Source organism: Cryptomeria japonica, chromosome 5 (assembly GCF_030272615.1).
Source record: "Cryptomeria japonica chromosome 5, Sugi_1.0, whole genome shotgun sequence".
Classification (NCBI taxonomy): domain Eukaryota; kingdom Viridiplantae; phylum Streptophyta; class Pinopsida; order Cupressales; family Cupressaceae; genus Cryptomeria; species Cryptomeria japonica.
The window spans coordinates 458307114-458451292 of NC_081409.1; the positions used below are offsets into that span (position 1 = coordinate 458307114).

The 144179-nt window shown below is 36.7% G+C and overlaps 1 protein-coding gene and 1 pseudogene across 1 annotated transcript; one reads left to right on the top strand and one right to left on the bottom strand.

Moving 5' to 3' along the window:
• The first annotated feature begins 16202 nt into the window (after window positions 1-16202).
• Window positions 16203-98162, top strand: LOC131060880 (putative clathrin assembly protein At2g01600). Its single transcript, XM_057994298.2, has 15 exons — window positions 16203-16529; window positions 16612-16681; window positions 16764-16861; window positions 72277-72415; window positions 72611-72741; window positions 72843-72935; window positions 73080-73130; window positions 73453-73518; window positions 73638-73703; window positions 73888-73968; window positions 74127-74213; window positions 81129-81284; window positions 81412-81487; window positions 81638-81759; window positions 97461-98162. The coding sequence occupies exons 1-15, from the start codon at window positions 16431-16433 to the stop codon at window positions 97842-97844; spliced, it is 1719 nt and encodes a 572-aa protein (XP_057850281.1). The 5' UTR covers window positions 16203-16430; the 3' UTR covers window positions 97845-98162.
• A 43374-nt stretch (window positions 98163-141536) lies between these two features.
• On the bottom strand, window positions 141537-143408 carry LOC131061247 (uncharacterized; annotated as a pseudogene).
• Between the last annotated feature and the right edge of the window lie 771 nt (window positions 143409-144179).

The window sequence follows — 144179 nt, forward strand, 5'->3', positions numbered from 1 at the left end:
TTGTAGGAAAGTGCAAGTTGGGGGGGTGGTTATAAATAAATTTGATTTATTTATATACAAGTAATGATTTTAATTAAATATAAATTCAATTAAAATGTTGAAAGAGAATTTAATTAAATAAACATAATTTATTCAATTAATGGAAGAAGGAGGATTTAATCAAATGTTGTATTTAATTAATCGCTAGATAGAAGAAAATGGGATATTAATTAAACCTTAGTTTAACTAATAGGTGAATAAGAAATAATTAAACAAATAAAATTCATTTAATTAGATGCGCAAGTTTTAGGCGTCTACAACACCCATTTTGCTTCTTTCTAGTGACACATTTTTGGTTCTTGCATGAATCTTGATAGATAATTAACATTAAAACTAATATTTGGTCTGGTATAAGTCAAGTAAATCAAACCTTCAATCATTTGTCGGTAAAGTGTTGCATTCACCCGAGGAGATGTATCAAATGTAGATAGTTGCAAACCTGATTCCATAGGTGTAGACATGGGTTTGGAACCTATCATTCTGAATATCTCAAGTAGCCTTTTGGCATATTTCCTTTGTGACACAAAGATATGGTGATTTGTTTGCCATACCTCTAAACCTAGACAATAGTGCAATAGCCCGAGATTTGTCATATCAAAAGCCTTCTTGAGATTATTCTTGGTTGTTTCAACCATTACTTCTGAGTTGCATGTGATAACCAAGTCATCAACATATACATTAATGATCACAATATCCCCCCCTTGATCCTTAAGGTAGAGGTTTGGATCATGTGGATGCCTAGTGAAACTATGTTTTAGCAAATGCTCGTCAATTATGATATACCATGCTCTAGGAGCCTGGTTGAGACCATATACGGACTTGATTATCTTGCACACCTTTTCTTCTTTACCAAGTGCAACATATCCATCTAGTTGGGTCATATAGATCTCTTTCTTAAGGTCTCCATTAAGAAAGACACTTTTTACATCCACTTAGTATAATTTCTTTCCAAATTGAGCATCTAAATTAAACATCATTTTAATTATTTTTATCTTTGCTATCGGAGCAAATGTTTCCTCATAGTCTATCCCTTCTTTCTGGGCATAACCCTTGGCTACAAGTCTAGCATTATTTTTATCTTCACTACCATCTACTTTGTACTTAGTTTTAAAAATCCATTTACAACCAATTGCTTTCTTACCAGGTGGTAGATCAACAAACTCCCAAGTGTTGTTTTTTATCAAAGATTGATACTTTGCATCCATAGCCTCTTTCCAAGGCTTTGATTCTAGTGCTTCCCGAACATTAGATGGCTCAAAAATTTTAGCAACTGTAGTCATTAAAGCTAATTTTACCTCATTACGAGCCATGCTACGAGTCCTTGGACCTGAAGTGGAAGTGTCTGGGACTCCATCTAGCTTTGCATCTCGAATGGTACTAGTATACCACTTCGGTAAAGGTTTTGTAACATTGGTGGGTGTTGATTGACTATCAACATGCCCATCATTTTTACCATCCATGTTGAATATATGAGCACTATTTGAAGTAGGTGATGATGCGGGAGGAGAACTTGCATCATTTTTCTCATAAAAAATTACATCCCTACTAATATATATCTTCTTTGCATTAGGATCCATAAGGCAATATGCCTTAGATTTAGTACTATATCCAAGAAGAATACATTGCAGTGATTTTTCATCTAACTTCTTCCTTTTTTGTTTAGGAATATGGATATAGGCAGTGCATCCAAAAACATGAAGATGTGAGATATAAGGCTTTACCCCCATCCATGCTTCTTCTAGAGTAATGCCATCAGGGGCTTTTGTTGGTGCATGATTCAAAAGATAAATTATCGTGTGAATAGATTCAACCCAATATGCATTCTCTAGTTGAGAGTATTTCAACATGCTTAGACCATCTCTATGATGATGCGGTTTCTCTATTCTACAACACCATTTTGTTGAGGTGTATGCTATAGCCAGTTGACATTAGATCCCATTTTCCTGTAGATATGTGGAGAAATATGTGCTGGTGTATTCCCCTACTCTATCTAAGCAGAGGGTATGAATACAATGATTCATAGCTTTCTCCACCTGAGTACGGAACTCTTTGAAATAGGAAAGAGCTTCATATTTATGCTACAAGCAATATACCCACATTTTCCTTATATGATCATCAACAAAAAGTTGGAAGTACCTGTATCCATTGTGACTAGGTGGCATGGGACCACATAGATCGGTATGCACCGGCTGCAAAGGTTGGCTTGCACGATGCTCACTGGGATAGAAGGGTGCTCTATGTTGTTTTCCATCAATACAACAAAACAAACAAGTGACAAAATCCTTTTGACCATGCTTTTTTGACTAAATTTTAGCAAGTAACTAGTGCTTAAATGACCAAATCTATGATGCCAAAGTAGAGAAAGATCATTTTCCTTAGTCACTAAGGCTTGATTATTAGCAGTTGTATCAAGCCTAAACATTTTGCCAATCTTAGTAGCACTGGCAATAATCTTGTCATTTTTAGGCTTATCTTTGATAAGACAAATCTTTTTATCATGATTGCTATCAAACTCAATCCTAAGGTTGTGGTCAAGAAATTGATTAACAAAAAGGAGATTTTTGGTAAGTCTTGGCACATACCAGACATTAGTAAGCCTACAATGATTGATGCCAAACTTCAAAGAGATGTCACCAATACCTTTGATTTCATGGGTGGTATAATCTCCAAGAGTGACTGTACCATGACCAGGGTGTCAATGTGAGAAACCACTCCTTTTATCCAGTCATGTGCTTTATAGCACCAGAGTCCACATACCATATTGAGGTTGATTGCAAACGATCTTCTGAAGTGTGGGCTGATAACACATATTCCTCATCGGGAGAATCTTCTATTTAAGCAACATTGCTTTGTTGTTTCCGCTTGTTCTTCCGCTCCCATTGTGGTGTGCCACTTGGAAATGGCTTCTTTTGATGTGATTTGTTGGATGATCCTTTGTTGAAGGAGTTGTACCATTCACATCATGTCCAAATCATTCACATATTGGACATTTTTTTTGAGGTCTAGATGAATTACCAAATTTGGGAGGCCCAGTGAACTGCTTCATAGGCTTCTTACCTTTATGACGTGTAGTCATGGCATGATCATCCTGATCATGTTCTTGGCTGATAGATTCTTCATTTTGGAGAAGATTTACTAGCTTCTCGATTGTGGGGGTCATCTTAGTGACATTCAAAGTTGTCACAAAGACCTTGTATCTGGATAGTAGTTCCCCTAGAACAATAGGCACCAAGACTGCATCAATACTTGTAAGGAAGCTTTGAACTCTGCAATCCTTTTGAGAAAGGATTCCAACTGTTCTCCATTCTTCATCTTTATGGTTTGTAGTTGACTCTGCAAATTTAGGATCTGATTCTGATTCTTCGCCTCATACATCGTCTTGAGCTTGTCCCATGCATCTTTGGCTATTGATGAGTCACGAATGGAGGGTCGAACATCATCAGACACACTAAACTTCTCCTTCTGGGCGACTGAATTTGAACTCACGTTGTTATAATAGATAATTAAGCCACAACAACTATAGTTTACATGGGCAAAAGTATGAAGTTGTGTCGCACTTGGGGCTAATTGGGGGTAGTCGATCACTAGCGTGGTGCCTAAATGGCACCAAGTGTTTGGTCGAATTGAGTTTGGCTGAACTTAGTTCGGCCAGACTATTGTCTACATTATCCCAATTTTTGTGAGTGCTTGACCTTAGCATTTTTCAAAACAATTCAAAATCATTCGGCCAAACTCAGTCCGATCGGATTGAGTTCGACCGGACTCATCTATGTGGTAGCCAAATCACCTATTTTGTCTGTATTTCTAAAACTTTTCACTTCTGCTCAATTTTTCTTCAAGCAATATATTTTCTTACAAAAATAAAAAACACCCTTTTGTAGAGCTCGAAGTCATGAATCTAGACATATAATTTTTTTAGTATTTTGATTAATTTTAATATTTTTTATTAATTCAACGTTGCGAGTAGGTTTTTTAAGTTAAAAAAGGAGTTGATTAGAAATTAAAAAAATAAAATAAAATGATATTAAATAAATTTAAAAAATATATTTTTCACTAGATGAGAGAACCTTCTCTTAAAGGGTATAATTTTTTTTTTGATAATCATAAATTTAGTAGACAAAAGGTGATGTCGAATGAAAACTACCAAATTTAGCTATGTTGGACTTTAAAATAATATTATAAGAAAAATATACATCAAAATTTAATTTAATTTTTTTTAACACTGCATATATACGTCCTCTATTTGGAAAATTAAAATCCTCAAAAAACAAGTTCATTTTCGTTTGGTGACGGCGACTAGAACCCTTGATTTTCCACATTTTTCAACAATAAAAAATCTCTTTAAATATATAAACAAATGTCAAATTTTAAAAAATAATATAAAAAAATAACAGACATAAATTTCATTAATATTTCTATATTTGATTAGTTTACATCATTTTGAAATTCAATTAAGAAATGTCACTTTTATGCGGTCGAAGTTAAACAATTTTAGTTGTGTTGGCCACTTCCTTTATAAAAGTGTGACACAACATTGGGCTTTTACCCACATGGTACATAATTAAACCATCTCCTTAAAAAAAACCTTTGATAGACTTTTATTCCAAAACCAAAACCATGGAAACTTAGACTCTATAATAATACCTCCTATAGTGCAAGCTTCGAGGGAAACATTGATTACTTCACTGGTTTCATCATGGAAATAGAAGAATCTAATTCTCTTCTCCTGATCTTAGAGATTGACCACTACTCCCATCATCTATGTTTTGTGTTAGACTTTGTAGATTGAGATGGCATCGACAAAGTATATGTAGAAGATGCAACAACACAATCATTATCACAATATGTGGCACACATATCTCACTAATGCAATCACCATGGATACTCCCTATTGCTTCAGACGTTCAAGCAGATATGGGCGATTAGTAGGGGTAGCAGTTTACGCCTCGAATGACAGTTTTTATTATCCCGGTCGATGAGAATTCAACGCTCGAGGAAGCTCTGTGTGCCCTGATCAAATGACATAACCCTTTGCCAACGTGAATATGCCAGAATGATTTTTCACAAGGACCAATGCTTTAGTCAATACATGGTGGCAACAAACAATAGTCATATTTCTGATCATAAAAATAAAATATCTCGCTAATGAAGCCTCCAATTTGAAAAATGAAAGATGCTCAGACAGAAATATGAAGGAATGAATATGACCTCTGCAAATTGTAAATGTCGTGTCAAGGGCAATAGATGACCCACAACAAAAAGATCTTGTGATCACTAATTCTCATGATATATTCCTATTCCTGCTCTGATACCATATTACCATTTTGCAGAGCAATCGAATGAGTAAATTTCATTATAATAGGGTTTTATATACAACTAATTATGGTGAACAGAGTGCATTGAATATCACTCACAGTTTTAACAAACAATAACAAATATCCTAAAAAGATCTAACAAACTAACTCGTTTATCAATAGACTCTAACAAATGAAACAAACAAGCCTACACAGGAATGATGGAATATCCAATAGTCATTTATAGATGTGTTGCAAAAAATGACTAGAATTTAGTCATTTTTAGTTGTGGTGACTAAAATTTTTAGTCACGTATGTTAGGCCCAATATGGAAAGCTAATGTACTGAGAGGGGAGGGGTGAATCAGTACTCCAAAACTTTTCTTCAATAATAACCTTACTGTTATGCATAAACAAAATAGTGCAGTAACATAAAATAAAGTTAAAACAAACAGATAACAATCATACATGATTCACTCGATAACACATATATTTTGGTCACGCAGAAACTCTTGGTTAGAGAGAAAAACTGCGGTGGGGATGGCACCCACAACTTCACTAATGCAATAATAAAGATTGCTCGGTTAGAGCTACATTTAGCTATTTCTGATAGCTTACCTTGTTAGGAGTAACAAGATCTGTTAGATCTACCTTACGAAAGGATTTCACAACACTATATAAATGCTGCACCTGGTTAGAGGATTTACAATTTATAGACTTGGTTAGAGTCTTTTACCCTGTTAAAGGTATCTCTTTCAACTTCAAAATATTACAATAAGACTTTACAAATATATGCAACTTTACATCTGAAATGTTATAGCAGATTCTATGTGCTCAGAATAAGATTACCTAGCTTGTAGCATACCTGGGTAACCCATATTGTAACTCGGTAAACCCTTCTATTTACTCTATTCTTCGACTGTTCACTAATAACCTTCTCGGTGACCTCTCTGTGTCTCTGTAACAGTCTTCCTTCTTACATACACACACATACATACATTTCTCTCTTCCCATGTTGTATAAATAGATCTCTTACAGCGGTGATCTAATTCATTACTTCGATCTTTACAAAAAGATTCCTCGAATGGATAACTAAACAAAATATTTCATTGGTTAGATTGACCTTGCAATCATACATAATCTTCTAGTGCAATTTCCAATGTAATAACAGTTAGATGTGCCTTTATCTTGTAACACGTTTTCATGTGCATGTCCAGGTTCAATGTATCTGGTAAAACGTTTCACTCGATGAATATCAACTCGGTGAGTTAACTTTACTGCTCGGTAGCCATGAAACAATACTCGGTAAACAGCTCGGTGAATACTGTGTTCTGTGACTGCTTTCTTCTGTAACCGACTAGATTGTTCATACCGACTTCTTTGTGTGTACCGACTGCATGATTCGATAATACTAACCGACTAGAATATATAGTATGACTTTGAATATAAACTAATGGCAATTTGATAAGTAGTAACAATCTCCCCTTTTGACATTAGTTGAGATGTTTGACAAAAACTACTTTCAAAGTCATAACTCAAAAACTATATACTTGCAAAATGACTACACTTGACAATATATACAATAGTCAATGAAATAGTATATGCAGATATACTCCCCTTATCATTATTTTGTACATAACTCTGAATTGTGCATGTTCAATTCTGTTCGGTGCTTGTGTGCTCTGAATGCTCTGTATATTCTGCTCGGTATACTCCCCTTGTGTACAATACTCAAAACTATGTTACCAAAATTGTATCACTCTCCAAATATAGTATTACTCCCCCTTTGCCGGGTATTACTTTCCTCTATGTAGTATTATAATATTACTCCCCCTTTTTGACAAACATCAAAAAACTTAATTTCCATCCGGAGGCGGTAACTGATCAAAAATAGACTTATACTTGGTTTGGGCATCGATGAGGGCAATTGAGAGTGAATCCTTTACACTTTCCATTAATGAATTGTGTGCTTGAATATCAGCTAAGAGTGATATTAAGCCATCAAGAGTGCTTCCCTCTTATGTAGTTGATAGGCGTGTAGCTCTGTTGAACTGTTCCTATACTGATGAGAGATGAGGAAGGAATAATGTCTGAAGGGTCATTATGTCCATCCTGATTTTATGCTCTTCATTCCTGAGTTCTAACTATTGAGCCATGAGTTGTTGAAGCTTTGTATTAAAATTCTGAACTGAATTAGGCTCGGTGGTCAACTTAGTTGAGAGATCAGTGATCTCTTTCTCAATTGCATCAGTTTTATTTTTGATATCTTTAATGAATAAAGAAAATGTACACAGTTTCTGGAATAAATAAAGAATATGCTTGAGTTGAGGGGACAACTCAACAATGAATTTGACAAGCTTTACTTTTCCTATAGCGAGAGCTTTTTGTACCTCTTCAATCATTTTTGTTGTAAGCTCTTTATCCTTTAGCTTGCTTAAGTACTCAGATGCAACAACTCCAGATGTTTCTATTTGAGTAAGGAGTTCATCCAGTTGAATGTAGATGGCTACATCGGTTGACACTGTTGCTAAAGGTAGCATTTCTGTTAGAAGTGTCTTAACCTTCTGAAGTACTTTATTCTTCTTTTGTATGGCCAATTGCTTCTCCTGTTCGGCCTTTGCTTTGCACAGTTCACCGAATTCAGTGAGTGCTTGCCCTTTCAATTTGGAGATGTCTACATTGGGCAACACTATCGGTTTAGACAAGTCAAATTTGAAACTATGCTTTCTCACCTTCCTTTCTTTTCCTTTGGTCGATTGCACTAAGACAAGTGCTTGTGAGGCTTGCTGACCCTCGGTAGGTTGCTCGGTAGATGCAACACTTTGGTCGGTTCCTATAGCCGTTGTAGTGTCCTTGGGTGTCTCGGTGCTAGGGGTCTCAGCTGTAACATTTGCAGTGCTCGACGGTGCTTGAGACATCTGATCTTTGGTTGTATCTTCTGCTGCTTCAGACTTGGTACCTTCGGTGCCTTGCTCTATGTCCTTGGGAGCTTCGGTTGAGATAGGTGGCTTCACCGGCGGATAAGGCTGAACTTGTTCTAAAATAGATTCACTAGATACAAGTTTTGCATAGGTAGTGCCTTCAATCATTTCCTACTCCGGTGCTATTTCATCCATTACATCTTCATCAATTTGAATAGTGTCAGCCGGGTTTGGACCTTGCTCGGTGACATCAACAATTTCAATTTGAGATTGTTCACCGACATCCTTTTGTTTGAAGATCTCCTGCCATTTGGCTTTTGTCTCATTCTCCACATCTATGTATAGCCCATTCATCAATTTTAAGGCTCTTTGTTTGACAAGAAATTTAGAATTGTATGTGGTCAAATGCTCCTTGATTTTTGCTATAGACATCAGGAAATAGATGGACTAGACTTCTTTCTCTTATTTGTTTCTCTAAGTCCATTGCATATTTCCATCTGTTATCAATATGTAAGTATAATTCACTCGGAAGTGACTTTGCTAGTTCTAATGGAGCTAGCCGAAACTTTAGAAGTGTACAGATGACAACTTCTTCAATTTGTCGCTTCTCATCATTATTCCTAGTCTCATACTTAACATATCTAAATCCTGCAAATCCACTGTATTCTTTAAGATTGGCACAAAAAATTTCAACACTATGAACATTTACCTTTTTGCTTTTCACGATCTGAAATTTATTTGCATCATCAGATTCTGTATCACTCGACTCTTTTGCCAAAATGAGTCTCCGAGTAGATTTCTTATAGGTCTTGGTTAACTTGGGTGCAGTAACACTCTTTTGTTTCTTACTCAGTGATGCAGCTGATGCTCTAGTGTTGGGTCTCTTTGTTGGTGGAGTCGGTAGGGCCTTTGAAATGTCCTGTTTCTTTCTTTTCATAACTTTACCCTTAGGCAACTCTATACTTAACGTTATTGCTGCCTCTTGAGCTTCTAATTCCTCTTCGGTAATGGCAAGGTTGCCTTTGACAGGTGTAGAGGAGGATTTGTCTCTGAATTTCTTAGATAAAACCTTTATCATTTTTGTAGCTTTTCTTGTAGCCTTAGGTACTACAATGCTCATCTTTACTTTTTCCTTCACCTCTTCATATGTTCCATATCTTAGTTCGGTTGCATGCCTTGGCAATGATAAATAGGCATCAATTTGCTGTTGTGTTATATCATAATCAATCTCATAACCCATTAGTTGCAACGATTGAGTCCTCGGTTCAACAACATTCACATAACAATAATCAGTGTCTACCTCAAAACATATATTATCCTTATATTTTTCTACCAGTTGTGGTGGAATCCCGTACCTGTTGTGCATTTTCTCTTGGAACTTGCTGAAGTAATCATCCATGATATCATTAAAGTTATCACCTAACTTCTTGATGAAGTCATTGATCTGATGGGTGATAGGTTGGTGTAGCTCCCATACTACTTTACCGACTGAGGGAAAGAACTTCTCAAAGTAGTAAAACATGCATACAAGAAGTGAACCAAACTTTAGTGTATTTGTCGAGTTGTTCTTCTTCGGCTTCCTTATTGTGTTCAGGTTCTCAAACAAGTTCTTTAGTAGTACTTCACATAAATCTACTTTCATTCCCTTCTTCACTATTTTGTATGCCAAGTCAACTGTAGCACATGGTACACTGTTTTCCCTTGCAGATTGGAAGAAACAGTAACCAATTACTCTAATTGCAAACTTGAATTCTGCATCAGTGACATTATTCAATTTCAGTCCTCGGTAATCAGATTCTACTTCAGTTAGACTGATTAGCTCTTTTTATGATATCATTTTCTATGCTCATGCATGATCATAGATAGGATACCCGATGATCAGGTGAATGATTTCCTTAGTGATCTTAAACGGTTGCTCTTGTAGCCACATGAAATCATCATGTACTCTACTCAAGACAAACTTAACCCACTGGGGTTTGAACACAAGGGGATAGACTAGGGCTCCAGTTAATCCCTTGATTTTGATATGCTCAAATTTGCTATCTAGTTTGCCATCAGTGCAAAGTTCATCATATGTGTCACTAATCTCGACATGACCGAGTTCCTCAACACGACATTTGGTGAAGAATCTAACATCTTCTACTAACAAGACTCGATCCGGTATGAGTGAAAATGTAGTTTTGTCATCCGGTTCAGAGGCAACTTTAGGAGTTAAAGAATATTTCAGCGAGGGCTTCTCCACATTTTTGACAACTACGGGATCTTGGATCTTGGGCGCCATGGGTAAGATTTGACAAATTATCCTTAGGGTTTACAAACGACTGACGCTTCACACTCGGTAGACAATAGCAATTTGACTAGATCGGAAACCAGCTTAACAATGTGAATAGATTGATGTAAATACCTCGAAATTTGCTCTGAATGAAGTTTGATCACCTTGATTCGCTCTGCTATGCTTCTCGAAAACTTGGTGAATGAAAATGACCGCGAAAACACTTTTAAGCACTCAAAAATACCTTATCGGGCTCTATGCAAGTTAGGTCAAAACATTAAATGCACTCGGTTCACCTTTTATCGATTGACTCCTTTTTTTTTTGTTTTAACCGAGTAACCAAATTTCCTTTATTAACCGACTTGACAGGTTTCCTGTATACACCGACTTGACAGGTTTCCTGTAAAGTATTATAAACTGACTAATTGCATCTTAACTATGCAAATTTTGAATTTTGTACATAATAGAATAGGAACTGTTATGATTTAACCTTTAGAGAATGCAGTCCCTTCATACCTTTTCCTGACTAATTTGAAATAGGTGCACCTAACTAGGTAAGTAAGGTGCTTTCTTCATCTGACATAATTTCCTTCTTTTTCCAAATCATCTTGAATTTTTTTTTTTATCTCTTCAGTGTCTCTTCTAGGTTGATCTCTGCAATCTCCAGCTAAATGTCCAACTTTGTGACAATGAAAACATGCCATACTAGGATTTCTCCGTGATCTTCGGTTGTTTATTCCAAACCTTATAAAACAGTTGGCACTAATATGTCCATATCTTCCACAACATTCGCACCATATCCTTGTATTGTAATCCCATGGTACTGCTGCATATTGTCGGTAAGGATCTGTGTGAGTTCGGTAACCTCTAGTGTTTGCTTGGTGTGGATACCGCATGTAGTTATTTTGCTTAGACTAGCACTTCTCGGTACTATGTCCATATCTATTGCAGTTTCTACAAAACCATTTGAATTTTTCCTTCTGATAGTTGTTAACAGACTTTGTCCTACATTGATTAGATGTGTGACCATATTTATTGTAATTGTAACAATATCCATTGGGCTTAGTGATATTCAGTTGCTTACCTTTTCTAGTTGGCATATGTTGGCAGTATGACCTTGATTTCCACAGTAGTAGCAAATAGGCTTCTTCCTTTTGATGTTATTCCTATTTCCAGCTTGTTTTGATGATTCTTCTCTCTCGGCAGTGTGAATTCCTTTCTCGGTAGATTCTTTTCCTTTGTAATCGAGTCCTCCTTCTTTGTAGGGTCGTCTTGTATTCAGTTGCTCATCCAACATCTTTGATGCTTCATAACTTTTCTCCAATGTTTCTTTGGATTTCTTCTCTGTTTCAAGTTCACCAGTCAACCTTGATACTTCAAGTTTCAATGATTGATTTTCATCATTCTTTAGAATTGCTTCATGATGTGCATAACCTAGTTGATCTGTCATATTTTGTTGAATCCCAGTCAACCTTATGATTTCATCATCCTTATCAGATACTAGAGCTTCAAGTTGTTGTTTCTCTCTTTGTAGATCTCTTGCTTTATCCTCAACTATCCTTAATGCATCTAGATTTTCAGTCATCTGTGTATTGAAATGTTCATGTTCCCTTTTCATTGCTTTTAGTTGATCAACCAATGCTTTGTTCTTTTCTTTCAACATTCCAATCATTTCTTCAGTCTCTTCAGATATACTGTTCTCAAATGATGTCTTGATTTGTTCCACTAACTCTTGAGAATCCTGCAAGTCATCAGATAATCTTCTCCTTACTTTCAGAGATTTTTGCATTTGTCTTTGCATGTCTACAATCACTTGATTTGCATTATCCAGCTCTTCTTGTAGATACACAATCCTCCGAGATTGTTTGTAGCCTTCCATTGATAAGATCTTTCTCTTTAGGTAGTTAAACCCTTTTCCAAGATTCAAGCTCTGATACCAATTGTTAGGCCCAATATGGAAAGCTAATGTACTGAGAGGGGAGGGGTGAATCAGTACTCCAAAACTTTTCTTCAATAATAACCTTACTATTATGCATAAACAGAATAGTGCAGTAACATAAAATAAAGTTAAAACAAACAGATAACAATCATACATGATTCACTCCATAACATATATATTTTGGTCACGCAGAAACTCTTGGTTAGAGAGAAAAACTGCGGTGGGGATGACACCCACAACTTCACTACTGCAATAATAAAGATTGCTCGGTTAGAGCTACATTTAGCTATTTCTGATAGCTTACCCTGTTAGGAGTAACAAGATCTATTGGATCTACCTTACTAAAGGATTTCACAACACTATATAAATGCTGCACCTAGTTAGAGGATTTACAATTTATAGACTTGGTTAGAGTCTTTTACCCTGTTAAAGGTATCTCTTTCAACCTCAAAATATTACAATAAGACTTTACAAATACCTGCAACTTTACATCTAAAATGTTATAGCAGATTCTATGTGCTAAGAATAAGATTACCTAGCTTGTAGCATACCTCGGTAACCCATATTGTAACTCGGTAAACCCTTCTGTTTACTTTGTTCTTCAACTGTTCACTGATAACCTTCTCGGTGACCTCTCTGTGTCTTTGTAACAGTCTTCCTTCTTACATACACACACATACATACATTTCTCTCTTCCCATGCTGTATAAATAGATCTCTTACAACGGTGATCTAATTCATTGCTTCGATCTTTACAAAAAGATTCCTCGAATGGATAACTAAACAAAATATTTCATTGGTTAGATTGACCTTGCAATCATACATAATCTTCTAGTGCAATTTCCAATGTAATAACGGTTAGATGTGCCTCGATCTTGTAACACGTTTTCATGTGCATGTCCAGGTTCAATGTATCTGGTAAAACGTTTCACTCGGTGAATATCAACTCGGTGAGTTAACTTTACTGCTCGGTAGCCATGAAACAATACTCGGTAAACAGCTAAGTGAATACTGTGTTCTGTGACTGCTTTCTTTTGTAACCGACTAGATTGTTCATACCGACTTCTTTGTGTGTACTGACTGCATGATTCGATAATACTAACCGACTAGAATATATAGTATGACTTTGAATATAAACTAATGGCAATTTGATAAGTAGTAACAACGTAATCATTTATTTGCCAAATTCTATGAGTGAACTGTTTCTTAGTACACAATGTAAAATTTTCTTCCATTTTTTATCACCTATCTCTACATTACACTCTCACCTTCAATTACAATAACCTTTGGTTGCAACTCCAACGCCGCCTATATGGTTGTTTCTCATGCTTTGGTGCATCAAAAATCTCATTACATTCAATGGCATGTCAACTCATTATGCCTCAAACATTAATCATACCACTTCATCAAATGACCCTCTTGAAAATCCTCCACCACCCTATCATTTGACCCCTCATTAAATGACAACACCTAATTTGCCAGCGTGTCTGCCACTTTATTTCCATCACCCTTGTGTGAAAAATTTGAAAATGAAGTTTTTGATTAAGATAAAAGGGTTTTACAGGGATCCGAAACCCAAATTCAAACAAAAAAAGATTAAAATAATAACAAACTAGTCCTAAACCAACAACCAAACATGCACAAAAACAAGGGAATCACCCCACAACACCAAACCTAACAGAGACACTAGCAACACAGACAAAAAAAAAACTAACCAATAGAATGAATGAATTTAGAGTTCTTCTCTATAATGTTCTTATTGATTTTCTCGAGCTCTTCCATTATGAATCTCGTGGCACTCCTCTCTTAGTTTTGTTTCTCGTTCTGGTACAAGGTCCAGTTGTAACCTGCATGTCTGCCCCTTGAGAACTTGGATCCATAATCTTCTTTTTCGGCTTGGTAGTTGAAGTCAAGAAAATGATGGAAGTTATTTAATTTAGATCCAATTAATTTAATAATTTTGTTGATCTTCCAATCATGTGCCTCCTATTTGGTACTTACATTTACAATTACTTGTGATTCCCCTTCCATATGTAACTTCAAGATCTTAAGTTTAAGCACCAAGTTTGTAGCAAGAAAAGTTGTTGACGCTCCTACAATATTATCGGTCCCATTCACCAATTTCTAGACACTCAATGCTAATATATTTCCTTTCCAATGTCTAACTACACATCCAACGTTAGATGGCCCAGTGTTTCCTTTGGACACTTTGCCAAAATTTATTTTCGTCCAACCTACTTTTGGATTGATCCATACCACTTCACCTACTTCGTGCTTAGGTGGATAAGTCCACACAGGGTCATAAACAGGCTTGTTGATCTCCATTTTTGGTTAAGGGGTTTCTCTAGTTTTGAGGAGATGTTTGGCCTGGTGAGTTTAGATGGAGCCCAATGGTTTTAGGTTTAATGCAGGCTCCTATTGCTCCTTCCTTGGTCCTTTTTTGTGTCACTCCAATGATAGTGGAGTCTTCTCCTATAGAGATGGAGAATCTTCTTGTGGAAAGGGCCAGGGATTGGTTTTCTCAGCTTCCTTCTTTCTCTTTTCCTACTCCTATTGAGGTGGAGAATGACTTTGTGGGAGTGGTTGGATGTTGTTATATGGAGGCTTTTGCTGCTCTATTTTTGGATAGTGGCTTAGGTTTGGCTCTTTTTAGTGTCAGTTTCTTCCTCTGTTGTCCCTATTGAGGCGGAGATGGGCTTTGCAAGAGAGGTGGGGACTTGTTGTAAAGGGGCTTTTGCTGATTTTTTCCTAGTGGTTATGGAAGCAAATCCACTGTGAAAGTTTGGGGAGCCTGTCAAAACCCTTTGTTGTTGTTCTTCGTCAGGTTCTTAGTTGCTTGGGAAGAGCTAGTGACATCCTTATTTTGAAGGTTATGGGAGCCTTTTCAAAACCCAGTTACCTAGGTGTTTTTGTTATGTTATGTCTTTATTTTACTAGGTCTTAAGGTTATGGGAGCCTTGCCAAAAACCATGGTTTCAGTTTATGGGAGACTGACAAAACCCTTGGTCTATGCTCCTCTCAGCTTGCTTGCTTGATGGTTTCGACCTCTTGTGTCTTTTAGCCAGTTCTTCAATACTTAGATTTTGGTGTTTGGCTGATGGTAGGCTATTGTTAGGACATGTTGTATCTATTTGCAACATTCTGCAAGTGGGTTTTGGATCCCCACAAAATCCATCGTATAAGGTTTCGAGTCCCCTCAAAACATGTTTTACCCTTAATAAAAAAGATATCTACTTTTAGAAAAATCTATGTAAAAGATGTTAGGGATATTGTTTTAGAAAACTTTTTAAAATGTGATATCATTCTAAAGATACAAGAGAGATATTATTCTGTATAAAAAATATTTAGAGAGCATTTTTAAGGTAACTATTCTATTGAATAAGCATATTTAAAAATATTGAAAAAACAATTATTCTTTTCAAAGTGACTATTCTATTAAATAAGTTTGTAAAATGACATCTCTTCATTTTACATAATTTTTTCTTATAGCTTATAAAAAAAAACCCAATTTTTCATTTTGATTTTTATTAATTTTTAATTTTAATGATAACTTCTTCCACCCAAATTTGTTGTAAACGTTGCTGTTGGTAGGAGGTACCTAGAAAAAAATGACAACATTCCACTTGTTTTGGAAAGCGAACGCTATGTCTCTCGTTCATTCCCAACTTAATTTTTTTTTTTATAATAATAATCAAGTTTTAGGGAGTCTTCTTTTGAAGAGCAATGCCAAAAAATAGGATTCCCTATATTGTAAAAAAAAATAGAAAGAAAGAAGGTAAAAGAAAAAGGGTACAGCGAAGAAGTGCGGAGATGGAGGTGCGGAGGAAGTGCGCGTCTTGCAGGCGATTAGATTGTTGGATATAATCCGAAGAAGAGCATGCACACAGACTTTGAAATTCGCTGAAGATTGCCATTCCCATTGCCATTTTCATCCACTTGTCATCGGAATTACCAGGGAACAAAAGAAATGGCTAGCGTAAGCATGCAACAGAGCTGGAGGAAAGCCTACGGTGCTTTGAAGGATACCACCAAAGTTGGTCTCGCCAAGGTTAATAGCGAATACAAGGTCATTTGCCTTTGCCTTTTCCTTTGCGTTTCATTCCGATTCGCTGTTGCCTGTATTTTGATTGAATCGATTTGATTAACAGGAGTTGGACATAGCCGTGGTGAAGGCCACCAATCATGTGGAGTGTCCACCGAAGGATAGACATATCAGAAGTAAGTAATTGCATGGATCTCAGCCAAGCGATCGAGTTTTCTGAGTAGTTAAATCGAAATGATGATGTGTTTTGAAATGCAGAGATCTACATGGCAACTTCTATATCGCGGCCGCGGTCGGATGTGGCTTATTGCATTCATGCCCTTGCCAGACGACTTTCCAAAACTCATAACTGGACGGTATGTTTACTGTACCAAAATCATCTCAGAATCCGCTTATTGAGGATGCTTTCGAATTGAATTGAACACTACCAAGGAGATTGTGAAGGTCTTATATTCATTTTAAATGCTTACGTGCCTTCAGTCATATAGGTCAGCCCAGAGGGCACAAAACTGCACATTATCTATAAATTGAAGAGAATGTTGTTATTACTCCAGGGTCATTTTTCTTACACTTTATTACCATTGCCCTCTCCCATGGATCTACTCAACAATTGCTTAGTTTTATAATTTTCTTTTCAAATTAGAAAAAGGTGGGTGGGTTTTCAAGTTAACAGCCGACCTCAGATGTTGACCAGGCAGCTGGATTGATAATTTCTATTTTAAGAATATTGTAAACTTGCGTGTTTGATAAGCCCCTCTCTTTTATTTACGCGAATTTTCATTTTGAAAAGATTGTGAACTTTTGAGATTGATGAGCCCTTCCCTTTATCATATGCAAGCAAAGTCTGGAAATCTCAACTTGACAAGTCGATGGCTGTGAGCTCAATAACTGTATTTTTAGGATCAACCTTTTGTATGGATGTTTTAGAATTAATTACTGAATGAAAATAAATTCCAGCAGTTGTGCCGATCCAACAGACAAATCAAAGCCTTTTTTCCCGAAACTTCAAAAACCCCAAAGTTTCAGAAACCACCAATCTCAAACTTCAATATGCATAAATTCAATCTAGGTCAATATGCATAAATTCAATCTAGGTATTTTTCATTTCTTTTTCTTTTTTTCTTTTTTCCGTTAGAATTTTATTTATTTATTTATAAATCTATGTAAAAGGTGTAGAAAATTCAAGTATTCAGAACTTGCACATATAAGATCAAGCTTTTTGTGTGGCATGAATTTCTGTAATTATTTAATGATGTGTGTACATTGTTTCTCTTCATGCAGCAACCCCAGATTCAGTTTACTATACGGTGGTTTATAGCATGTGGATAAAACCTTAGGCCTGGAATTTTGTTTTTCTGTTATATAATCTTTCCGTGATTTACTTACTGGCTTCAGCATCATGATTTGCTTTTTCATTTTCAAGTTAGGTGGACTTTTTTGGAACTGTTAGACAAAGCTCAAGGTGTCACTGAAGGATGCAGTGGGATGCGTGCAAATACCAAAAGCTTGCTACCAAGAGGCAATGAGATATTAGGAGTATTGTGTAAAACTTAAACCACAATCTAGTTTCTTGTAATGAACCAGCAGTTAGTCATAGTCAACAGGGAATCAGCTTCATTTTCCTAAGATCAAGGACAAATTAGAAATTCACTTAGGTGCACATAGTTAAATAAACAAATTGAATTCCTAAAACAAAGGGGCACAGAGTTAAGAGTTTCTAAAATAAAGGACAGTTAGCACCTAGTTAGAAGTATCGTTGGGATTTGTTGCACAATGTTAAGTAAATAGATTAAGGTTGATTGCTTCATCAGGAAAGCTCTCTGCCACTATTCCCTACCCTTCCCCATTGAAAGAAGCTGCATAATCATTTCTAAAGGGTCTTTTGGAATGAAGGTGGTTTTCCTTGGAATTGTAAGAAAGGAGTTGATGGATTCCCCACACGAGGGTGGCTTACTGAAGAGCTTGGGCTATTCTATGTATTGGTGATACTAGTACACGTTTAATTTATTATTTTTCCAAGTAGTCTCATAAAGAAAAAATAATTTGCAGATTTGTATGCCAGTTCTCTATTTTGGTCCATATTTGTGTCCTGGCTATAGTTACATTTTCAGGTTCAGCTTTACAACAGTGGTATTAGAGTACTGATCCTACCAACATGAATTTATCTGTTTGACACAATAAAGAAGATGAAGAGCCAGCAAAGACCTAGCAATTATTTGTTGACAGTGTGCTTGACAGTGTGCGGGAAGGTGTACAAGCAATCGTGGAGAGTGTAAGGGACATGTCTTAAGCAATTTAGGAACTGCTTACACCATGCAGTCATCTATCTTGTGGAGCCGAATAATGTCATATGTTTCAGTCCATAACCTGCAAAGGCCAGCCCATGATGCATATCCTCTATCACGTTAGAACCCTGACGAAAAGCTCAGGGCTTTAATGATGATCCCAAAAATTGAAGTTCCAAATTTTGATGTAAGTTGAAATATTTTCCATAAAGTATGGATGCATAAAATAGAAATGTATTTTCAAATGCACCACATTTCTAATATGGAAAAAGTTCAGTTTCCTTTGCTTGATCTTGAAGGGAATGCCTACAAATGGTGACATCACTATGCAGGATGGTGAATGTGATGAATTATTCAAGTGGCAAGAATTCACAGAGTTGATTATTGATGTTCTTACCAAAAAGACCGTGGGTGAAAAGTTTTTGGAACTTTGGAATCTATGTCATGGACAAAGGAGCCTATGGATGAATATTGTATAAAGTTCTGAAGAGTGTGCATGCGAATCTGAGGTATGTCCACTACATGTCTAGTTTCCTTGTTTGTTGATAGACTACAAGAGGATTTGAAAGGTCATGTAAACCTTTGGACACAAGAACTTTGATGAAGCCATCTCACAAGCAAGGTCTTATGAAAAAATATTGAAAGATGACCAAAAGGAAGGTCCCCCTGGCTGCTCCAACGAGACAACATAATCTTCTCAAGGCAGTCACTTCAAAATGAGTTTAAGCATTCTACAGATAGTAGCTTCAATCCAAATAAGGATGCTCAAGAAAAGCTGCATAAGCAGGGATGTTGCTACCTAGATAAGGAGCCATGGTCCCTTGATTATAAATGTTCCAATAAAGGTCGAATTCAGTTAATTAAAGTGGTTGGTGGATCTCCAATCTCTTCAGATGAGGAAGAATCAATGGGACCTGATATCCCCTTGTTAGGAGATGTATCTGAAAGGGACAATTGTGAGCAGTTCACTGCGTTGTTAGCAGCCATAGAGGTGTAGCTGTTCGCTCTACATTAGGAGTGGAGGGATTTATCAAAGGAAGAAAAGTTGTTCTGATTGACTCTGGAAGTACTTTATAACTTCTTGGATTTAAAATTATACATTGCCCTGGGTTTATCAAGTATACAGTGTCCTCCCTTTGATATTCATATTGCTGGTGGGTCCGACCGTCACCATTATACATGCATTAAAGGACACGTCTTATGCATGGGGACTTATCCCATGAATCTAATTTTTGTATTGTCAAATTTCAAATAATATTTAGTCAGCGGGAGATTTACTGTAGGAACTGATCATAACAGTTTGAGATATTTCCTTTCCCAACACGATCTTAATGAACAACAAGCAAAATAAGTAAGCAAGTTTCAAGCATACAATCTTGATATCTAGTATTAAAAGAATGTCGTTGATGCCCTTCCCTGAATTCCAGGACTTAATGCTATCTCCGATTTTATGTGACATTATGAGATTGAAGCAGGGTATGCAAAGGATTATGAATTGGCTGTATTATTAGAAGATCCACGGGCAGCACATAACAAGGACACTAGGTATACTTTGCAAAGTGGACTGATTTTCTATGGTAATAGAGTAGTCCTTATCTCCAACTCAAAATGTAATTCTAAAGTCATGGTTGAAAACCACTCTACACTGTCAGTGGGATATGTAGTATTCTTTAAAACCTATTAAGTGTCAAAAACACGTACAAATGGAAGGGTATAAATTTTTAAAGGGATATGTACAGCAGACTGTGGTATCATGTGAATAGTGCCAACAGAACAAGGATGAAAATATGTGTAACCCTGGACTGCTTCAGCCCCTTCTATTCCAATTGAAAAATAGCAGTCCATTAGCATGGATTGCATTACTGGCTCGCTAAAAGTCAATAATAAGGATTGTATTTATGTTGTAGTTGATAGGCTAACCAAATACTCTCCCTTCATTGCCGTTTATTCCGCCTACAAGGCAGTTAGTAGTTATTTTGTGGAGAACATTTACGGACTGCATGGGTCACCATGAACCATTGTTAGTGGTTGTGATCCAAAGTTTACTAGTAGTTGCCATCCTTAAACTGATGGTTACACAGAGGTTGTCAGTGAGACTTATCTTTATGACTATGTAGCTGATCTGCAATGCATCTGGCTTAGGTGGTTGCACCTAGCAGAAAATTGGTACATCAGGACTTACCAAATGTATATAAGTATGACTTCATTCAAGCCATAGAATCAAAAGACGAATAAAATGCAAGGAACCATGTTTAATTGGTGTTTGATGCATTGACATGTGGTCAAACCAGCACAGTTTTGACCATGTCAAACTTGGGATTAAAAAAAAACACGGGTGATTGTATAATTCTACTTATAAAACATGTTTTTTAATGATTTAATATTTTAGGGAAAAATTTGTTGTTTTTTTTTCTTTTCTTTTTTTCATTTTAAACCTGTGCAATTGAATTACATTTACAGTATCAGTTTGTTGTGCTGTTGCTGTGTAAATATAATTCTAGTATGATTCAAGGCACTCTACAGTTATGACCTGCCTTCCTTGATTAATTGGCACCTACAAGTAGCCAAGGTACCAACAGTGCGAGATTTCATCTTGGAGAGCCAACAGATTTTAAAGGCTACGAAGGAAAATTTCTAAACTCAAAATCTGATGAAGATTCAGGAAGATCAGCACTGTTCTGAGAGAGAATTCATGGTGGAAGATCAGGTCTTCATCAGTTTTTAACCTACAATAGGACTTTGGAGATCTTCTAAAAAATTGTCACCTAAATACTATGGACACTTAACAATTCTTTGAAAAGTTGGTCTTGTAGCTTATTCACTCCATTTACCACCATCAACTAATGCCATGTCTCCTAGCAGAAGAGGGTGATTGGACAACAACTACAAGTTTCTCAAATCTCACCCTCATTGAATAACGAAGTCAAAGTGATATTAATTTCTGATTGGATCCTACCATGCAAGCTAAGTGTCTACGAAACAAAGTTGTGACAGAATATTTGTTCTAGTGAAAGGATATGCTTGCTCAGGATTTCTCATGGGAAAGGACCGATATCTTGAAGTAGGTGGTATTTTTCATAGTGTGTCAAATTATGTGATATTTTATCAGGATTCAACTATTTAGTTTTAGAGTCAATTCTATTGTTCCATCAGTAGTGGTTTACAAGAATCCATCTCTCATTAAGACCCACTTAGCACTCATTGCATTTAGGTTAAACATCAGGATTTCCTTGGAGGCTACCCAACATTACTGTATATGATTGGGGATCGATCTATTTCATAGAGCTGGACTTTTACTGAATCAGAAGTTCAGTTAGGATCAGTGCACATAGTTAAATAAATAGAATGAATTCCTAAAGTAAAGGAAAATTATCATATTGTTTAGGAGTTACTAAAATAAAAGACAATTAGCAATAGCACCTAGTTAGATGTATTGTTGGGATTTGTTGCACAACATTATTTAAATAGATTAAGGATGGTTGATTAGCCAGCCACAGATTGAGGGTGATTATGGAAGATTACTGGTCAGGAGATTTCCTCTTCTATACCAACCCCTCCCCATTATAAGAAGCTTCTAAAGGGTACTCTCAATTATAAGAAGCTTCGAAAGGGTATTTTGGAATGAAGAAGGTTTTCCTTGGAATTGTAAGGGAGGAGTTGGTGGCTTAGCTACATGAGGGTAGCTCACAGAAGAGTTGGGCTGTTCTATATATTGGTGATTCTAGAACAGATTTAATTCCTGATTCTTATCAAGTAGTCTTATAAAGAAAAAATATTGTTATATTTGTAGATTTATATTCCAGTTCAATATTGTGGTCCATATTTGTGTACTTGATATTCCTGTGTAAACTTTCCCATGCACCCAACCTCTTATAAAAACAACACATCCCGTGTGTACTCACATGGATCCACCTTCTCAAACCATGGAGGAGTAGAGTGCATCTGTCCACTTAGCCTCCTTGAAAGGTAAATGGGTTGACCTGAGCACTTGCATGCAATTCCCCATACATTAATAAATTCACTCTCTTTCCAAAAGCTCTAAGGGTACTCAAACCCTTCTTACATGGAGGAGTGGAGTACATTGTACTTAGTGATCCTATGTACACTTTCCCATGCACCCAACGTCTTATAAGAACAACAAATTCCACGTGTACTCACATGGGTCCTCCTTCCCAAACCATGGAGGAGTGGAGTGCATCCATCCACTTAACCTCCGTGAAAGGTAAGTGGGTTGATTTGCACTTGCATTCAATTCCCCATACATTAATAAAGTCACACTCTTTCCAAAAGCTCTAAGGGTATTTAAGCCCTTACATACTCAAACATGCTTCCACTTGCATCATACTAAAGGTCTTTGGCTTAGGTACTTCAAAATGATATAATACAAGATATCGCTTTTTAGTTTTTACAATCTCCAAAAATGCCTGAAAGTTTGAATTCAAGATTCACAGCTAAAAACAACATTAAAGAATAGTAAATCATTCATTATACAATATTGCCTATATAAAAAAAATTAAATAGTTACAATTGGGCATAGCTAGGAGATGTCACATGGCTAACATGGGGATCTTGGTCACACTTGACCAAGATGATTTGGCATCACTGGGAAAACATGGTCAAGGTCTAATTACTCCATGTTGTGGAGCAAGACAATGGGTGGTCCTTGTCAATCCTTCAGTACCTTCATTTGGTCAACCTATAATTCTCTGCACATTCAATTTGCATGTCAAATCCACCATAGTAATTGTTGCTGAAGATCTATAGTAATATGTTTGAATATCCACACAGACACACACACACACAGAGGTAAAACAATACACCACATCTCGACTCAAAATATATATGAAACATCTTATTAATAATTAAATCTCATATTGAGAACCCAAATGAAGCAATTTAAAAATGGCACAAAAACAAGTCAAAAGTTGTAATTGTGAGTTCTAGCCAAGCTATTAAATTAATTCAAGAAGCTAAGAAATTGTGTTTATTTTTGTGAAAAGATAATAAAGACAATAGATTTGGTATTTCTAGAATGACTAACTCTAAATTGAAAGGCTTGGATGAAGTCTTTTCTTCTTTTCAAGAAGTATTATATGAAACCAAGAGATTGCCACCAAGAAGGGAGGTGGAGCATAAGATTCAACTCCTTGAATCTCCTCTAACAAGGATTGATCTGTATTGGCAATCAATTCTAGATAGCAATGAGGTCAAGAAACAACTTGAAGAGCTATTGGAGCAAGGGGTCATTCACCAAATATTTGACCATGTTGTTCACCTATTGTGATGGTAAACAAAAATAATGGTTCTTTGAGAATGTGCATTGATTAATAGAGCTTGCAGTAATTTCATTGTGAAGAATAGATATCCTCTTCCAAGGATAGAGGATTTGATAAGAGGATATGTTGGACTGACTATGGCACGGAAAGTACATCTTAAAGTTGGATCTTAAATTTGTTCATCAGCAAGTTCGAATGGAGAATGACACTTGGGAGACTGCTTTTAAAACAAAGCAAGGTCTTTATGATTAGTTAGTACTTCATTTAGATTATTTAAGGCATCTGCAGCTTTTATGAGGCCAATGAATTATGTGCTAAGGGATTTCATAGATTTGTGTGTAATTGTATATCTTGATGATATCTTAATTTTTAGTTCAACATGGGAAGAACATCCCATCGATTAAAAAACTCTTGCAAGCTTTAAATGAAAACCAACTTTTTTTGTAATGTGAAAAAGTGAGATTGACAAAGAGTAAATGGTATAATTTGGACATTAGGTTAGAGTGGGAGAGTTGAGAGTAGATTCTTTTAAGGTGGAATCTATTGCATATTGGCTTACACCAAAATGCCATGTAAACTTACGAGTTTTGCAGGTGCATCCTAATATTTGAGAAAATACATGCCAGTTTTCTCTTCTATAGCCTTTCCTCTACTCCAAGTTGTAGCGATGGAAAATAATTTTCATTGGAGTAAAGAACATGATGAAACATTGAAATATAAGATTAGTCATGCTCATTTGCTTGCTTGTCCTAACTAAAGCAAATCTGGTATATGGATCTATGATAGAGAATTATATGCACCAGTCTGAGTTATAAAGAAATGGTGGCATTATTTGTTTGGTTAAAAAATTGTTGTGTATATTGACCACCAAGTTTGACAATATTTGCAAGCACAAAGTAAATGGAACAAGCAGAGCGTTATAAATGGAGGGGATTTTTGGCAATAATTTCATGTGGTGTGTAATGTTCCCTTTTGGGATTGCCCTTATTCAAGCCCTAGAACAACAATTTCAGCTTAAGTCTTAAGGGGGTAATTTATTTTTAACTTAAATTATCACATATAATACATGTTTCAAAGTAATCCTGGTTTAGGTCCTATTAATATTAATAATCATTGTGTTGATTGTAACTAGGTAGGATGCGGATTCCAATTGCCTTAAGGCAACATTGGAATCTGCCAAGGGCTGGGCCCTTCTCTCCCCTCTCACACGCCACTCTAAGGGAAACGTGTTCCCTCTAATAGGGCCGACCCTATAACCCAAAGGATATATCTCACAAAAGGGATAAAATAAATAAAAAGAATTGGCGCCAATTTAGTCCAAGCCGACCTCAAATAGGTCCCTTGCCACATACAAATAAAGAACAACTTGACCTCATTAATCATCTCATATCTTCCTTCACAAATGCGAATTAGCTCTGAAGTTGAATGCGAATTTCCAGTAAAAGAAAAAGGGCGAATTTAGTCAGTTATCTGCTGTGCATGAATGCGAACTACATCTGCTGCCAAGGTGTGGATATCTCCATTGAAAGGTGCGAACTGCTGTCAAGAATAAGGTGTCAAAAGTGCAGACCAGGTTGCTGTTTGATGAAAACAAAAGTGCAGATCTGAGGTGCAGACCTGATACTGATTAGCCATTTACATCAGCCCTAAGTGTGGTCATGTCAGACCTCTTAAAGAGATAAGTGTTGTAATCAGAATATTGTGTATAATTAATAATCAGATCTGAGGATCTTTTCTTGCTGGGGTTTTCCTCCTAGGAGGTTTTCCCAGGGTAATGTTGTCTTGTCTCATTTTTATCTATTTTGTTTGCTTTCTGTCATTCACTAAGTTGAAAAACTCTTAACAGAAAATAATCTAATTCTAGTTACTAAATCTGTTTTCTGAGTTTACTGTTAATCTGAAAGTAAAACTAACACATTGAACTTATAAATATTAACATTAAACCCCAATTTCCATGATTCCATATAACAACGTAGTGCCCTAAATAGGGTAGAATGAGATTAGAGATACCTGGTATTCTGAATGAAGCCCTGTAGGCAAGTTAGAAGATATAAAATTACAAAATGCATGATTATAATAGATCCTAAGAACTTATTTGAGTAAAGCATGAATTCATTTTAAAAGAACTTAGTCATAGAATAGGAATAGGATAGGATGACCAAGTGTGGTGCCCAAGGAACCCTCTATCCTAGGCTCAAGGGCGGCTTAATTCCCTTGATCTCATGTGGTCCATACCATCAATGAGGTGGCCTACCTAGTGAGGCATCCTATCACTGTTTTCCTCCACTTGTTATACCTGTCCTATAACCCATGGTTTACATATCATTCAGCATGATAGAAGGTATGAGGGCTGTTACAGTAAGGTGCCCAGGAAGTGTATTCTTCATAGGCCCAAGGGCAGCATCTTTGTACCCCCTTGGCCTCATGGGACTCCCCGGTCTTAAACCATGAGGTGGCGTGCCTACAAGATAACCCCAACACCGTTTTCCTAACTGTAACTTCTCTCCTTTTATTATTTTCAGTAATACTTAGAATAAACCCTCAGAAATATATCATATTTCAGATTTATCATAACAGATATGGACATATTGTATTATCTATCATGGATCTCAGAATCTCAACAGTATACAGTATAGATATGCAGAACATAGGTATAATGGATATGCAGAAATATATACATATTTACATGCAGAAATAGTTATAACATTGTTGCAGAGTCTAAACGTATGTGCACAGGAACTCATACCCGAATATCGTCCTAACTTAACAGTAGTTGCAGATTCGATCTCTTTATTCTGTTCTCTCCTTCCAAGATTCTTCCATCTTCTATCCTTCGATGCCTTGTTGTACCTGAGATGGCTTTATGTATCTTTCATAGGTGGTGAGGAGACATGCCTCTCCATGTGGTCACAACTGTTTTGGGAGACACGACCCTTCTTGTTTAATTGCAGCCAACCACAACTAATGACTTGCTTCTTTAATTTGTGCTAACTGATCCTCCTTGCTAATAATATTAATAACGCATTAATTAATTAAATGTTTCCACTAAACATAAGATCGCTGTCTCTAGAGGGAGAGGGATGTGTTAATTTTAGTGAACTAGATTAAGTAAACTTAGAATTTAATTTGAAATGCAAACACTTATGAACCAGAACACACAAAAATACCCTGGGAAAACCTCCCTCTTGGAGGAAAAACCCAGCATCAAAAATCCAGATCAAATCTTTATTCATAAGCAGATTACATGGACAATATAGATCAGATTACTTATCTGATTGTAGTATCAATCTAGGGCAGATTCAAATCAAAGTATATGCTGCTGCAGAATATCAATCTTTAGAAGGGGCAAAATATCAACGCTACTTGGAGAAGAAAATCGCAGAAGTATGAAGACACCAATTTGCCCAGCAAGATGCCTAATAAGTTCGCTCAATGATCAGATAAGCTCACAGCAGAATGGAGGCTTAGGTCGCTCACCGGCTTTGCACACTGATATCCAAGTTCGCTGATTTAGTTCGCATAAGGCATGTGATATATTTGCTTGATGAACAATGATGTGTTTGAAGTATGAAATGAATCTTGTTTATATACAATATTCATACTCATGTTTTCTCCAAGTCGGCTGGGCAAGATTGCCGCCACTTTACATAATTTCGGAATTTGCTTTTAGTGCCCAATTTGGAGTCTACATAAATTTACAAGTTACAATGCGTTCCATTTTGAGCCCAGCCCAATAGACATGTAATCACTCAAATTATTACAATATGATTAAATTTTAATTGCCACTAGGCAACATTAAAATATAATCCGAACTAGCTATCCATTTCAACACTCCCTCTTAGCTAGGGAGGATTATAACAAGCAACCACATATTGTAATAATACATCATGGACCTCTTCATCTTACATTGCCCGCAGAGGATAAAGGGTGACCTGCAAGAAACCAACAAAACTTTCCATCTTGCATTGCCCGCAGAGGATGGATCCACCTTGCATTGCCCGCAAAGGGTGGAAGAGGTCTTTCACCTCAACCTTCTCCCAGAGAAGGAAACACTGTCACCTTGCATTGCCCGCAAAGGGTGACTCCACCTTGCATTGCCCGCAGAGGGTGGAGGATGCAAACTAAGTTGCATCACTGAGATTGAGACTCCCTCTCAATCAATGCTGTGTTCTCCACAATTCCAAGCTTCTCTCTGAAGTACTCAAACTTCACTGAGCTGGAGGCTTGGTGAGAACATCTGAAACCTGTTCATCAGTGCCGATGTATTTCCGCTGGATGGCACCTCTTTGTGCCATATCACGAACATAGTGATAATGAGTTTCCGCATGTTTTGACTTGTCATGAAACACGAGATTATTAGACATTTTAATACAACTCTGATTATCACAGTAAATAACAATGGATTCCCAAGGTTGTTCAAACAACCCAGCAAGAAGCTTGCGAGGCCAAGCTGCTTCTCTAGTTGCCACACTTGAAGCAATGTATTCAGCTTCTGCAGTACTCAATGCAACTGAGGACTATTTCCTACTGGCCCAAGAGATCATAGCAGAACCTAAGCTGAAACAGATTCCTGAAGTGCTTTTCCTGTCAGTAACACTTCTGGCCCATTCAGAATCAGAGTAGCCTTCCAAATTGACTACTGTGTTGATTGGATACTTCAGTGCATAGCTAACTGTTCCACGCAAGTATCTCAGGATGTGCTTGGCTGCCACCAAGTGAACATGCTTTGGCTGGTTCATGAATTGGCTAAGAGCACTCACTGCATAGCAAATATCTGGTCTAGTGTTGACTAGATACATCAAGGATCCAATCAACTGCCTGTACTCTAAAGGATCTGCAAAGTCAGAGTTAGCTGTAGAAATACTCAACTTCTTCAAGTTAGTTTCCATAGGAGTAGACATAGGTTTACAATCCATCATACCAAATCTTTTCAATATATCAATAGTATATTTTCTTTGACTTAGAATAATTTCATTAGGTCTTTGCCACACTTCTAACCCTAGAAAGTAATGCATTAGACCTATATCCTTTATTTCAAATTCAGTAGCTAATTCTTTCTTACACCTAATGATGAGACTATCTTCACGAGTTAGAAATAAATCATCCACATATAATACCAGAATTAGCATTTCACCATTAAATACTTTAAGTAAATGTTAGGATCAACATCATTCTTATAAAATCCTAAACTGACTAAGTACTTATCAATTCTTCCATACCAAGCTCTAGGAGCTTACTTGAGGCCGTAGAGAGCTTTCTTCAATCTGCACACATGAGTTTCTTTATCATGAATCTCATAACCTTCAGGTTGTTCAAAATAGACTTCTTCCTCAATAACACCATTAAGGAAGGCAATGTTTACATCCATCTGATGTAATTTCCAACCTTTGGTTGCAACAATAGCTAGAATAGTTACAATGGAAGTATATCTAGCAACAGGAGCAAATGTTTCTTCATAATCTATGCCTTCCTTTTGAGAAAAACCACGAGCTACAAATCTAGCTTTATATTTCTCTATACTACCATCAGCAACATGTTTAATTTTAAACAACCATTTGGAAGAAACAACAGACTTACCTTTAGGTCTAGGCACAATATCCCAGACATCATTCTTGATGATGGATTGATACTCTTCGTCCAAAGCCAACTTCCATGCTTGCTGGTTCATAGCTTCTTCTATGCTGGATGGTTCAACCTCAATGATATTGCACATCATTGCAGCATAGTTGGAGAGTTCTTGAGGTCTATTACTTTCTCTGAAAGTGCCACTAGGAGCTGCAAACTTTTCTGCATTTTGAATTGTGCTTCTAACCCAAAGTGGTCTTTTCTTGCTAACTGCAATGTCTCTAGGTCCATCAGTTGGAACCAGAGGGTCAGGAGGATCATCATGCTCAATAGGTTCAGGAGGTTCACTAGACTCCCTCTGAATCTCAGGGTTAGTATCAATATCCATATTTTGATTATCATTGACTTCTTTATTATTATCAATAAGAGAACCTTTAGATTTCTTGAAAGCAATATTTTCTTCAAAGGTGACATCCCTACTTACTTCAATGTACCTTTGACTAGGAATGTAGATGCGAAATGCCTTGGAAGATTCACTATATCCAACAAGGATACCCTTCTTCCCGGAAGGCTCTAACTTAGTCCTCTTTTCCTTTGGCACATGAACATAGACAAGACTTCCAAAGATCCTTAGGTGGTTGATATCTGGTTTGACTCCAGTGAAAGCTTCCTCGGGAGTTATGTTCTTCAGGACACGGTGAGGGCATCTATTCTGAATGTACACTGCAGTCTTGGATGCTTCAGCCCATAAAAAGGTCTGCAGGTCCTGATCGTGAATCATAGCTTTGGCAGCTTCAACAATGGCTCTATTCTTTCGTTCAACTACAGTATTTTGTTGAGGATTGTAGGGAACGCAAAACTCCCTCTTAATTCCTGTTTTTACACAAAAGTCATTGAAGCTACTTGAGGTGTATTCATCTCCATTGTTAGATCTTAACAGTTTAATCCTTTTACCAAACATATTTTCAGCTAGAGCTTTAAATTATTTAAACCTACTTAACACTTCATCAGATTCTTTAGATTTTAGAAAGTAAATCCAAGTCTTTCTAGAAAAGTCATCCATAAATGTAACATAGTATAGAAATCCGCTAGGTGAAGGAACAAACATGGGTCCACATAGATCAGAATGAACAAGCGCTAATTTTTCCTTAGCTCTACTTTCACTTCTATGAAATGGACTTTTAGTGTTCTTACCTAATGCACAACCTTTGCAAGCATCATCATGAAATTGATTAAGTTTAGGCATACCTTTAACCATCTTTTCAAGTGAAGGAAGTGCCTGATAGTGAAGATGACCGAGCCTTCTATGCCATAGCTCGCTAGATTCAGGAGCTTCATGAATGAGTGCTCGAATGGGGTTAACTGAAAGTTTATACAAACTATCATATCTATTTCCAATAACACGAGCAGATTTAATACTAGATTTCTTAGGCCATGCAAGTACTTTACCCTCAGAAAATGCTATTTGATAACCTTTATCTTCTAGAGCAGAAATAGAGATTAAATTCCTCTTAATTCCAGGGATAGATAAAATATCACTAAGATGCAAGGACATGCCAGATTCTAAATTTAAAGAAGTGTTGTCAAAACCTCTTACCGAATACTGAGCATCATCACCAATTATCACATGAAGGTTGGACTCTTTCTCCATCAACTCTGAGAGATGCTCTCGATATCCCGTGATGTGTCTAGATGCACCACTGTCTATCAACCAAGTGTTGCTATCGATTGGCACATTGTTGGACAAGGCAGAAATGAAGAGGTAGTCTTCATTATCCTTTGAGTTTGCAACCTCATTCAGGTTGGCCTCTCCTTGCATGGGCGGGTTTTGACATTCTTTAGCATAATGTCCAAACTTGTCGCATTTGAAGCAACGGGGACGTGAAAGATCCCTTGGCTTCTTCCTTGAATTGTAAGCAGGAGGTCTAAAGTCTCTATCTCTTTTGAAGTTGTTCTTCTTCCAATGGCCTCCCTTTCTTCTAACATGTTGAGATGCAAGCACATGTTGATCTCCTCCATGAGAGCCTTTATGCATTTCTTTGGCAGCAAGGCGAGACTCCTCTTGAATGCAATCTGTCCGGAGGCGATCGAAGGAAGGGAATTCAGCTCTTCCACTTATGCTTTGAATAAAAGGATCCCAAGAGTCAGGAAGACCATTCAAAGCAATCATGACAATATCCTTGTCCACAACCTCGCTTCCAATGGTGCTGAATTGGTCCCTCAATTCTGAAATCTTCATGAAGAAGGACATGACTGAATCTCCTTTGCTCATTTTGACTTGAAGAAGTTGCTGCCTCAATGTAAGTGTCCGACTGATTTTGTTGATCTCATATATCCCTTCTAGATGTTTAAACTTATCTCGGGCTGTCTTCAATTTGGAGATGACTGGAACAAGATGATCCTTCACGGAATCAATAAGGAACTTCTTTGCCTTGAGAGCATTCTTCTTGAATTGCTTTAGCTCTTCCGGATCCGAAGGTTCAGTCAGATCCATGTCTTCCACAAACTGTAACAGCTCTAATTCTTCAAGAGCAAGGTGGACACGAACCTGCCATGATGTAAAATTGAGGGCACCTTCAAGTCTGTCCTCTACTTTCAGACCTGTAACCATCTTGCAAAACTGAAACAACAAACTGAAAGTGAAGGGCAACTAATAGTTTGATTAGAAAGAACCTAAAGCTCTGATACCATGTTAATTTTAGTGAACTAGATTAAGTAAACTTAGAATTTAATTTGAAATGCAAACACTTATGAACCAGAACACACAAAAATACCCTAGGAAAACCTCCTTCTTGGAGGAAAAACCCAACATCAAAGATCTAGATCAAATCTTTTATTCATAAGCAGATTACATGGACAATATAGATCAGATTACTTTTTTGAGTGTAGTATCAATCTAGGGCAGATTCAAATCAAGTATATGCTGCTGCAAAATATCAATCTTTAGAAGGGTCAGAATATCGACGCTACTTGGAGAAGAAAATCGCAGAAGTATGACGACACCAATTTACTCAGCAAGATGCCTAATAAGTTTGCTCAATGATCAGATAAGCTCGCAGCAGAATGAAGGCTTAGGTCGCTCACCAGCTTTGCACACTGATATCCAAGTTTGCTGATTTAGTTCGCACAAGGCATGTGATATATTTGCTTGATGAACAATGATGTGTTTGAAGTATGAAATGAATCTTGTTTATATACAAGATTCATACTCATGTTTTCTCCAAGTCGGCTGGGCAAGATTGCCGCCACTTTACATAATTTCGGAATTTGCTTTTAGCGCCCAATTTGGGGCCTACATAAATTTACAAGTTACAATGCATTCATTTTGAGCCCAGCCCAATAGACATGTAATCACTCAAATTATTACAATATGATTAAATTTTAATTGCCACTTGGCAATATTAAAATATAATCTGAACTAGCTATCCATTTCAACAGGATGAACTTGTAAGATAGTTTTCTTGCTAGAAAGAATTCTGATCAGGGGTATGGCACTGTCATACATAAGTGCAGTCTATATTAATATTACTATTAAATTCTGCATAAGAACATTACCAGGTTTCATATATTAAGCACATCCCCATGCATAATGGTGATGTGATGTCCCAACTCTGATAATAGAATTTAATAATAGATAATAATAATAAAATTAAAATACAAAAGAATAAAAATACAATTTTAATTAAAATATAAAAGAATATAACTAAATATAATTAAAGTTTAATTAAATTAATGAATGGTCAAAAGACATGAAATGATAAGTTGCGACTCTCCCAAATATGAGGTATAAAAGGGAGAAGATAACTCATTCGAATGGGGAAGGTTTTGAAAATGAAAGGGCAGATCTGATTTAAATAAGAGCAGATCTGATTGTGAAAGGTTGTGTCCCTTTCAAAGGATAGAAATGATGAAGAGTTGCACTCTTTCAAAGGGTGCTAACGGTGAATGGGCGTGTCTCTTGCCAAAGGACATACATGATGAAGAGGTGTGAATGTTTGATTTGCTGGAACTTAGGTCCTATCTATTCAATTGGAAGATAAAAAAGAGCAAAAGAGGTAGGGTTTGAGAGAGTCTATCCTAATCCTAAGAATGTAGGAAGATGAGTGAATGATCAAATGAAATCCTATTGAGCGAGGTTTCACCATCAAACTAAACAATTTGACACAAGCTCAGTGCAATCTTCCAAGGCCGTTTCAAAGATGTTCGAATCAATACCACCAAACATTGATCACCATTCAAGGTAAAGCATAAGCAATGAGTGTAGGACGATTCGAGTTTGAGCTCACGTCACTCCAGTTGAGCACGCAAAGCACACCTACAATCAGCAAGAGGCTAGTGGTATGGACTAAACGGATTCTACATAAATACATTCAACAACTTGTTCCATTCAATCTAATCAACATGAAAATAAATTGAGAAGTAGAACCATGAGGCTTGTTGAAATAATGGATTTCACCATAACTTCAATGAAAAGAATATCTCATTTACAAGTCATACCAACAATTCTTCCTTCTCTTAATCTACTCTAATTCTAATTGTTATTCTATTCTCTCCTAACTATTAGCTATTAACTATTAACTATTTGCTAACTATTCACTATCAGCCTTTACAAATGAAGAGATTGAGCTTTATATAGAGAGCTCATTCACAATGAATGGCCAGGATTGGATTTCCATCAACGACCAAGATTTTACAATAAAAACCCTAATTAGGGTTTGTTACAACAAACTTCTCCATAGCCAATGAGAAAATTACATTCCATGAGTGTGGACCAATAGAAATCAGGGGTAGGTGGCTCGGAGTTTGTGTCGTAACTGGTGAGTCAGGTACATTGAATCAAGACATGCAGATGTGGAACCCCTCCAATTGGTAGAGATAATGACTGGGATGATGATTGGGACGCGACCTCCAACTTGCCCTTTGTAGGTTTGATCTTCTAACTTTGATTAACTCTTTTGAAACTACCTGCTTCTTCAATCGTGCTCAATGAAGGCTTCAATCATAGATGTACGAGGTGTAGATCTTAGTTTTGAAGTATTGATGTACTTCTGATATCACCGCTGTCTTTCTCCTTTGAAACTCCAAACCTTTTCTCTTGTGACTCTCTTCATGTCTCGCAAAACAAACAAGCAAGGATTCGAATGTAAGTCCCCTTGTGATTCCAGCATAATCACATCAAACCAATGAGCTTATCCACACATAGAGATCCTACATTCAGAACCTTGGAGTCTTTTTTGGGTGATCCTTAAGCAAATCTTCAGCATCTGAGAGATTTTGTTCAAGAGAGGATAAGATGCTTATGGTGTTTTATTTTGTGTTCGCATGTGCCTAAAAAACACATCAACAAAATTGGCGCTAGAGGGAGGGGTCCGATTCACTCAAGCGAAAAGATTTCTTGCAAGTCATGATGCAAAATGGTATTGCCTGAAGAATATCTCAATTTAGGTGAACAGCAAGACATCATCTCACAATTCAACACTCTTGCTTGGAGAAAGCAAAGAAGTCACGCTGAATTCCGACAAGTAAGAGTAGTAATTGATAAGGAGGAAAGATAAGGAAATTTGCCTCCAGTCATCATTATTCCTAAAGCCAGAAACGTAGAGAACCAACCAGATATTAACCAAGAAAGAAGAAGTTGAAAGTTGGTGTCGTGAATATGAATCACAATGGTGTTACCCGCTCCTGTTAGAAGAGGCAAACCAGCTAGAGAAGGAGAATTTAAGCAACCAAGCTTAGGAGACGAAAGAGAGATCATTTCCAGTTTGAATAATCTTGCTTGGGAAGTGAAGACAAGTGCACCACAATACATTGGAGTCACTTTTGTGCTTGACGAAGAAGAGGAGATAGCAGACAGAATCGACGCTCATATTGAGAGAGATTTGGAAGCCCAGAGATTCCAGGATTGAGTTGCTCCCAGATAAAGGATTCAAAGACAAGCTATATTCAATGGTATTACCACATAAAGGATTGGACGAAGTACTACAGCCAGATTTGGAACTAGATAACGTACAAGAAGACATTCTTTCAGGACTGAACGACTTAGCTTGGAGAGTCGGAAGAAGTTCACAATTTTACATCAAGGAAGAGATGAGCCGGCTCCATTCTTACTTTCACTAAGAATTTTTGTGAAACTGCTACACAAATGTTTGTATGATTTAGGGGCTTCAATGTAATGCCGTTAGCTATTTGTCAGAAGCTTGGTATAACTACTACACCTACTACCAAAAAGGTGACATAGCTAGACAAGACAAAAGTTCCAATAGTAGGAGAGCTTAATAATATTCACATGTAGTTGGCGGCAGATCCCAAGGTGCAACATTTTATTGATATTTCAGTAGTAGAGATCCCAAATACCTATGGTATGCTTTTGAGTAGGGATTGGTCCCGCAAATTGAATGGTTATGTTTCAACAAATTTTTCTCACATGTGGGCTTCCGTGGAGAGGAGCTCCCAATCAAATCAAAATTGACAGCACTTTCAGGTTGAAGTTGATGATCACAAAATATGGTGAAGACAACGAGATATTATTCCTGGAAACAGACTTAGGGACATACAAACCCAAAGTAGAAGAAGTCCTAATGCTGCAAGGTCTTAAAAAAGAAGACAATGTACATGAAATCACGGAATCAACTGAGGCCATTATTGAAAGTGATCTGATTCAGATAGTGAAGGGATGTTTGAAAATTTTAGAAGATTTGTCCAAAAGAACATTCAACAAGGAATTGAATTTGGAGGCTCGGCTTGTATTGAAGGTTTACTACTGCCAAATTGTTGCAGAATACATAATGCTTTTCATTCAGAGCTTTCATGTGCCATGTGCAAAATTGCACTAGAACAAGTCTATAAGAAGATTCCTGTAGCTGTTGTGTTAGAAGAAATTGAACTTTCAGGAAGCGATAGTTCATCCGAAGAAGATACTATATCCAATTCGTTAGAAGAAAGTAATGAAGAAATTCAAAGCGCAACAAAAGAACGAGAAAACAAAGATGAAGATCAAGCTTGGACTTTGAGATTTGATGGTTCAAAATCAAAACAAGGATCTGGAGCCGACTTTGAATTAATTAGTCCATCAGGAGAGACATATTTGGCTGCCCATAGATTGCAATTTCCATGTACAAATAATGTTGCTGAGTATGAGTCATTAATTCATGGATTGTTGCTCGCTATTAAGAAGAAGGCTAAAATCTTACATGTATTCGAAGACTCAGAAATTGTCATAAGACAGATAAGGAAACAGTATGTATGTCATAACAAGAGGCTAACAAGATACCGCAATCGAGTGTGGGATCTCATTGAGAGCTTTAACGCTTTCAACATTCAATTAGTATACAGACACTAGAATCAAGTAGCCAACTCTCTTGCACAAGCTGCTAGTTCATTAGCTCTGCTTGCAATGGAAGGATTGAAGAGATTCACAGTCGAGCTAACTCCAGTACCTTCAGTTCCAGATAATATTACAAATTTTCAAGTGTTTGAAGACGATAAGCATATATTGGATTTCTTGACCAATTTAGATGTCTTTCTAACACAAATCATTGATGAAGAAGATTTAGAAGGCGCTGAGTTTGATCCAGAAGGCATCTTGAATTGAAAACAAACACAATTCCAAAAGGCATGATAGAATTAGAAAGAATTTTTGACCTAGATAAATTGCAGGCAATCAAAAGTCACAATGCAGAAGGAAATGCCCGTGAAATCATTAATTTGGGTAATGAAGAGCAAGTCAGAAATGTATACATAGGCAAATCCTGCACCCTGCAAGAAAAGGAAGGAATATTGAAGAACATGAGAGACTTCCCTGATATTATTGCATGGAGTTATGAAGATCTCAAGACTTACAATTCTTCAATCATCACCCATACAATACCTTTAAAGGAAGGGAGTAAACCATTCAGACAATGATAAAGACCAGTGAATCCGCTTTTGGAGCCTCTAATATATCAAGAGGTCAAGAAATTGCTGTCAACAAAGATCATTTTTCCTATTTGACATTCGACGTGGGTCGCCAACCTGGTTCCGATACGAAAGAAGAATGGAGAAATAAGACTGTGTGTAGACTTCCATAATCTCAATCGAGCTTCAGAAAAGGATGATTATCCTTTACCATCATTGGATGAGGTTTTGCAAATTGTCAACGGATCTCAGATGATGTCCTTTCTTGATGGATATTCAAGATATAATCAAGTAATGGTTGAGCCAGAAGACAGATTGAAAACAACCTTTACAACTAAATGGGGAACATTTGCCTACAGAAGAATGCCATTTGGGCTTATCAACGCTGCAACCACTTTTCAAAGAGCCATGAATATTGCTTTTAGAGATTTGATAGGAAAATGCATTATCAATACATTATTCTCAAGAAAAAGAGAAGAACATGTGGAAGATCTCAGAAACGTATTCCAAAGATGTAGAAGATATGGAATTTCATTAAACCCTAAGAAATGTATGTTTGGGGTCACGGAGGGAAAGCTGTTAGGTCATGTGATTTCAGAAAAGGGTATTTCAATTGATCCCAACAGAGTTAAAGCGATATCCACAATAAATTTGCCGGCTAGTAAGAAAAAGCTCAAGTCATTCTTTGGCAAGATTAATTTTGTGAGGAAATTTATCACGGGTTTTGCAGAAATAATCAGGCCATTAAATGAGATGATGAAGAAAGATGCCAAGATAGAATGGACTACACAAGCGAAGAAGGCATTTGAAGAAATTAAGCAAGCTATCGCTGAAGCTCCAGTATTAGTTAGTCCAGATTACACTAGGCCTTTCTATTTATATTCTTTTGCTTCAGAACACACGTGTGCAGCTATTCTCACTCAAAGAAGTGAAGAGAAGGATGAGCATCTGTTGTGATGTATTCACACATCGCCCCATTACAAATGGGGACCCCTGCTTTTTTTTTTTTTTGCTTTCTAGGGTTTTGTTTTCTAGGTCTTTTAGGGTTTTGTCTGTTAGCCTTTGCATTTTGAGTGTCGCCTAGGGGATCACCTGGATAGCAGGTTCTGCTTAAGTGAGGTCAAGTTGGTGAGTGATGAAGTCTGAAAGTCCTGATCCTGAAATTGGCTAAGTCTGGAATGTCGTGATCCTGAAATTTGACTAAGTTTGGAAACTGAAAAACCTCCAAAAACTAGATTTTGCAATATAACTCCTGGAGGTCTGAAACCACTCTCAAACATCCATAAAATTATCCTGACGGAGAGTTCAAAAGGTCAAAAAATCACTCCTGACCCTCAGTGAAGGCCCAGAGCGAAAATCGCTCCTGACCCTCAGTGACGGCCCAGAGCGAAAAATCGCTCCTGACCCTCAGTGAAGGCCCAGAGCGAGATTTTCAAAAGTGCACTATTCTTGCAAAATCAAAATGATTTTTATGATTGGAAGGGATGAAGGAAAACATGTTCTACCCATTGAATATAATTTGGAGGATCAACACAAGATGAAATCAACCCAAAATCAAAAATCGCTCGTGACCCTCAGAGAGGGCCCACAGCGAGAAACCTAAAATGGGAACTTTTCGTCCAAGTTTGAGGAAAGCTAAGGTTAGGCATGGGTTTGAAACGATGTTTGAAAAGCCTTGAAGTGAAAAGAAATCGTTGAGAATCAAAATTTTGAAGGCGATTACAAAAATCGCTCCTGACCCTCAGAGAGGGCCCACAGCGAAAAATCACTCCGGACCCTCAGAGAGGGCCCATAGCGATTTTCCAGGTTTCTCTCCTTTGTTTGAAGAATTGAGATAAAGTCTTGCTTGGACGGGAGGAGAACGTGATATGTTATGCCTTGGAGGTGATTTGAAGATTAAAAGATGAAGGAATTTGCTTAAAACCAAAAAGTCGCTCCTGACCCTCACTGAAGGTCCACAACGAGATTTTCAAAAAATGCATGTTTTCTTCAAAATGGTGCTAAGGCAAGGTTAGGATAAGGCGAAGAGACCTCCAACAACATGATGAATATTGTTTTGCCTTTGAAACTTGAGGATTTTGGTCAGAAAATGAAAAATCGCTCCTGACCCTCAGAGAGGGCCCATAGCGATATTGTTGAAAATCCTCGTTTTACCTTGCAACAACAAAGCGAATTTGGTTGGAGTGGATTAAGGAAAGACATTGCCAGATGATGAATAAAGTTTTAATGAAAAATGATGAAGAATCAAGCCTAAATTGCAAAAATCGCTCCTGACCCTCAGAGAGGGCCCACAACGAGAAACTTCAAAATCACACCTTTTCTCCAAAATTGGATTGAGCTAAGTTTGCAATTCAGTGAAAGGACCTAGTTGAAATGTCTTGAAGAGATTTTGGAGGTGGAAAAGTGCTAAATTTGAGCAAAAAATGAAAAATCGCTCTTGACCCTCAGTGAAGGTCCAGGGTGAAATTGACATTTCCACCTATTTTTCCTCACACAAAATGTCAAATTTGAAGTGCAACACATCAACTGGATATCAATTTACCCTCCAGGAGATTTTCAAGTCAAGATGCGAAGTATTCAAGGCTAAAATTCAAAAATCGCTCCTGACCCTCAGAGAGGGTCCAGGGCGAAATCACCATGGAGTTTCATCAAGCCTTGTTTTAAAAATTGATATTCTCCAAATTGCATGAGATCGCCAAAATTGCTAATGTTGACGCGTTTGGGAAATTAAAATTAAATTGGCATTAAATTAAAAGTATTTTGGCATTTAATAAATTAATTTTAAGCCTTGTGAAAATCAAAATTTTGCTTTGGAGGCATTTAAAATTAATTTTTATTGAATTAAAATTAAAAATAAAGCGCTCAAGGAACTATTTTGCGTTCATTTTGCCAAGGCGGCCCCCTTTTTGGAATTTTATTTATCTTTTACCTCCTTTTATTAGCCAAGTCGGCCTAGAGGAAGCAAGGGGTGAGCGCTCTATATATTGAGGAGTTTGTTTCACATTTTAAATCATTCATTCATCCTTTTTCAAGTGCAAAGTTGAAGTGCAATTTGAGGATCGAAATCCAGAAGATTGGAGGCGAAGTTTGCTAAGTGTTGGAGGTTAATGGAGGCGTGATTCATCCAAGAGGAGGCTATGATTTAAACTTTGCCTAGCGAAATTCGTCTATTTTTTACGTCATTTCTTAGAGTTTAATACTCAAGAGGAGGTATGGCAAAATCATCTTGACACCCTTGTTTATGGTTTGATTTTTGGACTTTTGTTTTGGAAAAATCTAAGTATTGCATGGTTAATTAGGAAATGATAACTCAAAGATTTATCATGAAGTTTCCTAATTAAAATCTTAAATCTTCCTTTTAAGTCTAAATTCTACACTTCAAGATATATTACTAATTGTGAAATGTTGTGTAGGTGTCAAGATGGCGATTCCAAAGGCAGGAGCATCTACTAGTCGCCCGACTCTCACCAAAGAAGATCAAGCAAGGACAAGGGAGACCTCTTCCAATCCAGCATTCCAAGGCAAGGTACATCATCATCCTGCACATCAAAGACAAAATAAGTCAGAGCAAGGGTTCTTTGAAGGAGCAGATAGTTTCAGAAGAGTTAATTAAAGCTAGCTTCTCAGCAACATCAAATTGGCATCAACCAAGTGTCAGATGAGGTGGCGTCCTAGTCATCATTTCTCCAGTCGGTGTGGTCCACCTCAGCATGTCCAGATTCAATGTACCTAACTCATGGGAGGTGGCACAAACTTCGATGTACCTACCCCAGCTATCTATTGGTCGAATTTTCCAGAGAAGACATGTGTCCAATTAATACAATTATTTCATTGGTCAAGCATTAAATGCTATGTAATGGTTGTAACAAACCCTAATTAGGGTTTTCATTATTGAATCTTGGCCATTGATCTCAAATTGATCTAAGCCATCGAATTGTATTAAGGGCACTATATAAGCCCCGACTCTTCATTTTGTAAAGGCAATTAGAAAGGAGTTAGTGAATAGAGAGTAGTTAGAAGAGGAATAGTCAGTTGATAGAATAGCAATTAGAGTAGAATAGGAGGACAAGGCAAGAAATTGTTGCCATTGATTGTAAACAAACTCCATTTTCATTGAAGTAATGGTGAAGTGTGTCGTTTCTTGCAATATGCATGGTTTCTTGTTGAATCTTCAATTCTAGATGGTATATGATTAGATCGAATGAAGGAAATTGTTGAATGTACCTGTGTGGAATCCGTCTAATCCAAACCACTAGCCTCTTGCTGATGGTAAGTGCGCCTTGCGTGGTCAACTGGAATGAAATGAGCTTAATCATAAGTCGTTACATGTCTATTGCTTCATGCATTTTCTTGAATGGTGATCATTGTCAGATGGTGTACGATTTAAACATATCGGAAGCATCCCTTAGAAGATCGCACTGAGTTGGTGTTGAATTGTTCAGCCTGATGGTGAGACCCAGCCCAATAGGAATCCACCTAGTCATTCATCCATCTTCTCGCATTCTAGGTAGTAGAGTAGACTCCCTGAACCCTGTATCTTTTGCCATTTGTTTGTCTTCCAGTTAGTAAGTAGGACTTGTGATTCCAGCAAATTAGACGTTCAGGTCATTAAGTGTAAGTCCCCTTGTGATTCCAGCAAATCACATCATACCACAGAGAGCTTATCCACACGTAGAGATCCTACATACAAAGAACCTTGAAGTCATCCCGATTGATCCTTTTCGCGACATCTTCAGCATTCAGAGACTTTATTCAAGAGAGGATAAGGTACCTTTAGGTATTTTATTCTGTGTTCGCATGTGCATAAAAAACACATCAACAACATCCTATAGCATTTACAAGTGCTCCTCTAAAAAATGCTGAGTTAAGATATCCCAATGTTGAAAAGCAAGCTTACGCGTTCGTGAAAGCAATTAACAAGTTCAGACACTATATTTTGAGGAGTAAAGTGTACGCAATTGTGCCTGATACAGCTATTAAGACTCTCCTCATGCAGAACGAACTAGGAGAAAGGAGAGGTAAGTGGGTCGCCACCATTAAAGAGTATGATATTGAAATCTAGCCAATGAAGCTAGTTCGAGGACAAGCTCTTGCGCAAACTCTAGCAGTAGAAGGGCTAGGACTCATTCAACAAGTATATGAATTAGATGATCTTGCACCAGATGAATGGTACAAGGATATTGTGACCTACTTGCTCAACCACAAGTGCCCCATGCATATGACTCCCACACAAAAGAGAGCACTTAGATTAAAGAGTCAACACTACATGCTTCAAGGCTTAGTTTTATATAGAAGAAATCACAAAGGGATTTATATGAGATGTGTTGGTAAGGATGAGGCAAAACAGATTATGGAGCATTTTCACAACAAGTTTGGTACATGACATGGTGCAGGACTAGCTACAACACACTAGATATTGAGGGCTGGATATTATTGGCCTACATTATTCAAGGACACTCATAAGCACATTAGAACATGTCATACATGCCAGCTAGCAGCCTTTTGAGAGAAGAACCCAACAATACCGCTGCAACTAGTAATTGAAGCTTGACCTTTTGCCAAATGGGGACTAGATTTCATTGGTATGATTAATCCACCTTCGGCGCAACATAGGTACATTCTGACCGCTACCGATTACTGTACTCTGTGGACGGAAGCCTAAGCTCTAAAATTTTGCAATACTGATGTTGTCATTAAATTTGTGGAAGAACATATCATAACCAGGTTTGGGTGTCCTCATGCTTTAGTTTGTGATAATGGTCTTGCTTTTGCATCCTTAAGATTCTCCAATTGGGCTTTTGAATATGGAATAACACTCAAGTTCTCATCTAATTACTATCCGCAGGGCAATGGCCTAGCAGAATCTACAAACAAGAACCTGTTGAGTGTAATCAAGAAATTGTTGGAGAGGAACCCTAAGGATTGGCGGTTATTTTTCACCCTGGTTGTCTCCCATTTTTCGTTCCGGTGCATTTCCTGAATAAATATTCATGAAGATCTTTGAACCCTAGGATAGTTCTTTCTCAACCGCATCATTAGTTTAGAATTTGTACATGACATGGAGGAGATCACTTAATGTATCCTGATGCTAACATCTTATGGTTATTATATCATTTCACATTAATTAAGCTCTGAGGTGTTATGGTTTTCAAGGGAGGTCGTGGTTAGTGAAAAATCTAAAATCTTGCTTTAGCGCCACCACAATCCTCAAACCCTAGCAAGCTTCATTGCTTACAAGCCAAAGGAATTGACAGAATATGAAAAGCAAAGAAAGCAATATCAAAAGAGAAAAAATGAGAAAATTAAAGAGAAAAACCAAAAAGAAAAAATGAAATGAAATAAAATGCAATATCAAAATTGGCTAATAGGAACATGCGAGTAACTCCGTCGGGGCTATGGACCCCCGATCGACAATGGAGCAATATTTGTGAGATTGTGGCGATAACCTCATCGGGGCTATAAACGTTCGACTGGCAATGAGGCTCTATCCAGGATGCTTATGAAGTAAAGATAAACTATGTAGCTGATCATGGAGGAACTTGGACATCATGATATTCTTGTTGAGGGGAATGAACTCAATTGCACACACATGGGTAATCAAGGACTAAGTGTTTTGATACATTTTGGGATTTTCCTCGTCTTTGTATACTTTCTAACCTTTTGATTTATTGAAAGGAGTTTTTCGTAGGTACAGATAGATGGATTGGTTTTTACTGTTGAAATGTTTAGGAACATTTTCTCAGTGGAGTCGCCAGATGTTGTGATCACATCACACATCACCCCATCAAAATGGGGACCCCCTTTTTTTGGTCTCTTCTTGCTTTGCCCTGTCTCTCTCTGCTTTCAATTGATTTGAGTGAGCCTTTTAGGTTTATATTTCAGGTCAGGATGATCAGGGATCCAGCTTGGAGGTTAGTCAATTCGCCATTTTCTTAGGTCGAGTTGGTTTGTCTTGAAGACCGAATTCACATCTTCATGTATAAGAGAAAGAGAGCGATCTGCAATGTGAAGTGAAATTCATGATGTAAGTGAAGAAAAGTGATCCTAAAAGTGCAGATTGCATCAACTTCATGCGTTAAAGGAACTAAGCGAAGTGAACTTACTTCATATATCAGGCAAAGACAACGATATAGTCTACTTCATGTTGGAGGAGATATGAGCGATCAATCTACTTCATGTTGGAAGTGATATCAGCGATAAACTTGCTTCATGTTTCAAGAGAGATCAGAGATGAGCTTACTTCATGTTTTAAGGATGATGAGCGATAAAGTTTATTTCATGCTTAAAAGCAATCTTGCAACCTTCAAGTTCAGCAAGCTAAGAGCGATGACCTTGCTTCGTGTCTCAAGGGAGGAGAGCGATGAAACATCTTCGTCTTTCAAGAGAAGTAAGCGAAATGCACAACTTCATATTCGGCAAGATGTAAGCGATTTCCAACTTCGTGATCTCACCTAAGTAAGCGATGAATCAACTTCGGGTATCAAGGGAAAAGAGCGTTGTGATTCACTTCATGTACAAGGGGTGATGAGCGATAATATCAACTTCATGATTAAGAAGATAAGAGCGATGTGATCTACTTAATATTCGGGAAGAGGTGAGCGATTTCCAACTTCATGATCTCACTAAGGTAAGCAAAATGCAACTTCATGTTCTAAGGAAGATGAGCGACAAACCTACTTCATGAATTGAGCAAGATGAGCGATAATATCAACTTCATGAGGTAAGAGAGGTGAGCGAAATCTTTATTTCGTATATGAAAGGAGAAGAGCGATAAGCTCAACTTTGTGAGTTGAGAGAAATGAGCGATGCCCAACTTCATGCATTGAGAGATATGAGCGATGACTTTGCTTCATGAGTTAAGGAAATCGAGCAATGAGTTAGCTTCGTGAGTTGAGAGAGGAGAGCGATTTCCATGTTAGAGTGAGGTTATTTCATTCACAAACTTGCCCCTTTTAAAACAAAATCACCAACTTCTTGAGGCGACAATCACATTGGGATCAACATATATCAACTTCATGATTAAGAAAAGGTGAGCGATAAAACTACTTCATGAATTGAAGAAGGAAGGCGATGCATAAACTTCATGAGTTAAAGGAGGTGAGCGATATGCTATTTCATGTTCAAGAGATAGAGAGCGATATTCATGTTCAAACTAATCAAAGCGAAGTTCATGTGTTTTAAAAACCAATTAATTAAAGCGCCCAAAACAAATTCGAAATTGGTTTAGAAGCAAGTCGGCCAAGGTGGTTTTTTTTTTTCATTTAAAATTTATTGCTTAATCAAGTCGGCCTTAAGGAAAAAGACATGACCTTTCACTTGATCGCCTATAAAGGAGGGTTAAAGCAATCATTTCAAACATCAAAACAAACAAACTATCCCTTCTTCTATGAGCAAATTTTATCAACAATTGGCAGATTTCAATCAGCGAACTTCATAAACACAGATCGAATTTGCTGATAGCAGCCTCTTTATCAAGGCAAAATTCACATAAGGGTCAGCAAATACATTCTTTGGAGACGAATTTAGTCATCTACACATGGTTTTTACAAATCTGTTTATCATTTTTAGTCTCCAAATAGGGTGTAAGCATTAAAATCTGAGGTGAAATTATGGAATTTTGACTTATTTCAGATCTGATTATAATTAAAATTAGGATGAATTTCATTTAGGTCTATATTAAGCATAGAAATCAATCTTTTTTAGTTATTAAAATTGTATTTATCAAGGAAGATTGATGTGAAAACTGAATTCTACCTGCAATCTAACTTAAACGCGCTTCTTATAGGAGGAAGATGGCGGCTCCCAAGCAAAACAAGACTCTCTCCCGTCAAGCACTCATCAAGGAAGATATGAAGGGGAGTGCGTTTGTGAGTAGAATCATGTCTTGGCAAGTTCGACATGAAGAAGTTTCATCATCCATCATTCATCAACGAACCTATAGCCACAACCAAGAAGATGATTGAAAGTGGACTTATCAACGCAGCCGGCTTTCCTCCCGTAGTGCAATGCTATGAACTCATCGTGGAATGTGCTCAACACTATGACTCAGAGTCGAGGAGAATCGTTACAAAAGATGGGAAGGTGCTTGCCTATCTCTCAGAGACAGCTATTAGCGAGACATTTCATCTACCCGAATCCAAGGAGATGACTTACATAACTCTAGAAGGTGCTAAATCAGCCTACAAAGATGATCCTGAGGCCTCTGCGAAGATCATTGATAAATTTTGGTTGAAGAAATGTAGAGGAGGGAGAAGCAGATGGCCGAATAAATTGCATAGAATTGACTTTCATGATGAATACAGAGACTTCATCACCTTACTTCATCTAGTAATTGGAGCACCTGAGGCTTTCCACTTTGAAGAATGGATGTTTTACTACATTGAGACTATCACTCGAGATAAAAAGGTGATCAATTGGGCAAGGGTTATCAGCAATAATATTGATAAGCAATTAAGGAGACTAATGCGCACCAAAGCTTTCTATATGAGTTCTTATGTCATGTATTCTATAGCAAGAAATTTTCAATATTCAGGACTCATGTATACAGGGGTAGTAGGAAGAAGACCTGGAGAAATCAAAGTGTATGATTGCTATCCCTAGCTCGAACATCCACCAAAACAACAATACAGGAGGGTGAATGATGCATTCACTATGCATGTCATGAGGATATTTCGAGGTGGATCACAACAAAGACTTTCTCCAGAGGCACAAGCTTTGATAGAGCAATATGGTGCATGGTTTATACAGTTTCCGAAGTTTACCTACATCAGAGTTCAGGGGTCTCCTATTCCTCCCTACATATTGCCACAATACCCCACAGACAAAGTGGTGTTGCTTGAAGTAGTAAGACAGTTACTAGCATATGCCAAAGCGTATAGACACAGACATGGAGCAGGCATTCCTTTTCCTATCACACTTGGAGATTCCATTGAATCATGCCCATCTATTTATGTAGCTGAAGATGCAGAGCAGGAATTAGCACGTCACTCACTCAAGCTATTCACAATAAGAGAGAATTTTGATCCATATGGTAAAGTAAGAGAACTTTTGAGGAAAAGTTGTAGACACCTATGGCATTTAGAAGATTATTGGGAATATATTCCAAATGATATAGAGGTGAAGAAGAAGATGTTCTCCAGACTACCCCTCAGTTTCATTAGAGAAGACAAACTATTCCATGTAGCTGATCAAGTTCAAGATAAGGTGATCAAATTCAAATGGGCAGATTTGGAAATTGAAGATTTGAAGGAGTTGATGAAACTAGTCTTGGAATACACTCGCGTGTGGGTAGATGTGTAGCACCAGAAATTGAAAGAGCAAGGCATAATTCCAACATTCCACTTAGAGGAGAAAATGGAAGAAAATGCTAGTGCAAGTGGCAGCGCATTACAACCATCTCATTCAAGAGGATCCAAGAGAAAACAAGATCATGGTGATAAGGAACCCGCAAAGATGAAACACAAATCAAGTGCAGATCATCCAAAGTTAAGAATTGAAAAGGAATTGAGTCAAGGGGCTAATGAATCCGCTGAATCTACAGTGCATAATACAAAAGCCAAAGAGAAAGTATCACAAGAGCAAGAAGACTTCACTCGTCTTATTCAAGAGATTGAAGATAGATGTGAGAATGATGATGAGGCTACTTCACTACCAAGGGATGAACAAATAATAGGAGCATAAATTGAAGAAGGGAGATCTTCGATTCCCGAATGGCTAAAAGAGAGACTCGCTCAAGAAGTGATAATAGCAGAGGAAGAAGAACAAACATATGACATAGCAAGCCTTCTGAGTCAAACTCAAGAAGTCATTGAGAAGAAGAAAGCTACAAAGATGTCGAAGGTAATCAAAGATGAATGAGGATCAAGAAAATTACAAATAGCTACTCCAAGAGTTGAAAAGTATCAAGATGAGATCACAACTGATGAATATGACATGGAGACTATTGACTTGGGTCCACTCACATCCGTGCAAGCTATTGGCGAAGCAACTGATTTAGTAAAAGGTGTTAATGATATGTTAAGGGCTGAGATTGAGAAGAATAGAAAATTGGAAAAGGAAATAGATGTATGGAGAAGTTATGTTCAACAATTTCAGCAGCCTTTGACACAAGGCCCGACAGCTACACCACCTCCTTTGCTTCCTGCAGAATCGGTGGATCATATAGAGAAAATAAGGAATTCAGCTCAATTGATGGATACATGGATAGAAAATTCCTATAAGAAAGTGAGCAAGTTCATGAAGAATATCATGCAAACCCTTGATACAGTTATAAGAGTTCTTGGAAGAACTCATGTGCTCATAGAGGCTTCCGAAGCATTCAATCATGTTAGAGATGTAATCATCCTAGTGCTTCAAGTAATAAGGAAGACACCGAGAGATATTTTATCCAAGGAAAAGGTGAGAAAGGAAGGAACAACGCCCAATCTTCTGCAGTGGAATAGTTTGCTTCGCACAAATAAGATTATTTTCGAAGATATTGGAAAAGGATGTGAACAAGTTCAAGATGAAATGCATCATATTCATGATAAGATAGTGGGAGTAGCGCAAGATGTCTTGAGAAGAAAGATTGATCCAGGAACAGTCATAGAATCCAAAGAATTGCAAGAAAGAATAAAGATTATCTTCTACGGTGAAGGTGATATGGCAACCAAAGAGCAAATAGATGAAATGCTCGAGTTTGTGATTTTGACAAGCAAGGTTCATGAATTTGAACCTAAATGGGAGAACTCCATTGTCAAAGCTTTCGATGAAGTAATGCACATGGAAGAGGAGCTCAAGTCTCTACCAGAGATTCCAATGAGGGAGATAGAAGAAATGGTGTCTAGATTCATCGAATATGCCAGGAAGGAACGTGAGAAAGGGAACCAAATTCTAGAAGACAGTTTGTTATGATCCCACGTAGCATCTCACGTTTCTATTGGAGGATTCTTCCTCGATTTCTGTGTCAGCACATGTTGCCTTCTTATTGGTTGATTCATGATGATAATTTTCTAGATAGGGTTTTATTTGTGTCAAAACCCTAATTAGGGTTTAGGTGGCAAAATCATGGCCCTTGATCTCCATTCGATCTCGGCCCTTCATTGTATTTGGAAGCCCTATATAAGCTCCACTCGTTTTCATTTGTAAGGTTAATAGGAATAAGAATAGAATAAGAGAATAGAAGAGACAATAGTGAGTAGTGAAAGAGCATTAAAAGCAAGAGTGAGACTTGAAGAATTGTTGTTGTTGTTTAGCCATTGGATTAATAAAAATATTGAAGTTATGGTGTTTTTTCTCAATCCTTGAAGCTCATTGCATGGTTCTTCTATCTTCTCAAGCTTAATCTTTTGAATTCAATTTCAGTATTTAGATTTCATGATGGAATGGCGTAGTTGATACTTTGTGAAGCTCATTATCCATACTACTAGTTCCCTTGCTGATTGTAAGAGAACCTTGCGCAGTCAACTGGAGCATTTTGAAGTATTAAGTTCGATTATTGTTCAATCTTTGATATGCATTCAGTTGATGGTGTCTATGGTTGACAATGATTTGAAAACCTTAAAATATCCTTAGAAGATTGCACTAGTTGTGTAGAGTTGTTTGTGTATGGTGATGCTATAACTGGTTGAGCTTCATTCATGTCATCTCCTCATCCATTTATGTTAGGATAGCTTAGTATTCTCTCTAAACCTTTATCCTTTTGCCTTTTTTTGATAATTATCTAGTATTTTTTAGGAAGAAGCCTCATTGCATACCATTTGTTAATCCATTGATTAAGTCTTTTTGAACCATAAATTCCCTTTGATGAAACAGCAATTACAACGACTAACTAATCTTATCCACATGTAGAGAACCTACATTTGGAACCTTGGAGTCTTTCTTGGATGAACCTTAAGCAAATCTTCAGCATCCAAAAGATTTTGTTCAAGAGAGGGTAAGATACTTTAGTATTTTATTCTGAGTTTGCATGTGCGTGAGTAACACATCAACATCACCTTATCCAACCAGCCTACCCTAGTGTACTAAGGAAAATTGATGGTTAACTAACTTACAATCTGATTTTATATATATAATAATCTGATTTCATCTAAGAAACATAATAATCTGATTATATCCATCAAATATAATTCTAACGGTAATTAATACAACATAATAGATATCATTTAATATACTTCATTGGTATATGTTTCAGTTTTATAAGTATTATTTCATATGTGTTCTCTAATTTTTGTTAAAGGAAAACAATATACAGAGGTATGCCCATAAAACTTAAGTACTTATTTGGGCAAATTTAGGTTAATTTAAAGTGTAGCTAATTAGGGGACTGTTGATGTGTGTTTTATGCACATAACATTTCAGAATAAAATACCAAGGTAATTTACCCTCTCTTGAACAAAATCACCTCAGATGCTAAGGGTAAGATCAACTAAAATGATTCCAAGGTTTCTACATGTCAGGTCTTGAGGAGTGGGTAACTCAATGGTCGATGTGAATTGTTGTGTTCACTTGGGGACTTAAATAAATGTTTGGATTGTCTTCTTTGATCATGAAATATGTGGAATAGGTGTGTTGGCAACTTAGGATTTAACAATGTAGTTCTGGACTTAATTCTCTTAAAAAAATGGGCAAAAGAAAAAGGGTTCAGGAAATCTATTCTAAACCTAAGAATGTAGGAAATGATGAACAAATTTAGTGGGATCGAACTAGGCAAGGTCTCACAAACAGGTATTGACACAAGCTTAGTGCAATCATCTAAGGTATACTTATGGATTTCAAACTATTACCATCCAAGTTGACACATAATAATTGAAATTAAGCTTACTCAAATTTCTAGTGTACTACAAAAGGCGCACTTACCAACGACAAGAGGCTAGTGGTATGGATTAAGGATTCCACACAAATATATTCAACAAATTTTCCACTCAATCTAATAAACATGAAAACAAATTCTAATCTAAAATTCTAATCCAACTTGGAGGAATTGAGAACCATGAATGCAAAACAACATTTGAAGAGCAAAATCACCAACAAATTGAACAATGATTTAGATTCAAATAGCTGCAGCATATACGAACAATTTTGCAAAAACTCTCTTACAAATGACAGACAATGAGGTATATATAGAGTCTCATACAAAATGGATGGCCAAGATTAAAACTAAATCAAGGGCCAAGATCATACCAACAAAACCCTAGAATTGCTCTAATTAGGGTTTACATAAAAAATGGTGCCACCAACATATGGCCCAATAGAAAGATACCTAGTCATCAAATAGGGAATCTTCTAGATCTTCTAGAAGATTCCCAAGTCCACATTGATCAGGGAGAATATTGTGCACAGTGGAGACAGATACAATTTCCATGGTTGGTATTGTTCATTGGCCATGAAGAAATCAACTAATGAGAACGCCCAGCTGAGTTGTACAGAGATGGAAGGATCAATTCAGGATATTTAGTTGAAGATCCTTGCCTCGATTGAGGAGTTATTGGGTGTTGATGTTAGTGATGCTAGTGCTTTACACTTAGCCGAATTAAGAGACAAGATGAAACTTATGTATTTTTGTCAGTTGGACTCTTTGAAGAAGAGTCAGATGGATGATTTGGTCTCTTTGTTGATTCATGTTCATAGTTCGTAGAAGCTCATGCCAGATTGGGAGAACACTTTGAATGCTTGCTCAGACGCATTGGATGTGATTGATTTGTAGCAAGATACCTTACCTAGTATTTCCATGGAGGAGTTAGATTCTGTATTGGCTAGATTCTTGGAGTATGCTAGGAGAGAGAGATGTAGGGAGAAATCTTCTAGAAGATTCCCTATTTGATGACTAGGTATCTTTCTATTGGGCCATATGTTGGTGGCACCATTTTTGATGTAAACCCTAATTAGTGCAATTCTAGGGTTTTGTTGGTATGATCTTGGCCTTTGATTTAGTTTTAATCTTAGCCATCCATTTTGTATGAGACTCTATATATACCTCATTGTCTCTCATTTGTAAGAGAGAGTTTTTGTAGAATTGTTGGTATATGCTGCAGGTATTTGAATCTAAATCATTGTTCAATTTGTTGGTGATTTTGCTCTTCAAATGTTGTTTTGCATTCATGGTTCTCAATTCCTCCAAGTTAGATTAGAATTTGTTTTCATGTTTGTTAGATTGAGTGGAAGATTTGTTGAGTATATTTGTGTGAGATTCTTAATCCATACCCACTAGCCTGTTGCCGTTGGTAAGTGCGCCTTGTGTGGTCAACTGGAAATTTGAGTAATAGTTTGAACATCCATAAGTAAGCTTGTGTCAATACCTGTTTGTGAGACCTTGCCTAGTTCAATTCCACTAAATTTGTTCATCATTTCCTACATTCCTAGGCTTAGAATAGATTTCCTAAACCCTATTCCTTTTGCACATTTTTTAGCAAGTCTCAAGTCCAGAACTACATTGCTAAATCCTAAGTTGTTATCACACCTAATCTGCATATTTCATGATCAAAGAAGATAATTCGAACATTTGTGTAAGTCCCCAAGTGAACACAACAATTCACATCGACCATTGAGTTACCCACTCGTCAAGACCTGACATGTAGAAACCTTGGAATCATTTTAGTTGATCTTACCCTTAGCATCTGAGGTGATTTTGTTCAAGAGAGGGTAAATTACCTTCGTATTTTATTCTGAAATGTTATGTGCATAAAACACACATCAACATTACAGGTAATCTCATTGGTTGTTTTTGATTCCTTTCCTTTATATCTCTCAATGTGAGGGAGAGGTCACACCTATTCATCATGTATGCTCTTTTGGCAAGTGACACACCCATTCCATCATTAGCACCCTTTGAAAGAGTGCAACTCTTCATTATATCTGCCCTTTGAAAGGGACACAACCTTTCAAGATCAGATCTGCTCTTCTTTTTTACATTAGATCTGCACTTCTGATTACCAAATTATCCCCTCAAATGAGGTTCTCTTCTCTCTTTTATATCTCATGTTTCAGGGAGTCAAAACTTTTCATTTCATGTCTTTGACCATTCATTAACTTAATTAAAATTTAACTGTATTTAATTGTATTTTAAATTTAATTTTATTATTATTATCATCTATCATTAAATTGTATTTCAAAGTGGGGACATTACATGGTGATCAAATATAAGAAAATAAACAACAATGTAGTCGAAGATATGCTATCCAGGTCATCTATCTCGAAACCAATTTCAGCCATGGCTATGGTGACTCAATTGGAGTTTTTCACACAAGAAGTTTAAGTAGAGGAATATCTGATGATGCTTATGTAGAGGAAAAAGACATATTTATTGGGAAGAAGTTCAACCAGCTACAAGCTCAAGGGGTTGATAAAAGGAAGAGGATTCCTATCTCAAAGAGTGGCTTCTCTATGTTGAGACATGGACCAGCTAGGACTCGAACCTAGGACCTTCCATACGCTGCTGGAGTGCTCTACCTTTGAGCTACTAGCCCCTCTTGGACCAGTCCATCGTCGGTCCGGGTGTGGCTTATTTCCAACACCAACACCCCCCCTTAAGCCACACCTCTCGTGTGCTTGGGGCTTCTAGCCTGGACCTGGCTCTGATACTGTGCTGAGACATGGACTAGCTAGGATTCGAACCTAGGACCTTCCATACGCTGCTGGAGTGCTCTACCTTTGAGCTACTAGCCCCTCTTGGACCAGTCCATCGTCGGTCCAGGTGTGGCTTATTTCCAACACCAACACTCTATAAGTTGGCCAAAAATGCAGCAAGAAGTAGTATGATTTGTTAGATGTTACAAGTTACATTGTAACATTAAATCTAAGATAAGAAATGAAGGAATTTATTGCCTTCACCTATCCTCACAAGGCCATGGGAAAGCATATCTATGGATTTTGTGGGGGACTACCAATGAGTAATTATGGAAATGATTATTTGTTTGTTATAGTGGATAGATTTAGCTGAAATGTTCTTTGCTAATGTATTGATGTACTTTGTGCTTTTTAAGTCCATTTTTTTAGATAGAGACAAGATTTGCTAGTAAATTTTGGTCTTCTTTCTATGGTAATAGAGTGATCTCAAATCAATATATAGACAATGTCTATATCACTCCCTACTATTCAAACACATTAGGGTTAAGAGGAAGAAGCATGATAGATCTGCTTGAAGCCATCCCCCCACTAAGCCCAAGAGTGGACACTTGCCCTCTTGGCCCTAGTGGCAGGCAACATGGACATCCACTCAGGGTGGTCTACCTAGTGGGGTGCTTGTACTTGCTTTCCTAGCCATGCCTCATACCCTAAGGTCAATAATCAATCATTCTAGAGTCAAAGAGGAGATCGTAATAGGAGGCCTCTTAATTGTCCTATCTAAGCCCAAGAGTGGACCTTTGCCCTTTTGGCCCCAGTGGTATCTAAACATACATACATACAAAGAGTGGATCTTTGCCCTTTTGGCCCTAGTGGTATCTAAATATACATACATACATACAAAGAGTGGAACTTTGCCCTTTTGGTCCCAATGGTATCTAAACATACATACATACATACAAAGATCCTCAAGTTCCCCTTCCCCGAAGGGCACATTGGCATACATGATGCATCAGCTCCCGAGGAGAGTTCAGGGGTACACTGCCAATGTTTAGTTGCCAACTCTCCCTGTTGTCTCTCCACCAACAATGAGAGAGTAATTGATTGCTCTCCCGAGCAGATAGTTCTGAGAGGTAATTGGAACCATCTTCTAATAAAGCTTACTTTTTAAAGTTCAGAAGTTGGTTCTATACGTAACATGTTTAATCCGGGGAAATGGGTCATAAATTGGTGAAAATGGTCAAAAGTGGGAACTTTAGGGCTTGCTGCTATATTATAGAGTTCCCGTTGGCCCCTATCTATATATCTGGTTTTGAATCGATAGGGCGGAATGCCTCTCGGTTTCTTTAGGTGAGTTTATTACTATTGTTTGAATGTTGAATGAACTGGGTTGGCCCTATCTATCTATCTATATTGCGCCCTACCCTATACATCCTGGTCCGGAATGGCTGCGACTGTAGATGAATATGATGAATGTACTATGATGCCTTATAGATCTATCTATATATATATATATAGAGAGAGAGAGAGAGAGAGAGAGAGAGAGAGAGAGAGAGAGAGAGCATAGGCAATATATAACCACAAAGCAATTATTAGATTATTAGTTTCTTGTTATAACAGTTCTGAAGTGTTCAGAGGTCTGCTGCTTTTGTATGCCCAATCTGGATATTATCTTCTTGATTGATTGCTATTTTTGCTTCTATTTGATGCTGATCATTTGATCTGGATATTGATAGATAAGGATATCTGTTTTGATTTGATGTTGTCCCTCCATTTGGGGTCTGCTTTTAATTTCTGAATTTTGTTCCAGATTCTGAATTCTTTTTCCTTGATTGATTCTTGTATAGGTACTGGATTTTCTGATCTGCTAATTGGATTTCCAATCCCAATCAATGGCTGTCCTTTCTTCCCCAATGGATTGTTGCTCCCTTTTATATCTGTTGATTTTATGGTAGTGCTCGTTAACCACAGGCAAACATCAGATCTGTTGCCTTCCCAAACCATAGACGATAAGCTCTTATCGTAACCCCCGAGCACACTACATGTCCTTCATGTTATTGAATTCATTGCTATTGATGCAATCATGACCTTGCATATATATGAATCAATGCCTCCTAATAGACCTCAAGTTGGCCATATACTTTTGGCGCCAAGGATAGGGTCAGACCTATATATTACAAGTTACATATGAGTCTCCCTTAGTTGCAAGATACATTTAACTTAATCACAAGTTACACACAAGTGGTTCACCCAAATAGGGCTTGCCCCAAATTAGACTCATACAACTAGGATATCCAAATGCCAAGGCCGATAGGCCACTTGGCATTTTGTGCACTAGGTTGGCCCTAGAAGGGATCCAACCTAGCTACACAACAACACTCCCTCTTAGCTAGGGAGGATTCCTTCTGATTAACCAAGTCACATAGTGACTACCACCATGACTACTCCCATGAATAATATGTTCACCATAGCTACTCCCAGAGGGTGAACAAGCACATCATGGAATTTCTTCCATGATACCCACCATACCTACTCGTAGAGGGTGGAAGAGGGCTTTCACCTCAACCTTCTCCCAGAGAAGGGTGCATTACCACCATGCCTACTCGTAGAGGGTGGCTCCACCATGCCTACTCACAGAGGGTGGACCGAGGGCTCTAACCTCAGACTTCTCCCAGAGAAGAATGCATCTCCACCATGCCTACTCGGAGAGGGTGGATCCACCATACCTACTCGGAGAGGATGGAATGAGGGCTTTCACCTCAAACTTCTTCCAGAGAAGAATGCATTAACAAGGGTTTGCACCTCGAACTTCTCCCTCATAGAGAAGAACTCATTAACAAGGGATTGCACCTCGAACTTCTCCTTCACAGAGAAGAAGTCATTAACAAGGGATTGCACCTCGAATGCTAGGGAGATTGAGTGAGAAGTTGCTCAATAGGTCTAAATTGGTTCAATCTATCAAGTGGACCCAAAGGATATACTTTTCCTTTTGTTTTCAATTAGTGTTTGCAACAACAACCTTCAACAACCACACCTCTTCTCAAACAACCACCCCATTGTGTGTTATACTCCCTTGCTCAAGCTTATATTCTTCAATGTTGCTCAAATCCTCCACCATAGGTCCACACCCCAAAATTATGTCTTAACTGTCAAAATTGATTGAAATAGGTCCATTGTGTGTCTTTCAACTGTTTTTCACAAGTTTGGAAGGTTCATACACCCTTGGGGCAATCGGGTTCAACTTTTAGTGAAAACAGGGCTAAAAGGCTGCTAGCCTGTGGAGGCCTAATTGGGTGAATTTTGCTTGCATAGGGCAACGATGGCCAAGACAACCTTGGAACCTGACTTGGGAGGTGTCAACAAGGTCTAAACTTAAGGATTTTTATGGTTTTGGCTCCTGAGAAGATAGTATAATGACTCCCCACATTTTTAGCCTAGAAAGTAGGGTTTTGAGAGGGTTTTGCTCATGAAACAAAGGAAGTCTCTTACACCACATACCAAGCTTCCAAACTCTTCTATAACCTCTGCCACATCATTTTGAACAATCCTCCAACTCTGCCTTGCATGACATTACATCAAACACTTGCCATACAACAATAAAATGACTGTTAAATGCACTGTCACTGTCAAATTCACTGTTTTTCTGCACTTTGAAGGTTAGAACTTCATGGAAGACTTCACCAAAACATGTAACAACCTCCAAGCAACGTTGTTAGCACCTGTTACAAGATTCCCAAGCATGGATATGTTCATCAATCAACCTTGGATTCAAAAAGACATTAAATTCCCCAAAACTAGGTACTTGCTGCCAGCCACAACTTAACACTTTTACAAGGTGAAATAATCACTGTTTGGAGCTCCAAACACATCTAAAACTCCAAGGAGACTAGTGCAGACCTCTGCCTTAGGTTTGCTTACTCAAATTGATCCTTGAGCACAAACAAGTTTGGTCTTTGTTCACAATGCTAGCCAAATCCATCTCCAACTTGCCTAGCATATGCTCAAAAGCACTTCTTTTTCACAACCCTAGCCAAAATATGAAATATTTACACTGTACATGTGTAATACAACTTGTCTAAGTCCATCCATGGGAGCCCAAACTTGGATTTAGACAAGTTGATGCATTTTGGAGACCAAAACCCTTGACAGGGCAGTCAAGGAGCAAAAATGAAACTATTTTGTACAACCAACTTCCAAATGCAAAACCAATGAAACTATTACAGCAAATGCTTTAAATGTACATTGAAATCAATCTCCAGCAAGTACAGTACGGAAGGAAATTGTCCAGTACGGACTGTCAAAAGAAAATGAGTTCAACAACCATTAAAAGCCAGAATTTTTCGTATTTCTAATTGAGGATCTCCTTCAAATACAATTGCCAACCCTATACAAAGAAGAGGGAGGAATATTTATAGCATCATGATTCTGTTATGAGGTCCTGTACGGACAACCAGCTGAAGGGGGTTTTCTTTTACAAACTTGTCTTAAAAATGACAACTTTTCCAAACAAAGAAAACAACTTTTGTTGCTCCAAATGACATTTTTGAGCAACCTAACTTATCTATCCCTCCTAGACACTTAGGAATGTTTAAAAACACTCACTAAACATGTTTCAATGCTTTCCAAAGCATGGCTAAGCCTATAAGGCAATTTTCCACTTTTTTAGCCCTTTTTGGCCTAGAAGCACAAAATTGACAATTCAAGCCCTAAGAAGCAAAAATTGATCTTTCAATTACAAAATGAGATCAAACACTTATGAAATGACTAAACACAACCTATGACAACATTCAAAACCCATTACAAGACTTACAAACACTTAAGCATGAAAATACTAAAAATGGAGAGTATAAGCAAAACTAGGTGCTCCTGCACCATCGAACTTCTCCCTCATAGAGAAGAACTCATTAACCAAATCTTCATGATGACGTGGCTCCCTCTGAGGCTGGAATGTCAGGCTTCCTCTAAAGCTGAAATGTTAGGCTCCCTCTGAAGTTGAAATGTCAAGCTCCCTCTTAACCTTCTGACCTCTTCGTCCAAGGTTACTTCTGGCGATATGTCAGACTCCTCTGAATGCTGATTCTTCCTATGCGAAGAAATGCAAGCAATCTTCCTTCCTTTAATGCATTCTTTGATTCCTCCATATTTAGCATGTCATAGACGCTTGTTGATATCATCCAAAACAGGGCTACCGTATTCTTTATGTCCCACAGGGTTCTCTAGCAGCAGTCAATATTCCTTGGAAGCTTCTCCAGTTAGGTCCTATAGGCTAGAAAAGTAGCATGAATCTCTAATGCATTTAATATGGATATATGTTGTTCAAGGATATAATATTTCCTTAACATCGCAGCTCATCCAACCAAAGATTCACCTCAATTGCATTATTCTCCTGTTGGCTTTGCCTAGAAAACCATGCTAGCTTAAGCTCCAATAAATAAGTATTGCACAACCTTTGTATTAGACCCCTTCAAAGATATCTGTATGTGAGTCGCTAGTATTAATTCTCAGCCCGTGACAAAATGAGTGCCAAGAATGATATCCTATGGATATAAAGGGAGAGACGTTGCCTGAAGAATGCCTTCCTCGATATTTAGCCGAAACGAACCATACCCTTATTTCCGGAAAAAGGAAATAATATTCGCAATCACAATTGTGCCACACCAAAATTCAGCTATCGGCTACTCCATTTGTGCTAGGCATAAGGAATAGTACTATAGACAGGATCACAGGTTTGTGGAATGGGTTCGGCCTGAACAGTCAAACCGTAAGCTATGATAATGACCCCTTACCGGCCATGATAATTCCTATACATTCCGACTCCTAATTCATAGGTGCCGCCCTCAGACTGCAACTACCACCCGTTGTATATGACTGGTTCAGACTGAGGAAGAAGGTAGGGATGTGGTGATAAAAGCAGCTCGCCCAATTCAAGTGCCCTCGATTCTCTTTTGATAGACTTCGATGCCTTCAATTGCAGGGTGTAACGCCACTGGTTGCAGAGATAGGTGATTGAACTCGACCAAAATGACTCTGGGGTTGCATCAAAGCAGTTAGCTCAAGGGTTTCGTCGATTTTGAATTATATTTTGCCTTTCTTCCTTTTCATCACATTGAATGACACACTCCTCTAGAATGCTTAAATGAATCTTATCGGATTACTTTGAACCTTGCCTCTAATACCATGTTGATTTTATGGTAGTGCTCGTTAACCACAGGCAAACATCAGATCGGTTGCCTTCCCAACCATAGACGATAAGCTCTTATCGTCACCCCTGAGCACACTACATGTCCTTCATGTTATTGAATTCATTTCTATTGATGCATATATATGAATCAATACATCCTAATAGACCTCATGTCGGCCATATACTTTTGGTGCCAAGGATAGGGTCAGACCTATATATTACAAGTTACATATGAGTCTCCCTTAGTTGCAAGATACATTTAACTTAATCACAAGTTACATACAAGTGGCTCGCCCAAATAGGGCCTGCCCCAAATTAGACTCATACAATTGAGATATCCAAATGCCAAGGCCGATAGGCCACTTGGCATTTTGTGCACTAGGTCGGCTCTAGAAGGGATCCGACCTAGCTACACAACAACAATATCTACCTTCCTATCTCTTTATAAAAAGTCACACCTCTTCATAATGAGTCACACTCCTTAATAATGATGCGGTGCCCTATGCTTATTTGATAACCGCTGTCTAGGTGTTAGTCTTAGTTGGCCTTCTCTAATAAAACTCAGATGACAATATTTAGTATTTAAAATAAATTGCTATTTTATTTCTTCCAGTCGTGGTCAACCCTTTTAATAAGTTGCTGCCGTTTAATTCCTATTGGTATGGTCGGCCTTTTGTATTTATTGGATCACCCAGACTTAACTATATATATATCTATGGCTCGGGTTGTTAATTGCAGCGACTAGGGTTTGGTCTATGACGGGGGCATGACAAGAACTTGTGCAACAAAAATTCCTAAGATCATGAAGACAATACACATAAGGATCCTATCATCCCAAGTGACAAACTCAAACATAAACTTATAGATTTTGCAAACCAAGACATTCACGAAGACAAACGTTAATAGAAAACAACACAATCAAGATTATAGATGTGTGTCATGCTTTTAATTCTCATCTTAATATACAAAAGAGTCCTCTTCCTAACATACCTCACTGGAAGTTAAGACATCTCTGAAAAATTAATTGCTCAAATAATTGATGTATTAACAAAGGAGATGAAGGCTCCTTAAATAGAGATTACAAGATGGTGTTCTAAAAAGAACAAACCGTTTAATTGAAGCTTCAAACTGAAGCTAAAAAGCTAAATACGCTTAAAAAGCCAACTATGTCTTCTAATAAAAGAAGTAGTAGTTACACTAGATGAACTAACAAAAGACAACTAAGACGACAACTAAGATGACCATTATAGAATAAATATAATATTATTTTAATACCCTCCCTAATGGTCATCGTACTCAATACCCAACAGAAGACACTGTAGGTCTTTTGATCTCAAATGCAAAGAAGGCTGCCCCTTCTCCTCAGAACACTCTACTGTTGCGGAGACCCTCCCAGGATTTGCAAAGTTTTGATCTCCAAGATCAGAAGCTGTCCAACTTGATGTAATCCTCACACGCGAATTATAGAACTGTCACACACGAATTACTCAACCCGAAACCACAATTTTGAGGAAAAATCAGCAAACCCCCCAATGAGCAACAAACACGATTTTGTCAAAAGCCGCAAATTTTTTTGCACATGAGCATTGAGCATTATTTGCTCCAGCAATTCCAAAACAAATTGCAAGATACCATGGTTGCAGATGTTCGCCCCAACAACTTCTGGTGTGACCCAACACAGATTGCAACAAATCATGATTTTTGTGGGAAAAAAGGGTAAAATCTAGATAACCGAAATCCCACGCGAACTTCGCAAATTATAGATGATAATCAACCCCACAGAGAAACAATTTTTGAGGAAAAAATCGTGAAAATGCACAAATAATTTTTGAGGAAAAAAATTGTGAAAACCCAAAATAATTTCCATTGACCTCATGAGTTCCATTGACCTACTTTTGGTCATCTGTTGACATTAACATAATTTCTTTCTTTCTGAAGTCTCTTTGGATTTGATTTCAACATTATTCTTTCATCTTTTAGCTTTTTTATGGACAGGTGAAATAAATTTCTCCATAAAACTTGTCGCAAACTGTAACCTGCGGTAGAAAGTCGTTGTGCACTAGTAACATAGACCCGACGTGGCTGGGAAAAAAAGAGAATCGCGCGATTGCGGGAGACCCCAACGTGGAATAAATAGGCCCGAGTAGAGAAAAAAAAACGCGAAATCCATCAAAAAACCTCTACATAAACTCAATAAATCAGATTGCGTCGCAAAACACAACCTCAAATCGTGCGGAAAGAGACAAAACACGATCGAATCTCCAGAATAGCGCCTTTAGAAAGAAAACCGACGCCCACGAGCTGCCAACAAACGTGAACACAAACAAAAACCTTCGATTTGCAGAGAGAACCGACTTGCAAAAGAAAAATCCGTCCAGTAGAAAATCCAACCAGAAAATTGCCGAAAACCCTTGCAGACGCAGGGAAAATAAGATGAAAATCCTCGAAATTCTTCCATGCAACCACCAAAAATGAAACCCTCTCTAGTTGAAAAACAAAAACTAGAGACTTTAGTTATCAGAAAAACCCTAGCTCGCAATTCCTAGAAACCCTCCTTCAACGGGCCCTTCAAAAAAGGCACTAATGATTTTATTCCCAAAAAAATCACTTAAAATAATTTTTGGAAATAATTCTAGTAGAGGCTTACAAATTTTTTAATAATTTTTTTTGCCAAATTCAGATAAATCTCATCAACTGTTCTAATACCTTGAAAAATTAATTGCTCAAATAATCGATGTATTAACAAAGGAGATGAAGGCTCCTTAAATAGAGATTACAAGACGGTGTTCTAAAAAGAAAAAACTATTTAACAGAAGCTTCAAACTGAAGCTAAAAAGTTAAATACGCTTAAAAAGCTAAAAACTAAAAAGATAACTATGCCTTCTAATAAAAGAAGCAATAGTTACACTAAACGAACTAAAAAAAGACAACTAAGACGACAACTAAGATGACCATTATAGAAAAAATATAATAATATATTTTTAATAATATCTTGGTCAAACTTGCAACTCTAGATAATATTAGAGTAGCGCAGCGGAATTGAATTATGAGATAGATCTTCAAAAAGCAAAAAGGTGCAAAGTCCACAGCCGTTTTGGGAATCATGTTGAATACTATCTCCATTGCTGGAGGACAAGCAATCTGGGGAGGGGTGGACTGTCATGCCCCACCAAACTAGGGTTAGCAGAGATTAATAAATAGAAGTTGCAGTCTTATAATTATCACTGCCCTAATATATATATATATATATATATATATATATATATATTGCAGTATGAAAACTTGGAAAATAGCTAGAGCCAACCTAATATAAAATAATAAATAGCGCCAAGGGATAATTAAAGAATTAATTGAGGGCTGACCAAGAATTAATCATCAGCAGATAAGGCCGACCGACATTAATTACATAACAATTTATTTAATTAGGTCGAATAAGTAAAAAGGCAGAAGGTATGATGAAAAGGCATTGGGTGTATCTCTCCCCAAATTGAAGATATAAAAGAGAGTTCAAACCCCACTTGAAGGGCATCGCATAGGAAGGGAATACAATAAAAATCATTTCGAGTTAGAGCAGGGCAGAGCGGAATAAGAATAGAATTAGGGCAGAATAAGAACAGAATAAGGGGAGTTTAAGAGCAGAATAAGAACAGCAAGAAGAATCTGAGATCTAAATTCAGGAAATAGAAAGATAGAAAAAAGAGAGGAAGAACAAGGAATCAGATCAGAAATTCAAATACATATAATCTGCATGAACCAAGGAAAGGAATTTAACAAGCATCGATTGCAAATTCATTCCTAATATATCAGCTATCAGAAGTTATTATTTATTCCAGGCAGTAGCATTCTTATTCCTTTGTGGTATGCAGGGATATACATTTAATATGCTTGATGTATGCAGCATGATAATGTTTTAATGCATAATTCTTCATATGCTAACTAAGTTGCTAGTTCGGATTCGGGCACCGGTTCGGGTTTGAAGAACCAGTATGCTGGTACGGCAAAATTTTGAAAAGGGGTTTGGGTTCGTTTGGGTTGGTTAGTGTATATATATATATGCAGCCTATAAGCATAAATTAAGATTAGCATGTCACATAGCATCTTATAAACAACAAAACCAACATAAACTTGTAATCACAGCATCATGATCATACCATAATAGCATCATATACATCAAGTTTAATATCAAAATGACAATATTCAAGTATCATTGTTTCAACTTTCAACAATTTAAAGTTTAATCATCAAATGGATTCTCTAATTCATCATCCTCATTCTCCTCATCCTCCTCCTCATCATCATTGACATTGACATTAGATGAACCAATGCCAATGCCAATGCCACTTGCACTTGCACTTGCACTATAAGTTTGCTTGCTATCTGAGTCATCAAATGCAACAAGCTGAGAAGCGGAAGCATCCAAATTAGGATGCTCTGGCTATATATCCCACATCTTTGTTTCCCCTTGGTTGTAGTCACGTTGCTTGTGTGAAAGAAGACGTAGGTTGGAATGCATATATACTAAATTCTCTGCTCCTTTTGATTGCAATCTTTTGCGCTTTACTGAGTGGATGAAAGAGTATGTGCTCAAACTTCTTTTTGAAGCTGATGATCTAGCAACCTATGAAGACAAAGTAAACAATTAAAGTTATAAATTTATAAAAATAAAAATTAAAAATTACTAGCAACCTTTGAAGACAAAGTAAACTATAAATAAACTTGTGATAAATTTTAATTAATTAAACTTACTTGTGATAAAACTTTGACCGTGAGGGATTGTAGGTTTTTGGAAGCATGTGCCATGGAAGTACCACCAACTATGAGCATCCTTCTTGGATCTATGACAAAGAGCATCAACACTTAGACCATTTCCATTTGCAAATTCTATGAACTCATTTGTAATAATATCTTGCAAATCATCATCAAGATAGAGTCTAAGGAATGATGCTTTGTACCCATCATACACTTCTAGATCTTTCCATGGTGCAATCCTTCCTAGTTTAGCAAGAAATTCATTGCTATAGTACTTTGGTGTCAAGGCATAGGCAAGAAGATGCAAAGGAGTGGTCATCTTATTTCACCTTTCTACAACAATTGCTTCCACTTGTTTGAAGAATTTCTCCTTGGGGTCATTCTCTCTTGCATTTATAATGCACTTCATTTTTTCAAGCATCGAGTCAATGCCATCATAAATCACACCAATGCAAGGCCTATCCATGTCGATATCGAATCATGCTCATAATGGGCTCAGTGAAACTAAAGATATATGTCACAAGATCCCACCATGACTCATTCAATATACGTTCACTAATTTTTGCTGCCCTCTCACTGCTACCCTGCTTCCATATAGTCCAATTTGTGCTGATCACTATATTGCAAAGTGCCACCTTAACTTTCACAAGTTGTCTCAAGATGATTGTGTTTTATTCAAAACACGTCTCAACAACCTATAACACAAATTAATGCCAAATTGATTAAAAAATAAAGCCAAACTTTAAAGAAGAATACACAATATAGCTTACACAATGATATTATGAACATTGAAAATTTAAAAAATCAAAAATTGTAAAATTAAATTACTATTTCACTTACTTTCAATAGCTCCAAATTCAAAAAGGATCTAAAAATCCCTTGAGACATGTGGTGGTTTGTGATGAACATTTGGATGTCCTTACCCTCTGCATACACATCTTTGATCCATTTAATTTTATTCCCAATCTTTTGTAGCATAAGATTGAGTGAATGGACCGCACAAGGTGTCCAAATTATGTGATCATAGCGTTCCTCAACCAACAAACCAGAAGCTCTACAATTTTTTGCGTTGTTCGTTATGACTTGGACAACATTGTGGGGTTCCACTGACTCAATGGCGGAGATGAGAATATCTGCAATAAATTGGCCATTTTTTATTTGGCCCTCATAGTCCACAACTTTCAAAAACATTGCCCCTTTAGGCGACACTGCTTTGACATTGATCAAGGGATGATTTTTAGAGTCTTTCCACCCATCTGAAACAATTGATACACCTGTCTCAGCCCTTGAATCCCTTATGGGTTTCAATGCATCTTCAACCCCCTTCACCTCTCTTTCCAAAAAGGTTCCACGCACTTTCTCATAACTTGGGCCCTTATACCCTCTTGGAACTTCATTAATACTTCTCAACATTTGCTTCCAATATGAGGAACTGACAACATTGAAAGCCAACCCATTTGCATATATGCACCTTGCTACATCTTGGTCGGCAATGTCTTCTCTCATTTTGAAATGCGGTTTCTAAACGCCCCTTTGTTCTTTTGCGTGTCAAGGGTGCTTCACTTTGAGGTTCAGCTGTGGAAAAGAAGGGGTGGTTTTGAACTACAACATTGGGATTAGATGGCGGTTGCATTCCCTTTGTTTTTTTTGGTGCGGTTTGATTCAATCTACGGGCTTCTCTCTCTTCTATTGCCTCATGCTCCCTAATATATTTCATCACCGTCTCATCTGGTATAGGTTTACCATCTTTTCTGGGGCATTTTTTGATGCCTCTTCCTAGTATTCCACACAAATAGCCTACCACCTGAAAATATGATCTATCATGTTCTACACCACATCCTTGGCATCTCCAACGGAATCCCCCACCCCTTGGAAGCGGTCTTATAATGTCTACAGACTTCCATAGGGGATAATTTGGATCATTGCTTTGTTTTGATATTGATTGTTCATTTGTGCCAATGGAGGAAGATGTAGATGCCATTCTAGTTCCTATGGCAAGAAATAATATGAACACATTCAAAACAAAAACAAAATAATGAAAAACAATTAATGTTTCATGTTTAACAATTTGTGAAACAAAAATAGTTGAAAAAAATGTTAAAAAACCAACCTCTTTCAGCCAATGGGAGCTTGTAAATGTGTGGAAATGATGCTGCAACACTTGTTGAATCTTCAAAAATCAGTCTTCAACTACTCGTATTTGATTTTGGAAGCCAAACTTTGTTCACCCTTTCTTCAACTTGCTAGCAAAAAATTGTTGTTTGCAACACGAATGAGGAGAAATGAGCCAAGCTTATTTTTTAAAACTCACTTCTAGGGTTTTATATTATTTTTTTAAGTGGCAGATTTGAATTTTTTTTTTTTTTTTTTGCAAAAAGCAGTTCGTTTTTGGGCTGCCGGTCGCTTGGGTTCGACCTGGGTCCGCCTTGGTCTGCTTGGGTTCGACTTGGTCCGAATCAGGCCTGTGAATCACGCACCTTGTCCGGATCACAGGTGGACTGGACCAAGACCCCAGATTAGGATCGGACTGGACCGGTACCAGGGGGTCAGGGGGCGAACCTTGCAACCTAGTATACTAATATAGGCAATACTGTGTATACAACAAGTAATATATTTGATACATAACATCTTATAAGTTAGATAAAAGTAATAATGTCAAATAACTAGATTTCTATTCTATTCATCAAATTGCATCAATCAATCATGATGAGGTGAGGGAGGAAATACTAGGAGGGAGAAACTGGTATGAGGTCCTCTTCGAAGTACACCACTCCAAGGGATGGAATTGTCTCTGTTGGATGTTACTGCCACTTGTGGGCCAAGGGATCGAGTTGTCTTGGTTGGATGCTCCACTCCCTTGGGCTTATATGGGAAGGATGCTCTGCACCCTTGGGCTAAGATGGGATGGATGCGTCAGGCACCCTATTGTAGTTTCCCCTCCAACCTCTACAATGGTTGATTGTGGGAATGGATTCAAAGGAGTCTCAATCATAGGAAGGCGAATAAGGTGGCATGAATAGGGAGGGCAGGTTGCCAGGTACAAGCTTCCTTACTAGGTACACCACCTCATGAAGGATGGATGGCGGAAGGCCACGTGAGGCCAAGAGGGATGGTATATCTGCTCTTGGGCCTAGTGTGAGGGTCGCTTTAGGCACCCTACCATGTTTCCTTATGGTTGAACCCAAACAATGAATTGTATATATTATATTATTAAGATGATTGAATACATGTTCTTTAACCCTAGTAGTAATAATTGATTTTATGAATTGTATCTTCCATAATTATCTAACATGATTGCAAAACCTCAACCAGGATCTATCTTGCTTTTACATTCTTTGGGTAAAGTTATATCTCTAACTATATTATGTTCCTTGATTTTATTAAATTTGTGATTCTAGGGCAAAATTTAGGGTAATTCTCAAAAGGGGGCATTACATTTTGAGCCTTTGATGTTGGATGAGGAAGGAAAAACTTTCAAAGAATGTAATGCTGCAATGGAAGACAAGGGAGACCTTTGGTGGTGTTATAGAGTCTTGAAGGCTAAATGTTGAAACAAGCAAACAAGGTGGTACTCCAAGGAGAAAGTGGAAAACTCTTCCCCACTTATTGTCTCATTAAAATTTAGTAGGATTAACAGCCTTTCTATAAAGGGAGGTATGAGGATTTGAAGAAGGCTAAGAATGATTGCTATGAACTATGAAGTATCCAATTAATGACCAGCAGAAGAAAATTCACAGTTTTGTCCACAAGATGAAACCAACTTTGGCATTCAAGTATTTGCTTGCTGCTACCAAATTGTTATTTTCCTTTAGGGTGTTTCCAGTACTAAATCTCCAAGTGTTCGTGGCAAATTCCTTTCATATCCAGCATTGTAATTTTTATGTTTTGAGCAATATTTACTCTTCTTAAGTACTGTTATTTTCTTTTTCGCAAGTATAACAGTTACATTTCTTGTTCTAGAGAATTCTATTGCACAAAGTTGGGAGATCATGGATCATGCATCTTTAACAGTGTAAGGAAACGTAATAAAAAAATCTAAAGAAATAGAGCATAATGAAACAAGTGTAATGCTCAAAACTAAAAACCATATCAAAAAACCACTCTACAAACATTTTTGTGAAGCTAATATGTATGCTTTCTGATAATTCTTCTTCCTGTAAACTGTGATATATATGCTTTCTGACTGACCTTGTATGTGATGCTGAAAAGTGTGTTATCTGATTTAATTCATATCTATGATTTGGTTACTGGGTCCCTTGCATCTTGGGCCATCATTAGCCTCAAAGTAGGAGGTGATAAACATGGAGTCAGGTGTGTGAGATGATCTCGAGACAAGTCTATTTTTTAAGTTGTTACATATCATGGATAAACAAATCCAAATATGTTTGGTTTTTATATTGAAGGAAAGATGTTAATGAACCATGAATGTTTTAATAGGCAGTGATATCTGATAGGGTTCGCCTAGCCTGCTCAACACTTCACTAAGTTGATGTTGCTCAATTCCACCAACTCACCAGGCCTAGTTGTTTTCTAGACCTACAAGTCCTTCTCAATCTCTTCTAGGGCTTGGCTCTTACTCACTCCAAGGTGTTTGTTTCAAGTGTCCTTGCTAGGAACCCTACCAATTCACTATGTTCCCCATATGCTCCATGATGGCTTCTTGGCTCAAATTCATCAAACTGCCCTCCAAAGGTCTTGAAATGTTGCAGAGGTGTAGAGGGTTCTTCTCATGTTTTTAGATGGTTTTAAGGTCCATTTGTGGTTTGCAATCCAAAGGTTTCTTCTGGATTTCAAAAATTGGTCTAGAAAAGGGCTACAAGGGAAATAGCTCCAATTAGGCCTCCTAGAACCGGTTTTGAGGTCTTGTGCTAAGACCGCCCAAAGGACCTCCAAACAAGAGTGGATTTTCTTCAATGAATCACTCAACTCCAAGGGATTTCAGTGGTTTTAAGCTTCCAACCCTTCTTTGCATACACAAACCCCAAAATGAGAGTTTCAAGGGCTTCTAGGCACTTGACTGGCAGCAGCAAGTAAAACTTGTTTTTGGACCTTCAAATGGAACTCTTGAGGCTTCCTCCTACACAAACAAATCTGTATAATCCTATTACAACTTCCCAAAAGCTTGGGACTTTCATTTACATTCACCCCTACAATTTGTGCTATCTTTTCATCTTGCCTTCTCTAGCCAAGTTGCTCTTGGACTCACCTAGGGCAAGATGCTAAAAATATCAAATGACACTTTCAGACCTCCTCCTTCCATATGTACACTGTACAATGGGTTGCCTACCATTTCCCAACAGGCCGTGATGAACACACGGTGGGATTTTATGGGGCACCCATTTTAGCAAAAACTGCTAATTACAAGCCAAAATTGGCTACTTGTGAAACAAAACACCAAAACAGTAGTAAATGTTATGTACAAAGCTTGAAATTGAAAGTACTACCTTGCAACACACTACCAAACTTCAATCCATCATTGGATTCATGGATTCAATCCATTAAACCTTCAAGAAATGCAAAATTTGACAAGAGTAATGAAAAGTGCAGTCCAAAATCTTGTGTTTCAATTATTGCTTACAAAATCCAAGTACACCAACCTTGGTAAACGTGCAAGAGAGGGTTTATATAGCCTTCCCATGTGTGGAGTCCTTCCATGGCGTTGGGAAAGCCCTAGCTCCAATGCTAACCAAATTCAGGACAAAAGTTGTCATGACAACTTTTTACAACTTTGTGCTTTTTCCACTTTTGATCTCTCCAACCTAAGAGACCTATGTCCAGTCATCACATGTGACATTTCAAACATGCCTAAGACCTATTTGACCCTCTCTAAGGCTTTTGACAACATTTGACACTTTTGACCAACCAAAAGTCCAAAAACCTTCTCAAACACACTATTTACACAAAAATACAAACCTAGGTAAAATGAACTCCACCTAGGTCTACATTGACAAAATACCCATTCTTGGACCCTCTTAGAGTCCTTATTTACTACTGACTTGGCTAGGGTCAGTACAAGCCAAAAATTTGTAAAGACAAGAAAACTAGGACCTAGGTGCTCCTACACCAATATCTCCCACGAGACTCATGGTAAACAAGGCATTTGTAAATGAAATGATCCATAGGCTCAAGCTCCAGGAGGCAAAGTGTGCAAGTGTGCTCTTCATGGAAAACATGGTAATCTAATTCGATCTAAAGTTGAGAACAAGCCCAAAACTGTGCTAAAGGAACTCTTAGAAAACTAACTTCTTCTTGCTTATGTTAGGGCTGGATTGCTACCATTCCAGAGGCACGAATAAATTTAAAACATAGTGGAGGGGCTGAGGTTTCAAAGGATCTATTGGATTTATCCCAGTTATCTTTTGCTAATATTTGTAAATCTTCTCATGGATACCTCTTGTAAGGGTACATGTCATAAATTGAGGACATCAATAAAGAAATTTAGAGGGTTTCTTTATATCAGTTTCAAATTGTTGCAGAGGGGTATTCATTATAAATTAAGGGCATCGATAGAGAAATCTAGAGGAGGGCTTCTCTATATTGCTATCAGTATTCAAATTGTAGCATACCATACATATTTGCATTCATGTTTTGCTAACTGTATAGAATTTTGAAAAGCCAATTAGAAAAACCTGTTGCAACCTGAATAGGAACATGACATGCAAGGAATTTGTGCAAGATTGTAACAGCATGGAAAATTAATTTAGTCAGTTGTGAATGAACCCAAATTCATCCAAATGAGTGAATGTGGTAGTGTCTTCTTTGTCCAAAAATATTTTGTTTGGTCAGAAGAGCTATACTTCTGAATTTGATTCCACTCTTTGTGTCCAAAGTCTGGACCCTAACCTTCACACTCACAAAGGAATGACTGGGTAGCAAATATATGGAAGAGACAAATCTTGCATCTGATGCCATGATTTTTTGAGTTGAGAATGTTATGTTTCTAAGGATGTTAATGCTGTGTATCCCTTTCTAAGTTTTGATTTCACTGTAGGTGTAAGGCTTGCATGGCCCACAAAAAATCACAGCCAAAGTAGGTGTAAAAAAATAACCATCTCCACTGATTGCCCTTTCTATGTAAGATTAAGTATACCACTTGGGTTTTAAAGGATCAAATATGCTTAAAAAATTCTGATATATTTCATCTCATTTATGTTTTTAATTGATTGATTGTCCTGCATTTCATTTGTTAAACGTCAATAATAGAAGGGTCTAGAAAATGCCTTTTTTCTTTATTTTTCAATTGTTTTAGCAATTTGTCTTATATTTTTTAATTTTATATGCAGGTTGCATTGAAGACGTTGATAGTTATCCATAGAACATTAAGAGAGGGGGATCCTTCATTTAGAGAAGAGCTTTTGAATTTTTTATACAGAGGACATATCCTCCGCTTATCCAATTTTAAGGATGAGTCAAGTCCTATTGGTGAGATGTGGCTTAAATTATAAATACTACTCGCAACATGAAACTTTTGTTTTTGTGCTTGTAACTCAGATGTACTTAATGCTATCTGATAATTGATTCCCTTTTAACTGTGTTAAAAATTGCATTAGGTTGTGTTGTGGTACTATACCATTGATATCCTTTTTTTTTTTCATGTTTTTTGTTTCTTGTTTGCAGCTTGGGACTGTTCTGCATGGGTTCGCACATATGCATTATTCTTGGAAGAGCGTTTGGAGTGCTTCAGAGTTTTAAAGTATGATGTAGAAGCAGAGCGCTTATCAACAAGGCCAGCAAATGGACAAGAGAAGGTGTGCATTGCCATGGAATATACGGTGCTACATGTAGAAAATCATTTAATTTACTCATTGTAATACACTTTCTGATTTTTTTAATTTTCCATTCTTTTCAGGGTCATAGCAGAACACGAGACTTGGATACTGAGAGCCTCTTAGAACAGTTGCCTGCCTTGCAACAGCTACTCTACCGCCTTGTTGGCTGCCAGGTATTCCTTTGATCATATTTGAGCTTTATGAACTCGTTAGATATAATAGTTATTGTATTCTTTCTCGTGTTCATTTTATCCTTTTTGGTGATGGTCATTTCTATTTTTATCTTCATTTTCACTTTCTCCCATGTTTATTCCCAGCCCGAGGGAGCAGCTGCTGGCAACTTTGTTATTCAATATGCTCTGGCATTGGTAAGACCTCAGGACATCTTTATTGCTATGGTAATAGGATCTAAATTTGTAGGTTGCTAAAGACATCCTTTTTCAGAAAATGATATCAGGGCCACCAGAACAGAGTATAATGGAAATGATGATACACCAGAAGTTGTAGTGTCCTGTGAATTTTTTGTCATTATTTAAGTAATATAAAATTGGGAAAACCTGCATAGTTATGAATGGCCTCTTGTATGGAACTGATGATGAAAGTAATCACAAGGGAAGCAGGTCAAGGCATAGATTTTTATTTTCTTGTAGGTTGGTATTGATTTTTAATTTCTCATACATTTGGCTTCAGGTCTTGAAGGAAAGCTTTAAGATATATTGTGCTATCAACGATGGCATTATTAATTTGGTGGACAAGGTATAATTGATTGCATTTAAGGCTTATATATCAGTGGATTTTCTTTTTATGTATCATTCCTTATTTTACACTGGATCTTCTTGTTTTTATATTTAATTGTTACCTATATGCTACTGTAGTTTTTTGAGATGCCACGACATGAAGCCATTAAAGCCCTAGATATTTATAGAAGAGCTGGACAACAGGTATCTGTTTTTTCCGTTTCAGTATGTTTTATTACTTTACCAAACTGTTATATTTATTTGGTTAATGTTGTGTGTGTGAGATTTATGTTTTTCTTGAATAGATATAGGTTATTTACTAATGCTAACCAGCTGTTGATGAATTTTACAAGCTTCGCTGTTGATGTTTGTAGTTTCTGTTTTGCAGGCTGAGAGTCTTTCTAGCTTTTATGAGCTGTGCAAAGGCTTAGAGCTTGCTCGAAATTTCCAGTTTCCTACATTGGGCCAGGTCTGTCAACCAGCTGCATCATTTTTTTCCACAAAACTGGATGAGAGCAGATTCCAAACTAACACTTTTGTCATTGATTTGTAAATATCCATGATATATAAATGCATTTTGATTTTAGTGAACAATTTTCATGCTTGTTGCTTTTTGTTTTGCTGCAGCCGCCAAACTCATTTCTAGCAACAATGGAAGAATATATTCGAGATGCCCCTCGTGTGGTTCCTATTGCAAGTGAGGCACTTCAATTGGTGAGGAAATAACAATTCTTTTAGATTTCACACTTTTTGATTATTATTGATATTCAACCATGCATGTATTGAAAAGGTTTGTTTAATTGATGTCATATGAAATCAAATTTGACTTGACATGTTGAACATTTGTGTTTTGAGCTGAATCTCTTATATATTTAGGAGAATTTTTTGCAGTTGTAGCTGAAGCTTCATGAAGAATAAATTTAGCAAAAGTGGATTTCAGTTGGGATCCTAAGAATTCACATCCTACTCTGCTGTAACCACTCATGAAAGGAAAAAAATATCTAGTCTGTCACAATGGTGCAACTGCACACGTCCTATGAAGATACAACATTGTACATGTTGAAGAGGCATACCATAATTGGCAACTGAGGTATCTGTGAAAGACTCCAATCCAGCACGTTTTGAAAGCCAGTTAGGGTTCCTGAAAGCTTGTTCAGGATTATGGAAATATTTAAAATGGCTTTTGGAACCTCTATAGCTATCTTAAGGTCCATTTGCAGGGCTCTTCTTTTCCCATTGGTCTCAATAACACAATCTTGCTAATTACAATTGGAATCCAATGCAATGTAACAAGATATGCCAGGAGAGATGTTGAAGTATAGGATATAACTCATTGTTCTTCCTCCTCAACAAACAGATTTACTGAAATATACATGAAGCCCATGGTTGATGAACAATAAAATTTACCATGAGTTTGCATACAATTCTGTACCCCATCAGATATGTTGTTAGAGTCCTGAACTCTTCCAAAGGTTTTGAATGGATTTTAAAATTATCTCCACCAAGTCCTTCTGTGGGGATATTAAGCTGATGCAAACTTTCTCAGAATTGGTGGTGGTGTTCAGTCAGTATAAATGGCTTTTACCATGTCTTGTCCAATCTCTCCAGTTCTTTCATTATTGCCTGATATCTCTGAAGTGCCTGCCTTCAATTTCTCATTTCTATGATGTTTCATTCTTTCCTGCTGGATGGTACTAAAATGCTGTCTTTTCTCATACCCCTCTCTGTGCTGGTCATTTTGGCTCTTCTTTGCTCCCTTCTATGTTTTAGTGGCTAAATTAGATTTATAACATCCTTCAAAAGGTAATCTTCTGTGTTCCTCCACTTTTTAAGTGACCATTCACCAATTACATTTGCCAAAATTGATATTGCACAAGTTGCACTGGAATATTCTGGACACAGACGCCAAGTGTCAACTTTTGGTATATTTTCAATATTCTGTTTTTGGCTTCTATTGTGTTTCTTGTTTCAAGCAATGTGAAGAGAGTTGGAATAAGCCAATATCCTTAATACAAATGTATGATGAATAAGATTGATGGAGATATCTCTGCAGTAGATGGATAATGAAAGAAACAACAAATATTTTTGTTGTAGCTGTGAAATCCTTTCTGATACCTATTTTTCTTTAGCTACAAAAGCTTCTACATTGCTAGCTCTACCACCTCAGTAAACACAAAAATAGCTGCAAAATATCCCTCACACCAAATGTTGTTTTTGCTACCGCACTCTCTTACCCATTGCTACAGCAAGAAAAAAATGCCCTACAATTTCTGTGCTTAAGTTAAATTCATTTTGGTGTTAAACTGAAATTCAAAATAGCAGATTTTTTAAAATATAAATATCTTTGTATTGGTTTAGTGGCTACCACAAACCCCATTATTAGCAAAAACTAAGTTTGTAAATGCCTGCGTGGCATTTCCTAGTTTGGTTAGTGCCCGACATTTGTGTTTCCCAGCCCAGGTAACATCTGACAACCATTTCCTAACCTTGAAAATGTGTGTCAGGTGTTCCCATCCTGTCATGATGAGGTGTTGCACACCCTTCAGCAATTAAACTTTTGTTGTTTTTGCATCAAGTGATTCAACGTGCCATTAGATCACAGCTTGATTGGCTATGTGAAAGAAGGTTAGACATTATAATAATATGTTAGGTATTGAAGAATTGAAATTTAAAGCAGTTTGTTTCTGGTTTTAGAACCCTTATTCCAATTTTGAAATATTGTTTGAGAGTGAAAGTAGAGGAGAGTGTACACATGAATTTTAAAATATGGATTTTTCCTTTTTTTTTGGGGTCTAAACAGCTTCTTTAGTAGTACATTTCCATGTGATTTAAATCTGCCCCCTGTGTCAAACAGGCAAAGCTAAATTCAAATAAAAAATAAGTAATCGGAAACTGAAGCTTGTGATGTAAGAGTATATTTCTGTCTTCTCAATTGGTAAATTTGTCGTACAGGGAATTCCATTTCTCATGTCTGAGATGGGTAGTTGGGAACAGAATAATTATTATCTTTCGAGATGTTTGTGATATAATTTTCAGAGCAGAAATATCAAATATGTTCCTGTCATTTGTAGCTGCAATAAAATGAATAATAGAGGGATGACACAGATGACCTCTTTAAGAAGTAATACAAAATAGCTTGCAAAAATAATAATGATTATTGATGAAGTTTGGGCAATTTTATAGAGGACAAGTACAGACAGTATGATCAATGTATTTAGCTTGTAAATGATGTGTTTTGGATCATAAAAGCAAACATCGTTCTTGGCAATTTCTTGGAAAACCAAAAGATAAAGATATCTTCAATTTCTCAGGATAAGATTGAGAACCCAAGAAACGCAGAAAAAAAGGAGAAACAACTGATGTTTTTCTATATTTAAAGCCAGCCTATTTGCATGGATAGTGAGAGTGAAAGTAAAGGAGAGTGCATAATGTATACCGTGAATTTTGAAGTATGGATTTTTCTTATTTATATTGCTATCGCTGATTACTGTACACACTGCATAGTACTTTATCACATAGTTTGCGTTGAAAATGTAAACTGCAAAATCAATGGCAAACTACAAAATGCAAATTTCAACCTGTAAAGTACAATTGTAAGGCTGAATTTGGAGGAAAGTTGGATTTTGCCCCTGATATCAATTAATGTCCTTAATTTGAAGCAATATGGGATTAAAAACAGAAAAGAGACTCCAAGAAAATACGTGTTTGAACAATAAAGCATGCATGAACAAAGAGTTGCTGTACATGAGAATGAAAGTTATTTTTATAGGCATAGAAGCTATAGCTGAAATGAAAAGCCTATCTTTTAAGATACTGTTTCCTGATTACAGTTCCTCCCCAATTTGAGAAATATGTTTCTTGCCTGATTAACATAAAAGTACACAGAATGTCAATACACAATGTCAAACAAGCAGTGTACTACATTAGGAATGAATACCCCCATATCCCTAGATGTTTATCTAAATCTGTTCTTAAATAGACTTTTCTTTTTTTGTGATAAGAGAAGTTGAATAAATTAAAAAAAGTTATAAAATACAATTATCCTGTCTTAGCATATGCTTTTAGGGGAGGATTACACCCTCTTAGCTGAAGATATATATCCGAATAAGAATGACATGAATCTGCAATTAGTTTTAAACTAGTGTAGGCTAATATATGGTGAAAAGCTAAGGCAGATTCAAAAAGAAGCAAGGAGAACTGCAAATCCTCTGCTGTTATTGTTGACAGTACTACAGATTATAAAAAAGCATAACAAGAAAAAAATGCAAAGCCGAGGGCATATTTAGCAAAAATGAAAATATTGCCAAAATCTTGTGATAAGTCAGGAATTTTTAATACTCTGATATTTTCTTGATTTTCTCAGCAGCTTGGGTGATAAAGGATATATTACAATAATTTTAAGATATTTGCTTCCATGGTGTGGAATCTGGATTTTACAGGGTCATAGACCCAGATAATATAAATGTATTAATGCATAATGAAATATGTCCAGGCTGATCTTGGGGTCCAGGCAATCCATCCCTGTATCTCGACCCATTCAGGCCAGGTATGAGGGCCTTTGGGGGCAAAGTTGCTAACTTAATCATATGTCATTGCCACATCAATATGAGATTCCTTTAATTACAATAAAATTTAATTTCACATTATTTCAAAATGTTACAAGTGACATCTTTGAAATTTTATATTGATTTGATGGGTGCAACTAATATATCATGATTTAAAGACGTAAGCTTTTGTTTTCTATCGTCAACAAGAAGAAATTAATAGATCAGGACTCTGTAGATAGCTCTTCTAATAACATTGTGCTTGTCTGCATCCTTCCTACTTGCTTATTCCTTATTGGCAATTGTAATGATCTAACTTGGAATTCAAAAGAATAACAGATAGATACTACTGATTTGAATTCAGACAATTGCTTTGGTACCACTATAATGAACTAACTGGGAATTTGTGATCTATTGACAATATAATTATCCCTTCTTGAATGATAGACTGATAATTCTATTATGGCAGCACTGATTACAATATTGTAAACAGATTATTATTGCAAAACACAAGGAATTGATATAGGACTGAATAGCAGAGAGACTACATATGGATTTCTACAAATTGTGCAGCTGTTCATAATACTGATTAAATACACCCTAAGCATTGCTGCCTTCACATCTGTATGACGCCATGTATGCACTATGATCAATAACCAATGTTATCGCTTCCTTGAGAAGCTGATTACTGCCTTATGCACAGATTGCTGGTCTGGGGTGACGTCCAGGCCTGAACACAGGGTTTTTGTCCTGTGGAAGAGAATTTGCAGAGCTTCCAAATAGATACAAGCATATATCAATCGCTGTAGAATATAACCCCACAATAACATCAACCTCTCTTTTATAATTGTATGCCAGCCACAGATACATTGTATCTAGTCGCTTCTATACTAGAAGCTTCTAACTTAATCGACTTTGTCTAAAATGCAAACTTACTAATTTTTTTTTAAATGACCCCGCCAAGACAACATAACATTGCTTTAAAATATGGCCCCCTTTTTAAGCCATAACAATTAATTAAAACATTTTCAGCTCCTTGCTATAGCTTTTTGGGCCTAATTCAGAAATATTTCAATTATTCCCTTTATTATTTATTTATTCTAGCCTCGGGAATATTGCAGGCTAGAGCTTGACTCCCTATGGCCTGTCATTTGAGAAGGGACATTACAGCAATCTTCCTCTCTGTTTGTCTTCTATTGGAATTTTACCAACTGTTTTCTTCCATCTCTTATATATTTTATATGATATAGACTGGATTATGAATAACCAGATGACATTGAAGAGTGTTTGTTGTAAATGGATTATTCTAGAATCTAATATTCTCTGCATGTTTAAAGAATAATTACAATGTGTGGTGCATCTAAGCTCTTGGAGTTGCTCTTGATTTGCTGACTTTTTTAATTGACAGGTTATAAATAGTGCATTGAATAGCAAAGGGACCCCTTTCTCACTGCATAGAACATACCCTGATTTGCTGACTTTAGTCTTTTTTAAATAGACAAGTCATAACCAATATATCGTATTTGATTTAAGGTTGCTGATATTTCTCTCAGTTTTTTGTGTTGGAGGTTTGTTTTTGAGGGAACCTTCAACAACAGCAACTGTAAGGTGGTTAGGAACTTAGGACGCACAGCAATTGGGTTAGATAACAACTGTCTTCATGGGTTGCCTTGTATTCAAAGAGACCAACACTAAGGTCTGGATGTTTAACAGAAAATTTATATACCAAACTGTTTCCATCCATACTAATGGATTTTCCATCAAATTATTTTTCACTAGCCACATTTTGAAAATTAGATGTCTACAGGAGTTTCACTATTGTGAGTTCCTTGTGATCTTTGGATATTAATTGATTAGCGGCGGCATTAATGGTTTTTTGCTCAGATATTGCTTTAATGAACCAAACTCAAATTTAAAAATTCTGGAAACAAACATTTGTCTGAAAATATGCAAAACAAATTTAATAGAAACAAAAAACAATTAAACTCTAAATTAATCAACCAATATATAGTACAGCCAAAACTCTCAGGCGAGACATTCCCAAATATGAAGAGAAATGCATCAAGTGCTTAGCCAGAAAGTCAGATTTTTTGCACAAGGAAACAAATCCTATGGCTATTATAGTTACTATAATGATCAAATCTCTAAAGAGAATACAAGCAGGAGCTTGGCAAATTTGCATGTTTTATCAATCCCTAAAGGAATTTTTTTATAATGAATACTTCCCATTCCATAGATCAACATCATCAGTATTATAAGGAGGTTGGTGGTTTGGGACCACTGATCCTTACCAATGTAGAAGGGTCTATGGAATGAAACAGAGAAAAATAGTATGATGGGTATTTCCAGTCCATATTTACAAGCAGTAGGTTTGCGGTTGGAGCCTGCTATTTCATAGGTAGGAATAGCCATCTTAACAAAACTGTGCTTATTTTCTTTATTCTGTTTCCCAGAATAGACTTTTGCTTTGTTTACTATCTATTTTCCTAGACTAAGTTATGCTTTGTCCGTCTTTTGTCCTAAAACCTATATTCTCTGTTCACACAACATTCTTCTGTGTAAGAGACCCAGTGAAACATATGAGCCTCATCATCTAAAGTTTAGATTAATATCAGAAGATTTTCCATATACTGCTGTAGAAAAATTCTGTAAAATTAAGACAGAACTGCAAATGTTTAAGACATGCCATGTTGAAAGATACTGAATTCCATATTAATTGTAGTATCCTCTCTTTGTGGAGAACAAGAGCAAGTCAGGGATCCTTACAATGTCAAGTATGGGATTGGGGTATATTTATGATAGAGATTGGTTACTCCAGAAAATTGGTCAAATCTCAACCTGTCTGATGTAAACATTAATTAATATGTTTTTGTCAAGCAATTACCCTTAGTGCACCATGTCTTTAGCAAGAATTAACCAAAGTCAGTGCCCAACCCTCTGTTTCACTTGTTTGAATGATTAGTGAATTATGAATTTCTTTGTCAAAGTATTGTTTTAGTGATTAGTTCCAATTTCTGTATTTACTTATGGGTCTAAGATTTCCAACTTGTATAGGACTGATTGGGAAAATGTCATCCTGAGCTAGGAATTTCAAGACAAGCTTCTTCTGACCTATAAGCCAGATGAATCTGTAACTGTGGAAGAACAAAAGGACTCAGAAAAGGAGGCTACATGGGTTGAAGCTCCTCTCCAGGAAAATGCTATTGTAACTGTACCTTCTGCAGAGACTGGTGATTTACTGGTAAACACTGAATATAAAGCAATACTTTGAGGGTTTTATTGTCCAATGTTATCTCAACCCTTCATAAAATTTGATTTTTCAGCCTTGCATTATCTACCCATCCTGATATTTATTTTTCTTTGTATAGGGTCTGAGTGAGCCGAATCCCGATCCCTCAGCTCTGGAGGAAAGCAATGCATTGGCTTTAGCTATTGTTACATCTGGTAAAAACTGTTAAACAGTGAACTGTATGTTAATTTGAGCACATTCAGCTAGTTGGATGGATCAATTGTATTTCAAGATTTTATTTTTTGACTTTGTCACTATACAGCTTGTTCATTAAACTTCTCTTTTTCTTATCTTGTTTTATGCAGGTGCTACAACTTCCCATGAATCAAATGGTCTGCCAGGCTTGGGCGTGGATTCGACTGGGTGGGAATTAGCACTGGTTACCACACCCACGAATAACAATAGTAGTCTCATGGAGAGTAAACTGGTAAGTTGTTACTCTCCCAAGTCAATCCACATAGGTGCTGCAGAATTTTTTCTCTGAATCTTCATCCATTTTTTTAACTTAGTAGATGCTCTTATGGAGGGCAATCATATGGGGACATGGTGTGAACTGGATTTTTCCAATGTTCCCTGTGCAAACTCATAACTCATAGGCAGTTCCGCACACTGGGTTTATTGTGTTGCTGCCAAATATCAATCACCCTTATCTTTTTGAATACATTGGATATTAAGACTCATTTTATCAAGGATTTTAGATCTGTTTTCTGCAAGCCACATTTGTAAGAGCCTACAAACCTGAACTTTTTTTTTCTTTTGATCAAGCAGAGGCAATTGTTGGGAACCGACTTAGCTTCAGTTGTCATGTAGTGTAATTGAAATGCACAACTTTTTTAAGTACTTAGTTTCAGCTTTCAGATTAATGCAAGAATTCATGCATTCATTTCTATTGCTTAAAATGGTCTAACATTCTTTGCTAGATATCCTTAGGTTCAGGGCGCCTTCCAATCATGCTTGTCTCAAGTTTCAACAGTGCAACGCTGGATGGCTGCTGCGATGCTTACACATGGCAGTCAATAATGCAACACAATAGTGAGATGACCTTGCAACCTAACCCACATAGTTTCCTTTCTTTTTGTCGGCCTTAGTATGGGAACAGGTATGGGTTGAGGATCAGGCATGCTGGCATATATATAAAAAAACACAATCTGTAACCAATAATGTTCATATTGCTTTTTGTCGAGAGCATCAAACCCAACATTTGGTTCAATTTCATTTGAACCGCAATGAGTTACAATGCTACCTCCACTATAAAAGTCATATGTAGAAGCTGCCTCATCTAAAGCCTTTTTGGCCTATGTTACCCCAAGTTTCCAGAATGGGGATGGCAAGGGATGGAGGATGCATTTTGGGGATGGGGATGGGGATGGGAGGGAGCCATTTTTAGGGGATGACAAGGTGATGACTATTAGAAAAATAGGTAAAATTAAAAAAAATAATAAATATAGAAAATTTCAAATATTCATATGATAGCATTGATAAGGCAATCATCATATACACCATAGAACCTTAACACATGATATTAGAGTTCAATTGAGATTTTCATTTCATTGAAAGCAACAAACAAATTAAGTTTTAACAAAATTTAATTGCATTCGTTGGCAATGTGCATATATATTAACTATTAAATAATATTGTAAAATTGATATAATGACCATCTTAGTCATTTAGTTAGTATTTAGAAACTTTTGTTTATGTCTTTTGTCTTTAGTTAGTTTTAGGAAGTTTCCTTTCTGTCTTTTGTATTTCTATTCTCGATCATTTCCGTTATGGAAAGATCGTCTTGTAATTTTCTATATAAGGAGTATTCCTCTCCTTAATTAATTACAACATTTAATTATCATTTCATGGTATCAAGGAGTTTTTATTTCTATTTACTAATGATGGCCGCAAGTAAAGTTTTTGAACAAACTACGGGGTTTTGTACGATTTTCTCCTCAAAAATCATGGATGGGTTTTCTGATTTTTCTCCACAAAAAATCATGGAGGGCTTTGTACGACTTTCTCTTAAAAAATTGTGGTTTCTCTATTCATTTTTTGCACGATTTTTTCACACAAAAATCATGAGTTCTTTCTCGTTGGAGGGTTTTTTGATTTTTTCCAAAGAAATCATGATGGGTTTTTTGCGTGAGTTTTGAGAAGCTGATCTCGATGTCTTTGAATAAAGGGAGGGATGGCTTTGTTACCCAACATAATGTTGGAAGGATTGTGGTAGAAAGATTATGGTAAACTTGATCATATCTAGAAGTTTTGGAGAAGTAGGGAGGGTCTCAGTAGGCTCATGTAGTAGAGCGTTCTGAGGAGAAGGGGGTAGCCTTCTTTGCATCCATGGCCACATGACCTGCATATTATGTCACATCTTTTGTAGGGTAGTTAGTAGAATGACCATTTAGGGAGGGTATTAAAATAATATTGTAATATTGATATAATGGTCATCGAAGGGGGTAGCCTTCTTTGCATCCATGGCCACATGACCTGCATATTATGTCACATCTTTTGTAGGGTAGTTAGTAGAATGACCATTTAGGGAGGGTATTAAAATAATATTGTAATATTGATATAATGGTCATCTTAGTCATTTAGTTAGTATTTAGAAACTTTTGTTTTATATCTTTCATCTTTAGTTAGTTTTAGGAAGTTTCCTTTCTATCTTTCGTGTTCCTATTCTTGATCGTTTCTGTTATGGAAAGATTGTCTTGTAATTTTCTGTGTAAGGACTATTCCTCTTCTTAATTAATACAACATTTAATTATCATTTCATTAATGACAAGGTATAATAAAATCAGTGACAAGGTATAATGAACTGTAAAAGTTGCACCACTTTTTATAAGGAAGAGGATTGGTTTCGAAGGATACATCAAGCTTACATCTTTGCATAATTATAATCATTTGATGTCCTTGTCAATATCTAGGCTTGCATCATCAATAGGTGTGACTAATCTATACAAGTGAATGATCCATTGTAATCATGTTATTCAACTTCATCCATATGACGGTGTATTTATAGTCCTGATCTTCTCTCATTCAATTGCCATCTCAACAAACTAACATATGACTATTGGTTTCCTAGAAATATCATGATTCCTTAGGGTCTTCATACTGAAACCCTACCACTCCATTATGTAGAAAGGAAAGAATTTCTTAATGATTCTTAGCCAGTTCAACCTCTTCCTTAATTAGTGATTGCATTTACCGAATCGCCATTCTAAGCATTCAACTCATAATGGCAATGTCGCTAAGTGATTTTAATATAACACATACTACCAGGAGCCTTAGAATTTGCCTAGCTTACACATTAGTTTTGAATAATGAAAAGTATCTAATCTTAAAATATTATTTCAATTTTATTTATAGTCCTGATCTTCTCTCATTCAGTTGCCATCTCAACAAACTACATATGGCTATTGGTTTCCTAGAGATATCATGATTCCTTAGGGTCTTCATTCTCAAACCCTTCTACTCCATTAAGTAGAAAGGAAATAAATTTTTTGTGATGAACCTGTGAAAGATGAGGCCACCTAGCCTGGGTGGCAGTATTGGCTGCCAATTGTGCAAGTTTGTCTCCTTCCAGAATAATCAGAGGAAGAAATTAGATTACTGCCATCTATTAGTGTTATCTTTTGTAGGAAAAAAGAATTAGATTTGGTCAGGAATCTTCTAGTTAGAACCATCGACTTCTTGAAGAAGCCTAGTTTTGTTTTGTATTGACAGCTGTATCCATTTTGTCTTGTAGTGACAACTGTATCTTAGAAGGGAAATTAGATCTGTTTTGTCTTTAGTATCTAGCTGCCCTATGTTTTCTTGTGAAGGTGGTTCTCTAAACTGCCCTATGTTATTATATATTGCAGTCTCAGTTTGATTTCAGGGTATGCTGGATAATTTGTATGGTATTGTGCACGCCTGGGTGAAGGGACGAAACTCCCACGAATCACCTCTGCTCTGCTGTGTATTGCTCAAACTCCATTTTCGGTTTGCAATATCTATAGCTGAAAGTTTGCTATTAGAGGATTCAATGTTCTGTAAGCAAATTGCTGCTGTTAAGAGTTTTCTTCCAGTTTTCTATGAATAAATCAGAATTCCAGAATTTGCAGTTTTCTAAGTAAATCTATGTAGCACGATTAAATGTTTGAATGATCTATAAGTAATTGTGGAGTTCAATTTCTTTCCTTATATCTATGTTGTGTTGGCAAGTCTGTTTTTGAATTCAACAGCTTAAGAAGAGCAAGAGATTTAGATCATATAGATCTTCAGGTCTTTACAGTGGTATCAGAGCCTCAACCCTGCCAGCTGTGGGTTTGTTTTACAAGTGAGAGGCAATAGCGGTACCATCTGAGAGAAAGAAAGAAGAGTTCCAACATGGGCGACAGTGATGAAGATGTAAAGGCCTACTTTAAACATTTTGAAGCCCTGCAACTTGGTCTAGCAGAGACATTAAATGAAGTCAACCAATTACTGAGAGGGCTTAAATAGAATCAAGCTGGCGGGAATTACCCTAATGAGAAGGGTGAAGGAAGCGTTGCCAATAAAGGGAAGTCTGCCCTTTAGGATGAAGGAAGCAATTTCAATGAAGCAAGATTTGCCCCCAGTAGCTAGAGGAATTCAGCCAAAACATTTAGGGCTAAATTTTTGCCAAATGAAGAGGCCAAGAAGGATCAACCCGACCAGCCTGATGAAATGGACCGCCTTTTGGCGGATATAATACGTTATATGAAGCAGTTAAGAATAACATGTCTTTTCCTGACTATTGTGGATTGAAATCCAAAGGTGGATATAGGAGAAAGGAGTATGATGGAAGAAAAGACATTCAACAATGCTGGGGCAAAATTATTTTACCAAATTTTGATGGAACAAGTAGTACCACAACAAGATCTTGGTTGCAAAAGCCGGACACTTATTAAACCCAATGATAGGAGAAGCTATCAAGTTCGCCACTTTACACTTGGAAGGAGTCGCTCACGAGTGGTGGTACCACGGACTTGTAACTCAAGGACATGATTCAATTTCCTCCGTAGAAGATTTCAGCCAAAGGCTGATTGAAAGATTCGATACAACCAACCCCAAGGTTCATTTTTGTAACCTAGCTCAATTGAAGCAAGAAGGTAGAGTGGAAGACTATGTAGCAGAATTTCAGAGATTTGCGGTAATCATGCCCGATGTGACGGATAGGAGGCTAATAGTACTCTTTGTGGAAGGATTAGCTGAGCCACTTAAGGGGTTGCTCAAAGCCTTAAACCTGACAAGATTCCAAGAAGCCACCACAACAAATCTAACTTAGAGGATTCAATGGTCAAGGATACTTTCAGCAGTAGGAGGACAACCCCACCCATACAATTCAAGAAAACCTTTCAGAAAAATCCAATACCTCCAAGGATGCCTCTAGCAAGGCACAATCAAACGAAAGTTAGTAGAAATGAGGTAAGGCGGAAGAAGCTGTGCTTTACATGCAAGGAACCTTGGCAACAAGGGCATCGATGCTTAGGTAAAGGACAAATACGTTATATTGAGGTGATCTCCTTGATGAAACCGAAAGTGAAGAAGCTGAAGTTGAAAATGAAATAGAAACAATTGAGGAGCCGGAAGGTGGTACACTTGTAACACTTACTGGAGAACCACACTATTTTGCCTTCCGCATAAAAGGTGTTTTGAAGGGACAATGAGTAATCATCCTTATTGACAGTGGAGCCACCATGTAAATGAGGAAGTAGTGAGGAGGCTTGGTCTGAAAACAGTTCTGATTGAAGGGTTTGGAGTAAAGGTAGCCAGTGGTACTACTCTTTCTTGCACTCAGAAGGTTCCCCAAATGAAGTTGTCTATGGGGGAATACAAATTGAAGGATGATTTTTATGTGATTGACATGGACATGGAAGAAGTCTTGGGCTGTCAATGGCTGCATGCAATTGATAAATATGGGATTAGCCACCGGAATTTAGAAATGACTTTCCTATATAATGGAAAAAGGATAGTACTTCAAGGAATGTCTAACAAAACAATGGAAATATCGGCCAAGAGGATGGAGTGGGTGTTCCATAAGAAACAGGTAGGTTGGGCAGCAAAATGCCTTATTACTAATGCAAATGATGCAAAGAAAGAATGTGCTAACAACATGCAGATTCAAATCATTTTGGATAAACATAATAAAGTCTTTAGAGACATACCCCCAGGTTACCACCAAGTAGGGGTTTCCAACTCATCATTGAACTCGAAAAGGGGGCAAAACCAGTGATGATCCCTCCATATCGCCATTCAAAGGTTTACAAGGAAGAAATTGAAAAGGCAATCAAAGATTTACTCGACATGGGGCATATAAGGCCTAGTTCCAGCCCTTTGGCATCTTTTGTAGTGTTGGTCAAGAAGAAAGATGGAACCATGAGAATGTGCATTGATTACCAAGCCCTCAATAAGAATACTATAAAGAACCGCTACCCAATGCCACACATTGATGAATTGATTGATGAATTACATGGAGCTAGTTTCTTCTCCAAAATTGATTTGCGTTCAGGATACCATCAGATCAAGGTGCAGGATGAAGATGTACACAAGACAGCATTCCGGTGTCACTACGAGCACTATGAATTTTTGGTGATGCCCTTCGGTTTAACAAATGACACATCAACTTTTCAATCATGTATGAACCAGGTATTTATTCAGCAGTTAAGAAAATTTGTCCTTTTCTTTTTTGATGACATCTTGGTTTATAGCAAATCTTGGGAGGTCATCTACAACACTTAGATGAGGTACTGGCAATCTTAGAGCAGTAGTCTCTTTATGCGAAAACATCCAAGTGTGAATTTGGGTAAGAAGAAATCCTATATATAGGCTTCAAGATCAGCGAACATGGAGTAAGTGTTGATGAGGATAAGATCAAAGCCATTCAAGAATGGTCTAGACCCAACAACTTGACACAGTTAAGGGGATTTGTTGGAATATGCAGCTACTACCGGAGGTTCGTTAGTGGATTTTCATAGTTGGCAGCCCCCTTAACAAATCTAACCAAGAAAGGAGCATTTATATGGTCAACATCAGCCCAACAAGCTTTTAATAAGCTTAAGGAGGTAATGCGTTTGTGCCCCGTCTTAGCAATTCCATATTTTTCACTCGCTTTTGTTTTAGAATGCGATGCATCTGGAGAGGGAATAGGGGCTATTCTGATGCAAAACAAGCACCCTATAGCTTTTGAGAGTAGGAAGCTTAAGTAGGCTGAACGTAAATTTCTCTATTTATGATAAGGACATGCTAGCCATAATGCATGCGTTGATCAAATTCAGGCAATATTTAGTTTGCAATAAGTTTTTCTCTATTTATGATAAGGACATGCTAGCCATAATGCATGTGTTGACCAAATTCAGGCAATATTTAGTTTGCAATAAGTTTGTGGTAAAAACTGATCATAGTAGCTTAAAGTATTTCCTTAATCAGCGAGAATTGAATGATAGACAGCAAAAGCGGATTAGCAAAATCCAAACTTATGATTTTGATATTGAATATGTAAAAGGAAATAACAATATAGTGGTAGATGCTTTATCTCGAAAACCTCATTTGCATTCTATTTCTGATATAACCTTTGATTGGAAAGCATTGATTACAGCTGAATATGTAAAAATTCATTTGCTAGTGAAATCTTGGAGAGAAAGGTACAAGATGACGGGTTCAAAACAATGAATGAGCTGATTCTCTACAAGGGGCGAGTATATCTTATGCTTGAATCTAAAATGAAGGAAAAAATCTTGAAGGCATGCCATGACACTCCATTGGCTAGCCACTGTACAAGAGCATTTTTTCGTGGAAAGGATTAGAAAAGGATGTGATGCAGCATGTAAGGGAATGTAAGGAATGTCAACAGAACAAAGATGAGCATGTTTTTCTAGCAGGGTTACTGCAGCCTCTACCTATCCCTAGCCAAAAATGGGAAAGCATATCTATGGATTTTATTACCGGTTTGCCAAAGGCCCAAGGCAAGGATTGTTTATATGTGGTGGTAGATAGACTCACCAAGTTTGCACACTTCTATGCTATATCATCAGACTTTAAGGCGCCTCATGTGGTGGATCTTTTCTTTAGGGAGGTCTTTAAGCTACATGGGTTGCTGAAAACAATTGAGTGATAGGGACATCAGATTTCTTAGCTTGTTTTGGCAAGAGTTATTTCACTTGACAAGAATGGAGTTGACACCTAGTACCAGTTATCATCCACAAATGGATGAACAAGCAAAGATAGTGAACAAGTGGATTGAAGGTTATCTACGGAACTACGTAACAAGTCAACAAACATCATGGGTCAAATGGCTACATCTTGGGGAATACTGCTACAATACTACTTATCATATGTCGATTGGGATGACCCCCTTTAAAGCATTGACGACTATGATGCAACCTCCTTTGTGGATCTGATTCTCACTAATAGTAGAGTACCTAGTGCTACGGATTTGATTCAACAGAGCATGGATTTTTTGGAAGCCCTCAAAGAGAACTTGCAACGAGCCCAAAATCAGTAGAAGATGCATGCATATAAACATCGAACAGAAAGAGCATTTGAGGAGGGTGATTTGGTTTTTCTAAGGTTGCAGCCTTTTAGACAATCGTCTATGAAGGGAAGCGGAAAAGAGAAGCTAAAACACGCTTTTATGGTCCTTATCGGGTGAATAAAAAGGTGGGACAGGTTGCTTACGGGTTGGAATTACCACCCGACAACAGAATTCACAATACTTTCCATGTTTCATGCTTAAAGAAAGCCCTCGGACAGCAGATTGACCCGTCCAGGGAGCTCCCTCCTTTGGCCTATGAAGGAAAATTGATCCTTGAATCTGAATTTGTTCTGGATGTAAGGGAGAAGAGGTTACGTATCAAAGCAATTCCAGAATATCTAATCAAGTGGAAGGACTACTACCAGAAGATGCAACCTGGGAAAGAATTGAAATCTTTGAACACCCTAACCTGAAATTGCTCAAGGACAAGCAACTAGGGGACGGGAGGACTGTGATGAACCTGTGAAAGATGAGATTGGCTGCCAATTGTGCAAGTTTGTCTCCTTCTAGAAAAATCAGAGGAAGAAATCAGATTACTGCTAGCTGTTAGTCTTATCTTTTGTAGGAAAAAAGAATCAGTTTTGGTCTGGAATCTTCTAGTTAGAACCATCGATTTCTTGAAGAAGCCTAATTTTGTTTTGTAGTGACAGCTGCATCTTAGAAGGGAAATTAGATCTGTTTTGTCTTTAGCATCTAGCCACCCTAGGGTTTCTTGTGAAGGTGGTTCCCTAAACCGCCCCATGTTATTATATATTGCAGTCTCAGTTTGATTTCAGGGTATGCTGGATAATTTGTATGCTATCGTGCACGCCTGGGTGAAGGGACGAAACCCCCACGAATCACCTCTGCTCTGCTGTGTATTGCTCAAACTCCATTTTCAGTCTGCAATATCTATAGCTGAAAGTTTGTTGTTAGAGGATATGATGTTCTGTAAGCAAACTGCTGCTGTTAAGAGTTTTGTTCCAGTTTTCTATGAATAAATCAGAATTTTAGAATTTGCAGTTTTCTAAGTAAATCTTTGTAGCACGATTAAATGTTTGAATGATCTATAAATAATTTTGGAGTTTAGTTTCTTTCCTTATATTGTGTTGGCAAGTTTGTTTTTGAATTTAATAACTTAAGAAGAGCAATAGATTCAGATCATATAGATCTTAGGGTCTTAACATTCTTAATGATTCTTAGCCAGTTCAACCTCTTCCTTAATTAGTGATTGCATTTACTGAATTGCCATTCCAAGCATTCAACTCATAATGGCAATGTCGCTAAGTGATTTTAATATGACACATACTACTAGGGAGCCTTAAAATTTGCCTAGCTTACTATTTAGTTTTGAATAATGAAAAGGATCTAATCTTAAAATATTATTTCAGTTGTCTAACCATCTTACATCTTTTGGTTATGAGATTAAGGATTGTTTTTTTTCCTAGTTTCTGGCACAATATACCATGCCATTACATTGTAAAGAATGATATGCTAAGGCAAGCCAAGAACTGTCTTGCCTATTCGTATTAGATTCAACTAGTTTGAACTTATGTTGAAGTCCTCATGTTCTATGGTTAGTATTGAGGTATGCTGATTGGTTCAAATTCTATCTTAATTCCCCCACTTTTGAACAAAATAAATTTAATGCACTGGTTCCTTTACCAGTATATACTCCACTTATAAGCTAGGCTTCTTATTTATAAATTGAACAACTGCACAATCCTTGTCCTCAATTATACATCTTATATTACCATTCATACTATTTAGTTATTAATCTTTACAAGTGATTTTCAACATAGTACGAACATGAATTATATTCTTGTTAATCCATACTATTCTCTTTTTTGGTCATAATAGTATGAACATGAATTATATTCTATTAACATATCTTTTTTTCTAGGTTGCCACGAGACTGGTACTGGTATTGATATGGGCAACTGGTATCGGTACCACCACATCTATTTTTGAAAATAGGAGACGAGGGTACTTGGAGATACCATTTTTTTTCCATGCAAGTTAATAATTTATAGAAAATATGATGGCATTGAACTTTCAACATTGCAAATCCTTTGGCAAGGGTGTGCCCAAATACTAAATATCCAATGAAAACCATTCAAGAGAAAAAGGAAGTATCAAGCAACCAACATCAATCTAGTTTAATAGGATAAAAGGAGCAAACAATTCATCTAGAACTGAAGCGTCCATCAAAAGCGGAGAAAACTTCATAGGAATGAATCAAGTTTGACAAAGTCTATAAGAAAATTGAAGGCAAGGGCTCGAAAAGGGTGATTTGGACATAACATTTGATACTGTATGTCCATGTTATGCTTGTTTCTATAAAACTGCCCCTTCATGGGTTTTTGTAGGAATTGTAGAAGATTGACCAATTGTAATGTCCCTTTTCCGGATTACCTTGTAATTTACCCTAAATTCACAAATCCAAATGAAACAAGGAACATAATATAGTTAGAGATATAATCCTTACTCATGAGTAAGATAAGCTTGCCTTGGAAACCTGCAACCAAGTTAGATAATGATGTAGATATAATCCATAGAATACTTCCATTTCTAGGGCTAAGGAATATATATACTTATAACACATAACAAATCTAAATGATTACATGGGGGTTCAACCATAATGAGGGTAAAGTTGGGAGACATGATAAAGTGCCCTGAATATCCCCTACCCTAGGCCCAAGGGCGGAAACTCCATCCTCCTTGGCCTTATGTGGTCCTTAACGATTCTTATGAGGTGGTGTACCTAGTGGGGTTTGTACGTCGTTTCCCTCTATTGTGCCATCCTTCTCTCGTCTTATGATTGAGGATTCCTTCTAGCTCATGTCAATAATTGATCAATATGGGGTTCGTAGGGGAGACTTGCAATAGGGTGCGCCCCTAAACTAACCCTTGACCTAGGCCCATGGGCAGAAACTCTGTCCTCCTTGGCCTTGTGTGGTCCTTTAACCATTCTCATGAGGTGGCATGGCTAGTGAGGTATCCCTCGCCGTTCCCCTCCTTGCATTCCCTTCCTTTCCACAACATAATCGTTTATTGCAAATAGAAATTCACATTATTAAATACATTGATATTTATGTTAAATTCAGACATTCAGATCTGCATATAACTGCCATAATTGTATACATTCATAACTACATATGATTGATATAAATACATATGCATAGTAACGTAACTATTTCTGCATACCACGATCATTCAATATATTATTTCACAGATCAGCCTGCTGCATATATGAGAAGTTTTGCTGTTGTTCGATGCCTGCACTTTTCTGTATCAAATGCAGAATCTGAATTTAGATTCCCTCCTCTTTATATTAATTGATTATTCTTTTTATTCCTTCATATCTCATCGAGGAGACACATCTCCTTGGAAAGAGATATCCCTTTAAAGGGTCTTGTCTCTTCATTTCTGTCTTATAATATAAATCAGATCTGCACTTCTGATTGTAGATTCAAGTTGCTGTTTCAAATGAAGTTCTCTTCCCCCTTTTATACCTCACGTTTGAGGGAATCACAACTTTTCATTTGATGCCTTTTGACTGTTCATTAAAGTTAACTAAATTTTAATATTTTTAATTTTATTTTTATATTTTAATTTTTTTATACTTTTATATTTTAATTTTTTTATTAGTATTTATTATTAAATCCTATTGGGGGCTTAGGCCTTTGGGGCTCACGCCTAATAGATGGGTATTGGTCATCCATGTGACTAAGGCCATAGTGGGCCAGGCCACAAACTAAAAATCCCCTTTTCTACAGATCTAAAAATTAATAAAATATATAGCTATATCTTTTGAGCACAGAAATTGAGGGTACAAAATTCAAGACAGAAAAAAATCAAGGTAGGCTCAAGAAATGATAGAACAAATATCAAGGCAGTCGTATGACTATGGATTTATATGGACTGCTACAATGGCCACTCGTGATGTTTATTTAAAAAAATGTTCAATTTTTTCTTGTAATGAAACCCTATCCTTATGTGGATTTGTAGGTTCTTGGATCTTCTAAGTGCAATTATGAGGTCCATTTTTGCATTAGGATGTATCATATGAAAGTTCCTAGTCAAAACTTCCAAAAAGAGGAAAGAGTTGCAGATTTAGAGCTATGATACTATGTAAGTGTTGTTGATTCAACCTCACAGCAGCCCAGGATCACCTGCAACCAAAACATTCTTTCATAGAGGAGAAACAATAGATTTGCTATTTAACTAGAGAATTCATAAGATGCAAAATTAATAATGATACAATATAGTTAATTATATACAATGAGAATTTTTCGTTATAAAGACCACTAGATGAAACGTTAGGATATAATAAGATCATGACGTGTCTTAATCCTATGAAATGAGAGACAAAAAGCAAACGACCTAAGCACGCTTAGGTATGCTAGTGTGAATAGGACCTAATAATAAACTATTTAGGTAATTTACCATTTTGACACCAACTACAAATTTGAATTGGAACAGATACAGTTGAAACCAGAGATTAGAAAATCGCTTGAAACTCGCCAAACTCGGCGAGTCCGAGTCCGAGACATGCTCGTCGAGTCTCTGGAACTTGGACTCGGGCTCGACCGAGTTTGGCGAGCAAACTCACCAGTCTCGTCAAGTTGGCGAGTTTGGTATAAACTGAATATTCTCGTCTTTGTTCACTACAACCTTTGCCTGAGAATGAGAAAAATTAGGGTTACAACATGTCAGCCAATAGAAAAATAACACCTGATGCCTTTACTAAATAATAAAAGTCTTTTTGACCTCGCGGGGCGTTGCCCCTCGACCTCGCCCTGTATCGCGCCAAACCCCTGTTGAAAAATATGGGGGGAAACTGTGTCGATAGAAGTAGGGAAAATTTAACCTCCGAGTCTGACACCGATTGGATCGACCAGGTAGATATAGAGGCTGAGGCTATAGCCATGGCAGAGGAGGAGCAGAGAGCACGAGCAGAGACAGGAGATATTGATAGTGACACATATGTTCCTGATGTTGGTGAGCATGGCATGGTGCCACGGGGAGCGACTATGGCTGCCGAATCATCCAGGACCTACCTTAAACGCCTTTGCAGGGGGCCAGGGTGAGAGGGTGCATGCTCCTCTGAGCCATAGGCTTGTAATTGTATTTACCTTTGGTATTTGTGTGGAACATTTGATGATGATCATATGATGACATGGATTTTTTATTCCATGAGTTTTGTAATATTGTATACATTTGACAATATTTATATATTTATGTTTGTTATTTTCTTCAGCTACAATTTGCGTTTATGCTAATGTGATTGATGTATACTTGTGTATGTAATCAACTGAGCCAAGTTTGATGATGTTATTGTGTCTTTAAGGTGTATTCAATAAAGGGTGCATGAAACAAGTTTTAAATCTTTAAAAATCTCTAAATTTCTTGAGTTTTTCACTTTCCCGAGCCCAGTCGAGTCTGAAGCCGAGTCTAACTCCGAGTCCCGAGTCCGAGTCCGATTCGGCCTTGCCGAGTCCGAGCCGAGTTCGAGTCCCGTTTCTTTGGTTGAAACATTAAGGAGAGAGTGATGTTGTTTATACCGAGCATGTTTGTGTCTTAGTCATATACATAAACTTTAGTTGTTTTTATGCTGACTGTAGAAAATGCTTGGAAGAAAATTTTAATTTAGAAGTATTGTCCCCATTGCTGGTCAATTTGTGTTCTACTAGATGTTGACAGTTCTATTTCTAAGCCTCTACAATGACAAGGCATTATATTATTTACCCATATATAATGAAATTAGGTCAAGGGGACTTGCAAGTACAACCGGGAAATAATTTGAAAGACTGAGAAGAAGCTGCAAAAGAAACAGGAGGCTAGAACTACTCTAAAATTTACACCAATGAAAGAGACTAGGTTAAAAGGAGGTGAAGCCGTAGTGAATAAACCATATGTTGTCGTGGAGGATGTCAAGTGTGGCATGCCCTAGACAGAAGTCATTTTACTCGAGAATCAGTCCAGACAGCAGCTATTGATTGTAAGTTGGTGTCTCCAAAGATTTATAAACAAAGGTTTTTTTGTTATTTCAGAAGTAACTTAAAAGAGTACATATTCCTTCTAACTGTACAAGCAAACTTTGAACAAAATTTAATGGTTTTAATATGCAGAAAAGAAAGCTTCAAAAGCATTTACAAAACAAACGTATGTAGGGGATAGTTTGAGGGACAAATATAAAACGTGCAGATCCTGCAAATTTATTGGAATTGGAAACTAGGGTATGTTATGACAAAATCTAGTATTGGACAAAGGATGTCTTATTAAACAACTTACTATGACAATGTAACTCTTAACCTCGGTCTGTCACTGCCCCATTATTGATATTCTATTGTTTCAGTAGTCATTGCTGAAGAAAAGCAACAGAAGATAAAAATAGTTGAAGAAAGGGTAAATCTGACAAAAGCAAGTTTAGAAACAAAAGAAATGAGGGAGAAACTGCAGGAAATTAAATGTCAATAAGGTGTAATTTGTGCTGGTGGTGGGGGGAGGGATGGTTAGAGTATTGACCAATATCACTTATTATCTGTTATCTAGTTAGGCATTCAATGCTAGAGAACATGTTATGCTCATGGTCAGTGATAAATCAGGCTGGTTAACCATTAGATAACTATGTAATTTTCCATGGACCAGTTCGGATTCAAACCTAGGTCCTTCCCACGACTATGTTCAGCGTGCTGGGATGCTCTACCACTCAAAGCTACTAGTGGGCCCAAGGTATAGTTTTCTTTTCTTCCAACACTCCCATGAAGGCACAATTTCAGGCTTGGGGTCCTATTCTGGCTTTGATATTATATATGTAATTTCCATGGATCAATCAGCAGTTAAAAATAAAACCAAGAATCTTTGCAATACTATGCTTGCCATTCTGGGATGCTTTACATCTCAAGCCACTAGTCTCTTTGTGATCAACAGTGGCCTTTTTTCTTCCACGACTGCCCTTAAGCTGCACTTCTGGGCTTAGGGTTCAAGCTTGATTTTGATACCATTTAATTTTCCATAAACTAACTAGGGCTTGAACCTAGAACCCAATGCTGAGATGCTTTACCATTCAAGCTACAAGTCCCATAGTTCTAAAACTCTGAATGCTTATGAACCAAATCTGCCTGGTGAGTTGCTAGAAATACAGGAGGTGAGTACTTGTCGAGTACTGTTTTTTTCCAAAATCTTTATTCATTGCCAAATTTTGTTGAGTCTTGAGCCTGAGTCAGAATTTATTGGCTGCAGAGTAAGCAAACTCTCTCTGAATCTCTAGGAGAGAGGGTTCGATATTAAAATGGATCCTTTACTATTTCCTTGTTTTCTTGCACGCATGTCTGTGAATGCATAGAATACAACATAGGCTTCCTGATCTCTTGTTTCTTCTTTATAACAGCATAGAGAACTATGGAAGGGTTCTGAATACCCCTTTTAATATTTCCAGCAGCTTATTGTGATGGGATTGTATGCATAATGTTAGGTATTGATTTTTGTTTTAGCTTTTCTATTAGTCTGAGGAATGTGGTATAATTGGTAGTAGGGACTGAAATATTGTACTCAATTTAGCTTCTTATTGAAATCTTGGTCATTGAAGTATTTGCCTACCATTCCTTTTTGTGTTTTACTAGGCTGGAGGCTTAGACAAGCTTACACTGGAAAGCTTGTATGATGATGCAATGACACGGCAGACTCTATATAGTGCTCAAGGGGGCTATGGAACGAACCCATATGGAAACAATCCTTTTGAGTCTCACCCTGCGATATCGTCAGGAGTACATGACCCATTTGCCATGTCCAACAATATTGCACCACCTACCAATGTTCAGATGGCAGCAATGGCTCAGCAGCAAAATGCAATGATGCTTCAGCAACAGCCACAACAAATGATGCCAATGCCGCCACAAATGTTTCCAATGCAGCCAGCTGCAAACCCTTTCATTGATCCATTCGAAACGAGTTATCCTGTAAATCCCCATGAAAAGAACCCATTTGGAAATCCTGGTTTGCTGTAAGCATAGATATATTTGTTGTGTTGAAAATTTGTGTATTTGATTTTTGCCGGCATGCTAGTGTTGTAGTTGTGTATATTAATATGGCTAAACTGATTCATCTAAATTTAGTTATCAAGTATAGGAGAGCATGGGTTTCTAAATTCAAGTAGCATGTTTCAGTTAGAAATACTGTTTAATCCTAACAGCATTTTGGTGTGTGAAATGAGTTGAGTTTTATCTTGGGGATGTTAAACCAAAAATTTGATGACAAACATGTATTTACATTCAGTTCTTCATCAGTTTCTTTCAATATGTTATTTTTATTGTTTTTTCGTTTTCTATGAGAATGTTAAGAATAATGTGCTAACCATCAATACTTTATCAAAATCCATGGGGTGATGATTTAAGGGGAATTATTTGAATTTTATTATCATTATTTGTATTCATTCTGAGACGAATCAGATCGTATATATAAGACTTTATGGATTTCATAGTTGCATACGAGCAAACTAGTTACCCATTTATTGGATGGTGTAACAAATAAGGTATGCGGCAGGCAACATTTAATGAATCCATTGCTATAAATGAGTCTCATAATGTGTATTACCAATTGAAAATAATCTTGGTCAATGTCTCTTGCTAAACACCATTTTGAAAATTGTTTGAAGTAGGATACATGTATAACGAGTCTCAACAATGTAATTGTATAATGTAGCGTAAACCTATAATGCATAAAGAGAACACTGGGAAAAGGATGCTGAAGAATGTGATTGCATAATTTCATTTGCGGAGTCCTTTGCCATTCATTTCATGCTTTATATGTGCTGGAATGATGTACAAGTGTGCATGCGCCAAGTCATTTGCAAATCACGATTCGCATCTTTTTTAATGTGATCTCCATTATGGATTACACATACCTTCACCATCAATCCAACTTAGATTGAATCTTATAGATGAAAATTTATGTAAGTGGCACCATATGAGTAGAATCTATGCGTTAGTTGGGAATTGGTTATGTGAAAATACATGGCTACTAGTAACAATTGAGTTAGTTTAAATGCCTTATAAGCATAATAAGAAAAATAAATCATACTACTGAGCATGAAAGCAATCAAGAGTGGAATTCACATTGCATAGAGGAGTTAGAGTATGCATTAATGGGAACCGAAGGCTTAAATACTGGGGCTAGGCAGGTATGGTTTGATGCCTAGTGTAGAACAATACTGAATAAATATTTATTCAAGTTGAGTATTTATCTGTGAGATGTTTCGGTAGGTGATTTCTAACCTTCTTTTGATTTGTAGATTGTGAATGAACAATTGTTACTATAGTGAACAAAACTTTACCTCGACCTTGTGACAACGTGCTCTAAATTCCTTTTCAATAACCCAAGTTAGATTTTCAATTTATCATATTTTCATTCAAGCTAATGATGGAGATTTACAAGCTTTGTATCGAGTATCAAAAGGATTATCTTATCCATCTGTTTTCAATTGTGGAATTTAAAAGCATTTTAAAATTAGTTAAGAGGTGATTAAAGCCTATCCAGTGGGCCTAGGACTAAGCCTGGACATTAAATTAAAGATAAATATGACAGCGCATGATGCAGATCACACTTCGTAAAACTCTGTTCTAGAAGTGCCTCCAATGAATCTTTAGGACAATTCTAGCCATTTAATTAAAAGAAAAAAAGCCGAGACCAATATTTCATCTTGCCCCTTTAAATAATCAAACATGAAATCATTGGGTTGTTCCCTTTCTGTTTTGTTTTAATAGCATCCAAGGAATCCCCTTTGTATTTTGTTTTATATGAACTTAAAGGCTGCAAAGATTTAAACCCTTTGAAGGCTTACATTGTATTCATAATTTTGATTCCAGAAAGGGTTGACATTGATATAGTCTATATTTTTTTAGATTTTGCAAAAGTTAGTCAATTTTTTTAATCCTTGTCACTATATTCCTACCTTTTTTTATTAAAATTTCTCTCACAAGCTCTATGGTATAATAATATCACTTTATTTATTTTTCCTCTTTAGGCAGAGTTTTGTCTATAAAATATATTTTTCCTTGGAAAATGTTGGCTTGTTTGAATCGATGTTTGTCATCAATTGCAAGTCAATATAACAATTGTTGGGCTTTTGAGAAGGGGAGAATTATACATTTCAAAAAACTCAAAATCATTTGATTGACATAATTTAGTACATTAGAATAGTAGAGGTTTAAATGGTGAAAAACCGATATTAATTAAAGACAAAATTGATTACTATGTATTTGATATATTGCAAGCCTTTTGAGCTCCAAATTAAAATGTGAAATGAGGGCCTTATTTTGCGGTGCTCATCCATGCAACATGATAGAAGAAATGAACAATTCCAGATCATGACTATTTTAGAATGATTTATCAAGATATCTTTCACTTTTGGGTTTCTAATAAGATGACTTCATGCATTGAAACATAAACAAATTAAAAGCCATGATGATTACAAGAGGATTGTTGTAGACAAAAAAAGAAGCTTTCTACGAGACTAAAAAATAAGGTAGATAATTAAAGTACTTAGAGGAGAAAAAATAATATTCTTTCAAAAAAAATGCTTTAAAGGTGCTTCTTGATGTTGGAATGGATGAAAGTGTTTGAGAAACAATCAATGGAGAATGTCCTCTAGATTATTAGACCATTGTAGTGTTGAGATGAATCTAGCTTTTTCAAATGATCTAACACTATGTAGCCAAACTCTTTGATGAGTGACATGAAGCGCACAATGCATTAGGCACACCTATAAGTCGTATAGGTTGATTTTTGAGATCAATAGTTAGGACCATCTGATTTTTAGCATTTTATTTGTACCATTGCTTCGTAGTTGTTGAGTACACAACTTCTATTAGTCTTTAAGATTGAATGCAATTGTGTTTTGAAACACTAAATGATATAATAAGTCTTAACATTATAGCATACACACATGGTTCAATTTGATACTAGTATTAGATTTCTTGCCTCTTACATCTTTGTCAAATTGTATTAATTTTAAGTTATTATAAATAGACTTTTTTTGTGTTATTTTGTTTTAAGAATGTTTAGGTCACATTATTTTCACACATTGACCTTGTCTTCTTTTTTTGTATAATAGATCTCTTACCTTTTCTATCCAAAAGTTCTTAAATATTGATATGATAGGGGAATCAACCTAAATTATGCTCTATCTATGGGTGTGTTGATTAGAGAGTTGAGAGCATGAATAAATTTTGGCTCGCCCAATTGAATTGTTTTTATTGAGAATCAAAAGAAACTATAAAGGGTTGCTCACTAAAACAATTTCCTAGCAATGTTTGGGGAAATCTTGGGAATTTTCTTAGAGGAGATATACATTCATATATGACAATTAGTAATTCCAATTCAATCAAATTGGTTGAGTGAAAAAAACTATCTTATGATAAGGTTTTCATTGATATTCATAAGTGAGATAATTATAGTGTAGGCACTATTAAATTTACTAAGATATTACCAAGAAGGAGGCCAAAATTTACCAAGAATCTAATTATTGGACCTATAATTAGAATATTGTGGATCCTTCTTCTTGGTAATATCTTAGTAAATTTGAAATATGCAACAATATTTTAGAGGTAACTATCCAACAACTATTAATGTTACCTCTAGAATATTGTTGCATCTTTCAAAGGAAAGACAATATATTGGTTAAAAAGTCCAACTCTTCCATCCATTGCTGCTTGAGATCCTGGTAGTTTACTTTAGAGTAAAATGCATAACCTAATATTGGTAAAGCATCTTATTACAATGAAGTGTGCTCCCATAGAGTTTAACCCAAAATTCAAATATTGTATTGAAGACAATTGGGGGAAATGATACTAATATAAGTTCACCTGCATTGTTAAAACCTTCAACCTTGAGACATCTGTGATGGTTTAGTCAATAGGTGGTAGAATTCACTTAGTGCTTAGGAGACCATCATATGCGTAGAAATGTTCTATAATAAAACAACTTGCATAATAGAAAAAATATAATGGAAAACATGTTGCAAATAATTGATAACAAGGTGCCACTTCCAAGGGGGGAGCCTCCTAATCCACTTCGAGGGGGATACAACCAATAGTATTATGTAAGAACACAATACTTAACATGATAATAATAAATGTCCACTAGCTCCATCCATATCTAATTATGTCTTGCTTGCTACCTAGGCCAACTTAGATACTTAATTATAACCCCTAGGACAACCTAACTACTAATATATGATTATAATAGTGATTATATGACTTATTTGAGAGTTAAGCTAGCCACAAGTCAACTACTCATAACCTAATACACACTACAAGGTCAAAGGTATAACAATAATTTATACCTTCTTTACAAAAGTTTTCTCCTCAATGCTAATCAATTATAAATGCTTCATAAAATCTTCTTCTTCTCATGTGGTAGTCTTGATTGGTTAATACTTCTATTTCATGAGGTACTTTATGATTGTTGCAGTCCTTAATTTCATTATGAGTGTTTTAAGAATTAACTTAAGCTCAAATATGGGTCTTCCTTTTGCATCTAGCATGGGTATCATTGTTTGTGTGAGAATTTTCCATCGATCTGCTTGTCCTTTACTTCTATCTTCTATCTATTCCTTGTTCTCCTTGATACTTGAGGGTAACTCTTGTTGGTTTTGACATTTTTCTTCTATTTTTGTATCTTTTTTGTATACCTTTGATGAAGAGCTAAAGGTTGGTAGATGATACCCTAACATTGATTGAATGGTATGACCACAATCTCCTTTAGGAGGCAATGTTAATTTCTTAAGTAGTGATGTTCTACATAGATTGCTATTATGGTGTAGGAGCATTTGGGGCTACATGTGATCCTCATAAACCAAAAAAGTTAAGTTCTGTTTTCTCAAATTTGGTGTGTGTTTTGGTGTTTTTAGGCATCTCTAACTATCATAAAAGTTTTCATGTTAAAGGCAATTTTACAAGTTTTAAAATTTATAAAGTTTGGAGCAAAATCCTTTGGAGGGAAGCATTATCATGCTTTTGATTATTAAAAGCAACAAAACAAGGGTGTTGACCCTGTATACGAACAACCCATAGGTGACATAAAAGAAAAGTCAACAAAACAAGGGTGCTGGCCCTATACAAGCTCATGTCAAACATGCCATTAACAAGTCAAAAGACCACTATTAAAAGGCCTATCAAACCATCAATGACACAATAACAAAAATCTAGGATCCCAACTCAAGATTGAGAAGAATCACCCACACTCGACTCATAAGAGTTTGGTGGGGGGAAGACTTACCTTTTCACCTATGACAAACAATAGTCTAGGCAATACTATTATTAGGAACATCATTGCAAGTGGGATCAAGTGGGTAAATACCCTCATAGTGTCTATTCACACCTAGAGCAGGCTGTTGTTGCAGAACAACACTTGGAGCAGACTGTAGCTGTAGTACATCACCATGAGTAGACCGTTGCTGAAAAAACTTGAGCAACAAGAGTAAAAACCTCAAGGCCAAAGGAGGCCACACCAGTAGGAGTAGGATCCATAGGGCAGTAGAGGCCACAACAACAGTAAGAGGCATAACCTCATCTCTAGAGGAGTCATCATCAGCATGTGAAGAGTCATTAGAATTGGAAGCATCGACAGTCAAATGATCAACAATCGAATCTTTCCACCAAGTCACAATACCTTTACGACGCAAGAGAGAGCAATTAGTAGCTAAGTGACCAATTGAGAAGTATCTACGACAATGAAAGGGGAGGCCCTCATAATCTAGCGATTTAGTCCATGGCCTATCACCAACCATAAGAACCACATCCCCAGGGAGAGGCATAGAGATGTCAATGCTGATTAAAATGTGAGCAAAAGTAGAATGACCACATTGGTTGCACATTGAGTGGTTCGGTAAGAGGGTTAAAAGAAGCTACCTGGGGTTTGGCTAAGAGAGAGTTGACTCCCCAAGTCCACAACTTGCTCAATGCCAAGTCATGATCATTAGAGGAAGCAATAAAAAAAACCCTTAGCACAAGGGTTAAAACTCAATGATACTAGCAACCAACGACTTCCAAGAATCACTCACCCAACAATTTAGATTTGAGAGGGAAGGCCAAATTCTGGCAAATTTGCACACCAACCCACAATGTTGGTAGAAGCCAACATTTTCTGCCACATCTTGGCCACAAACCACAATAGGGGAGGTCTTGGGACAAGGAAGAGGATAAGATTTCCCCTTGGGAGGAAAAGTAGTAGCAAATTTGGCAACATGAGCAAAGCTTCGCCCATTAGTAGAAGAAAAAGGCTTGGGGGGGGGGGGAGGGGGCAAGACCTGCACAGGCCCTAGCTGGACCACCACCAACAACACCAGATCCACCCACAACCAAGGGGGTGAGAGGAGGCACACCAACATGAGAGGCGAGAGTACCCACAGGCACAAGAGAAGGGGCACACATCATCAACTGGATATGTAACCTGAATAGCGTGAGAAACCCCCATAGAGAGTGCATATGCAGAGGTGAAAAGCCCACGTGTGCGACAATAACAGAGGCCAAAGTAGGGGAGACAAGTTCCTTGTTCAAAATGGATGAGGGAACGAGAACCATAGCCATTGCCAGAGTGGGATTCATAGCTGTTGCAGCTGTTTCAGAGGTCTCCATTAGCATGTTATTCCAGTTGCCATGACCAATTTTCAATTTAAACAAAGCTTTTCAAAAGTCACTTTCTAACATATGTTTACACACTTGTAAAGCTCTAATTTATTTAAATCATTTTGGCAAGGTCTTATGGAGATCATGGAAATTAATTTAATGGTTTTTAGTCCCTTATGCTTCATCTATTGATTGCATAAATAATTTAGAGGCATTTGCATTTGAAATTGGACATTTTCTTTAAAGGCCTAAAAAGGTGTTTAATCACCTTTTTAAACATTAACTCATTATTTTAGTAGGGTTATTAATTAGGTAGTGGGTTATGATAATTATAGTTTTTTGTTGTCGGGATATTGAATTTTGGATTAAGATTGTCATCAAGATAAGAATATTTAATTCAAGCCTGATCATGAGGTAAGATCTTCGAGCCTGATCGTGAGGTAAGATCTCCAACCCACCTGGTTGGGCTACTCTCCATCTTTTCTCAAAGAATAGAACCATTTGTTAGGGCTTACTACAATTTGGATGTGAACATATGGATTCTTTAGGATAAAATCTCTATTTGGGAGGGGGTCTAAGGACCTTTATGTACTTCTATATCTGGGTATTAGAAAGGCATCATGAAATTTAAAAAAGAAAGAAGGGAAGGTAATGGAGTGAGAGGTGAAGAGAAAGAGGCACCCATTTTGGGCTTAAAAAATTTAGAAATTGAAAGATAATGGGGCTCCAATTAAAATATATACAAGAACACGGAGAATAAGAAAGAGGGAGAGAAGATGTAGGTTTGAAGGAAGAGGAAGCTGCATAGAGTTGAAGAAGAAAATGAAGAGAAGAAGGATGATTTCTGAGAGCGCAATGAGAGGCAAAGAATGTAATTTTGTGCTATAGATTTTGTGTGGAATGCAAATTTGTATTTATAACATTTGGATTTATTGAAAAAGTATCAATTTTTGTGATAAGGTTTTATGTGTGTTCTTTGAGGGAGAGTCCATACATCAAATGATATCAAAGCCAGTGCTCTTGAGTGTGCAGTCAAAGCGTTGGACGTGAGGCAGTCTGGCACGAGGATTCGTTTGTGGAGTTTGAAGCGATAGAGTTGTTTGAGAGTCTCAAAAGAATTGTTGCAAGTGTATGAGTCAAGAGCAATTAAGAGCTGACACAAACAAGCTATGGAAAATAGAATCGATTCTCGGTGAAGATTTTGTTGCAAGTATGAAAGAGGACTTACAATCGACTTTATTTTGTATCTAAAAGTTTGTGGAGGTTGTATATTGAGAGTGTGAAAATATTTTGATGAAATGTCAAATAAGAGGAAAAGTATGAGGTTTCTTGTTGGAAAGCCTTTGGGGATTTCAATTCTTGTTACAAGAGAAAAAAGAGTACATGGCTCAAATTAATGATATGAAAAGGATGTTGAGAGATTCAAGAGAAATTAGAGTAGTAGTGGAGCATAGAAAAGAAGAGGAAAATATGAGTTTGTGTGTAGTTGAACTTGCATGTGAAAATTAAGAAAAAAAGGATGAGAATATGGTTGAAGCATATCTTTTGGAAGGCCTGGAGGAGGTGGAGAAAGAAGTTACATCAGAAGTTGAGGATACGTAAATAGTTATGAGTCCTTTGGAGGATGCGAAGGCATTGGAAGATGAAGGGATAACAACAATGTTGATAGAAAGGAGTGAGAGAAGAGAAGATGTTGCAGAAGATGATGAAGAAGGGAAAGAGGTAATTTTTTATTTTTCTAAAATTTGTAAGGAAGAAATTGGAACTAATTCATATTCAATTGAAATGGTGAGAGTAGTAGAAAATGAGAAAGTTGAGAAGTATTTAGTGGTGAATATAGATTAGAAGAGGAAAACATTTAATTTCCCTGGAATTATTTATCTCAATTTGTGTATATGAATTGGAATGGGATGAAATATTTTGGTGGAGGTTGATTAATGGTGGACATAGGTCTACATGAGGAAGAAGTGAAGAACAAATTTGGCAGAAGAATAGGGGAGTTGTTCTAGCTAAATGTTGGAAGAGAAGGAATAAGTGCTACAATGTACCTATTTCAGTGATGGGGTTTGTTGTAGACTGATGTTGGAGCATCTAGGTTCACATGTGATCCTCATCAACCAAAAAAACGTTAATTTTTGTTTTCTCAATTTTGGTGTGTTTTGGTTTGCTTTGTTGTTTTCAGGCATACCTCACCATTAGAAAAGTTTTCATGTGTTCAAGGTTGCCAATTTCAATTTTTTGTTGGATCACAATTTTAATATGCTGTAGGTAGTTTTACGCGAGTTTTAGAATTTATGAAGTCTAGAGCAAAATCCTTTGGAAGGAAGCATTATCATGTTATTCCACTTAGCTTGCTCAATTTTTAGTCAAAATAGAGCTTTTGAGTGAAACTTACATTAAAAGTCACTTTTTGGCATTTGTCTACACGTGCAAAGCACCAATTTGATCAAATCATTTTAGACAAAGGTCTTATGGAGATCAAGGAAATTAATTTAATGGTTTTTAATCTTTTATGCTTCATTTATCCATTGCATAAATAATTTGGAGGCATTTGAATTTGAAATTTGACGTTTTTTTTTTCAACTCATTTCAAAATTTGCTCCTCATAAATATTTTCAAACAATTTTTTTTTTAATTAAATGAGAAAAAAGAAAGAAGGGAAGGTAATGAAATGGGAGGTTAAGAGAAAGAGGCATCCATTTCAGACTTTAAAAAATAGAGAAATTTAAAGATAATGGGGTTGCAATTAAAATATATACAACATGGAGAATAAGAAAGAGGGAGAGAAGATGCCAGTTTGAAGGAAGAGTAAGCTGCATAGAGTTGAAGAAGAAAATTGAGAGAAGGATGATTTGTGAGAGGGCCATGAGAGACCAAGAATGTTATCTTGTGTTACATAGTTTGTTTGGAATGTAAATTTGTATTTACATTTGGATTTAATTAAAAAATATTATCAGTTTTTGTTTGGAAGATTTAATTTTTTGTGATAGGATTGTGTGTGTGTGTGTGTGTGTGTGTGTGTGTTGAGGGAGAGTCTTCCTACATCCTTTTATTGGCTTGACTCTATTTTATCTTCTTCTCATTTTTACCTTGTCCTTGTCCATGTATTTGTTCTTGTTCTTAGATAATTTGTAGTAGGTTCTACGATTTCATGTCAATGTTAACCATTGAAGTGATCACCATTATCATTCTTCCACCAAGTACTGGTGCCTTTTTGATGTGAGAGAACAATCCATAAAAAAGTGACTAGTTGAGAGGTATCAACAACATATAAAAGGGAGGCTCTCATAATCAATTGGTTGAGTCCAAGGTCTATCCCCAACCATCAAAACCACATCCCTTGGAGATGTCAATATCCACTACAATGTGAGAAAAAGTAGACTACCTTATGTAGGAAGTGGAATCATGAACCTTCAAAAAGTGACCAATGGAGTTGCCAATGGCTTTGTAAAAAGAATCCTTACAAAATTGGAGGAAAATATTTAAAAGTTTAACCCACACTAGAGACAAATTGAGTGGTTCTGTAAGGGGGATAAAGGAGGTTGTCCAAGGTTTGATTGGGAGAAAGTGTTCTCTCCAAGCCCATAGTTTGCCCATCACCAAGTTTTTGTCCTCAGAAGAGGCAAGGGAAGAAATGAAAAAACTTTAGCACAAGGGAAGAGCTCAATCTTACCAGCCATGAGGGCCCTCCAAAAGTCCTTAGTTGTGCAAGTTGAGAAGAGAGGGACAAAGGTTGGAGAATCAACACACCCAACCTCTACACTAGTAGAAATCCTCATTTTCAACAACACTGACACCACAAACCACTATTGGAGATGGCTTGGCACATAGAAGAGGGTGAGCAATACTAGTTTTGACAAGCAAAGCTACAAACCCCCACATAATTTATAAGCATCAAATGCACGATATGATCAATGTTGGGGTAGAGCCAACGTCCACAAGATTAGAAGCAACCCTAGACACAATCAGACATGGACATGTTAGGGTTTAGGTAGACCAGAGTAACAAACAATATTAAACATAATGCAAAATAAAAAAGGTAAAATAACGATTCACAATAACATATAGATTTAACATGGTCCTGCAAATGTGGGCTACATCAATAGAGAAACAACCATCCAGTTTCTTTATATTGTCTAATGAAGAGAAAATTATTATTTGATGATTTTTCACATTACATAACTACTTATTTGTCAAGCCCTTTTTGGTAGTTTATAAAGGTTAGTTTACATACCAAAACAATAATCGAGTCCTTTATTAAATAATGGGTAATTTTTTCTTTTGGGGAGCTTCCCACGAGCCCTCGATTGGGGGCACTACCCTTAGGAACCCACACTAAAGGGGTTGCCTCCAAACCCTTACTATGGGCTCCACCCTCGATCCACAAGAGGGGCTCTGCCCCTTTTATTCCCTTGTTAATTAATTTGGAGAGAAATGTGGTTGACAAAGTCACCAAGATTTAAGCCCAACAACATGATCAATCATCACATATCAATAGGACATAACAATTGGCATCATGAGTATGGAGGGAACTTGCAAGGGGTGGGCATGAAAGTTTGAAGTTGTAGGGGATTTATGGGTAAAAGAGTGGATAGGAAAGGGCAAGCTAACGACCCTAGCAATGACTTGCATAGGAACTCTAGGCAAATCTCCTAGCATGAGTGGGAGAAGATCTTTATTGACAACCTCCAACACATAATAGATGAGAGCAAAGGGGAATGACAGTGTAGGAGGTGGTGACATTGAGGTAGACCCTTATAAAAGATTACGCAAATATAAAAATATGTTATTTATATATTTAAGATATTTTTTTTTTACCCATTTTATGAATAATGATATATTACTGATTTAGTAACTATTTATTCATGTTGATAATGCCAAAATAAAGTATTATCAATTATCCTATTTGTTGACATGATACCTTTTATATCGAGATTGATTATATATGTGATTTAATTAGAATGATATGATTAAATTTCAAAGAAGACTATAGTGTGAAATTATAGTGTTGAAAGTAAATTACAGTCTTACCTCATAGAATTTTTTTTAATTGTATACAATACTTAAGTGTTTGCATGATTATATTTTGATTATATGAATGGTTTGACATCAATGGTTTATATTGCATAATATTTTTTTGGTATTTTGTGTTTTTATAGCTCCAATATAGCTTGGTGTTGAATTCTGACATCCTTTTTGACATACTTGATTTATCCTAATTGTGACATCTTTTGTGTTATTGTTTATTTATGTTTATATATGACATTTGTTGTGTCATTTGTTATGTCACTATAGTGTTGTAAATTGTACTCCTTTAATTATGAGTCCAATTTCACACTCTCCGTAGCACTCATTTTAATTTTTCCACTTCTCTATGAATTATAGGACCTTTTCTTGCCTTGAATTAATTCTAATTCAAGATTATGAGTCCTATCTTACTTTTAAACTTTTCAATACATTCTTATTTGGGCCCTTATTTTAAGTGTTCCCTTTCTCCTATTTCATTTTAAGTCTATATGGGCCCTATCTCATTTTAAAGTTCAATGCATTTTTTTGCCCACTTAAATATTGTCTTTTTTTCATATAAATTACAAATCTGGTATAAGGGCCTTATTTTCTTGTGACCCTTAAAATTTAAGCCGATTTGTCAAAACACTATGTCGACACAATGTTTGATGCTTTTCAATTGAAATTTTGGGAGGATAAAGTGTTGGCCTTGACATTTACAAATCTATCCTTGAAGTTGGGAAATGATTATTTTAAGATGGCCAAAAGGTGAATTTACTTTGAGAATCCTCTATAAGACATCACTCCTAATTCATTTCATCCCCTCTTCATAAGCTTTCATTCCAATTCAAGAGCAATTATTATTCTTAATAGCAAATTTGAGTATAAGAAGTAGCAAGCTACAATAAGGAATCTTCAAGTATGTTTCTATGAATGATTTTGTGATGATTTATCATGTTATTGCATCAACACATGGATGACTTATCCTAAGAGAATTTCATCATCAATTGAAGGTATAATCATTCCAATTAAGCATTTCATTTTAGATTTATTTTTCTTTCCTAATCATTTTTGTAGGGTTAATTCCAACCCAAGGTTTGACTTAGGCAAGCCCCTATATATCTTAACACCAATTTTCTCCTCTTTTATGCATTTGCAGGCCCCAAAATAGGTTTCAGGCTTAGATCGAGGATACAAGGGCAATATACAAACATAGACAAGATCAATGAGACAAAGTTTAATAGAAAAGAGGTGGACACTAGCAACTAGCACCTCTATCCACTAAGACTAGGGAACTTTGTGTCATAATCCAGGTGGTTTGACTTGAAAGTTGACCATCAGGAAGTTCGAAAGCTCATGAGATCAGTTTGACCCCTGTTCTACACTTGGACATCTGTCTAGACTAGGGTACATAGCTACAATGTCCAACTATTTTCAACCCAAATTTCTATCAGAGGTTCCTCTTTGCATCCTCTTTCCAGTTCCGTACATCTCAGTTCATTTCTGGATCTATATTTGTCTAATTATGTTGTTTATTGTCAATTTCACACCATTTAGCCTAGTTATTTGCATCACTTCTTGTCCAATCAAAGAAAAAAATGGAGAAATAAAATCATAGTGCCAAGCTCTCCCAAGGGTTTGAAGTTGGGGTTTATTGATTGTTCTCCAATGTAATTGATGAGATTGGTTTTGATTCCTAGTTTGCATGTTTAGACTAGTGAACCCCATTTTCCATGCATTACAGTCATAGTTAATTTTACATGTGAGAGTAGGTTGCTATCTAAAAGGATAAGATATATGAATGGATTCCATTTTAAAGGATATAATGTGATTTTTTATGAGAGTTTTTCTCATGAATTCAATTTGAAAGGATGCAATGTAATTTTTAAGAGAGGTTTATCTCATAGATTCCACATGAAAATATGGAAATGCAATTTTTCGCTATGGTTTACAATGGTTAATATATTGTTTTCTTTATGTGGGTCCTAATACCTTGAGACATTGTTTCACTTAAGAAAAGTGGCCAAGATTTGAGCTTGCTCATCTTACTTTAGGTAGGACATTGCCATAGGCTTTAGTGCTATTATTGGTAGAGGGTCCACAAATAGTTTATGTTATGATTGCCTTGTACCACTATAGATACATCTTCAAAATATTTCCTATGGTCCATTGTATTGACATATGTGCTATTCTGTCTTATTGCATAGGTCTTTGTGATTGGAATATATAGTTAACCTTCTTGTATTACCCTAGGTACACTATATAGTTGGGAGATGCACTTTGAATGGATTTTGAGGACCAAAAGTGTTTGTCATGCTTTTGGATTCCATGTGTGGTTTTAGTTATTGTAGCATCGTAAATTGTAACCGGTACAATTTACACCTCATGTTTGTGCTCCAACTTTAGTGTGTCCCATTTTCATTCTCCCTATGTTTGTTTTGGCCCCATTTTGATACAACCTTGATGTCACCTATCGAAATTGTTGGGTGAGCCCTATCCTAGAGGTTGTCCTCTCCTATTTCATGATTGAATAGTCCTATTTTTGGAGGAATAGGGCATGGAGCACCTTGGTCTTGGACCAAGGCGCCCCAAAATGCCTTGGTCCCCCTTAAAAAAGCCCCAATTTGAAAGGAGACATGCCCTTTCCCTCGTTGATGGAATTTGGTCCCCATGGCTACACTTGATTGTTGGAGGTCTGCCTAATTGATAATTTACCTAGGGAACCCTACATAAAGACATCCTATCAATTCAATTTGTCTAAGTCTCCATTCACTATCTATTCATAACATTTGTGCATCTGTCAAGCATTCATCATCAAGCATTTTTCAGAGATTCAAGGCAACATTTCATCCTTCAAGTATTATGCAGCAAAGTTACATCAATCTTCATGCAAGCATGTGTGTGATGAGAGTTTTCATTTTCATGTGTGTAATGGTGTGAAAATTAGGGTTAAGGTTAAATTAAAATAATTAAACCTCTAAATGACCTAATTAACCATTGCATTGGGGAGGAGAGGAATCTAATAGATCTAGCCTTGAAAGATCGAGTTTCTGATTAGATTCCTAGTTCCTTTGATAGAGATTTCTCCTCCTTAAATTGAATTGATTTGATTTGTTGGAGATCAGGGCAAGATAGTGAACTATTAAAGTAATCAGATAGAAACAGTAAGCTACAGGTGTTGTACAGAGCCACCAACCTGGATCTAAGCAAAATAATATGTTTTGGATCTGTTCCTAGAAGTTCAAGCTAGTTTTTTGGGACCAGGTAGTATCAATTTGCCATGGTCCTCCGAATTTCTCGTTGTCAAAAGCTAAACCTATCCATCTCTGTGAATTTTGTCGATCCTCTTGATTACAACTCCATACTTGTTCCTGCACATAAAGAAAAAGGGAAATATGTTGGGAATAGGGGTTTGCCTTAGGTCAAACCCCGGTTTTGAAATTAACCATGAAATTGAATTGATAAATGTAATAAAAGAGTATAATAAAATAATTTCCTTTTGAGGGAAAGGTTGAAAATGATTGAACACTAATGATATACCTCAATGAAGTTTGTTTTTCTTCACAAAGGAATTAGGGTTTCATGTAGCTTATCTTCATAAAACATGGATCATGAATGTCATCTCCAATGCTTGAATCTTGATTTCATTTCTGCTCCAATGCATGATGAAAGATTGATTGCTTGCTGACTTGAATTCACTAGAGTGCAATTGAGATCTTGAATGAGGTTCCTTAGGTTTAACATGAGAGGGGTAGACCTCCTTTTATACTTGCTTGTCAAAAATCAATTTGAATTTTCATAACAGGCCGACACAGGGCTAGTTTTTCACTCACCAAAGATGACCATTAGAGGGGGCCAATTTGGGGCCAATTTAAGAGGCCTAGGGCCTATATTATCTAGTCCTAATTTAGGGCTAAGGTGTGGTATGTACTGGTCCTAATTTGGGACCAAGGCATGGTATGTCGTGGTCCTAGAAATCAAGACTCCAAACTGGGGGCTAAACTGGAAAATTGATGAAAATGTGAAGTAGATGGGTGGGGTGAGTAGAGTCAGTATTTTAATAAGGCCTTGGAGGATGGAACACTATTATCCTCAATTTTTGTAATACTAAAATTGAGGATACCCCACAATTTTACCCATTTTTGAGTTCTTGACACTCTATGCTCGTTTTACGAGACTTTTTATCATCGTAAGCGCATTGGTTTTTTCCTTTATTTTACTAATGAGATATTGCGGTGCAAATCGAGTTTACAAACCTGATTTACACCTTATTCCACATGTTTTGCCCTATAGGTGAAAATCGGGTTTATAAACCCGATTTACAACTTGTTGGTGCAAATCGGGTTTGTAAACTTAATTTACAACTTGGTGCAAATCGGGTTTGTAAACCCAATTTGCACATATTTATTACACTTAAGTTATTAATTATTCATTTAGGCAATTTGATTAGGAGTCTTCCTATTTCGATTATAAGTCTTTTTACTTCATTTTAATCACCATTGTTACCTAATTAAGTTACTTTGAAATCGAGCTAGGAAGATCTCCACGTTTTTCAACTCGGGTATGTATTCTTTTTACACATTTCGAATATACATCTTTACATGGTGCCATTCGGGATTTTCATCTCTCGAATGACATTGCACTATTATTTAACTGTTTTATCTATCATTGTCCACACAGTGGTGCATGGTGGGTCTGTGACTTGCGCCCCACACCATAGTCTTCCCCTACGAGTATTGTTTGCACTACCCACTGTGGTGTTGGCGAGGCCGTTGGCCTATCACACACCACATCATGGTGTGTGGTGGGTCGGCGAACCTGATTGCCACCACCTCCATTTTATATGTCGCGATACCAAACCGTGGTGTTGGACGGGGCCTTAGGCCTGCCACACACCATGCGGTGGTGTGTGATGGGTCTACGACCTTTCCCACCACTGCTGGCCCTTTATATTTACCCAAGGTGTTTGGCGGCGCTATCGGGTGTGTGATGGGTCTACGACCCTACCCACCACTATTGGCCCTTTATATTTACCCAAGGTGTTTGGCAGGGCTACCGACCTTCCATACACCAAGCTTTGATATTTGGTGGGTTTAGAAACCCACCGTCCACCTATTTTGGTGGCTTTTCCTTTGTTAGGTGTTCAGAGGGTTTAGAAACTCGACCAACACCTCTTTTCATGATTTTGATAATATGTGTAATTCGGGTTTAAAACCCGAATTACACCTATTTCTAGTATCTTTAAATGCGGTTATGATTTAAAAACCCTAATTACATCTTTCAATCCACACTTTTTTATAAATGATTTTTTTTAAGTTTATCAATTTGAAAGTCATTTATTGCACACATGTAATGGTGGTTCTTTACCATGAAGATATTAGTTTACAATTTTTGAATATTTGTTCAAGTCATATGAATAAAGTAAAAGATCAAATGTACCATTATAATGTTGATGAGTGTCTTTTCGTCTTAGTGTTATTATTATATCAATGACAAAAGCTTCTCCAAACAAGAGAGGGATGGAATTCAAGAAACAAGACCCTCATCCGATCTTTCCTTCCTCTTTAGTCGGTTCAAACATTGATCACATAAGAGATAAAGAGATAGGTTTGACGAAATTTCTTTGATACCAATTGATGAAATAGCTCTGAAATAGGGCAAACAACTAAGAGGGTGGGGGGGGGGGGGTGAATTAGTTGTCACCAAAAGCCTACACAACTGGAACTTATTCTCAGATTTGATAATTAAACATGAAAGCATAAATCAACAACACATCATAAACACACATAACACCAATATTTTTGATGTGGAAACCCTATTAGGGGCAAAACCACGGTGGGGATGAACCCACAAAATAGGTATACTCTATTAGAAGTATTACAATGGGGAATGCACATGCATTCAAGCACACTGCCTAGAGCTCATTGCTCAAAATAAAAGGAGCTACAACCCAGAGAAGGCTCACTTCCTTACAAGCAATAGCAAATTACTTCTAAAAATTGTGAACTGAGAAATAACATCCTTAATGCTTGGTTATAGTTCCGGTTAAGCACATTACAACTTTAATCTTTATCTTCATAGACCTTCTCTGCTTCCAAAAGATAATACATTATTTGCTCATTCTAAATGCCTCACACAAGATTATTACATTTATATATATAAGACATCAACCTTGGGGAAAGCAACAAGGTTGGATCAACACACATAAAGCAATTACAATGATATAGATGATGATCATATGCAAATTATCACATGTGGACCAAAGCAATGCCATCTAATACATAGCATGGAAATAAGTCAACACCTCGAACATGAAACACCTCCAAGAATTACACTTCAAACATCTGCAACACACTACAAGCATCCAGTTGGCCAAGAACATGAAGAACACCAATATACCAAAGAAAATCATCAATTACGAGCTCAACGATCAATGCAGACCACCAACACAGAAGTCACACGATCTATAAACATCCACAAGAATCATGAATTTCATATCGATATCCGCACCAACACAAATTACTAGAATCACCAACATTTTCATAGCGAACCTCAGGAACACTAACTGCAATGATTGTCAACCTTGAAAAATCACTTGCTGACCTCTAAACCACGAACCACTTGAATTGATGATACACACCAACATCCTAAACATACTTCTGAATTACCATAACAAGATATTACAATGCAGAGCAATGCAGATCAAGATACTGAACACTGCCATCACTGAACAACTGAAAAACCAACCACAAGACAGATACTCATAACTCAATCAAATCTTCATGTGGACCTCTAACAATTGAACTGAATCAACTATAAACATCCCTCTAAAAACCCTTTAATCCGCAAACTTTGATCTTCACCATACTGAACAAATGAGCTTACCGAACTTCACTACATCACTGTCACATATAGAGAAATATGTTGACATCAATGACAACACACGTCTCAAATATCTCTTAAGCACATATTTGCAACATTCTTCCAACAATCTCACAAAACTTCCAACAATCTCCCCCTTTGGCATTGATGGCAACATATGATGTGAAAAATAATTAATGACAAAGAAAAAGAATCAATAGCTCACATGACTTTCTCCCCCTAAACTCTTCACAATTTTTCACATGACTATCTCCCCCTTTGACATCAATGGAAAATGAACATATTTGTAATCAAATCACAAGGCTAACTCACAAAACTAAATCTGAACATCTGACTCACAAAACCGACTACTCCCCATGAGTAGCAACCACCAATCATCAATCTGGATCACACGATATGACTGTGAAATGCACCAGACTGATGCAAATCAAATGCATCTTAATTTTGATCAAGAGGGGCAATCACCCCTAACTTCCCTCTGAGATACTCAAAAGTATCCTTAGGTAAAGGCTTCATGAATATGTCTACAATTTGTTCCTTAGTAGACACATACTCCAATTTGACTTCTTTCTCATTTACCTTCTCTTTCAAAAAGTGAAATCTGATGGATATATGCTTACTCTTTGAATGCAACATCGGATTCTTAGAAATGTTAATTGCACTTGAATTGTCACAGTTTATAGCAATAGGCTCATCATACTCAACTCTGATATTCTTTAACATATACTTTATCCATACCACCTGAGTACAATTATTTGCAACAACAATATACTCTACCTCTACAGTAGATAGAGAAATGGAATTTGGCTTTTTGCTCAACCATGAAACTAATCTTTTTCCCAAGAAAAATGCACCACCACTGGTACTCTTCCAGTCAACAACATCTCCTGCCCAATCAACATCAGTAAAAGCACTCAAAGTAAATTTTTCATCTTTAGGATACCATAGACCAAAATCAGTTGTTCCTTTCAGATATCTAAAAATTCTTTTAACAACTACAACATGAGATTCCTTAGGATTAGCTTGAAATACAGCAATAAGACAAACGACATTCATGATATCAAGACTGGTTTTAGTCAAATAGAGCAATCCATTATCCATAGACCTGTATCTAGTTTGATTTTCTTTAGGAGAATCATCATCTTTAGTCAACTTACATCCGGTCACCATAGGATTACCAACTGGCTTTGAATATTCCGAACCAAGCTTTTTCAATAACTCTTTCACATACTTGGACCGTGATACAAAAATTCCTTTATCTAACTGAGTAATTTGCAAACCCAAAAAGAATTTCATCTCTCCAATCATAGACATTTCAAACTCATTCTGCATCTCATCAACAAATTTTTTACATAGGCTCTCATTTCCACAAAAAAAATCACCATCAACAAAAACTTCAACAATCAGAATGTTATCATTATCAATCTTAAAGTACAAATTACTATCAACAATACCTTTATTGATTACTAGCTTCAAATACTTATCCAATCTAGCATACCATGCTCATGGGGCTTGCTTGAGTCCATACAATGCTTTCTTCAACCGACAAACCATATCTCCTTGATCAGTCTATCGAAATCCATTCGGTTGCTCAATGTACACCTCTTCTTCCAATTCACCATTTACGAATGCTGACTTGACATCCATCTGATAGACTTTGAAATTTGTGTAAGCAACATAAGCAAGAAACAATCTTACAACTTCAATTCTTGCAACAGGGGCAAAAGTATCTTCAAAATCAATTCCTTCCATTTGTGAATATCCTTTGCAAACAAGTCTTGCTTTGTTTCTAACAACTTCACCTGGCTCATTTAATTTGTTCTGAAAGACCCATTTGGTTCCAATTACATCTTTGTCCTTAGGTCTAGGAACAAGATTCCATGTATTATTCTTTTCAATCTGCATCAATTCTTCTTCCATTGCTTTTACCCAATGTTCATCTTTACATGCTTCATTCACATCCTTAGGTTCAATCTTTGAAATCAAACAATACTCAACTTGATTTTTAACAACTCTTCTTCTTGTTTGAACACCTTTATTTCTATCTCCTATGATCTGATTTTTAGAATGATTCAAGCTTACATACCTGGGAGATTTAGGATTTTTAAGTGTTGGCAATATGTTGGATTTGGTTAAGTGTTGTCATTGATGTCAACACTGTATCCCGGTTCGACTTGCTATTTGTCTTGGTTTTGGTTGTGATTCTGATCCGGTATGATCAGATCCCTGGATTCAGTTTTGGATGGTTAGTTAGGATGGCTATATGATTGTCATATTCTGTTGGTTCATGATTTCATCCTCCGAAAACTATCGCTTATGTTCCCGGTTGGTATTTCCTGATACTGGTTAGCTTTACCAGTTAGAGATATTTGATGATATGGTTCAGTGATTTTGGTCCAGCTTATGGGAACAATTTCTAATGTGTTGAAGGTGCTTCTTGATCATGTTCTAATTGTTTGGTGGCTTCACATTGGTTGGCATGCTGATATGGTGGTCCTATTTGGATCCGGTTAGATATTTTGTCTTATTGCACTAAGGGTTTCTACTAGTTGGTGAAACATGTTGGAGATTGGTCTTAGCGTGATTTTCGATGGATGTAATTGTTTGGGTATTCAAATTAGGTCCGTGCTATGTAATATAAATCATAATATTGGTCCGGTGATATCATGTAATGTAATTATGGGTTTATGGGTTTAGGGTTTATCTGACCTTATCAATAAGGTTGATGATCTGTATTTATAGGTGACTTATTCATGTAATTTGGATTGGATGATGTCAATGGTTATGTCTGTATTATCGAAGAAAGGTCTATGTGTGAATAGTGAAATATCATTCAGCAGAAGGTTGTAAAGGTTTTGGTGTTGCAGGGCAGACATCTGTGCTTAACCGGAACTATATCAAGCATTAGGAGATGCTACTTTCACAATTCATTCTTTTCGCATTGTAGTCCGATGTTTTTGTAAGTCAGTGGGACTTCTCTTTTGTGATGAGAAGTGAGCTCTAGGCGGTTGGCCTGATTGCAAGTGCAATCCCCATGGTAATTATTTCAAATACTGTTGTAGAAGTATTATCTGATTGTGGGTAGGGTTTCCCACCGTGGGTTTTCCCTTTACCGGGTTTTCCACATCGAAAACATTGGTGTTGTGTGTACTGTGCTTTCATGTTTTATCTTTCATTGTGTTGGTTTCTTTGTGCTTTGGTATAAAGGTTACAATTTGCATTAACTATTATACTTGTAAGAAAACCGATTTCCCCCCACTCTCAATTTTCTCCCAGTATCAAAACCGTCTAACAATTGGTATCAGAGCCTGGTCCTCTTTGCAGAAGCTTAACCGCTTGAGGAAATATGATGACATCAACATCAACTTCTACATTCAACCCCTATCGGAAGGAGAGTCCCAGATTTGATGGCACAAATTACAAAATATGGAATGAGCGAATGACGATTCATTTGAGATGTATTGGAGCTAAAGTATGGGAGATAGTGGGGAAAGGGTATATATATCTCATGATCCTAATTCTAGAACACCGACACCTGTTGATGAACAAAAGAGAGCTGAAAATGATGTCACAACAAAATAAGCATTGCTAAGTGCCCTATCTGATGAGAAGCTATTGAATGTCATAGAGTTGGAGAATGCAAAGAAGATATGGTTAAAGCTTGAAACTCTTTATGAAGGCGAGCAAGCAGTAAAGATTGCAAAACTTGAAGGTTTCCGGGAGAGATATGAAACTTTGAAGATGGAAGAAGATGAGAAGATACGTTTTTTCATGGATAGAGTGAATGAGATTGTCATAGGAATCATTCTGAGAGTTCTACCTCCGACTTACAAGATGAAGGCTACTACAATTAATGAACTTCAGACAATGTCAAGTACCCCTGTTACTAGAGATACATTACTTGGGAAATTGACTACTTTTGAGCTTGGGGAACTTGTAGATCAGAGTGCTACTAAGACAGAAACTGCATTTAAAGCATCTGCCTTAAGTAAGAAGAAGATAGATTGGAAGGAATTATATGCTAAAGATTTGGAAGACATTGAGAGAGAAGACAAAGAACTTGAAGAGTTGGATTCCCCAATTGCTAGAAGAATCCCTAAAGGACTGGCTGGAATTAAGTATGAAGGAAAAGTACCTTTTAAATGTTTATCATGCAATAAGATTGATCACTTTGCTTCTATATGTCCTGAAAGATCTACTAGGAATCATGATAGATTTATGAGGAATTATAAGCCTAATCCAGAATATTAGAGCAGACCTAGATTTAGAAGGAATAAGGATAAATCATGTTATTATGCTTGTGATGACGATTTTGGTATTACTGACGATGATGATGATGGACCTATAAGTGGATCCGGTAATGGAAGCTCCGGTAGAGAGTGGGTCTTTATTGCTATCAAGGATGATTCTTCGGAACCTGTCATTTAAGAAACTCATACTGAGGAGAAGGCTTTAGTTGCTAAAATTGAAGAAAATGATGAATGGGTTATTGCTCACATCATATGACCGGTGACAAGAGGAAATTCCTAACTCTACAATAATTTGATGGCAGACTACTTAGATTTGGAGACAACAAGGCATACAGGATCAAAGGCAAAGGAACAATATCCTTGGATGGTAAGACTAACACTGACAATGCTTATTATGTTGAGGGATTGAAGCATAATCTTTTGAGTGTAGGTTAGATGGTGGATAGAGGATTTCATTTGCAATTTAAAGATGGAAAATGCAAGATTATCAATAGATCTGGATTAGAGATTGCATTCAGAACTCAAACCAAAGGAAACATATTTCATTTGAACTCCAGTGAGAAGTCTTGCTTGATTTCTTAGATTGATGAAAGTTGGTTATGGCATAAGAGGACGTGTCATGTAAATTTTGATTGCATATTGAAGATTAGTTAAACACAAGTTGTCAGAGATTTGCCCTAGATTGTTAAACATCATTATCCAGTATGTAGAGAATGTCAAATGGGTAAGCAAGTTAGAACTTCTTTCAAAAGCATACATGATAGATCTAATGAAATTGTTGATCTTATTCATACTAATCTGTGTGGACTGGCAAGGACTAAAATTTTTCAAGGTGATAGATACTTTATGTTGCTTATTGATGATTATTCTAGAATGATGTGGGTTGCATTTTTGAAAGAAAAATCTGAAGCTCTTGTGAAATTCAAAATTTTCAAAGCTATGGTTGAGACAAAAATAGGATTGAATATAACATGTTTAAGATAAGATCAAGGTAGTGGGTTTACATCCAGTGAGTTCAACAAATTTTGTGAGAAGAATGGAATCAGAAGATAATTTTTTGCACCTAGAACCCCACAACATAATGGAATAGTGGAAAGGAAGAACAAAACTATCTTGGATGTTGCAAGGACAATGATGATGCAAGACAAATTGGCTAATATCTATTCGAGAGAAGCTGTCAATACTGCGGTATACACTTTCAACAGAGTACACATAAAAGGTGATACCGATAAGACTCCTTATGAATTATGGTTTGGTCATACTCCTACTATCAAATATTTCAAAATATTTGGAAGTAAATGCTATATTAGAAGAGATGATGCATTAGGGAAATTTGACCCTAGAAGTGATGAAGGTATATTTTTGGGTTATTCTACTAAGAGCAAAGCATATAGATGTTATAACAAAAGATTGAATAGGATAATGGAAAGCATAAATGTCAAGGTGGATGAGCATGATAACAATCATATCAGATCATATGATTATGGACCGGAAGATGAATTTGTCAGATCAGAATCGACAGTGCAAGAATCTGTTTAGAGAATAGATCCAATTGCTCTGGTAACATAAAAATACTCCACAGTGACTAATGAAGGGTAGAAAGAATCAGAAAGTCAAGACATTCCGAAAACTCCCAGGTATGTGAAGTTGAATCATTCTGAATATCAGATCATTGGAGATAAAAGGAAAGGTGTGATGACAAGAAGAAGGTTAGTTGCTGAAGAGGTATGTTTAATTTCTCAAATTGAACCGGAATATTTTATTGAAGCAAGTAAAGATGAGAACTGGATGAAAGAAATGAAAGAGGAACTATATCAGATAGAAAAGAATAAGACTTGGGAATTGATTCCTATGCTTAAAGATAATAATATTATTGGAATGAAATAGGTTTTAAGGAATAAATTAAATGAGGAAGGTCAACTTGTGAGAAATAAAGCTAGACTGGTTTGCAAAGGATACTCACAGGAAGAAGGAGTTGCTTATGATGAGACTTATGCTCTGGTTGCAAGAATTTAAGCAGTAAGACTATTTCTTGCCTATGATGCACACAAGAACTACAAGGTATATCAGATGGATGTCAAATGTGCATTTGTGAATGGATATCTTGAAGATAAAGTCTACATTGAGCAGCTTGATGGATTTTCTTTATCAGAAGACAAAGAAATGGTTTGCAGATTGAAGAAATCTTTATATGGATTGAAACAAGCCCCTAAAGCATGGTATTCTAGATTAGATAAATATCTTTCAAAGCTCGGTTTTAGCAAAGGTAATGTTGTTAGTAACTTATAGTATAAGATTGAGCATGATGACATACTGATCATTCAAGTCTTTGTGGATGATATCATTTTTGGAGGAGAAGAAAGTCTATGCATGAAATTTGTTGATGATATGAAGAATGAATTTGAAATATCTATGATTGGAGAGATGAAATTTTTCTTAGGTTTGCAGATTACTCAGACTGATAAAGGTATTTTCATTTGTCAAACTAAGTATGTAAGGGAATTTCTTAAGAAATTTGGACTTGATAATTCTAAACCTGTCAGTACTCCTATGATAACCAGTTGCAAATTGTCAAAGGAAGATGAATCTCCTAGAGTGAATCCTAGTAGATACAAATCAATGATTGGTGGATTATTGTACTTAACTTAGACTAGACCTGATATAATGATGTTGTTTGTATTGCTTCTAGATTTCAGTCAGATCCTAGAGGAACTCATGATGTTGATGTCAAAAGGATATTCAGATATTTGGCAGGTACAACAGATTATGGGTTATGGTATCGAAAGGATGATGATTTCAGACTATGTGCCTAAATAGACTCTGATTGGGCAAGAGATGTGGATGACCGAAAGAGCACTACAAGTGGTGCATTCTTTCTTAGGAAAAAATTGGTTTCATGACTTAGCAAGAAACAATCATGCACTGCATTATCTACTGCTGAAGCTGAATATGTAGCTGCTGCAACTAACTGTACTCAGATTTAATGGATGAAACAGATGTTGAAATATTTAAGGGTAAGTTATGATGAACCTATTGTTATTCACTATGATAGTATTGCTACTATTGATATGTCAAAGAATCCAGTATTTCATTCCAAATCAAAACATATTTCTATAAGGTATAATTTCTTGAAGGAAAAGGTTGAAGCAAAGGAAGTTAGATTGGTTTATGTGCCTACTAAGGAACATATTGTAGATATTATAATAAAACCATTGCCTAAAGATACTTTTGAATATCTCAGAGATCATTTAGGGGTCACCCCCCTGAAGAGACTTACAGATGTAGGGTTGCATCAATCCGATGAGCTTATCAGACATACTTTCTGATCTGGGTTGATGAGATGATGTTGCTACTCAGGGGGAGTAGTCAGCTGTTTGGTTTAGATCTTTTGGTTTGGTATCCTTCCTTTGTCATTGATGTCAAAGGGGGAGATGATGTTCATGTGAAAAATAGTTAATCCTTGGGGGATATGGTGTTCATGTGTTTATCAGTTAATCTAAGGGGGAGATATATTTCAGATCAATCTTTGGGAGATTGTGGGAATTCCTTGGCACTTGGATGTTTTTCACATTAAGTGTTGCCATCAATGCCAAAGGGGGAGATTGTTGGCAATATTATGGATTTGGTTAAGTGTTGTCATTGATGTCAACATTGTATCCCAGTTGGATATGGTTCTGCTATCTCGGTTGGACCTATCCCGATTAGACTTGGTATTTGTCTTGGTTTTGGGTGTGATTCTGATATGATATGATTAGATCACTGGATTTGGTTTTGGATGGTTAGTCAAGATGGCTACATGATTGTCATATTCTGTTGGTTCATAATTTGGTGCTCCGAAAGCCATCGCTTATGTTCCCGGTTGGTATTTCCTGGTACCAGTTAGCTTTACTAGTTAGCGATATTTGATGATATGGTTTAGTGATTTTGGTCCAGCTTATGGGAATGGTTTCTAATGTACTGAAGGTGCTTCTTGATTGTGTTCTAATTGTTTGATGGCTTTGCATTGGCTAGCATACTGATATGGTGGTCCTATTTGGATCCGATTAAATATTTTATGTTATTGCATTGAGGGTTTCTACTAGTTGGTGAAACGTGTTGGAGATTGGTCTTAGTGTGATTTTCGACGAATGTAATTGTTTGGGTATTCAAATTAGGTCCATGCTATGTAATGTAAATCATAATATTGGTCTGGTGATATCATGTAATGTAATTATGGGTGTATGGGTTTAGGGTTTAGCCGACCTTATCAATAAAGTTGATGAATTGTATTTATAGGTGACTTATTCATGTAATTTGGATATGTATGGTGTCAATGGTTATGTTTGCATTATCAGAGAAATGTCCATGTGCAAACAGTGAAATATCATTCAGTGAAAGGTTGTAAAGGTTTTGGTGTTGCAGGGCAGACATTTGTGCTTAACCAGAACTGTATCAAGCATTAGGAGATGCTACTTTCATAGTTCATTCTTTCCAAATTGTACTCCAATGTTTTTGTAAGTCGGTGAGACTTATGTTTTGTGATGAGTAGTGACCTCTAGGTGGTTCGCATGATTGCAAGTGCAATCCCCATTGTAATTATTTCACATACTGTTGCAGAAGTATTAACGAATTGTGGGTAGGGTTTCCCACCATGCGTTTTCCCTTTACCGGGTTTTCCACGTCAAAAACATTGGTGTTGTGTATACTGTGCTTTCATGTTTTATCTTTCATTATGTTGGTTTCTTTGTGCTTTGGTATAAAGATTATAATCTGCATTAACTGTTATACTTGTAAGAAAACCGATTCCCCCCCCCTCCCCTCTCAGTTTTCTCCCGGTATCAGAACTGTCTAACATCTTGAACTTCAGCTTCTTGTGTTCTTTCTTCAACAACTGCATTTTTTCCTTCTTCTGGAATGATCTGCACTTGGCTCTGAGTTTGAGGTTGCTTCCCTTTATTTGAGCTATCATTCTGATCATTTAAATCGTATCCGGAGGATCTGGGTTGTCTTTCCTTGCCTTTATCAACCCTGACATTTGCACTCTCAACTATCTTTCCCAATCTCTCATTATAGCACCGATAGGCCTTGCTTTTGGTAGAATTACTGAGAAATATTCCTTCATCACATCTAGTGTAAAACTTCCCTAAATCTTCATCCCTTTTGATATAGCATTTACTTCCAAAAATTTTCTAATATTTAATTGTAGGAGTATGACCAAACCTTAATTCATAAGGAGTATTACCTCCTTTATCAAATCCATCATGTGTCACACCTTCATCATCAACATAGTAGCATTTCTTTTGAAATCTAGGTTTTTTAGGTCTTGGCTTAGGAACTCTTTCCAGATACCTTGAGGCAAAATGACCTATCTTATTGCAAGAAAAATATTTAAGAGGCAATTTTCCTTCATACTTACCGGCTGCTTTGGGTAATCTCTTGGCAATAAGGGCTTCAATCTCCTCAAGCTCTCGCTCTTCTTCTTCAATTTTCTTCATCTCCTTCTCATATCTGGATATCCTCCTTGAAGAACTTTCTCCCGGATCATATCTTTGCTTACCCTTTTCAAAAACACTGGCCTTGAATGCAGATTATGTCTTAGGAAGAGAGTCACCAAACTCACTCAATTCAAATGCTGAAAGATTACCAATCAACATGTCCCTAGTCACATCAGTCAAAGTCCGAATCTCCTCAATAGTAGCAACTTTGTGTTTGTATTATGTACGTAAGGATCTGAGCACTTTAGCAAAAATATTTGATTCTTCCAATGTTCCACCATCACATCTGATATTGCACACAAGTTCATTCACTTTCTGCATGAAGGAAGTGATATTCTTATCTTCTCTCATCTTCAACATCTCATATTTATCCTTAAGTCTCTGCAACTTGGCAATCTTCACATAATTGTCACCTTCATACAAATTTTCCAACTTCTTCCAGATCTCATATGAAGTCTTCAGTTCAATAACATTTGTCATCTCAGAATCAGTCAAAGCACTCAATAATGCTTCCTTAGCCCTAATATTGTATTCAACTTCCTTAATCTCATCCGAAGGTGAAGGACCATTTGGAGGAATGGTATACTTGTCTTTGGTAATTGTCTAGTAAGATTCAACAATGCATCTCAAGTAACACTCCATGCAATTCTTCCAAAGAGAGTAGTTAATGCCATTAAATCTCAAACTATCCTTCTTGTAGGCTGCCATCCCGGATGACCTCAAGCGGTCAAGCTTCTTCAGAGGAACCTGCACTAATACCAATTGATGAAATAGCTTTGAAATAGGGTAGACAAACGCGCGCGCGCGCGGGGGGGGGGGGGGTGTGAACCAGTTGTCACCAAAAACCTACACAACTTGAACTTATTCTCAGATCCGATAATTAAACAAGAAAGCATAAATCAACAACACACATAACACCAAGATTTTTGAGGTAGAAACCCTGTTAGGGGAAAAACCACGGTGGGGATAAACCCCTAAAATAGGTATGTTAAAATTATTACAATGGGGACTTCACATGCATTCAGGCACACTCACTAGTACATTCGGAGCTGATTTTCGACGACGATTGTCCGAATTGCGACTAATTTTTGTCGGAGTGCCGACAAAAGTAGCCATTGAAAACTCATCGTCAGATTGGCCGACGATGCCCTGCCTGTTGGAAATATGACAATCCCATGGACTCTGCCGATAGTGGACATGAATGCTCTTCCATTCAAAAAAGTCGTCGAAATTGTGTCGTCGGTCCATTCGGAGACATCGACGACCGTCCGACTACGAAGTGTCATCACACGTACAACATCCTCGTCAGAGGTTTGTGTGGTTTGAGTCGAAAGTGCGACAACTCCAGAACATTTCACCGACAAGAACACTGTATGTCCGCCGATTACATCATCGATCGAAAGCTTGGTCTTTTTCGTAATTCCGACGATGATAATTTTTATCAAATTTTTTTTATTATTGTCCAGTCATTGATATGTACAACGAATGATATTCTATCCCCACCACCTACCAATAGGGGCATAGGTTTGAGGCTAATATGAGGTGCATGGTTTCAAGATAATATGATCAGGCACACCATGGTTGAGATGGTCCAACTCCCTAGTCTCACTCTACGACTAAGCTCATGCCTATCTAAATCAAAGACATCTCAATACATTGTCGATGGAAAGCTGCAAAATGCCATTTTCATACATAAGCAAGACATACACAATTGGGCACAATCACCAAGAGAACGGTAAAAAGTATGTTTGAGATCATTGTCCTAATTGTGGTGTGGTCACGAAGAGATCACCGTAAATTTGTCAATGCTTTTTATTATTCTCTTGGTGATTGTGCCCAATTGTGTATGTCTTGCTTATGTATGAAAATGGCAGTTTGCAGCTTTCCACCGACGATGTATTTGAGATGTCTTTGATTTAGATATGGCATGAGCTTAGTCGTAGAGTGAGACTAGGGAGTTGGACCATCTCAACCATGGTGCGCCTGCATATGTATATAGTTTTGTGTATTCATTAAAGATTTTCATTTAATTTTGAGAAATTTGGTTAGCAAATCAGGGGTGCACTTTACATCTTATTGTTATCCATTTCACTTACTTTAGCTCTATTTCTTTCTTCAGATTTGGGGTCTAGATCTCCTCCCGAAGCAGAGATTGTTGGTTTTGTCTCCCCTGCTTTGGTTGGAGAATTTCTTGCTATCTCTGGTAGTTTGCCCTTAGAGTTCAACTTCTCTATTGGTCGGACTGCTATTTTCCCTACCTTCTTCTCCAAGTACTGCTCCTCCTCTTGTTTCCAAGATTTTTCCTTTGCCTTCTACTCAATGGCCCTTGGTTGTGCCTTCATGCCCTCTTAATGTCTTCATTGGGTTCTTGTTTCCACAAGGACATTTCCTCCCCCAAAATTGTTTGTTTTCGAAATAGGGACACCTTCAGAATACATGGACTTGGATGGGACTTCCCCTTGCTGCCCCAGTGCAATCTAATGCTATCATCTTTGAGACATCTCTAGGACATCCTTGAGACGTTTGAGGGGACTCCCAAGAGCCTCCTGACCATCCCAACGACCCATAAGTGATTTTAAAAAAATCAGAACCTTTTTTCAAACTCCATGCCCAAGGTCAAACCGTCACAGCCTATGGGCCCCACCCAAACCCCACCAACTTTATAAAACTGCCTCCTATTTTTGTTTCAACTCACAAAAACAAAGAGCAAGAAGCTGACAACTGTGAATGTGAGAGTGAGAGTTGCAGGTGCCAGGTGAAAAAGTGAGAGTGCAGAGCAAGAGGGTTGAGGAGAAGTAAGAAGAGAAGTGATGCCAAGTTGTCAATTTGTAATGGTCTACCCCTGTTTTGAAACCAATTTCTTTTGCACCTTTTCAACTATGCTTCTTGACAAACAGTTTACTTGAATGCTCTCCAACTAATTTTCAGTTTGTCTTTCTTGATTTTGTGAATGCCAATGTTTGTTTGCTGATACTTTTGAGATGGCATTTTGGCAAACAACATGCATGCACTGAAACTTGGGTTTCAATTTTGAATTGATAGTGCAGATATCACTTTATAATAATGAAGATTTGCATTCACTAAAATGATTTTAATCAACTAAATAGCAATATTCATGACTTACAAGTAATAATAAAACTTACAAGGATGAGTCATATTCATAACTTTTGCAATCCTGCCTTGGATATCAACACTAGAAGCAACTCATATTGTTCGTGTATAGACAAGACAATATGGGAGTTCATTATACCCAACAACTTGTGGTGTTGTTGTTTGTGTTGGCTCTGTTGGACCTTGCAATTAAGATTCAATATACATTATTCAATAAGATTAACTGTGCAACATAATGAAATATTGAAAAGTGTGTTATCTTGTTGAGCTTCGCTTGGTTTCGAGAATAGTTTAGCTTTCTCTACTTAACAGGGCCAACCACGTGAAGGTGGAAGCTCATTTGGCCCCTCCCCCCCCCCTAGCATCACTCTAAATTCCCCGTTAACATCTTATAACATTTATTCATTCATTCTTTCTACCATTAATAAAATATAGCATTCATTCATTAATATCACATAACGTTCATTAACACATAACATTGATTAACATTAATTAACACGCAACATTCATCAATATTAATTAACACATATCATCCATAACCATTAATTAGCACATAATTACATTCACTAACACATAAAAATTAGTCATTATCAAATAAGTTAGATTACAATCATTTCTTTCTTTATTTTTTCTTTGAAGCTATGAAAAGACTTAGTGGAACATCAGTTTCTTCATCATTTCCCCCCTCTGCAGATGTTCTGCCAACTGCTCGTGATCTCGATGTATGCCTAGTCCTATACTGAGGATGAGGACATTGAAGCGAAGGGGGGTCCTCTGCAATAACAAAGAAATGGGTTAAATTCAAAAAATAAAAAAATTATTGTTACAAGTATTTCATTAATTTAGAGAACATAATTGTTGTGCTCTTTACCTGATGGGGCCACATCATTTTGTGTAGCCTCAACCTCAACATGCTGAACACCCTCTAGATCATCTGGAGTTGAAATACTAAAGGTTACATTAATGTTGAACACCAATTGCAATTATATTTGTTTAAAGCAATAATAGTGGTCCTCTTTACCTGAGTGGGGAACATCACGTTCTTGATGTTGTGTACCCAGATCATGCTCCACTTGCTCACCACCAACTACATGCTCTAAAATATTAACAAAAAAGGTTACATTAATTACTACTCTAATTACAAATTAAGATGTTTAATTATATTAATAGATAAATAAATAAATTTGAATAGAAAATGAATACCTCCACTACTGGGATGCACATCCGGACCTTCATGTGCAGGTGGTGTTTCATGATTAGCAGGCTGCATTCCAATGACATGTACATTGTTATCATTGCTTGCTTATTTAAAACAAATATAGTCACTTTATGTTGGAAATCAACATCAATTAGATTATTGGTAAAGTATTCAATTTGAATCAACTTCCATTTAGCATATTTACCTGTGTGACAGATGCACTCGAATGTTGTGTATGCCCACTCAATTCTTATAGCCAATCAACCACGGCTGAATAGCCTTGCTAGTAGGCAATTCTCTTGTCATCTTCTGTGGGCACTCTATTGAATTCAGAGCCCTGCATTTTTGCTTGGTACCGTGAATTTTGCTTGCATTGTTTGATGAAAAAAAAAACGTTTGCAATTTATTAATATTTTGATGCAATATTTCTTTTACATGAGATAAAATTCGTGCATCAAGTTTCATGTAACCACCAGAGCTAAGTTTGTCTTGCCCGTGCTTTTCTTGCCTTGCCTTGGTTGCCTTTGACGTGTCACTCAGTCTATAAAAAGTTTGAAATATGTTGGATTATATAAATATAAAGAGTGATTAATTAGTACATAATTACATTATTAATAGTATCTCGTACCTTCTTCTGGCGTCTAGTGGTGTATTTCTTTTTTTCCTTTCAATTCTCTCCTTGGCATCCAAAATCAAGTCCTTCCACTCCCTCTCTGGAATCATGGGGGGATGCTCGTACTTTAGGTTCCTCTCCAAATGGGTCCTGTATTGGTCCCTCACATACTTTAGATATGTGCCAGCTTTTTCAAGGAGCTTGGTTTTGTCAAAGGTGTCATTTCCAAACCACTCAACCATTTGGTTTGTCAATTCATCTTTTAACCTTTTTTCTTGGTCATTCCACCTTTTAAAGCAAAAACAAACCTGTTAGATTCTGAAATGAACTGAAGCTACATTTATTACACTTCAAGAAATGGATCAAAGGAAAACTATTCTAGCAATGATATGAAATCAAAATAGTGGATTAGGGTTAGTTCACATATGATATAGCACCTTTTACGTATGGTGGGCCCAAATATCTACAATGCAATGTCACTAAGATGTTTATAGAAAATATCATTGCCTGCAAAAAATTCGTGGGATCATTAGTCCAAAACGAGTGATCATAAAGTAAATTACAATTAAAGTATATATAGTAATAATTTTAAAGTACCTGGAACCTTTTGTATCTTTAAGGGAATCATTTCTTCGTCGCTCACCACCAATGTGGCCTGCAAAGTTCCCGTACTAGCAATACGAGAAGATCCAGGAAATGATGGTATGTTATCAGCAGTAGTCGCCTCTGGCACATCCTCATGTGCATCTCCTCCTGCAAAAAATGAATCCACTATGAAATGGCATTAGAATTCAAGAAAGAACGCTTGAAGGGAAATAAACACATGATAAAAGATAGAGCAAAAGAGGGATCTACCAATAGTGGGCGGGCCAATATGACATGCATTAGAGGATGTCTGCATGCTACGTGTTGTCGACATTGTAGTCGGCAATACAAGTGAGGGTAACCTCTGATGAGGCGGCAGTGGCATTTACACAGTAACATTGACAACACCTAAAGAATAATATATTAAATATATCAAAATGTAAATATATGAAAAGTGCAAGAGTTGTAAACAAGGATGAACGTTTATTTTGAAAATTGACAGTATCAAGTATGATGTGTTTTGGGTACTCAGAGTGATAAGCCAAGCAAGCGATAATACAAGAAAATCGTCATCACCTGAAGATCCTGCAACACCCTGATCGTGGGAATGACTTTCATGAGGGCGGATAAATTGCTGTAAAAACAATACGTACATATTTTAGTTAATGACATAAAATAGAATAAAATATAAACCATTATTGAAATTTTGTTATAATTAAAGATTTCATAACTGCTTACTCGCAAGTTTTCTGCTGTCCAAAGCAATAATTCCACCCTCTCGTATCTCATCAGTAATAGGATGCACGACTGCCAAAGCAACAATCTCTTTTCTAATTTTTCTAAGAGGCATTTTAAAGAATTTCATAAGGTGTGTGGGATCTTCAGGGTCATCATCGCTTAACCCTAATGATTCCACATCCCTAGAAAGGTGCTCAGATACTGCAACTCCCTTTCCCTTTCCCCGAACATCCGTCTGTGTCAAGAATATCATTAACAATTACAAAATTAGTATAAATCACTAAAAAAAAGAACATAATAATGTAACAGTTTGCTTTTATCTAATTAGTACAATTACAATGAGTTTTACCTGCTCGGTAGAAGTGTCACAAGCTACATCCCTGTCTGCGATATGTGATGGATCCATGTCGGTCTGTGACAAAGAAAAACATAAAAAACGTTACCGAAATTAAACCAATAGACTTAGAAAAAAAACTTCATAATAAAATGGTATATTGGATTCATTAATTGGAGGTTGGTTAATTTAAATGGTATATAGTATGTACCACCCCCATGATATTAACTTTGTTTGTATCTATACGATTCAAACTGTAATCGATTAGAAGCTCTTCGCCCACACTTATTGATTTTATCGCACATACAAATACACGATTTCCCTCTCGCGCCTCAAATATGCAATTGGGTTGTTTATTAGTTGACCTAGGTCGCGTACTATTTATAAAACCTGCAATATTCCCTGTTGCTTTTGGTCGACCATCAATGTATACAGCCACTCGTTTACTTTGATCATTATCTTTCTGTTGTATATAATTTGCTGACAGTGTATACCTACGCATACTTTTTTTATATTTAACAATCTACATCCAATTATTGTAATTGTAACAAGGTCCAACAAACTCCATCAATTGAACAACTCTATTGTAACAGACCTTTATGTCGTCCATGGAAAATAAGCCTAAACCATGTAACGACGAAGGTGCTATGCGATATATCCTATCGTTAACACAAAAATTGGTGTTTATTGGAGGAAGTTCCTTGGGCACCCATTGTTTCTGTAGATGTCTGTACCTCAGTGGCACCTCAATGTCGCCTTTGGTCTCATCATCATAAGAACATGACCCCCCTTGAGCAAGGAAAGATTTCATGCGTTTATTAAATTTTCTTCTAATCTTTTGACCTCTTGTTGATCTCCCTATTGTAGACCTACTACATGTGTCACTTTCATTTTCTATTCCTGCATTTTCCTCACTCGACAAAGATAGATCTAACAAATACCTATTTGGGGGTACCTGCATTCCATGAAATGAGAGAGTTAATTGGTAATGAGAGAGAAATTTTGCAAATGAGGGTAATGTTGATGAAGAAGTCAGCCCTAAAGTTGATTTTGGGATGAAAATTGGAATAAGTCCAATCGGGGCCTCAAGTGTTGATAACTATATTAGATTTGCTGCTAATGTTGAGGTTTGAAAAACTGAGGAAGTTTGTTTTCCAAGTAATTTTTAAAAAATAAACTATTTCTATAGGGTGTATTGACTAGTTATACCTGTCCATCCATGAGACTATGCAGGATCCTCGTCAAAGGGGTTCAAGGTCCTGTACAATGTAATTCAATTATTTTATGTTAGCTAAAAATTACATAGTACACAACATGAACAACATGAAATTTGTAGACAAAAAGAGTATTAAATAATAAAAAGATGTTGTCATCAAAATCATTGTAAATTTTTTAACTCCTTACCTTTACTTTATGTAAACTATGTAGGATCCTCAACTAAATGGTTGACGATGTCTGTAGTCAACAACCTATTCCCACCAAGGGTGACAACATCACACAGGGACTATACCTGAAATCAACACCATCAATTGAGCATCATAAGCATTACTACATTTGTAAGTTGATAAACAATAAATGCATACGTATCATAAGCATCAAAAGCATCACATGATGTGTCATCATATATGTAATTGAGTATCACAATTAGCATCACATATCATGTGTCATCATAAACATGTAATCCATCACATATGTATCATAAATCACCATCCATCACATAGGTAATAAACAATCCAATTTCCATAAATAAACACAGTTTAAAAAATGTCACATAAATAGTCACTCTCCCTATCTCCATCTCCATATTAAAAGGTGCATCATGAATTAATTATGTAATGGCATTAGAATTCAAAACCTAATGAATTAATTATGTAAAAAAAATTCTATCAAGAAGTCAATATTAAATAGATAATATACTAATCGCATACCTCATACATTTCATTCTTCATCATCATGAACATCAAGGTCATCATCACCAACATCATCATCATCATCATCATCATCATCATCATCATCATCATCATCATCATCATCATCATCATCATCATCATCATCATCATCATCATCATCAACGTCTTCGTCACCATCATCACCATCATCACCATCACCATCACCATCACCATCACCATCACCATCACCACCACCACCACCACCATCACCATCACCATCACCATCAACATCAACATCATCATCATCATCATCATCATCATCATCATCATCATCATCATCATCATCATCTTCTTCTTGTTCTTCTTCATCATCATTGAGAAACTGTCGATCGTGATCATCATCCACTTCATCTTCTACTTCTTCGATAGCTACTTCTTTGGTATCTTCTTCTTCCATCACATTATACTTTATCAGCCTTCCTCTTGGATCACGTCTAACAACAAATGACAACCCGATTTATGTGGAACCTCTGAGTAAAATACTTGCTCACATTGGCTTGGAAGAACACAGGGCTCATCCCCAACTGGTTCAAATGACCTTGTATTTAGCATTATAAAACCATTATCATGTTCAATAACAGCTCTATCAAGATCATTTTTATTCAATCGTAGCCTGTACCATTTGACGACGAACAAAACTAATTTGAAGGAATTAAAGTCACACTCAAGTATATCATCCAAAATGTCATAGTATCAATTTTGAGACTGTTGAGGATGTATGTCATTTCTCGATGAAATATTTTTCACCTCAAAGACTGCAATGATGCCAGAATCACAAGTTTTCTTCGTGTCATCCAACTTTTTTATGCGAAATTTATGACCATTGCAGCACATAGCGTTGTGGTGTTTGACTTGTGATATGTCAAACATGTAAAATTTATTGCATTGTGAGTTGATAAACATATGAGTGATTAATAAATTTATACGTACCTATTTATCTCTTAAACCATATGCTAAATCAATTTCCCTTTGCGTAATATTGGAATCTCCATTACGATGTGCTTCTTTAACCAATGAAGCCACACCTTCCCATGTTAACATGCATCCAGAATATTGACAAATTTCAATCCATACCGTTATCCAGTCAAGATTGTTTGCAATATACAAATGTAGTGCATCCCACTCTCGACCAACTATACAAAAAATAAATAGACGTCTTACAATCAATTTATTTTGAAGATTATGAATTAATTAACTACAATAACATCTTATAATTACCTCTCACTTTCCTCAATCTACCTTTCCCCATCAAGTACTCCCCTCTGAATTTGTTAATGGTGTTGGGATCCCAAATGCGATCCATGTGGATCTTTGCTGCAAACTTAGGAAGATATTCAGAAATGTACACCATAGTCTGGTATACCATATATCCCTCCACCATAAAACCCTCAGGATGTGCTCTTTGTCGAACCAAAGCCTTCAAAAATTTCAAGTGCCTATCAACCATCCACATTGACCTAGTGTGTATAGGTCCACACAATTCAATCTCCTCAACTTGGTGTATGAGGTAGTGTTCTTGTGCATTGAAAAAAGCTGGAGGTAGACACTTTTGCATTTCACACATTAAATGAGGAATTTTTCTCTTCCAATATTTTATATCGTCTTTATGGATTTCTTTACATGACAACCACCTACAAGGTATTCAAGATGCAAAAAAATATATTACATAACAAGTAAAACAAATCGTAAATATAATATCTATACAACGAATTGAACAAATATCACTACTTACCTCATGTATTTTCCAAGATCATATATGAATTGCTTGACAATCATTGTCGAAGTCATCTGGGAGAGATAGTGGTAGAACGTACTACAACAATTATAAAATTATCTTTTCATTTTTTTGTAATATAATACAATGAAAAGTACACGTACGTGCAGTACTTAAATACATACTAAAAACACAAGAACATGAATTACCTTAATGAAGGTATGCCAATCATGCATTTTCATCCCTGGCCCAAATTCACTTTTCTTTGATATGAGATTGTTTATGTTCGCAGCAAATCCTGTGGGAAATTGAATTTTTCGTATGACTTCTTTTATAGCATTGCTTTGTTGGTCCATTAATAACCAAGGAAGCTCATTTATATTAATCTTGTCTCCATGGCTATTTGATTGAATGACATTTATCATTGCATGATTGGAATCCTGAATGTCACTACATATTTTGACAATTTTTTCTTTGTCACACCTTCCATCCAATATTTTCCATATTGTCTCTGTTATATTCTTTCCATTATGCATACTATCAAACAAATGAATAATTTGTAATTGCTCGTAGTAGGGAAACCCACTAAATTGTCGGGGATAACTTTTTAGTCCCTTAGGAAGGTGGTCATTTATGCCTTCACGACCTTCATGATCATCAATCACATCATTAGTAAACAAAACAAAATAGAAAAGATGTTTTATGACAAACCAATAGATGGAATGGCATTACCTTGATGATTAATTCTATTATATTGCAACTTCCACAGGTGAGGTGTCATTCTTCGTGGCTTTGATGTATTCTCTTCTTTCCCATTGAAAAGATGTTTTTCAATATTTCGATACTTATGATTTTTGTGGAGAAAGTGCCTATACTCATCAAACACCTGCTTTCCTAAACTTTTTGAATGACGAGATTTCATCTTTGGACTACAAACAGGACATGCAAATTTTCCCTTTGTTTGAAGACCTACAAGATAATGTATAATTGGATGAAATATGATAATTTTTTGAATTATAATGTTCATGCACAACTTAAACACTATAACATACCACAAAAATGTGTTAGCCCCGGGGCATCGTGTATTGTCCATAGAAGCATCGCATGGAATTGAAATTGTCTTTGTCCTATTGGTCTAGAGACGTCATACATAGTGACACCATTCCATAACTCCAGCAACTCATCGATAAGAGGTTCGATATATACATTCATATCTTTAACTTGGTACTTACCTAATCAAATGAACAAAAACATTATATAATTATTGTGACCATTTTACTGCAATATTTATAATTAAATTTAGATGACTATATTTAAATGATAAAATACCCAGAACAATCATTGCCAACATTATGTGCTCCCTCTTTATTGACATCCACAGAGGAATGTTATTGTTGATAACAAAAACAGGCCACACTGAGTAAACATATCTCATCTCTCCAAATGGATTGACACCGTCCGCTGCCAATGAAAGCCTAAGATTATGAGGTTCTTCTTTAAAGTGTGGCCACTTTTCCTCTATGTCCATAAATGTTGAACCATCCGCAGGCATTCAAATAATGTCATCTCGACTTCTATTGCGTGCATGGTAATCCATAAATTGTGCCAAGCTAGTGCACTTGAATAATCGTTGCATACGTGGAATAATGGGAATATAGCGAAGAACCTTGCGAGGAACCCTTTTTGTTATTTGATCTATTCGATATCTACTGATATGACATTCAGGGCATTCAGTTTGAAATTCATGTTGTTTGTGATATATAATATGCTCATTGGGACATGCATCTATTGCTTGATACTCCTTTCCAATATCTTTCATAACGGTAGATAATTCTCGGTATGAGCGAGGTAGAATATTTGATGGTGGTAACTAAAACTCACCTATCAGTCTACAACAAAAAAATATAATTCGTTAATATAAAGAATATTAATGGTACAACATGATTCACAGTTTATTATGACATATATGACATACCTTAACATACGTGACATTGTTATGTTGGATAAACCATTCATAACCTTCAAGTTCACCAACAACAATACAACGGAGATAAGAGTTGCCTGCGAGCCTTCGTAAAGGGCCTCAGATGCCTTCTCAAGTAGAGGTACATCATGAACAACATCAAGGTCATATTCATCATCATGATCAGATGCGCGAGTACTAAATGAGTCATGGATAAATGTATATGTACCATCATCTTCAATTGTGTTTTCTGGCTCATGATCGTCATCTTCCATGGGATCATTATCTTCAGCTTCGATATTCACACCTCCATGTTCGTCCACTTTGAAAACCATATTCTCAGGGTTGTGTTGATCCATACCATGTGCTCGACCTATATAAAATTGATAAACATAAATAAACTATGATCATGATCTCATCATCACGTGATTTATTATGTATATAAATTGTTAAAACGATATAATGAAAAACCTACCAATGGATGATAATCATGTCCACCTTCAATGTGACCATGCAGCCTACAATGTTTCTTCGTTGTTTTGATTATAAGTCTTCTAGTCTTTAACCCCTTACAAATTTTGCATGGACAATAACATTTTCCATCACCTTTTCTTTTCAAGTTAGACCACAATCTAGCAATTGTCTCCTTATTTTGTTGTTCGTTGATATTGTCTGACATGGTCTCTCTTCACAAGCAAGAAAATGGGGCTATAGAACTAGTTATATAGAAGTTGAAATGCTAGTTATGAAATCACATTTCAGTATAATATACCGAATCAAATTACTTGAAAATAGAAATTATCATCATTGAACCAAAACCATCTAACTCTTCTTTTTCATCTCAAAACATATCTAATGGATTTTTGGTATGCAATCCTTGTATAAGATATTAAGTTGACTGATGTCTAATTACCTTCGTGATCATCTTGCATAATTACTATGGATAATTGCTCCTTGAAGCCCTTTTAGACCTATATTTCTATTCAACCCATGACAGTCAAATAGACTATTATTTAACTAATATGGGCAACAATATTTTGATCTTTATATCTGTTCTCGTGATTGCAAAATTTATGATAGTGTCATGATATTGTGAGCATTGTCTTTTGACCATTCATAGAGATATCTTATGGAAAAGTTCACAGTGATGTATGTTTTTTTATTGAGGCTGCAAACTTTATTTTGAACTTGGGTATGACTGAGACTCTTTATCACAAAGCTATCTCCGTCTTTCATGGAACCATGACATGACTTCTATGACCTTTAAAAGGCTATTGTTTACTAGATGCACATGTTGTCACCATCCCTTCAATACTATCTTAGGCTTGTTTGACTGTCCTTGAAGTATACTAAGACTACTTTGATGAATTTTTACAATGTTGGTCATGACTATTAAATCTTATGAAGACCCTATTCTGATCACACATCTTTGTCACAACATTCCTTTTGGTTTCTCTTACTATCAAAGGCTTAGAATCACTATTTACCTAGCTTATGTTAAGTGCCTTGATGCTTGTATCCTTCTTCAACTTGATCTTGCAGTGTTCTCTCTCAAGGAATTCTCTTCAAACTATTGAAACAACTATGGGTTGCTTGCTCTATCTGTTATCACTCTGACTGAAAATTTTAGTCTTTGTTTGTGATTCTTTGTCTCACTGTCATTATAGTTTGATGCACTATGATACTTGCTTTGGCATCTTTGATAATGACTGCTACCATAATTTAAGATTGTTTCTTGAGATATCCTTCAATTCTTCTTCAGTCTCTCAAGAAGCTTGTTGACATTGTCATGAATAAGGTCTTCAGTGACCATTCCATGGCTATACTTAGCATTGATCCTCTATGCATAACTTGTGATAGGTCACTACTCTTAAGGCACATGAATGTGTCACTACTCCTAAGGCACACAAATATTTTTTCATCTCTGCACTTTTTAAAATGTGGCATTGTTCATGTGCTATGATTGTAGTTCTAGGGTAGGCTGTACTGATCATTGTTTGGAAGCCTCCACTTCATGTTATTGGCTACCCTTATGTCCCTTTTCATTGTGACTTTCACTAATATACTACCCTTTCTTATACATTTAATTGTCTTTATGATCTTATGACTGTAAAGAAGCTTTGGGACTGAAAATGTTCATTGCATTATGAGTCCTATGGTTGTAGCTACTCATGATGTCTTGTTATGATGACTTATATATGTCATGATCTCTATGTTTGGATGACATATATGTGTTTGGAACTTTATTATTGTTGAATGTGGCATCAACAATCTGTATATTAATGATGAGATCTTTGCAGACCTAAGGACTGTATGTCTTAGTGTCTTTATGTGTTAAAATAACAACATTCTTGACATTTATTATTCAATGCCCTACATAGACTGATTTGGTTTAGAAAATGAAGGTTTTATTTGGCTTTGTCCCTTTGTGCTACTACATAGACTACATCTTTGTGTTCTCTTCAACGTGATTTAGGACAATCTTTTTTACATCATTTCTTCTAATTCTTCGTGATTGTTGTCAACTATCCATAAGGACTATTCTATCTTTATATCACTGAAGTGGTGACCTTGGATTGTATAGAAAAGTTTATTTTCCTTTATCTCTACCCTTGGTTGATGCAAAAATCTTCTCTAATCCTTCTTTTCTCCATATAAATAAGCCCTTTTATTTATACCTTCTTATTTTGTGGCCTCTTATTGATTCATTTCGGCTATTGATTTATTCCCTTATTAGACAGGGATGTCTTAAGATTGGTCTCTAATTTTGGACCTATAATTTCTCTTTTGATAATACTATGAACACCTTAATATAATAACACTATAACAATCATATGAGTGAATATACGTGCCTTGTTTTACCCTTCATGTTGTCCACTATCATAGATCTTGATGTTGCAATTGTATGATACTTTATTTTTCATGCGTTGAGATTGTAAGGAGACTGTATTTATTGATAATGATTGCCAAGTTAACTACTGCTACAACTGTGAAAAGAATGTTGTTCTCTATTTTGGAAGGCTGGAATCATGTGTTGCCTTGTATGCTTTCTTTTGGCTATTGTGGACAGAGCTATTTACTATTTACTGTCCTTAGGCATCATTGCTATGTGCTTTGACCCTTATTGATATGGGTTTCAATGATTGTCACATATCAGTCCTCCATCACTATTATTTTCCCCTTTGAAATTCTCAAGAAATGTCAATGAATTTTATTTCTCTTAGGCCTTCTATATGACTACCCTAGCCTCTTTGCATCATTTTATTAGGCCTTCAATGAATGTTCTTTCTCTTAGGCCTTCTAAAGTGCAATTCCTTTTCTTTTTCCTTCTGATTTTCTCACTGTCACTTTCATCCTCCAAGTCAGATGCCCTCGCCCTTTTCTTTCTTCTTGTTTTTTCATACTCATTGTCATGCTTTGAATTATTTTTCTTTCTTGGTGACTCCTTACTGCTCTCACTGTCAGTTTCACTCTCAGAATCTGATGAACCTGATGAACTAGAAGAATCGTCATTAGAGGTAGATTCATCTGACTCAGGAATAGACTTTTGTTGCTGCATTATAAGACTTGGCATATTATTCAAATACTCACGTAAACTCTCAGTGATACCACCAAGACCAATAGAAGTAAAGAAATTGATAGAAAACCATGAATTTTTGGGATTGTCCTTTGGAAAAATTGAATCAAAAGACTCCTGCATTGTTGGATCATTCAACCTTTCATTAAGCAACAATATACCAAGCTGCTCTGCCAGGTCCTGGAAGATAATCTTTATAAAAATATGGGAAGAGGAAGTAGTATCTTCCTCTGTCAGACGTATATAAGCAAGACAATGCCATGGAAGAGCATCTGTGCCAAGTAAGTGGGTAAAAAACTTTGCAACATTATGTAGTTTATTTGTTTCTAGTCTGTGTATCATAGAATACTGTTGCACAAAAAACTTATCAAAAAATTCCTGATAAATTTTATTGATCATACATAATCTTTGCCCAAGAAGACCATAATAACGAAGGTATGTTCTCTCTTGACTGCAGCATTCTAACAACATGATGCATAATTCCATCTCTTGACCAGGTTCAAGCTTGATCTTTAGTAGCTTATGACCAGCTTCCTCAAAATCAACACTTGACATGATTGTCAAATAAATTGTACGTCTTAAATTGACCAAGTTTGTCTCTGTCTCATCCCGTATTCTCAGTGCTTCCTCACCTTCCTCTTCATCGTCATCATCATCATCTGAATCATCACCTGAATCGTTCTCCCCTTTTGCTTCATCTGAAGAAGCATCTCCAAGGATATCTTTCTTGAGTTTTTCATAGGTTGCCTCATGCTCTAAGAAATTAGGATCTGGCTTGAAAACATCCAAACCAGCTTCTTGATCAAGTTCATCTTCTAGGAAAACTTTATGTGTTAACTGATCTTCTTGCTCTACAAGGTCCAATTCTAGACGCACAGCTAGATGACCCTCGAACTTAGCTTTGCAAATTGAAAAAAGGCCTTCAATTAAAAACTATACTCATTTGTCAACTTCCCCCTCATGGAGAATACCTCTAAATCTTTCAAAAATCCCATAGAGACCTTTGGGTGAAAGGTCTTGCAACAAAGAACCACATTTTTTCATGAACCCAACAACAACCTCTACACTGTCATCTGTGGGGTTCTCTAGTAAAAGGGTGAGAAGTTCCAAGGCAATGATCTCATGTGCAACTTGTTGATTCACTAAATGAGCTATGAATTTGGCTGCTGCTATCAACATGTTCTTGTCACTGCGTTTGTATGCCCTCGTAAGCTGCAAAATAATTCTTCGCAAAAGCAGATTGCCAACTTCAGGAAATTTTGTATTTACCACAACAACCAACGCAGCAAAAACATCTGTAAATCCAGGGGATGCCATTTATGATTTCATACAAGACGTACAAATTAGACCCCTCCCATGGATGAGATTCTCTGCAAACAACTCTGGAATGATGTTCTTGATGTTAGATGCATTTACCTTGTTTACTAACCCATTGATACTCTTCCGAAGGGCATCCCATGTCATGCGCTGGTATTCCACACTGCTCTTGTCTTCCACATCTTTCATCATTTGAGCCAGCTTAAATGGGGGAATGTAAACACCCCCACTTCTTCCAACACCCTTCTCAGCTCCTCTTACAACACCTTCGCCATTCCTATTCTGAGATGGAGTAGACACAACACCAGAAGTTTTCACTTCCACTGCCTCTCTATCCCTCTTGTTTCCAGAAGCCCCTTTACCACTTAATTCATGCTTATTTATGTACATAAACCCATCAGGAAGCATGAGTTTTTGCATATAAGCTCGCCCAAATATTTTACAGTTATTTTTCGTCAAGATTCCCTCAGGAGTTGGTAGAACCTGCTTCCATACTTTAATTATGTTTTCTCAAAGGACAATCCTAAAAATCCATGCATTGCAAACAACTTTTTACACCTTTGTTGGTTGTGGTGGAATCACAGAGAGTTTACATCAATAAATGAAGAACATGTCAATGCTTTTAATGCAGTAGTAGAAGTCTATCTCCTATTCAATATCTCTAGTGAAACCCCCATGATCTTTTGTTGGAGTAGAATTTGTTATATTCTAGAAAGGGTCTTGTCCTTTGTTGATGGGATATTCATCTACCTCAAGAAATAACTGTTCTTTTCTCCAACAAGAAGTGGAACCTAATGAAGATCTAGCACCATGAAATGAATCCTCAAAAGGATTACTATATTTAGTTTTGGTAGATAATGATCTAGGTAAAATACTAATGTGGCTTTAGGAAACATTATGTACTAGCTTAGCATACTCTAACAACTTTGGTGCGACATGCTACATCCAATTAAGTCTCCATCGGTATCTCTATTGTGTTGATGATCTCTGGATTTATGATCTCTC

What these genes read in the sequence shown, in the direction of transcription:
- LOC131060880 (XM_057994298.2), top strand. Translation starts at nt 16,431, where the DNA reads ATGGCTAGCGTAAGCATGCAACAGAGCTGGAGGAAAGCCTACGGTGCT. An exon ending in GAAGGATAGACATATCAGAA is followed by an intron (nt 16,682 to 16,763) that starts GTAAGTAATTGC and finishes TTTGAAATGCAG; the next exon opens with AGATCTACATGGCAACTTCT. An exon ending in CAAGTGAGGCACTTCAATTG is followed by an intron (nt 74,214 to 81,128) that starts GTGAGGAAATAA and finishes ATCCTGAGCTAG; the next exon opens with GAATTTCAAGACAAGCTTCT.